At 45.4% G+C, this 137,959-nt stretch overlaps 1 protein-coding gene across 2 annotated transcripts; it reads left to right on the top strand.

Moving 5' to 3' along the window:
• Positions 1-25,180: 25,180 nt before the first annotated feature.
• Positions 25,181-129,135, top strand: PRDM6 (PR/SET domain 6). 2 transcript variants are annotated; one of them, XM_047731732.1, is made up of 8 exons: positions 25,181-25,435; positions 25,922-26,516; positions 35,481-35,788; positions 97,196-97,323; positions 100,873-100,997; positions 112,620-112,962; positions 121,311-121,487; positions 128,176-129,135. In XM_047731732.1, exons 2-8 carry the CDS (start codon positions 25,937-25,939, stop codon positions 128,288-128,290), a joined length of 1,776 nt encoding a protein of 591 aa, XP_047587688.1. In that variant the 5' UTR covers positions 25,181-25,435; positions 25,922-25,936; the 3' UTR covers positions 128,291-129,135. The 2 variants fall into 2 exon arrangements, with proteins under 2 accessions (XP_047587688.1, XP_047587689.1); XM_047731733.1 differs by lacking the exon at positions 25,181-25,435 and having other exon boundaries at positions 25,605-26,516.
• Positions 129,136-137,959: the final 8,824 nt, after the last annotated feature.

The following is a 137,959-nucleotide window of genomic DNA, read 5'->3' as shown; positions in this document are numbered from 1 at the left end:
ATTACACGTTCCTGAGATGTGCTTACATGTGTATGTTGGTGTTAGGGGGTCATCCTTACCTGTGCAACGCATCTGTCATTGTCCACAGGTGGACATAAGCTAAGACTCAAAGGCTGAGATCATTCTTGGACTCATGGTTCTCGTTCCTGGTCCTTTGCCATTCTCCAGGCTGCTGTGCTCAGGAATAGCCCCGAGGAACCAGGGCTGAGTGGTATGCTGGATGGCAGGTGTGGGGACGTGGGCTTCTATTTAACCGGAACCAGAAAGAAGAGATACTCGGTTTGCTGTCTTATGTCAGACGATAATGTGACACCTGTGTTGGAGTGAAAGGTAAGTCTAGGGGTAAGTGACAGCAAGGGTGGCAGTAGAGAGAGAAAGCCAAACACTCTTCTTAGCTGGCTCTAACCGCCTCTTGGGCCAGAGGGTATGACCATGGTCAGACACTTGCCAGGAGTCATGATCATGGTTATGTTGTTTGTATTTTGTGTACCTATTTCCTTTTGTCTGTTGTGGTGCTGAGCGCAGCTTTGTGAACATGCCAGCCTGTCTTAGGTGTCCTGACAGAAGCACAGGCGAAGGTTCTGCACAGATTAGGGCCACTCTTTCGAAGGGGAGGCAGGGTGCTTTCAGAGCCACGCAAGCTGGTGGCTGTGGTGGAAAGAAGAGTGAGAAGTCACCAGCATGAGAGGTGGTGTAGGGAGAGCCAGACTTCAGGCTGATTTCCTCTGGGACCCCTCCCTGACACGGCTCTGTGTATATCCCTCACATGGGTCTATATTCTTTTGCGAATGTGACTGGGTGAGACTTGGAGGTATTAATTTACAGACTTTTTTCATATTCTCTCCTTCACCTCCCTTCTTTTATTTTTTTTTTTAAGATTTTATTTATTTATTTGACAAAGAGAGATCACAAGTACGCAGAGAGGCAGGCAGAGCAAGAGGGAGAAGCAGGCTCCCCGCTGAGCAGGGTGCCCCATTTAGGCTCGATCCCAGGACCCTGAGATCGTGACTTGAGCCAAAGGCAGAGGCTTAATGCACTGAATCACCCAGGTGCCCCCACACCTCCCTTTTAATCAGATGCTTGGCTCATGTTCATCATCTTGGGAAAAGGAGGTAACAGGCCACAGTGCAGAAGCACCCTATAAATGACATTTTTGTGCTCCCAGAGCCCACCTGTTGGTGGGGGGAAGCTTAGAATATTCTGGATATGAACAAAATGTCTGGGTGGGGGTTGGACATGTGTTCCTCTCACCTCTAAACTCGAAATAAAAGATTCTCCTGGGCTGAGTTGGGGAGGACGAGAGCTAAGGTGGGTCCTGGACATGAACAGGGAGAGGGGTGGGGGGTCTCTGAGCTGACGGGGCAGTGCCATGCCTTCTGGGAGAGTCTGGATGGTGGTGAGGCCCCAGGGAGGGAAGAACTCAGCAGGGTGTGCTAGGCTAAATGACGGCCCCTCCTGAAATGTCTCCATGCTAACTCCAGAATCTGTGCACGTATGTTACCTTCCACAGCAGAGGGGACTTCAAGGGTGGGCTTAAGTGCCGGATCCTGAGATGGGGAAAATGAGCCTGGAGGAGCAAGGTGGGTGCAGTGGAACCACCAGAGGTTCGAAAGAGGGAGGCAAGGGAGCTAGATCACTGGCAGTGTGATGATGTCACGCTGCTGGCTTGGAAGCTGGAGGAAAGCGCTGGGGGGTCCAGGCATGTAGCTGACTTCCAGAGGTGGCTGAAGCATGGAAACAGGTTCTCCCATTGTGCTTCTAGAAGGAACCAGCCCTGCTGACACATCCCATTTTACCTCCTCAGACCTAGTTTGTCCTGCAGACGTCCAGAACTGTAAGGTAACCCGTTCGTGGTGTTGGTGATGATTTTGTTACAGCAGCACTTGGAGACTGGGACAGGGGGGTGGATGCAGGGGTGCTCCGCGGCTGGGTCGGGCATCTCCTGCACGCTGGGTGGGGCCCAGCAGCAGCAGGGACCCAGCAGGATGGTTTAAGCCACCCCATGTGGGAGCCAAGAGAAGCCCTGGACCTGACTGCATGGATTGGTGACTGAGGACTCAGTCCCCTAGCAGGCCAGTAGCACCCCACAATTTCCTGTCACAGTCCAAGGGAAGGCTCACTCCCTCCATGCGAGATTAAACGTCTGTCACCCAGCCTAAATGAGAACTGAAAAATGAAATAAAGTAGGTGAGCATTCTCGCACACCCCCGGGAGGGGGTTGCTGAAAGTTGTCCTCTCTACATAACGTTTTCACTTCCAGGGGAGGGGTGTGGTCTACTTACTTGTCACAGCCCAGTGAGGTCAAATTGTCAATTTACTTTGCTCCTGAAAATGTGCCCGAGAGAGGACTTGTGAAATGAGACTCTATGTCATTATTTTAAATAAAACATTAGCGTGAGCTCCCATCTTACCCAAAAATTAAGGTCACCTTGCTCCAAATATCACTGAATATTTTAAGTATCAATACATTCATCACAGATTTCTGTATTATATAAAGCATTCAGAACACCAATCGTCTAATTCCTAAACACAGTGGGTATTTTGTGCTTGATACACAATACTATGCAGTATTACATACTAACAACATTTTTCTTCTACACTGAAAATAAACAGCAGATACATTAAAGATACACGATGACTGCCAGTAATACTAAGGGACTAAGGGCACAGGTCTGAGATGATCATGGTTTTCTCTACAGCGTCCCGGCCAGGGGTAGGCGTGCACTGTCTCTTGGTCTCTGCCACATCTGTGAGAAGTCCTCGAAACCTGAACCATAGAATGCATGACCAAGTTGGGACAGTTGTCGTGAGGGAAAGGGGGTCTGTTGATAATCATATTGGGATAATAGCAAGAACTGGAACTCTTTGGAGCAAAGCAGCATTTGTGGTCATTTGTGGTTTAGAGCAGCTCTGCCCTTTGAAGAATGGCTCTTGCATTTTATGGTAAACATGTGGATGGTGAGAGTTCAGGGTGTTCTTATTCCTCCTTTTCAAGCGAGAGAAAGAAGGACTACAAGTGAGTAGGCACTGGTCCAGGGTCCCACAGGGTAGAAATCCAAACTGTCTGTATGCTTTATGCTGTGGTTTTTGTGAGTGGCTTCAAAGACTTTAAACTTGGACCTCTTTTCTGAGACTCCAAAGAGCTTGTTCCAGCCCCACAAGAGGTGGCTGCTCCTCCTTCCCACCCCTGGCTTACAATCTCCAGGTTTGGTGGGAAGGGGCCAGTCTGAATGGTCCTTCAATTTGAGTGCATGGGTCTATGTCAGGGGCTTCCCTAGAGCAGGGGAGATGGGACACAACCATCTCCCTGATGTACAGCCATTAATCCAGCTATCCATTCTTTCACCTGAAGTGTATTGCCTTTTGCTTCTAAGATTTTATTTATTTATTTGACAGAGATCACAAGTAGGCAGAGAGAGAGAGAGGCAGAAGCAGGTTCCCCGCTGAGCAGAGAGCCCAATGCAGGGCTTGATCCCAGGACCTTGAGATCATGACCTGAGCCGAAGGCAGAGGCTTTAACCCCCTGAGCCACCCAGGTGCCCCTGCCTTTTGCTTCTAACCACGATTCCTTTCATGACCCCTCTGTTGGTTCACTAATGCTGCCATAACCAAGTTGCCCAAGTTGGGTGGCTTCAAAGAAGAGAAACATACTGCCTCACAGCTCTGGGGCTAGAAATCTGAAATCAAGGTGTTGGTAGGCAGGGCCATGCTCCCTTCAAAGGCTCTAGATGGGAAGCCTTCCCTGCCTCTGCCATCTTCTGGTGGTTCCTGGTGTTTGGTGGCTCTTAGCAGCCTGACTCCCTTCTGTGCCTCCGTCATCATATGGCCATCTTCCCTGTGTATCTGTGGCTCCAGTGGCCTTCTTAGGAGGATATCAGCCATTGGAATTAGGACCCACCCTGATCCAATAGGACCTTATCTTAAATATTTCCATCTGCCAAGATCCTGTTTCCGAATGTGATCACATTCTGAGGTTTCCAGTGGGCACTCACTTGGAGACCTGGGGGTCACTTTTCAACCCAGCAACAACCCCTTTTACTTCTCACAAAGTCTCTACCTCTGTGCTCTTGCCAAGGCATGATCGAGTGTTCACCCTCGCTAGAATATCTGTACAGGAAGAGTCTCAGATGCCACAGTGTGGTGGCAAAAGATGGAGTGGGGGCTGGGCTGGGGGACTTGTCTGGAAATTATGTTGGCATGGCCCTTTTTACAAGATTGGGGAAAAATCCATTCCTTTACATGAAAAGGGTTAAGGGGCCAGAGTTTCTGATGGAAATTTGGGGACCTTAAAGCTATCCAGAGCTGAGGCACTTGTCTGGCTCAGTGAGTACAGCGTGCAACTTTTGATCTCATGGTTGTGAGTTCAAGCCCCACATTGGGCTAGAGTGTACTTAATAACACAAAGAAACAAAACACAACTCTTTGAAGCCATGTCTTGCCATCATTGCTATTAGTAGTGTTCTTTAGAAAGAAGAAATTCTTCTCTACCTTACCTTTTTAAAAAAACAGTCTTTAAAAAATTAATTTTTAAAAATGAATCTTTATATATCTTTATACAGAAGGGTTAAGTTGAATCTATCATACTTGAGTGATTTGATTTTTGGACTTAAGGAAGTTGGAAAAAATACTTTCTGCATTTTCCTCTCAACTTCTTGGGGTCAGACCCTCACCTGTGGAATCTCACCTTATACCGTCTCCTACATGTATTTGAAATTTTATGTTTTCTTGCATGTGGTATATTCTGGCCCCCATACGGCTCTCACCGCGTCATGAGCCAAATGCCTTGTATATCACTTAGTTTTCCTGATTTGCTTTGATGACTCTGAAGGAATGTGCCAGACCCCTTGGTGGTGTGTACCCTGGGCTTTGGTAGACTGTGCATATCTCACACACCTGTACTGTCTCTATTCATCTTGGCATCCCCTGTAGCGTACAACATAGCGTGCCTGGCATGGGGATGGGACTCAGCCGCATGCTTGTTGAATGAGGGAATACCCCATGTGAGAAAGAGACAGATTTCACTCCCTCTGCTCATTGGATGAGCTCCTCTCCTTTCCACAGTGTCCCTCCTCTCTCGAGGCTGCCCCTAGCAGCCTCTGCCGGTACCTCTGCTCCTGTGTTATCTGTGTGTTGCATGCCTCTAGCCAACAGCCATTCCTACTCTGTGGACCTTGCAACAAAGAGAGCAGGAGCTGCAAGTTAGTGGTGATTGGAACCTTTGAGATCCTAAGTGAATGTTCAGAGGTAGAGCCCCTCATGAATGTACAGAGGGGATGGCTTGACACAGGGCGGGTGAGATGACTGCTCAGATTCCATGTCTTTTTTTTTTTTAAAGATTTTATTTATTTATTTATTTGACAGAGATCACAAGTAGGCAGAGAGGCTGGCAGAGAGAGAGAGGGGAAAACAGGCTCCCTGCTGAGCAGAGAGCCTGATGCGGGGCTCGATCCCAGGACCCTGAGATCATGACCTGAGCCGAAGGCAGAGGCTTAACCCACTGAGCCACCCAGGCACCCCAGATTCCGTGTCTTTGAAAACTCATGGGTTTTTATAGTTAAGAAAATAGCCAACTGAAGCTCCTGCCTCACAGTGAATACCAAGATGCTCCATGAAGAGAGGTAGTGGGTCATTCATGTCCCAGTTCTAGAACCAAGTATGGACCCTTCAGACCAGTGTGCCTCAATCTAAGCTTTAAATGCTTACCATTTTGGAATCACAAATCTTTGGTCATCCTGATTTTCAGGCAGGCATGCTTCAAGCATTTCAAACTCTAGTTCCTAGGGGGAAGTGTTCACAGCAAAACCCTCTCCTAATCGTGCTAGGTGTCTAGAGAAACACTAAGGATTATTCTCCTGGGGCGCCTGGGTGGCTCAGTGGGTTAAGCCGCTGCCTTCGGCTCAGGTCGTGATCTCGGGGTCCTGGGATCGAGTCCCGCATCGGGCTCTCTGCTCAGCGGGGAGCCTGCTCCCTCCTCTCTCTCCGCCTGCCTCTCTCTCTACTTGTGATCTCTCTCTGTCAAATAAATAAATAAAATCTTAAAAAAAAAAAAAAAGGATTATTCTCCTTTCTCACATCACTGTCATATTACCCAACATTCATTTAGTTTTGAGGGTCGAGGTGTATCCTGAACAGTACATCACATATATCATGGTTCAATCCAGACAAAGAGTTGAAGATAAAGACATGAACCCGTAACTCAAATGAGTTATCCAACTTCCTCCTTTCCTTGTGCTCACAATAAGCTCTCTGGCAACATTCCTGTGGGCGGGGGGGAATGGTGGATCTTTATCTAGATTCCCTCTTTGATCTTATGTAATGACCATGTGAAGAGACTTCACTAGGATTCCAACACCCATGTCATTGCCACCCTTGACCTCTGTGCCACAAGATCCACAGAGGACTGTATGGCTGAGACACAGCTGATCACTTCACCTAAGTGGACAAACTCTCCATTCAGCTTTCATCTCATTTCATTGCTCCAAATGCAGTCACTTGTACTGGGCCACTCACATGGAGGCGCATGGCCGTTCGTACTGGGCAGCCATCGTGGGGTCACTTGGTGGCATGCATCTGTTCCCACCTGGCAGGGGCCACATGGCCCCTGAGTTCAGAGCTGGTCACTGGAAGTGCAGCAGGGCACAATGAGAGATGAGGCTCTAGAATTTCTGCACCTCACCCCCTCACATAGTCATTCAAAATGCAACATGTGCTCATCGAGAGGAGGCACTATTCTAGGCACTGGGAAAGAGCAGGAAACTAAACAGGCCCAGATTCTGGCCCTCCAGGAGCTTACCTTCTCTTTAGGGAGGCAGACATTAAAGAAGGTAAATAACAAAAACATGCACTATATAAAACAATGATACACACTGTGGAGAAAAATAAAGCAATGAAGGTGGATAAGCAAGGGAGTAGAAATCAAGGCAGGCCTCACTAGGAAGGTGACATTTCCATAAAGCCTAAAAGGAAAGAGGGACTGAATCATGAGGATATCAAGGGGGTAAAGCATTCCAACCAGAGGAAAGAGCAAGTACAAAGGTCCTGGGGTGAGAACATGCCTGAGTATCCTGAAGAATAGTGAAGACACCAGTGTGGCTAGAGTAGGGTTGACAAGGAGGAATGTAGAAGGAGATAAAGCTTTTCAAAGACTTCAACAGTAATGGAATTAGCATTACCTAAGGAAAATTTCAATTTTAGCATTAAAAAGAAAGAAGAAGAAGAAATGTAAAGTATTTGGTGGAGAGGAGAATAGATGTAACTGTCTTTGAGGAGATCCAGTTGCCTTTTTGTAGCTCAAGAGTGACAATGGTGGGAGAAGAAGGGGAGGAGGCAAGAGTAGAGGGGAGTAGAGAGAGGAAAGGAAAGAAAAGGATGTTCTCACCCAGCCCAGCCCGGCTTGGTCCAGTCTCCCCACCACGCCCCAGATCTCTGTATCCACCCCCTCTGCCCATAGCGGCAGCACCTGTACAGGACATCCAGAAACCACATGGAACTGATCTGTCCTGGGAGGAGCTCAGCAACACTCTGAGATGTATCTTCTGTCTGCCCTGCCTGAGAACTCACTTTTGACAAGCCACCAGCAAGCTCCTAGTCAGAAGGCAGAAGGGGGTTGTGTTTTCCTGACCCTAATGGAGAGGAAAAGATTGCAGGGGACACCGTTGATTTATCCAGCGTTTGTTCACTAGGCAAATATCTCTTGAAGTCCTACTGTGTGCCAGGCACTGCTACCTGGGATCAGACACTCTTGCTCCTGTGCCCAAGGAACTTACAGACCTGCCACAAGTACAGGACACACTTTGCAGGTGTTGGGGCTGCATTTGTTTTCTCATCTGAATGAAATGAGCACATGAAATGCTTGAACAGCCTCTGTGCACCCCCAAAGACCTATGTGTTGGAACTTCAGACGGAAAAGAAGGAGATTTCCCTCGGGAAGCCTTAAAGACCCAGCCCAACCAAGTCTGCGCTAGCCTTCAAGAAACAACACAGCTTCAGAGGATGGGTCAGTATGTTCCTCAACGGCCGGCATCCTTTTGTTCCTTGCCTTTCTACTCTGCTACTCAGTTTCTTGCCCTCTACCTCCAATGAGCCTGCTCTTTAAAAAAAAAAAAAAAATTATATTTGATTTATTTATTTAATTTAATGTGCGTGCAGGCAGGGGGAGGGTCAGAGGGAGTGAGGGAATCTCAAGCAGACTCCACGCTGAGTGCAGCCCAACATGAGGCTCAGACTGATGACCCTGAGATCATGACCTGAGCTAAAACCAAGAGTCAGGCACTTACCTGACTAAGCCAGCCAGGGCCCCAACGCTCCCCAAGGAACCTGCTCTTAAAGACCCAAAGACTTTGTCCCAAATTCACAATCCGTGAGAGAAGAGATCTCATTGGTCAACCATTCCATCTCCAGCACAGCGTGCCTCTGGGCCAAGATCATGGACAAGGCTACTGAGGCATGGATAGAGAGCTCTGGGGTCAGGCTCTCAATCCTGGCTGGATTAGCTGTGGCCAGGGCACTGATTTCATGCGATACACCTAGATGTTACCTTTATCCATAACGAACCACTCACGTAGGAAGTGGTGGAAATGATGGGCACGATGAGGTTTCCCTATCAAAACTCCAGCGGCTTTTTTTTTTTTTTAAAGATTCCATTCATTTACTTGACAGACAGAGATCACAAGTAGGCAGGGCAGCAGGCAGAGAGAGAGGAGGAAGCAGGCTCCCCGCTGAGCAGAGAGCCCGATATGGGGCTTGATCCCAGGACCCTGAGATCATGACCTGAGCTGAAGGCAGAGGCTTTAACTCACTGAGCTACCCAGGCGCCCCCCCCCCCCCCACCAGCAGCTTTTTTTTTTTTTCTTCCAGAATTTGACAAGCTGATCCTAAAACTCCTGTGAGAATCCAAAGGACTTGGAAAAATAAAGATAAAAAAGGTCTCACAAAAGAAGAGCAAAGTTGGAAGACTTAGACATCCCAGTTTCAACCGTGCTACACATTTGTAGTAATCAAGACAGTGTGATGCTGGCATAGGGATAGATATACACATCAGTGGAATAAAATTGAGAATCCAGAAAGATACCTCACCTTTATGGTCAGCTGACTTTCCACAAGGATGCCCAGACCATTTGATAATTAAATAATAGTCTTTCCAACAGAGTGTGCTCAACTAACTGGCTTTCCACATGCGGAACAATGAGGTTGGACCTCTACCTCACATCATATTAAAAATCTAATTCAAAAGAGATTATAGACTTAAGTGTAAGAATTAAACTACAAAACTCTTAAGAGAAAACAGAAGAGTACATCTTTATGGTTTAGATCATAAAATGACACCAAAAGCCCCATGACAAAAGAAAAAAGAGATAAATTGTACTTCATTAAAATAAAAAATGTTTGTGCTTCAAAGGACACCACCAAGAAAGTGAAAAGAGAGCCCCCAGAATAAGAGAAAAGATTTGCATGTTACAGATCTGAGACATGTATCCAGAATACGTAAAAAAAAAAAAAAAAAAAAAAAAAAAAAAAAACTTTGAAGTCAACAATAAGAATGCAAACAACCTAATGTTAAAACGGGGAAAGGATTTTAAAGATATTTGCTCCAAAGAAAATATACAACTGGTTCATAAGCACATGAAAAGATGCTTCACATCACTAGCATCAAGAGAAAATCTTGATGCATTTAGTTACATAAAAATGGTTTTGAATAATCTGCATTGCACACACCACCATAACAAATTGAAATAGCAACCAGTATTCTGGAGAAAAGATATAAGCAGTTCATATCCCAGAACAAGGGCTAATCTTAACATATTAGGAGCTTTTACAAGTAATCATTATAATAACAAACCCCACACTTTAAAGGGGGAAAACAGCTGAAGGAATGAATAGAAGTTTCTTATAAGAAGAAATTTTGTTTTCTTAAGAGAAAGGGAATATGCCCATGTGGGCAGGGGTGTGGGTTATGGGGAGAGGGGCAGAGGGAGAGGGAGAGAAAGAATCTTAAGTAGCCTCCACCCAGCATGGAGCCCAGCTCAGGGCTCCGTTTCGTGACCCTGAGATCTTGACTGGAGCCCAAATCAAGAAGTCCCAGTGCTTAACCAATGGAGACACCCAGGTGCCCCTTTAGAAAGAAACTGTAAGGGGCGCCTGGGTGGCTCAGCGGGTTAAAGCCTCTGCCTTCGGCTCAGGTCATGATCCCAGGACCCTGGGATGGAGCCCCACATCAGGCTCTCTGCTCAGCAGGGAGCCTGCTTCCCTTCCTCTCTCTGCCTGCCTCTCTCTGCCTGCCTGTGGTCTCTGCCTGTCGAATGAATAAATAAAATCTTTAAAAAAAAAAAAAAAGAAAGAAACTGTGAAAGTACATATAAAAAGATGTTTATTTTCAATAGTAAGTGGGATAAGTATTACAACCTCATTGAGAAACCAATTTCCCTGATCAAATTGGCAAAGATCAATAATTTTCATAACACTGTTAGTGAGAATTCAGGAATAACTTTTATACATTGCTATAAGAAATCCACGAAGGGTAATTTGTCTACATATATCAAGATTACAAGCGCTGCATACCCTTTGAATCAGCAGTTCCACTATTGGAAATGTGTTTAGTAGAAGCTGTACATACTTAACAACCACCTGTCCCCCCAAATAAGGGAATGGGCCTTTTATCTATAGACATTGCCAGTTTTTTTTTTAAGACTTTATTTATTTGATAGACAGTGAGAGAGGAAATATAAGCAGGGGGAGTAGGAGAGAGAGAAGCAGGCTTCCCGCGGAGCAGGGAGCCCGATGTGGGGCTTCATCCCAGGACCCTGAGATCATGACTTGAGCCGGAGGCAAATGCTTAACCGACTGAATCACCCAGGCATCCCAGGGTTACCAGTTTTACTGGTATAAATACTACATGGTTAATTTCAAGCTATTCTAACATCAACCAGTGCTCACAGTTCCTGAAATTTTAACAAATGGCTCTCAAAAGCCCAAGTGAGCCTGCAACACCATACCATTAAATATTCATCAGAATATGCAAAAGAACGTATGCAAAATTGCGCCATTATGTGTAATAACAAAGATTTGAACAAGTCTAAATTGTCATCAGTAGAGAACTGCTTCAATTAATGATTAGATCAAACAGATACTAAAAAAATTTGAGAAACCTCTTTTATTTATAGATCTGGAACAATCCCAAAGCTATATTTCTTAAGTTAAAAAGAAAACCAAGGTACAAAGCAGTGTGTGTCATCTAGCATTTGACACAAAGTGGGCAATACAATCCATAGAATGTTTCAGGAAGGGTATTTAAGAAACTAGATGCACTGATTTCCTTAGGAGAGGGGAAATCGGTGTCTGTCTCTCTCTTTCTCTCTCTCTCTCTCTCTCTCACACACACACACACACACACACATTGGTCGGCACTCTGCCGAACATTCTAGAGGGCTCTCTGCAGATCTCTGGAGATCCTTCTCTATATCTTCTGAGTCCTCTGTTCTGCAGATTCTAGCTGCCTTAGGCTCCCCCCAGATCTTGTCTCTGTCTCCTCAACTCAGCAAGTCAGCTGGTCTCCACCTGATTTCCTCCTATCTCAAGGCAGTAGGCTGCGGCAGGTGGAGAGCTCATCTTCTTCGCTGTCCCTTTCTCAGAGATCACTGTCTTTCTCTGGCTGATGTTCAGTGTTTTGACAACTGTTGTTTTACATATTTTGTTGAGTTTCTTAGTTGTGTTGGATGGAAGGGTAAATTCAGTCCCTGTTATTCCATCTTGGCTGGAAATAGAAGTTCAGTAATGTTTAAAAAATAAATATATAGTAGAATATATTTGTGACTTCAGGATAGGGAAATATTTCTTTAAAAGGAAAGATATTTAGGGGCGCCTGGGTGGCTCAGTGGGTTAAAGCCTCTGCCTTCAGCTCACGTCATGATCTCAGGGTCCCGGGGTCAAGACTTGCATTGGGCTCTCTGTTCAGCAGGGAGCCTGCTTCCCCCTCTCTCTCTGCCTGCCTCTCTGCCTATATGTGATCTCTCTCTCTCTTTCTGTCAAATAAATACATAAAATCTTTTTAAAAAAAGATTTTCATTTATTTGAGAGAGAGAGAGAGAGCATGAGTGGAGAGAGGGAGAAGCACAGTCCCTGCTGAACAGGAACCTGACACAGGGCTCCATCCCAGGACCCTGAGATCATGACCCGAGCCAAAGGCAGATGCTTAACTGGCAGAACTACCCAGGTGCCCCTAGGGAAAGATTTCTTAATGAATCATTAACCGTAGATCATACAAAAATGATTAAAATTTTATATCAAAATTAGAAAGAAAGTGAAAATATAAGTCACAGAAGGGGAGAAGATTGATCTGAAGTGCATACAATAAATGAATGACTCATAAGGGGAAAAAAAGTTGCAAATCAAGATCTTAAAAATCAGACAACCCAAGATAAAATGTTGCAAAAGTCATGAATAGGTGCCACTCAAAAGAGTGATAGCCAGTGATCTTATAAAGTGGTGTTCAACTCATCCATAATCAAGGAAATGCAAGTTAATGTTGAAATGTCAAAATTTGCCAAGATAGACCAAGAAAATGTAAAAACTAACAACTCCAGGGGTTAACAAAGTATGACACAGCAAGAACTCTCGTCCCTTACTTGTGGGAGTACAAACTAATGTAACTGTTTTAGAAAACATTTTGGTACTTTCTAGCAAAGTTTTAGATATACAAACCTCATTGATCCAGCCACTCTACTGATGGGTCTCTACCATTCAGAACCTCATGCATACATATAACAAGATAAAGTTTGGGAATGTTCATAGCAGCATCTTTCGTAATAACCAAATAATGAAAACCATTCAAATGTCCATCAACTTAAAATGGATGAATTATAGTTTGTATTCTTATGATATGTAACCTTAAAAGTCAGTGAGCTAAGTCATATACAACAATGTAAATAGAGCTTAACTTTATAATTTTGTGTAAAAGGAGGCCATATTCCCCCAAAAAAGCATTCAGCATTATTCTATTCATAAAATTCAGAAGCAGGTGAAATGAAAGATATTGTTTAGAGATGTGCTCTTAAGTAGTAAAATTGTAAATATAATAATGTAAATGTTTCCCTTACAAGGTAACTCATATCAAAATGAAAATTCCATGAAATGAGACGTGAAAAGCATTTAACCTATTACTTGGTGTACCATCTGTGCTCAATAAATTTTAGCTAGAAGTGTTTACCTTTGTCCTAAAACCCAGTCCTTTTCCTAGCAAATGGCATGTAGTTGAGCTGGAGGTGAGGAGGTGGTTAAGATAGCCGATTTATTCCAAGAGGAGTGTCCTAATGATCAGGACAGTGACCTACCACTTAGCCTACTTATTATAGACTCTAAAATGGCATGTATTTCTCCTGAGGCATTTCTTTTTGTGTGAAATATACATGTTCTCAATCATAATTATTGATTTCATATCTAGCCTTTTCTTACAGTCAATGAGAAAATATATTCAGCCAAGGCAAGTAAATGTACATTTAAGAGATTGGCCCAAACATTGGAATAAATTTTCTCGAAAGTGACTGGAATCGAGTCAGAAGAGAAAAGATGAGGTCTGTGGTCAAGGGGAACTTGGTGATGACACAGACTGTCTTAACAACACTGTGTATGGATAGGGGTGTGACTCATACACAATTAGAGGTAAAAACATAATCAACCTTGGTTTTCAGCTACAGCTGAATAAGGACATATTGGTGGCATAATTTTGGAAGTGCTCTATGGAGGCAGAAGGGGAAAACAAGAGGGCAAAGGAGCTGGAACAATTAACCACCAATGTCTTCATTCCATGTGCTTGTTGCTGAGCCGTACATGTTGCCTGGAATTATCTAGAATACCAACAACATAGGAGTCATAGAATTTTAAGCACATTTTTATTTTTTTTTATTTTTTTTTTTAAAGATTTTATTTATTTATTTGACAGAGAGATCACAAGTAGGCAGAGAGGCAGGCAGAGAGAGAGGAGGAAGCAGGCTCCCTGCCGAGCAGAGAGCCCGATGCGGGGCTCGATCCCAGGACTCTGAGATCATGACCCGAGCTGAAGGCAGCGGCTTAACCCACTGAGCCACCCAGGTGCCCTTAAGCACATTTTTAAAAGGCAGTATATATATGAAGCGGCGGGGGGTGGGAGGTTGGGGGAACCAGGTGGTGGGTATTAGAGAGGGCACGGATTGCATGGAGCACTGGGTGTTGTGCAAAAACAATGAATACTGTTATGCTGAAAATAAATTTAAAAAAATAGTATAACAAATATATATATATATATATATATATATATATATTTTAAAAAGGCAATATATACACAATAAGCTATAACCTATGGAGAGCGCTTTATGTGCTGTAAATATTTTTCCAGGACTAGCACATTGGATGCTCATGACACTATAAAATTACAGATGAGGGCCTTGAGGCAAAGAAAACTTCGAAGAACTTATCAGAGGTCACACAATTACCAGTTATAGTGTTGGAGCTAGATTTGAATCCAAATGCTCTGACTTAGACTTCTGAGCCACTAACTCTACTGTCCAGCTGTACTGCCTGTGCAGACAGTGGATGTCTTCGTAAAACATGAAACTCATGAGCTCAGTGCCTGGAGAGCAAGAATAATTGATGAAAATCAAGTCACCAGCTATGCCTCATTAATAAAACCCTTCTGTAAACCACATCATGAATTACACAGATGGTTTGGAGGTTTGTGTATTAGTTAAGATTGCATTTGGCCATCATTGGGTCATTTATTTGTCTTGCTTATCAAGAAGGTTAGGGGCAGGGGTGCCTGGGTGACTCAGTGGGTTGAGGCCTCTGCCTTCGGCTTAGGTCATGATCCCAGAGTCCTGGGATTGAGCCCCGCATCGGGCTCTCTGTTCAGCAGGGAGTCTGCCTCCCCCACCCCCTGCCTGCCTCTCTGCCTACTTGTGATCTCTGTCTGTCAAATAAATAAATAAAATCTTTAAAAAAAAAAAAAAAGAAGGTTAGGGAAAGACCATCCGAGGCTAGGATTAGAGCTCAGTGATTCCACACGGACCCGGGCTCCTTCTCCATTCTCGCTCATCCCTGAGTCCCTTGAGGCTTTCTTCCTCAGCAGTGCAAAATGACTTCTATACCTCCACTCGTGATGTGTGTGCTCGAGGATGGAAGAAATGGGGAAGAGCATGAGGCAAAGCCAGAAGTCTAACGGGTATGGCAACTAAAACTTTCTTAAAAGCCTTCTTAGAAGTTGCACCCCTAGGACTGCTGCATACATGCCCTTGGCTGCTTCTGCTTCTCAGTCAGTCTTTGAAAGTGAATAGGGAAACAGGGGATGCAAAAGGGACATGGTTTGGTCAAGGACTGGTGTGGGTCACAGGATGACTTGCTCTCAGAGCCAAACTTGATAGTTATAGCTCTGCTCCTAGGAGACATTTTTTTTTGGTGGTTCTAGGATGGAGAACCAAGTACTTCTGCCTGTTATCCAAGGAATGAATACAGATTTGCTACCACCTGCGTGGGCTTGTCTGTGGCAATGTTCCCTATAAAAAGGGACCTGTAGCTATTAGCAGGCAAAACCGTCGTAGAGAAGGGGCTATAGACTTTTACTTGTTCATCATTCATTCCCAGATCTTCTGGTAATGCACTTGGGTTTTCTTTGGTGTCCCAAATCTCAGTCTCTGGATTTGGTTAGGGCTAATATCCAGCCTTGGCCAGTCAGTATACTCCATTTCCTTTGTTGGAATGATTATTAGTTCAGGGATAGCTGGGTTACTCAAATTAGCTCATTAGGACTCAACAGCAGAACTTTTTAAAAAAATATTTTATTTATTTATTTGAGAGATAGAGAGAGGAAGTGAGAGGGAGAAAGCACAGAGAGGTGGGGGAAGGGCAGAGGGAGAATCAGACTCCCTGCTAATCCTGGGACTCCAGGATCATGACCTCAGCTGAAGGCAGATGCTTAGCCAACTGAACCACCCACGTGTCTCTCAACACAGAACTTTTGTTGAAACAATTGGAATGAATGAAATCTTCCCCTCGGATTGCTATTGAGAAGAATAAAGTGAGCTTGGAGCTGCTGGGAGCAACCACATGGCAGATGCTGCATGAAATTAAAGTCAGAGGGAGGTGTGTGGATGGCTCAGGTCATGATCTCAGGGTCATTGGATGGAGCCCCACGTTGGCCGTGGGCTGAGTGTGGAACCTGCTTAAGATTCTCTCTCTCCCCCTCTCTGCCCCTCCCTGCCTCATGCACATATTTCTCTCTCTCTCTTTCTCAAAATAAAATAGAACAGAGGAAGACAGAACCAAGAGATCAAGAGAAATGCTGAGACTTAATGTTGTTGTTTGAATTCCTGAATCCATCTAACATGAGACCCCATAACCTGGTTTTTCATACGTAAGCCATAAAATCCTTAAAAAAAAATTTAAAAAGCTATTGCTAGTTGAACTTAATTTCTATTATCTGCACTTGAAAGAGCCTGGCCAGATTACCTCATCACTGATTCTTCAAATCCCAGTGGTCCTCTGTCTTCACACACATAATACACAATTACTCGGAGACTCGCATGGGTTTGAGCCTCTCCTTTTTGTCAGAGCGAAGGGAGCAGAGGGACCCATGCCATCTGCTTTCGCAACTCTGTATCTGGAAATGAGAAGACAAATAGTACCAATAATCCTGGCAAGTAAACTGGCATCTCTGCAGATGAAGCATTGTTAAGCATGCATGTATTTCCACTCCTTTTCTACCAAGAAAAAAAAAAAATCATCTTGAAAATGCTTGCACTTGTCTTACAAAGTATTTTGGGGACTGGCCTTGCAAAGCGACCCATGAAAATCTGTGAGAGAGTGTGACCAGTAGAAACTCTCAAAGGTGACCAAATCATCATGATGAACGTCTTGAAGAGATTTACTGAATGCTTGGCCTTCTCTGCTGGCTCCAAGATAAACATTTATATGAGGAAACAATTGTGAGAAATGCTTCTGTTTGAAAAACATTTGCTTATGGAGCAAACATTTGATGTTGAAATCTATACTTAAACTATTAGGTTGCCGCCAAATAAAATACTTGTCCACCCAAACATATGTTTCAATGGAAAAATGCTTGCCAATGTAGACAGACAAGAAGGAAATGCCCGAAACTCGGTCACACTTAACAATATATTCAAAAATCAGGCTGTTAATCACTGAATTTCCAAAATGTTCATTTTCCAATCGATGTCCCAGCATCCCTTTCAATTACTACATTATAAAGACGGACTAAGGATATAAACACGAGGATATAAGGATATAAACACGAGCATGGTTAGCTGTTTTAAAGTTTCATTTAAGAATCTGGCAGTCTTGCCAATGTAAAAAATGATCATTTTTCTTTGAGTGTCAAGAATCTTATCATTGTTCTGTAACTTCTTTTTTTTTCTTTTGAGGTGGGGATTAACAATTACTAGTCTGTAAGGATCCTTGGGAAATCTGTCTGCTAATTCTGAAACATTTTCCTGAATGGGTTGTTCTTTTTTTGTTTTGTTTTTGACAGACAGAGATCACAAGCAGGCAGAGAGGCAGGCAGAGACAGAGAGAGGGGGAAGCAGGCTCCCCGCTGAGCAGAGAGCCCCATGCGGGGCTCGATCCCAGGATTCTGGGATCATGACCTGAGCCGAAGGCAGAGGCCTTAACCCACTGAGCCACCCAGGCGCCCCTCCTGAATGATTTTTACTTCAGAAGGATCTTTGAAACTTTTCTCAGGCCTAATATATGCATATATATATTTAATTTAAAAGTATGTTTATATTAAATTAATAATATATAAAATATAATATGGATAAAATATACTTACATTAAATTATATATAGGGGTACCTGGGTGGCTCAGTCGGTTAAGCATCTGACAATTGGTTTTGGCTCTGGTCATGATCTTGGGGTCATGTGAGGGAGCCTGGCGACGGGCTTCATGCTCAGCAGAGGGTCTGCTTGAGATTCTCTCTCTCTCCCTCTGCCTCTCCCTGCTCATGCTCTCTCTCTTTAAAATAAACCTTTCAAAAAATCTATATATATAACAAATAATAAATCTATACGTTAAACATAGTCCTTTATTGTTTAAAAAAGCAGGTCAGAGAGTTCTAGCTTGTGCCATCCAGAGGCAGGAAACGGCGTTGCTAAGCTTGCCAAATCTAATCCAGTATATTTCTGCTGTGCTGCTGGCTTTATAGTGGAGCTTTCAGACTTAAACTTGAGCATATCAGTTCAGGACATTCTCATAAAACAACTGTTCTGAGTCTATGGAATAGAAGTTCAGGCCCCCGGTGCAGGAGTGGGGAGTGGTACTCGCTCTGCCTTGAGAGAGCACAACCAGCCATCCCGCTGGTATTCCCATGAACGGACTTAGAGAAGTCCCCTGAGCCTCCTGGTTTATCTGTTTTGGGTCTTCTCTCGGATCTCTGCTCAGGCAGTGCCCCCTGTCCCGTAATGCCTTTCCTCGCTTCCTCACCACCTGCCTGAATGTGGGCTATCCTTAGAGCCCATCTCCTTTGTGGAGCTTTGCCTCATCATCTCCTTGCCTACAGTGGCGATGTCTCCTCTCCAGAACTCTTATGTCACTGACTGGCTCCAGATCCTGGGAACTGGGCAGAGAAGGCTGGGAATCCATCAGATTTCCGCAGACCATGGAAGTCGGGGCACTGTGATTTATCTTCTTCTGCTTTTGCCCCCAGTATTCTGCACAGGGTCTTCATTTGGCTCTAAAGTCAAGTTTTCTGGTTCCAAAAAGGAAACTAAGAGTAGGTTCTATTTGTTTGTTTGTTTCTTGGGAGGCTCTTATACAGAGAACAGAGACCCACCAAAAATCATACAATGGGGCGCCTGGGTGGCTCAGTCAGGTAAGACTCTGCTTTCGGTTCAGGTCATGATCCCAGAGTCCTGGGATCAAGCCTCGCTGCCTCAGGCTCCCAGCTCAGCGGGGAGACTGCTTTCCCCTCCCCCTCTGCCCCTGAACTCATGCTCTCCCTCTCTCTCAAATAAATAATTCTTTTAAAAATTAAAAAAAAAAAGAAAAGAAATCAAAGAATAAAAACACGTTTCAGGGTCGTCCTTTGACCCCTGAAGTCAGAGGAGGGTGATAGCCTGACTCCAGCCAACAGAGCATATGGTGATGGGGCAGATAGGTTTCTCAGGGCTCCCACAAGTATGTCGAAGAGCCCCTGTGGGAGTTGGGGGGCCTATTTCCGCCAGCCGCCCTGGGGCGATGCCCTCAGGGCCCCCTTATTCGTGGGGCTCCCTGGAAGCCAGGCCAGCTCTCAGACCATTGCCAGGCACTCAGGGGAACCCACCAGGCAGTAGGAACCACCACCCCTCTGAATGCAAATCAACCGTAGCATATGTTCCTAATTTCAAACAGATACCCTGCACTATGCTTGCCTTATCCTGATCAGAATGTGAGGCCTACAGGCTTCGTCTACTTCAGGCAACACTCTGGTGACCAAAAGCAGACTGTGTTAGAACCAGGTGGCAGTTGCTAGAAGAACGTCAAAGGACATTGTCCCAGAGATGCCCCCACCCCCGTAGTCTCTTGCACACAGTAGATGTCCCTTAGCTGTTAGGTATAGCTGTTAATTTGCCGCTGACTCCTCTTGGTCTCCTCTGTTCTTACAGAATCTGGGGAAAATGGAAGAGTGATTTAGGGGAAATGACGGGGGTGGGGGGAGTAGCTAAGAAAGAGATTGTGAAGGAACTACCTGAGTTTCTGAAGGGACGCGTTTAATTATTTCTCTTTTCTTTGACTTGTCAAAATGAAAAAAGAGCAGCTGGCTTTCGCTCCACGGCTGTTCGTGAAATCTTTACGGGACTGAACTTCCTTGATATGTTTTAAAGTCATGAAGTCTTTCCAAATCATATTAGCTGATTTCCCTGAGCTTCGGAAGGAATATATTTAAAAGCTTTCCTGGGGGGAATGAACCGGCCCCAGGGATGGGTAATGGACTGGAGAGCCTTTCGCCTCGAGGTCAGCAGGTCAAATCCAAATCCAAAGCAGGCCCCAGGTGGTGGAGAGGTATTGTTTGTGTGACAGCTGTTGGGGGACTGCGTGAAAGGTGCTGGTGGGTTCGGCTGCATTTCAAGTGAAGTGAACAGGTGCTGTGTGAGATGATGTTGGCAGAGGATGAAAGAGGGCGGTCAGAAATAGGCCAAGCTTGGGCTCCTGGCCTCAGAGGCCATCTCTGACCTGGCAGAGTGTGGCACTTGCCTTCCCAATCCAGTCGTGACAGGAGGCAGGCAGAGGAGATGCGGGGTCTGAACTGCCAAGGCCTCAGAATGGAGAGCCTCCTGCTGCAGCCTCTGAGGAAAGAGCTTTCCAGCAACTTCCATTCCCCCCACCCCAGCTCTCACTGGTGGCCTTTCTTTCCCACACACTGCTTTTTGTCACTGAGTGAGGACAAGGCGGGGAAGATGCCAAGGGTCAGTGGGAAAATGGCAGTGATTAGCGTAAGTGGTATGGGTTTCCTTGTTTTTGGTTTCTCAGTACATGTTGCACACCACACATCTTAGACTCTCTGAGGTTGGGTATAAAATCGTAGAGATGGAGGTCAGAATTTGGTAGCTCCTTCGTAAAAACCTGAGGATGGAAAGCTGCATTAGTCCCATCCTTCTGCTTGAACGTTGAAGAAACAGAGTAGTTGGGGGTGGGAAGGCTCTAAGTCACCAGCAACAGAGCCGACTTCCGCTGATGTCAACATTGCCTTTGTAAGGACATGGAGGAGCTCACAGCATCTTTCTGGAGCTGGGGGGAACCGGTGGGAGCAGAGGGAGCCCAGTGTCCAGAAGCTGACAAGGCAGACTCCTCCCCAGGGCCTTGGGGCTCCTTGAGAGGAGGCCCTTTTATTAAGGGAGCCCCAGGGCCAGGAGGGTGGCATAGCGAATGCCCCATGCCAGGCACAGGACAGTCCTCCTCTTGCTTTGAGTCTGTATTTCAGTTAGAAGAGGAGCCCTTCCTGACCACTGTATTTCAGTTACTAACACCCGCTGGCCCACGGCATGTTCTTTCCCCCTTGCCCTTCCTCAGTTGCTCCCCAGAGCCACTTAGGAGTATCTGACAGCTCTTTGTTCATTGTTTCTTTTTTTCCTACCGCCCCCCCTCCCTGCCCTGCCCAGGATAGACTTCTTGTGGATCTGGGCTTGGTGGTTTGCTTTGGTTTGCATGCCCCCATAGTGCCTTTCTGAGGGGACGCTGTCCACCAGGATCCCTCTGTGCCCTTTGACATGGGTGCAAGTTGCAAAGCTCCTCCTTTGGGAACTTTGTAGGAGCTGGCGGGGGTGGGGGGTAAGGGGGTAGGATCATCTCTTTCCGGAGATTTTCCCCTTTTGCCTGCATTCCAGAGTCCTCAGGATGCTCTTCCAGATCTTCAAGCTGGAGGAAGGGGGCCTCGTGAATAAGGCAATGTCTACAGAGGCAGGAGGACTGCTGGAGGCCAGAGTCCCTGCGCTGTTTGGATGCCACATTTTCTACCAAGTTTTTGTCAGCAGGCTGGAGGGACCTGTCCACGAATCTGGCTAAATAAAGATTCCTCCTAGCTGGGTCCAGCTCTCCCTTCATTTCCCTTTTTCTCCTTCTCCCTCCTTTCACCTGCAGCCCAACACCCACCTCCTCCATTTCCCAGGAAAATAAATCTCCAGGAGGAGGCGGGAGAGCGGGTCTCAGAGAACCCTTCTGAATAAATGTCTATATTAATGAATTATTAACTCAGCCATCCATGACCTTAAACCTAGAAGCCGGAGCGCCGAGGGCAGACAGGAGAGCTGCTGAATCCTTTATTGGAGTCCTGTCAAAGGCAGTGGACCATTTGTTCCCCTCCTCCATCAGGAAAAAAAATAATATGAAAGGCAAACTTTAAAATTGTATGTCAAACGAAATCAGATAGAGGGTCTCCCTGACCGAATCCTCTTCTTGTTTTCCTGCCCTTTCCTGCCACTCCCGCCTGCTTCCGCCTCCAGCTCCCGTCTTCCCCTCCCAGCTCAGGGTGCAATGGGCTTCCCAAGGATAATTTTCAGGGAAAAAAAAATTGCTCGAGAAAATGATGAATTTGGGTAGTTAATTTATCGATCCCGACTCCTCTTCCCACTTGTTTTATTTTAGAGGTCATTAATCAATGAAGAAAAACACCACCGTGTCCCCCCCGTTTGCATTTAATACACTCACGCTCCTTATTTATTCCTCTGGAACAAATTCCCAGCAAATATTCGTCCATCGATTTGGGAGCGATGGATTTTTATAAAGGTTTGATCGCTTCCTAAGTGGTGCAAGTGATTTGTTTCCGCGGTCGTCTTCTAAATAATGAAGAGGAGGGGAGCAGATTTGAGGGGCGCCTGTCCTTGCAGCCGGTGGGCTCGCTTTCTAACACCCCGGGAGGAGATGTGCCAGGGAGGCGGCGAGCCCGAGGGGCCCGGGCTCAACTGGGTAGGTGGGCGGCGGCCTCCGCGGGCACTGAGCGCCCGGGGACCGCGGGCTGGCCGGCCGACGCAGCTCTGCGCCCGCGGATGGTGGGACCACGCTGACCTCGGCCCCAGCCCAGCCCCTCCGGCCTCATCCGGGTGCCAGCAGCGCCCTGACCCAGAGTCGTGGGCACCCTGGGGAGGCGCTGGGGAAAGCTCGGACTCCGGCAGCCCTCGGCTCCAAACCCGGTCTTACGCCCCTGGACTCCCCGGCCTTCTGAGCTCCCGCTCTAACTTTTAACCGCCTCCTTCACGCATGTTCTCTAAGGCCTTTGCACCCTAGGGCCCCATCGAACCTGATGTATCAGGGACACCACATCCTGGCATAGGGACGGACCGAGGCTCTGGTTGCAGTCTCCGCTTCTCCCCTTGACCCCCCACAAGGCAAGGGGAGCCAAATCTCCCTCGAGATACCAGACACCCCTCTGGCGTCAGTCTGGAAGGTGAGGGGAGAGGTTGGACCAGGGTGGGCAGGAGAGTACACGTGGTGCCTCATTAACCCGGTTTCCAGCACTCAACAATGGTGTGACCTGAGGCAGCCTAGTTTCTGAGCCTCAGTGTCCCCAATCTGTAACATGGGGTTAACAGTAACGCTCTCTCCGCGGGGCTGCTGGGCAGAATAAACATAGTGGAAGCTCCTACCCGCACCTGGCCAATCCGAGGCTCTCGTGGACCGATCCCCTAATCTTCCTAGAAAGGCAAACCCCTTAATTCCCAGGTTATGGGCGCCAGGAGGCCTTGGGAGCAGTTCCTGCAACTGGCGTCTGAAAATCTCGAGAATTTCCAGTGTGTTTGGAGGAGTTCTCGGAGAAGGCCAGTCCCGGGTTACCAAACGCTCGTGCGCAGCCGGCTTGGCTCTAAACAAGAAGGCGGCGGGGCCGCTGCCGGCGGCGTCCGCGCTCCCTTCCCCCGTGCTCCCAGTCTCTCCCAGAGATCCCGCAAGGAACCAGCAGAGTGTGAGAAAGAGAGCGTGCTTTGCCCCTTTTCCCGAGGCCTTACAGCTTCTCTTCGGCAGTTCTTCCAGCAAGTGGATTGAAACGGGCCTGGAACTTCCTACTCTTCTCCCGATGGAGTTGTTCAAAGCCCGCGCAGACTGCTCGGTTAGCCTCGGGGCCCACAGCACGTGGGTTTTCCCTCGTGGTGTTGGCCTTAAACTTGGGTACTATCAATCTATCCAAGAATGACTGATGACCTTGTCACAACGACGCCAGTCAAAACATTGTCGGTCCAACTCTGTTCCAACCAGCGTCGAAGCAATCCTGCGTGAGACCCGGACAAAGTCTAAACAGCGCGGTTCCCAAGCTCAGACGAAATGAGTGGTGGGAAGACAAAAAGAAACAAGCAGAAATCAGGAAAGAGTGGCTATCAATTGTTCCGAGTGGCGGGTGCTAAGTAAGTTGGCTTGTTTGGGGGAAAGACAAATGTCATTTCTTCTCTTTGAGTGTGGACACAACTCCAGCGTGGGGAAAGCTCCTGAACCGGTCAATTTCACAACCCCCACCACCGCCCCCGTCCGTGCCCTACCCCCACGGAGCTCTGCCGGTTCCTGGAGGAGCTGGGGGCCTGTGCCCCATTCGTGGATGTGAGACCGCGCAGGGAAGGGCAACCTCGCGGCCCAAGGCACCCGGAGCGGTCAGGGTGGAGGCGGGGCTGCTCTCCCAGCCTGCACCCCGGATACCAAGTTTGGGGCAAGAACCTCCTACAAGACACACTGCCCCCCACCCCCCGCCGCCGCCGGGGGCAGCCCCTAGCAGTCAAGGGCAAACAAGCTTCGCCGGCGTCCGAGAGCAGTTTAACACCGTGTAAGAGAGCTGGGGATACTTGCCTCCGATGCCCACACGGAGAAGAGTCACCCAGGGAGACAACTGGAAAGTGGGTGGGCTTAGCGCTAAGCCCGGTGAGACTCCGCTGCGGCCGCCTCCCGGGCTACGCGGCCAGACTTGAGTCCCGCCAGCACTAGGCGCCCTTTAGAGACCCTCGGTCTCACGCCTCCCAGCTCACCAAAGCCTGTCTCCTTGTCAGCAGCCTGAGGCTTTCATACCAGCGCGCAACCCGCCCTGCCCCCGCCTCTCCACGCCAGGATTTCTGTGGGAAGTTGGGTGGCAGGCTAGTAGATTCTGGCACCCAACAATACTCCTGCAAACACTGAGCGGGGTAAAAGCGCAAACCCGGTAGTGGGACTTGGTCCCCCCGCGGTTTGGGCGCGCCTGCTCCAATGCGGACACCCGAGTGCGTGCGGAGATGCATTCCGGTTTCCGCGTTTCCACTGCTTGCAAGATCAGGGCCGTGAGTTGGCATCTCGGAAAGACTTATCATGGGCAGAAAGAGACAACAAGCGAGAGCGAGACGTCACGCCAAAAACGGGCGGGGGCCGGGGTGGCTGGGTGGGAGGACCGAGGAGGTAGCTGTGCGGGAGAGGCGCGCCAGCCGCGTGTGGATCCAGCCGTTAGAACTTCCTTCTTACCCTCTCCCCTCCCCTTCGTGATTCTGGCCTGCCTCCCTCCTCCCCCGACTCCCTACCTCTGTCTCTCTCCCTCTTTCTCTCTCTCTTTTTCTCTCTCTCCCGCCCTCCTCTCTCTCTCTCTCTCTCTCTCTCTCTCTCTCTCTCTCTCTCTCACACACACACACACACACACACACACACACACACACATTTGTATTTTGTGCTGTCGTAAAACCCACGTGTCCAGCCGGGAGACTGCCAGAGTGTGGAGCTGAGGGACCGGGACGCGGCGGCGGCCGAGCGCAGCAGCCCACCGGGGCTCGGATCCGCGCCCGGGCCGGCCCGCGCTCCCGCGCGCTTCGCCGGCCTCCGCGCCCGTCCCTAGAGGCCAGGGAGGGTTTGGGGCTGCCGGACCACATCAAGGGCTTTCCTTCGCCGCGCAGGGGCATGTAGCGCAGCCGGGACGCACACTCTCCCGCGCGCTGACGGACACACACGCACGCACGCACCCACGCACCCGCCCGCAGTTCCGAGGTTCCAGGTAAGGCGAGGCTAGTCTAGGGCTGGGGGTCTTGGGCCGCCTGGGTAGGAGGCTGGAGATCCTGGGCTAGGGGCGGGGGGCGAGACTGTCCCGCCTCCTGGCGCCGGAGGCCAACGAGGCTCCGGCGCTGCGCCACTCCGGCTCCGGTCTGCTCCGGGCGCCAGCCGACAGCGGGGGCTACCTCCTGCCGCCGAGTTGTGCGGACGAGCGGACGAGCGCCCTCGCGCCGGGCTTCAACTTGCGGGCCGGGAGCTGGGCTCCCCGGGTTGGAAGCAAGGCGGGGTGCACGGAGCTCCCTTCGAGCGGCGCCGCCGCCGCTTCAGAGTAAACTTTGCGCCCTAGCGGAGTTGGAAAGAGGGAGCCGCGGCGCCGGGCGGCAGCAGGAGGAGCCCGGGGCTCAGCTCTCGCTCCGGGGTCTGGGCGGTCATTCTCCCCAGCCCTGGGGTGCGGCTCACGCGTACCCTCCTCTCTACCCTCTGCCCCCAGCTTGAGAAGTCGGACATGCTGAAGCCGGGAGACCCCGGCGGCTCGGCCTTTCTCAAAGTGGACCCAGCCTATCTGCAGCACTGGCAGCAACTCTTCCCGCACGGCGGCAGCGGCGGCCCGCTCAAGGGCGGCGGCGCCGCGGGTCCCCTGGGCGCGCCGCAGCCTCTCCAGCCGCCGCCGCCTCCGGAGCGCGCAGAGCCTCCGCCGGACAGCTTGCGGCCGCGGCCCGCGTCGCTCTCCTCCGCCTCCTCCACTCCGGCGTCCTCCTCCACCTCGGCCTCCTCTGCCTCCTCTTGCGCCGCCGCCGCCGCCGCGGCCGCCGCGCTGGCGGGTCTCTCGGCTCTGCCCGTGGCGCAGCTGCCGGTGTTCGCGCCTCTGGCCGCCGCCGCCGTCGCCGCGGAGCCGCTACCCCCCAAGGACCTGTGCCTCGGCGCCGCCTCGGGCCCGGGCCCTTCCAAGTGCGCCGGCAGCGGTGGGGACCTGCGGGGCGGCCCGCGCTTCCGCTGCAGCGCAGAGGAGCTGGACTATTACCTGTACGGCCAGCAGCGCATGGAGATCATCCCGCTCAACCAGCACACCAGCGACCCCAACAACCGTACGTAGCTGCAGCCCGCGCGCTCTCCAGGGGCGCGGGGGCCGTCGAGCGCGGGCGCCCAGCGGGGAAGCCGGGCGGATGAGCCGAGCTGGGACTTCGGGGGGTGGGCTGGTCCAGGCCGCGGCTGTGCACCTCTCAGACCATTGTGGCAAAATTTTCCTGTTAGAGAAAGCGAGAGAACGTATGGGAAGCCGGGTGGCACCTTGGGGTTCCCTTTTCCTTTCCCCCTCATTCCCTGCTTCGCAGCCCCGCGTATTTAAACCCGAGCTGATCGAGGACCGGGCACACAGATCTCTGGCCTCCCGTGGGATTGTGCCCCGGGGCCGGGCGGGTACGAGCAGCGCACGCGGGAGCTTAGCTTGGCCTCAGTGGGACACGGGAGGGACGCTCAGTTTTTCTGGGGACCGTGAATTCCAGGGCTTGTGTCTCCTTCTCCATACCTTGCTTCTGGAGTTAACTTCATCTGCTTATTTTCGGGCCGCCGGTTTGTCAGGGGACCCGCTGAAAGCCGCTGGAGTAAGAATTTTGGATGACACTGGGTCAGTTTCTTCTCGCAGGCATGCATTATTATTAGGTCTTCTATTTATTTAGAAAGGAGAAAAAGAAAAATTGTCAGCTGCTTAATGAGAAAACATTTCCGACTGTAGGGTGGGGTCGTTCCCTGCGGATCCCGCGTTCTCCCTGCACCCGCGATCGTTTAAACATTCGGAATCCGTAGGCACGCTTGTTGGTTTACTTGTTTTGTTTTGTTTTAAGGATTGTGACAGTGGTTTAGTATTAGCGGCGTACTCTCCTTGTGGCCCAGTAAAGGGCAAATGCCTAATTCAAAAATTAGGCAAAAGCCTAATTAGAGCTCGAGAGTCTCTTCTAGCTTCGATGCCTATATTCAGAGTTTCAAACGCTGCTCACAAGTACAAGCTCTGTTTTAAGGTCTCGCAACAAAAGGCTAAATGACGGCCAAGAATGTGCATTGGTGCACACCCAGTTCTTTTTGGTAGTTTCAGAAGTTATGATGTGAACACCAAAGGCATTGGTGTAGGTGCTCCACATAGTTCCAGAGATCTCTGGAGAGAATATTAAAGGAGAAGAGAGTCAGGTTGAAAGCAGTAGAGGATTTGCAAGCTCAGCGCTCACTTGGCCCTTTTCATCTCATTCCTTCCTTTAGTTCCAGCAGGAGGAAAGTTGATGATCAACACGTATAATCATTCTATTTTGAGTAAGCCCCTTCCTGCAGAATGTCTACCGCTCCCTGAACTTCTTAATTCCCTGAACTTCTTAATTCGTTGTAAAAGCAAAATAACTACAGGTTTTAGCTAAAGGACTCCCAGAGTCATTACTTTGATGAGGATACACTAGACACGAGCCTAGGGATGGCGGTATTTCAGTCTTTTCATAAGGGATGGGGATCATTTTTCTGATGGAGATAATTATTACTAACAAAAAAGAGCAGTTATATTTACTTTTTCCCTCTCCAGAGCTTGAGGGTAAAGTACTGGTTTAAAATGAGGGTTTCTCCTCGAATTTGCCCTGTGTATTTTATAACTTTAGAAGATTTGATAAAATTATATTGTCCTAATGGATTAAAAAAAACCCACTTATCTTCCTCCTGAATTTCTTGACTATGTTGTTTTCACAAACAGTTCTTTTTTAAAAAATGTGAATTAAAAAGGCAAGAAACGCTTTGGAAAAGACAGTTCTGAAATATAGGCATTGTGGCCTGAGCGTGCCTCATCAAACTTGCAGTTTCTCTGCTGAATTAAATGAGTGTCGGAAAAGATGGCAGCAGCAGCACCCTAAACCTCTGGCTGTGCCCTGGGCTCCTGTATTGTTCACAGTGCAGTCTTAAGGTTCGGTGCATTTTCAGAAGAAAACCTAGATTAATCTGAGAAAGAATTGGGAGAGATTGCTAATTAATGTGGTTATTGAGCCATCGGATCATCCAGGTAACATTTTCCTCTGGACGGAGGAAATGGATTATGATTTATTTAAATTATTCCCATTGTGTTAATCTTCCGGTATCCCCTTTTAAGTCGACTGACTGAACTGCTTCCCTGTGCAAAGTGCGGGGGCGGGGGGACCACAGAAGGCAGAGAAAGGCAGTTTGTCCTATTAGAGGTTACACTTCTCGTTGTTTCCTAATTAAAGGGCCTTTGAGAAAGAAAATGGAAAGCTGAGGTAGCTTTGTGTAATGCTGGCCGAGGGGGCCTGCCATTCTTCCAGAAACTTCTCTGGGCCAGAGTACACACTCATTGGAAACCTTGGGATGTGTTTTCCAAAGATAGAGTGAGAAGTGCTTGAGTTTAATCTGGGGGGGCGGCGGAGAGGGGGTCAAAACAAAATCGAAATGCAAAGGGTGGGAAACTTTAGGTCCCCCACTTCTCGGGGGAAGTTGGTCTGTTACTTGAAAGGTGGTGGAAACCAGAGCTGCTGCTTATTCCCATGTTATATGAGGGTGGGGGGTGACATGGGGTGGGGTGAGGGGCTGCCAAGAAGGGAAGCATCTGTTAATTTTTCTCCCCTGCACACACTTTCCTAGTTTCCTTTTAGGTTCATGCCATCTGCTTGTAGAAGCAATCTGTGAAGTGACCACTCTGCATTGCTTCATTCTATTATTTTGTATTTAAAAGGATGTTGAGTCATTTTCTTTCTCTTACAAGGCTAAAAAAGGGACCCCCTCAATTCTCTTCCCTTTACAAGAGTCCCTCTTTGCCTGGGAGCAACAACCCAGTAACACGTGTGAATCATTAACACTCGCTTCACCTTGAAACTTTACTGGCATCTTTGGCCGAGACCTCAGTTAAGGCATAGCGGAGGGTCCTGTAGTTTGCTTTCACACGAAAGGACTTAAAAACAGCAGACACTGTATATGCTGGCTGGGGTGAACCCTTCCCATATATTTCTCTTATCCCTGTGGGTTTATTCCACCATGGAAGTACACTTTCTCCTGACTCTCTGCATGCCTATTTGCCTCCTTTTTTCACCTCCCGAATCCCGGTGGGCGGTGGCATAACAGAAATGGAAGACGGGGCCTTTCTTCCGTGTCTTGTATTACCATCCGCCCGCATTTGCTGCCTGGTTGCCTAAAGCCGCTGATTAGGTCAGGCTCCTCCGCTGTTTGCCTCTTCTCGGCTTGGGGAGCTGGTGCCTTGCTTGAGACCCCGTCACTCCTCTTGGAAGGTAGGGAAAGGCGGCCACAGGGCGCCCCTGGTGTTTGTACGAATGATACCAGGCAGTGCCTGGGGCCTGGCTGATTGCCTTTGCAGACCTTCCAGGGAAGGTGTTCCTTTTTTCCATCTGGGAGGGAGTTGGCAGCTAAGCCCTCCCCGGGGGGGTCTCTCCGCGTGGGATGGGGATGCTTTGCAACTTCCCCAGCTGGAGGTCTCTGCCTCCTTGCAGGTTGGGGGAGCCTTGCTATGCAGGGAACAGTGGAGGGAACAGCACTGGCAGGTGCTCAGGTGTCAGAGTAGGGCGCGAGGCTTTTATCTTGGTAGCGCCACCCTTTCCAAGGGCTGGGGGAGAGGGGCTTTGTAAGAGAAGGGAATCCGGGGTTTGTCCAGTAGCTGTTAGAGAGAGAGATGGGGAGAGCGCGCTAAAAGGAGGGTACTATCAGACCTGCCCCAGTCTCTTCCCATCCAGCTGGAAAACGCAGGTCCTATTTGGGGGAGCTCCCGAGCCCAGTAACCCCACAGTGGGGTCTTCCTGCCACTAAGGCCCAGGCTCCGCTGCTCCTGCCCCGCGTCCCCCCTGTCAGCCGCCAGCGACTTAGATTTCAGACCTAGTCCCTTGTGGGAGGGAGGCTGGGAGCCAGCGTGTGGGCTTTCGTGTTCTATTTTTCTTTTTCTCTTTTCTCTCTTTTTGTGTGCAGGCCCAGCCCCATCCCGTAACACACATGATTTAGCTATTTTACATCATTCGTTATCTAGCGCCCTGAAACTGAACATAGAGCCATATATTAGATTGAGGTTAGACGAGGTGGCGACTGTTTATTTAAGGTGATAAAATGGTCCATCAGCAGTAATCTCCATCGATATGTGCCACCAGGAGATGAAGGATGAGGGGACAAGCCACAATTAATTGCCCTATGGTTTTGTAGGGGAGAGTGGAGCCAGCCCAGGCCCGCTTCGATCTCCTCTCCCTCCTATTCATCATCTCTGTGTTGTGTATGGCCGCCTCGCAGGGGCAGGGGCCAGCCAGGTTTATCTCGGCGCAATATTCTCCCGCCCGCACACCCCGGCGCTCCCATTTAATTTATTAATACAGTCATCGTAAGACAAGTAAAATCCACATTGCGTCTCCCCCTTTCTGTTCCTCCCCCTTTTGTCTCTCGCTCTGGGCCAAGCCGGCAGCCAGGCGGAGCGGGGGAAGCCCTGTGCCTGTGCGATTTCGCCGGGAGCTTTAAACTCGCCTAGAGAGAGCGCTCCAGAAGGTTCGGCGCGCCCACAGTCGGCTCCCCTCACCGGCGGCCGGGGCTAGCCTGCCTCCCCTTCTGGACGCGCCTCCGGGGCCTCTCCCGGGAGCCCGAAAGGCTCCAGTGGGGTGGAGGCCGAGCAGCCGCGGGGAGGGGGCGGTGTCGCGGCCACTTAGGTCTCGTCGGGGAGCCCCCGGCTGGCAGGGAGGGGCCGAGGCCTTCAAGGTTCGGACTTGGGTGCCGGACCTCCAGCCGGCCTGGGCCTGGCCATCCGCCCCGTCCCGTCTAGCCGCTGGCGCGCGAGGGCTGGCGGCAGAGCGCAGGCTGGAGGCCGGGGTCGTGCACCCCGGTGTGGGAGCCTCCGGCCGCGGCGCCCTGCTTGCCCCCAGTCTCCGGACCCTGGCAACCCCGCGCCCGCGCCCGGAGCGCGCACGCCGCTACCAGCAGGCGGCACTCCCGGGGCGCTTCGCCGGCCGGGATCCCTGGGCGCCCGCCCCGCCGGGCTCGGCCTGTGGGCCTGGGGGCCACGACCTCCCCAGCGGTCGGGGACGATTTATAGCTTGGCTGTTACTGCCGCCCAGGCGGGGAGGCAGGCTTCTCAGCTGCATCTCGGTGTCCTTTCCAGAGGATGAGTGAGGGCAGGCGGAGGCCTAAAGGTGTCGTGGAGCCGAGGCTTGGTCTGGTGGGGGTTTTCCCCGCGGGTCCTGGCTCTGCCGGGGCCCACACGCGTCCGTCAGCCTCCCCAGACAGCAAAGAAGGCCCGAAACGTTTTAAATTTCACCTTTCCTAGAACGCGAAGTGAAACACTGGGAAAGAAAACCATGGCCTGCTTTCCCCCCTCTTTACCTTCAAATAGCTCCGTTTTCAGTTGCAAAAGTTGTGTGTGTAGTGGGAAAAATACTCCAACAGTACACAAGGGTATGAAATGAAGAGTGAAAGTCTGCTTTTCGTTACACTTGGCCTGGCCTTCCCAAGTCAGGGGGTGAATTCAGTCTGTAACCTGGTGCTCCCTCCTCTCATTCAGGGGCGCAGAAACAGGAGCACTGACAGACCTACTAGAGACAGAGGAGGGAGGGACCATGATCTCTCCTATTGCCTAATCCTAGAAATAGCGTTGCACAGTATCTTACTTGGAGATTTCTGATTGTGTTTCTCACAGATATAGAAAACACTTTACAAATAATAATTAGGGACTTATGGAAAATTACCCTTTTATTTTAGGATAACCCAAGAACGTTTATTTGCTTACTCTTTATGAATACAAATAGACTTGTATTATGTATTTCCTGGCGTGGAATGTTGTGTGTAATGTATGTGTGATATACATTTTGGAGGGGTGTAGTTGGGGCATCTAGTCAGCTTGTCCCTCAGACCTCCTCTTATAGGTGTTTATGGCTCTTCTCTAGAAAACACTCTGCTAGAATGTTTGTCTCACTGTGCCACTTTTCTCAACCCCTGAGTAATAACTGAACTTGTCTGAGGCATCTTCACGGTCTTCTGGGACCCTGAGACAAAGAGTAAGAGGCCAGGTGTTTTCAATGGCAGAGGTTTTGTGTATTAAAAAACAACAAGGTATAAGATGTAATTGGATGGCATTGGTCAACTTCTCCAGCAGAATATTTTGATGGAAGCACGAGGTGGTTTATCAGTTAAGACTCACGTAATTAAAGTGAATTGGCCTCCCTTTTGCTGCTGTGGACTTCACGCACCAGTAGTCTTCTACATATTGGGAGAAACTCTGCTTTTTCTAAAGCAAAATGCCACTATTAAGTTTTCAACCCCGCTGGAGACTGTTGAAACTTAGGTAGAAGAGAGTTTCGGAGGACCGCTTGGAGGAAGGGCTAGCCATAGTTTTAGCCTGTGTAACAAATATGGGGAGTGTGTTTGCTGTCTGTGGAGGTGGTGGCCGGAGTTGGTATTTTTCCTCCTTATTTTATTACTGATGTATTTGGTCTGATAGTACAAGTTGTGGAGATGTGGGAAGTTGACAGGATCTCTGGTGTGGACGGGTGGGGAGTGAATACCAAATGCTCTTGCTCCTTACCCTGTGCCTGGTTGAGCCAGCCAGAAAGGGAAAGGGAGTTAAGCAGCTCCCTGGAGTGATTTGATTTTTATTTTTTACAGGGCATGTTGCCTTTGCTTATTGCCGTTTGTTTTAAGCTGTTTTTGCTACGATGCTGAAAGGTCATCTCTGAGGTCAGACACTAAAATTCAGAATCCAGGGTATCATCTGTTCACTTTCCGATACGTTTAACCTCCCCAAACCCAAGTGTGGGAGAGAGATGCAGAAATCTCTGCAATTCGCTGATGCTAGAGCAATTTTTGTGCCCCCCCCCCCAATGCTTTCAGTGAAATACTTCAGTTCTATTGATTATGTGTTTGGGTATAAAACTCTCCCAGCTTTCACTGGTCTCCGTAGATCTTTAGATCTGGAGGCTTTGAAGTCATCCAAACCTGACTGAATCTTTCTACCACTTTCTAGTTTCTGATCCTTGGTCTCGTTAAAATTGCCCATGAAGCCTCAAATTGCCTCATCTGCAAAATGGGGATCATGATACGATATTTGGTTCAAGATAGGTGTCTGGAATGCCATAGGCACTGGGTGACTTTGAATTTTTATCATCTTTCTTTCTTTCCATTCCCCCCTTGTCATGAAGTTGTCGTTTTTCACAGTCAGAAGCTTGAGAGGATGTGTGAAGCGTTTCTGGAAGGGCTGACATATGGTAAGGTTAGGAATACTTTCCACCTAGGCTCTAACGTCCAAAGCAGAGCCTGATGCTCTACTTGGATTAGTTGGTGTTACTGGGAGAGGGGGCCTTTGTGTGATGGACGCCCAGAGGCATGGGCACTTCCCCACCTGTAGAAACAGGTTGCTGCTTTTCACTTGGGGGGACTGGGACCCCTCCAGGAGGGGTCTGACCCCTGCAGTCAGAGAGTCCCTCATTTCCTGGGCTTTCTTGGGAGGAGTGCGGGATAGGGGGCTGAGGAGAAGCATGGCCGACTAGAGCCCTTCTCCACTGAGATGGGATGAAACAAATGGAGAAACCAGGGTTCGCGCCCCGCAGCGGGGTTTACCTTTAGGGGTTCCTTCCTTGAAGATTCCTCAGTGATTCTCTTTGTCAAAGGTTACCTGGGCTTTCCTCTGTCTTAGCACAGATGGGACACACTTAGAGCGATCCTCCAGGCCTGGCAGCGACCAAAGCCAGGTGCAAGAGCTAGGAGGATCCGAATGTGCCCCACTTCCCGCCATCCATCCGTCCGTCCGTCCGTCTGTCCGTCCCTAGCCACAGGGCTCCCTTGCGTAGGGGGTGAGGCACTGCGGCTCCCCAGGGAGGCTGGGTTGGGGAGGCCGGGTCATGCTGGCGGGCGCTGAGGCTGCCTCACTGAGGCAGGTCTGCAGGGCCAGGGCGCAGACACCGCGGCTCCGCCAGGCCCATTAATAACCCGGAGGGCGCTGCGATCCGACAGCGCGGTCGCCGCAGGCCCTGCTTCCCGCGGCCGCCTGGCCTTTTCCCATCCAGTTCGAGTGCAGGAACCCTGGGCATCCACATCCACCCGACCCAGCAGGAGGGCAAGTGTCCCCTTGCGCTGCTGGCTGCTCTGGGGGGCGTCGGAGAGGGAGCCTTGTTCACAACAGTTCTCCTTCGCTTACAAGTCCTGAGAATTGCTTGCGGCCGTGGGGATCAACCCTCTGGGCCCTCGCCGCTGAACCGTTACCCTGATCCTTAAATTTGCAATTTATTCCTTTTTGGCTTCTGGGAACAGCTTGCATTCCAGCATAGGCACTCCAAACCCACCAGAACAGTCCCCCCTTTTCCACCCGTGGCCAGAGCGGGCTCCATCACGGACCCCAGTGCCAGTGCGCCCTCAGTGGCCAGTGTCTGATGTGCTGGAGGCCACCGGCGGGCCACGGTGACTCTGCACTCCGGTGCAGGCACCAGGGGGTGGGTGGGTCCCTACAGAGTAAGCAGGGCGCTCTGTGCTGGGCTGGTAGCCCACCTGCCCCAGTGGTTTTAGAAGGATCTTCTAAAATTGTAGAAAGAAGAAAACCAATTATACTCAGGCGACCAAAGTAGAATCTCTCAGACAGAAGGTTGAGCAAGAGATGGGGGTCTGCTCCTGGCACCGTGAGAAACACACCTGCAAACCCCTGGTCAAGAGAGGACTCCTGGGAGCAGGGGAGAGGAGCAGAGGGAACTAGAGAAAGAAGGGAAGAAGGAGAGAGAGACACACCTCGAGGAGTAGAAAGCAGGCCATGGGGGATCCTCAGCCAGAGCCACACCATCCACACCCAGCTCACCCGCCTTTTGGGACACGGGGGTGGGGTGGGGTGGGTCGGGGGGGTGGGGGGGGCTTGCCCCCTACCGGGCCGATTTGGGTGCGGCAATTTCCCTCTCCCCACCTTCCCTGTGGCCTCGGGGGCCTACAGGGCTCACTCGGCGGTGGCTTCCCCGGGAGGGGATGGGGTGGTCTCGGGCTCTCTCTCCCCGAGGAGGGGCCGCCTGGAGCGGCGGGTTAACCTTCTTCCTTCCCTCCCTCCCGCCCGTCTCCGGCAGGTTGCGACATGTGTGCGGACAACCGCAACGGCGAGTGTCCCATGCACGGGCCGCTGCACTCGCTGCGCCGGCTTGTGGGTACCAGCAGCGCCGCGGCCGCCGCGCCGCCGCCGGAGCTGCCCGAGTGGCTCCGGGACCTGCCGCGGGAGGTGTGCCTGTGCACCAGCACCGTGCCCGGCCTGGCCTATGGCATCTGCGCGGCGCAGAGGATCCAGCAGGGCACCTGGATCGGGCCCTTCCAGGGCGTCCTTCTGCCCCCGGAGAAGGTGCAGGCCGGCGCAGTGAGGAACACACAGCATCTCTGGGAGGTAAGCCCCTCTTGGCCCAGCACTTTGCCAGCCCTTTGGAGCTTTGGCGGGCGAAGAACCTGGCCCTTGGTGGTGGGGGCGGGGAGCAGCTTTGGGGAGAGCCTCCCTTGTTCTCCAGATGGCAGTGGAAGATAGGTTTCTCTGGTCATGCAAATGCCAAGGTGTCCACAGCACCTGCAGAAAGGAGGTGCCTGCTTTGGCCTGGCCCAGCAGGAACCCAGCGGGAAGACGGGGCCTCCAGGTTTCTGTGTGTAACAAACCTCTGTTCCAGCTGGGTTGGATTTGACTGTTGGTCTCCCTGGGTCTTGAGAGAAAGAAAAGCCAGCAGAGGTGACAGAGCAGAGGAAGCTGGGGCATTGGGGTGTATGTAAGCTAGGTGAATTTTGTGTCCCATTCCGAGCTCTTCCAGGATGGCTTTGGGCACTGGGCAAGAAGGAACATAAGCATAAACGGGAGGAAGAGAGTCAGGCTTCTTTTCTCAGATAAAACCATTTTTCTTAATGCTGAAGTGGAGAGCCTGGGGCATGTTTCATAACTTTCAGAGTGTCCCAAGGAAGCAAAATTACCTCATGAGTCAGAAAAATCACAAATTCTGCTTCTTCTCGGACAAAGCACAATCACGCAGCCTTCCACAAGAGAGAGAATCAAAACAGAGGGAAACTCGGAGCACTTTGATATCGCCCAATTAATGATATTATTTCAGTGGCACAATCTTACCTCAGGCTATTATTTAAAAATCAGCAGTGTATTTGAAAAATGTTAATCTGAGATTTCTCCCAGAGCTTTACCATTGATTTCTGAGATCCAGCGCTGAAGAGGCAGATTCTTAGCCATAGGTGGTCCCCCCAACTAGCTTTAGCCACCTCTCATCCATGGAGTGATTTCTGACATACAAGATGGTGGAAGTCTTACCCCTTAGGGCCATATGTAAATGTCACAGAGGCCAGGCAATATAATGGGAGTAGCCAGAAAAGAAAGTCTGTCAAGAGGCCACCTTGGCCAGGACCTTAAGGCTCCGTTAATGGGTCATTTCTGCGTACACTCATTGTGTCATACACTTGGTTGCTGGCCTGTCAGGATGGGCATGCTCCCTGTGAGCTGCCGCCTAGTCACTGACTAAAATCGGGGGACTCAGTAACCCACTCAGATTTTCGCTGAGCCCTCCAGCCAGCACCGTCTTAGGCCCTGGAGACACAGTGTTGTGAAAAACAAATCTGGTCTCCACAAGCATTCCATGAAGGTTGGCATGGGGCACTGGGGCCTGAGCTGGTAAAACCCCCTTTGATGGGGGGGCAGGGAGCTAAGTGGTTAAACTCACAGCCCAGGAGCCCAAGATGGTAACATGGTGGCCATGGGCCACACACCCCACCCTTATCCAGGCTCCCAGCTTCCATTTCGCTCCTAAACTAGAAAAAACAATGACACATTTTTAATCTTTCAGGATGAGATTTCTTGAGCGAGGAAGAAAATGTTGGGCATCTTTATGTCACCAAAGAGTGCCTTTCTTTCTTTCTTTCTTCCTTTCTTTCTCTCTCTCTTTCTTTCTTTCTTTCTTTTTTTTAAACAGATTTTTTTTTAATAGGAAAACGGCAGGAGAAAATGGCTTGGTACGTAGAGCCAGGTTAGAATTTAGAGCTTTTTGGATTGGAAAAACTGACAAGTGGGGAATAATCAAAGCATCTGGTTTTGAAATATTTCCCAGTTGGTTTTTGTTTCTGACTAATTAGTTGTAACCTCCAATGCGGTTTTAAGTTTATAAAACACTTCCAGGCACTTTTCATGTTCCAGTAGTGTTATTAGGAGCTCTAATACCCTACAGTTTAAGGTCTGCCAATACTTTTCCGAGGAGATGGTGAAGCAGTTGTTCAAGGGTACAGATTTGTTCCATCTGCAAATGGTAAAATTGAACACTGTCATATTGCCCTCTGATGCCCCAGGTTTGGAGTTCATCTATTTTTAGAGTGTCAGGGGAGGGAGTCATAAACATGAAAAAAAAAAAACAAACCAACCAACAACCCAATAGTTCAATGTTTCGTTTTGCTTTAAAGGATCTGGATATGAATGGGATGTTGGCTGGAGATCACTACACAAACAGAATATAATGATAGATATTAATACCGAAAAGTATAGAGCCTTCTTTTTGTGCTTTTCCTTGTACTTGATTAAGTTAAAATTCTGTCGAAATAAGGAGAGTGGGAATTGAGCGATGTTGTTGATGCCTCAGTGGAGAGGAAGTGCGTCTTCCCTGTTCTTTAGGTACGGGAGTTGGTTCTGTGTTAGAAAGACGACTTGCCGGGTGTGTGCCTGATTGAATCCTCTCCAGATCCCTCCTTGTAGATTCAGAACATGATCTATTTATTTTTATCATCTGTTAGAACAGTTAGAATAAGCAAACATTGCGGGGATGGAAGGGATATTAAAAGTGATCAAAACTGCAGCTGTGCAAAATGTATCTGTCTCCTGGGAGAACCTATAAAATGTGACAGAGCACGGCCAGGTAACTTAGGGCCAATGTCTATTTGTAAGATAAAACACTTACTCTAATAGGTTTCAGGTTTTTATTCGTATGATTATTTTTATGCCATGAAGTCTGAGTTTATTTTTAATTTTAAGCTTTATGATTTTTTTTTTTTTAACGAAACGTGACACTTTGAATTTAGTCAAATTTACGACGGGAGAGTCTAAGTGTTAGATTGTTCCTGAAATGTTAGTCTTTGCTTTCAAACCTAAATTCTCTTGTGGAAAAAGTCGCCATCATCATCATCATATTCTTCCTATTAAGAAAGATTCCATCATCAGAATACACGGTAGATCTATAGGAAATTTTCGGCACTAATTATTTAATGACTCATGTAATAATTATCCATTAAAAAAAACATTTTTTTTTTTTAAAGATTTTATTTGACAGAGAGAGAGAGAGAGAGAGATCACAAGTAGGCAGAGAGGCAGGCGGGGGTGGGGGAGCAGGCCCCCCGCCAACCAGAGAGCCCGAGGCGGGGCTCGATCCCAGGACCCCGAGATCATGACCCGGGCCGAAGGCAGAGACTCAACCCACTGAGCCACCCAGGCACCCCCAAAAAACACATTATTTTAGACATCTTCCAGATTATCAGGTCGACATAAAGCAGATCTTTAAAAACTTAAAAGCTGTCGAATTGTTACTATTTCATTTTAAAAGTCAATTGGAATCGTCTCTCTTGCTCACATTTTTTTTCAAGTCACTTGCTGATGAAGAAATGTCTTTATATTTAGAGTTCAATACTCGGGGCCTGGCTGGATCTTACCGGGGTTACTTATCTTTATTTCAGTACAATAAATGGATGGCTAATCTTTTCCCCGTCACTGTTTCCAAGTAGATGATGGATCTTTGTTTCAGTTTACAGCCCGTTGTTTTTAGTACGGCTGTACTTTATTATACACATGAAGGCTTATTACAGAAACAATCAGATTCACCTTAGTTACTGCTTTTGTTTAATCATTAAAAGCTCTATTTTCTTTGTAGAAAATGACTTTTTAATATTTAACATACATCAGCCGTGGGGAGCTTATTTGATTGTTCTGTCAGTATGCTGTCATCTTTTAGTTAATATTTGCTTTGTGCTAATCCTGGTTCTTAAAAATATAGCAATTTAAAGGAAGTTCAATATCATTCCATTACTTTCAATATATTTTGGGCTCTTTGGGGGTATCTGAGGGAAATTCTAGGAGTTTTTTTTTTTTTTTTTCTTCTTCTTTCTCTTTTTTTAAAGCCAGGAGCCCAGGTGATTTTTTTTTTCTTTTGTAGTTTAAGGAGATTAACAAACTAAAAGCCAAATTACTAGCCTTTTTTTTTTTTTTTTGGCCAGTTTCATTTAGAATCTGGCTTTTACAGAAAATAATAAAATAATTTTACAAAAAATAATAAATTCACTGAGTTTTACAAAAAATAATAAATTCACTGAGTTTAAAACAAAAACATTACAGGATGGATTAAACAATCACTCGCTTTTGCTTATATACATTTATTCCAGCAAGACTTGGATGCATGGTATATTTCTAGCTCTTTGGCCAAAATGAGAAAAGTCTTTCTGAACATTTTGCAAAGAAAACATAGTCTTTCTCAGCAATTAGGTCTTTTTGATGAGAGTGAGATAATTTTGTTCTAATGTGTTTTCTAATAAAGAAGTGAAAGGCACGTTTGATTTCAACATTTATGAAAACATTATCTCAATTATTAATGTGCCCTTTTTCCCTTGAGATAAATTAATCTAGTTGCACATGGTTTCCCCTTTCTGCTTAACATCAGAATTTAATGTGACTGGACCTGAGGAATGTATGTCGTGCAAACCTAAAATTCTATTGGATATAAAATACGGAAGTTTAAAATAAAGTTACAGTTTAATTAAGATGGGCCAGAATTACCCAGGCCTTTATATCAGAGTCTGATTTGACAGGGAATTTTAGGGACAATGATAAAATTAATCGCACTTGTTTTCACCCTCGAAAAATTACGCTGCTAATTGAAATAATGTAGTGACTTGTTAAGATTACAGTCAAGGTACTAGAGAGGGCTTTAGTTTTATAGAATCTGTCTTTGCCTCAGTAAATTTCAGTGTCTCGTTTTCATTTACACTATGTGAAAACCTTCATTATTTTTCTTCAGGAAAGCAAGGGGGGATAACATAATGTGGGGCATTTTTTTTTGTGTGGTTTGATTTTATGCCATAATATTTTAGATTTAATAAGAGATTTGCTTCTAAGCAAATGGTCAATTTTTCATTATTACCATTTAGCTTAGGTCAAAAGACATTGATGAAACCAATATTAAAAATATATTACACATTGCTAAATGTTTATATTTCAAAACCATCACTGGCAATTGGTGCTTGAAGGAAATGAATTGGCTTCATATTTTAAATGCATTATTTACATTTTTTTTTATCGTCATCCAATTCCACATAGAATACTGTACTCACTTGTATATATATTTAGATGTTGAAAAAACAATTTAAAATTAATCATTTAAAATGAAATTAAAATCACTTAAAAATTTGATTGAAATCATTTTAAAATTGTTCCCGTGATAGTATTATAATTACATAGTCCACAGTTTTGCTTTACAGACTTTGGCTCATTGGGCCCGATTTACCAAAGCACCAAGGGATAGAATTATGTGGCCGTTCCCAGTCATATTGAACTAGAAATTGTGCTTCTTAGTAATTTATCATTTCATATAATGGACTGCTTGTCAGCGTGGTTTTGAATATGTCCATTTCATGAACTCTAAATAATTTCTCCTTAAGAATAAACTGGAGTCCTATTCCTATGATGCCTACAATTTGCAGAGGAACAGCTGGTGTATCTCTTCAGCTTTGCCTCATTTGATTTGAAGATGTCTGTGATAGCAGTGCCCGTTTGATAGAGTGCGAGCATTTTGTAGTTTTACATAAACTGTACAACCATCTGCCGCCTCTTGGAATGGTTTCCAGCATTGTGTTAAAAAATCAAAACTTCGCACTCCAAGTCGGCTTTGCAGGGGCCCTTGAAAGTCCTTCTTTTAAAGGGTTTATGTCTCACCCTGCCCAGTGCCACCCGTGGTTTTCTTTTTTTTTTTTTTTTTAAGATTTATTTATTTATTTGACAGAGATCACAAGTAGGCAGAGAGGCAGGCATAGAGAGAGGGGGAAGCAGGCTCCCTGCTGAGCAGAGAGCCCGATGCGGGGACCCTTCCTGGGTCCCTGGGATCATGACCTGAGCCAAAGGCAGAGGCTTTAACCCACTGAGCCACCCAGGCACCCCACACCCGTGGTTTTCTCCCATCCAAGTACTAACCAGGCCCGACCCTGCTTAGCACACACCCGTGGTTTTCTAAGTCCAAAACTGATACTGTTTAAAAAAAAAAAAAACCCAAAAAACCCAAACAACAACGTCGATAGCAGCCATTTGGAAATTCTCACACGAGTGAGGTTTAATCCAAATATGCATGTGACATGACAGGGCCTCAGTTGCAAATACTTTATGAAGAGTGATGTGTTCTGTATCTCAGGACTCTTTTTCTCATTAGTCAGTTCCTTTTATCTGTTGTTTACAGATCACTCCTCTTATTGATAGCATTTTGTCCATGCAGAGGAAATAACTCATAAGTATGTCTTGTCACAACTGCCTATTTCCTGACCTCCTATGCTTTTTGTCCCCCCTTTTTTCCACACTGACTTTAACCATAGGGTCAAGAAATTAAAGTCAGAAACTCAGCCTTTAACCATAGGGCCAAGAAATTAAAGTCAGAAACTCAGACTGCCCCCACCCCCTATTCCCGCCCCCGGTAGCGGGCGAGCCCGATGAAAATGTGTTTATGGTCATGTTGGGCCCAAAGAACCTGCAGGGGAGCCTCTTTATTTTATTATTTTACTGTGTCGTTTCAAGCACTTTGAATTATCCGAGGAACTGTCTTTTGTTACCCGGAGATCACGTAACGGCGCGCGTATAATATGACGGGTTTTTCCCGATTTGATGGAATACAAGAAAGGGCCTGTTCCTTAATCAGGAGTCAGGTCCACGATCCCACATCCCCTCGTGCTGCTGAGTGGAAGAATGCCGTGCCTAGACCCACTGCGGGACTGCCTCGCTCTCTTCCTCGCTTGCTCTTCCCCCGCAACCCCCACCTCCCGAATCTTCCAGGCTCCAAGCTTTCATGAGTTCAGACATTCCTTGTGTATTTACACAAGAAATACAGGCTCCGGGATAGCTACTTAGCATAAAAGCCAGAGAAGCCGGAGCGGAATATTCTTTCCCTTGTAAGCCTTTGCCACCTTGCTCAGATAAGTTACAGAATTCCATTATCCAAATTGTTACACATGTGTGACAGAGGTTGACCTTTTGTCATGTCAATCCTTTTTGTGTAGGCCCCAGGCTCCAGCCTAATGGCTCAAACCCTGATTTACTCACTGTAATAAGGGCAGGAGGTCAAGCAATTGTCAGGCCGTCCTCTTCTTGGAGCCTGGTTGAAGGCTGTTAACACAAAGCTTTTCAAAGTGAATTTACAACCAGCACCACTGACAGAGGCCAATCAGCGCACCATAAATGTCAGGTTAGTGAGATTGAGCAGTAAGTAAAGTAGTGACAGCACGCTATTGGCTGGAATCAATTGGCCAAGGTTGAACTGAGAAGAGCAGCGTAGGGGTGGCAGGCCCCGGGAGGGCGCTAAGTGTGCAGCCTGGGTTTCCAGGTGGGAGCGTGGAGACGTACCTGTTGGGTGGGGGAGGGTTAGCGGGCACTGGAGGGTCTCTGCATCCTCCCGGCCCCCCTCTGAAGCTTGGTGGCAGAGAAGGGTCCAGCATTAGAAAGGAGAGGGAGCCAAACTGTGAATGGCGTGGGGTTTCCAATACCAAGGGGACGCAGGCAGCGCCTCCCTGTTCAGCCAAAAGGTAATTATTGTTGTTCAAACTCCACAACCCTAATGGGGATGTGCACAGAGGCGCAGACACAAAGGAACATCCCCCCCACCCTCCCCTGCTCTTCTCGGGGCCATAAGCAATGCCAAACTTTCGTGGAAGTCACTAATGAGTGATTATGGGTTGAGGGCCTGAATATCCATGAGGTGGGGTTCCCCTCCACGGAGTGTTTTTATCATTTTGTGCAATGACAGCCTGGACAACAATTCATTTAGCTCTGAAGGCATCAGCATTAAAATGGAGGAATCCATTAAAAGGCCGTATGCAAGGATTTATAAATTAGGCCATTTCCTTGATTATTGCAATCATTTACAAAATTGATTGTTCCAGTGTGGTATAGACAGATTTCAGCAACTCTCATTGACAACAAGCACATTCGCTGGTATCTGTAGCTACTGGTCACTAAACCAGGTCACCGTACCTCCCCGCGCCTCCCCCGTCGTGTTTGGTCTCAAGGTCAGGCAGACTTTCAGAGAACCTTGAAAATTAGGAAGTTTCGGTGGCCTTCGGAGGAGACGGCGGGTTCTTTGAAAGGTTTGCGGCCTTGTTGGCACAGGTTGAGTTCTCGTTGTGGAAGAAGGCGCTGATGATTCTGCTGTGTTTCAGATCAGCACAGATTTTGAAACGATGCCAACTGAAAAGGAGATCATTTTGGCAAATCGCAGCCGTAAATATCTGTTTGATTGAAGATCTGAAAGTCAATAATTTGTTTTACTTGTTGGTCCTTTGAGTTCTAATCGTCCAACAGATATATTGCGGAGTCCCTGGATTCTAGGTCAGTTAATTCTGGAAGGCATAATAAAGACATTGTTACAAGTGTGAGGTGCTCAGAATGCTACAGATTTTCCTGTAGGAGAACACACACCACAAGTCCACTTGGTTCTTAATCACTAACCACAAACCACAGAGTTGCCTTTATTCCTGAAATATCAGAGAGGGGCATGCCAAGTGTGTCTGCAGAGCTCTGTCCCATGAAAGCTGGCCCTGCGGTTTGTGCTTAGTACAAAATAACTGACTTGAGACATTTGTTTTTAATCATCATTTTGTTTTTAATCACAATTTTTCCCTTTTGGAACTCCGAAACAAAATGGGGCTTGTAAAATAATAACACTTGAGAAAATCGGTTAATGCTGCTTGGAAGACAAAGACATTTTTTAGCCTTTCCTCCTTTGAATCCATAAAGATTGGATCTCAGGGTAGCCCTTTGTTTGAAAGGGTAAATGTTGTGTTTTAGGAAGACCTATGGCTTGGAGTTTGGGTCTTGTTGCTTCAGAAGCTAGAAGTGCCTGTTCATTTTTAAGGATTTGCAATCATGGCTTACAGAGTCAGTAGAAGGGCAGTATTTTCATATCGGTGTCTAGATATTGTCTCCTCGTTTTTATTTACACGTTCCTTTCCACAGGTATTTCTGGTTTCTGTTAAGACTTAAAAGCCACAGGACCAGATCTGCCCAGGGTGAACTGTGAAGCAGGCCCTCACTATTACAGATGCTTTCTACCAGGGCCCTTGTACATTTATTTAATAAACTGAAATCTACAGGATGCCACGATGAAATAACGACATGGGGCTAAGCCTATTTTATTAAAATGAAGGGTGTTTTTCACTCTCTGTGATCATTTTAAATTAAAGCTGCCTCAGATAATGAAGTGTCTTCTATAGAAACATTCAGTGTAATCTAATTCAGCAGAAACTTCTTAAGTGCTTTTTAATTGGAATCAAATTAAATGTAATCAAGTCATGTTTTCAGGGTCTTGTAAAGCACCGAGACCTAAGTGTTCTTAGCACGCTTGGGAATATTAATGTTGATCACAAATTTAGTACAATGGTGCTAAATTCTCGGATGTCCATGCAAACTTCAAAATGGTAGATAATGAATGCATAAATAAATTTTTGGTTAGAGGACAGTGCTTTCAGAATCTGTTTCATTTGTCCCCAAACTAATGTTGAGATTCATTTGTGATGTGTGATGTGTGCATGTATGTGTGTGTGTGTGTGTGTGTGTGTAATGTATATATATTCATAGATGTATGTGTATATGAAAAACATGCTATATATGGGGGAGATGTATGTGTATATGAAAAACATGCTATATATGGGGGAGAGAATTCTGACAAATGTTGGACTAGTGAGAAAAGCACTTAATTTCGGTTTGTTGCAATTTAATTGCAACTTACAATTGGACCTGGATAATCTACAACATGGAAAATCTAATAATTAAGCTTTAAATAAGGGAAATGAGATTTTCTATGAAACCTAGTTAATGCTCATCCCAAGAAATCCACAATGTATAGAAGTATACACTAGCAGTAACTGTTGTGGATGGTTTGTTTGTTTGTTTGTTTGTTTTAAAGATTTTATTTTTTTAAAGTGATCTCTACACGCAGCACGGGGCTCAAACCCACGACCCTGAGACCAGAAGTCACACACTCCACCAACTGAGGCATCCAGGCATGAACTCCTGCCTCCGCCTCCCGTTGGTGACTTTTGTGATGGCCTTGTGAGAGTTGACTATGTCCTATACTACATATTTATTTTATTGAAATCACAGTTTTGGTTACATAGACTTGCGCAATGTCTTTTATACTACAAAACAGATTTTGGGAAGGCAGCAAGCAGTGGCACCATTTTCATGAGATTTTCTGCAAATGGTTAAATTTGGCTCAGCCATGAATAGATGTTGATTTGGGGTCTAGTTCCATCCTCCCCCTCTGTATTTCTCCTGGTGGGAAATTTCATTAGCAGTCTGCAGGCCCTGCTGTATTACAGAAACACTTCTGATATTTTTGTATGTTTTTAGTGTGTGTCTTTAATATGACCAGAGGCTTTCTGGGGTCTGTAGGGAGGTTTTAGTGGTCCTCAGAGAGGAAAAAATTTCTCTTTTTCTTTTTATGCATGAAGGTGTTAACAAAAAAGGATCAGATCTGTTTGAAAGGCTTTTCTAAGCAGGAAGACTCATTAATTTACCTACTTTACATGTTAGACTTCAGGAAAACTGCTAAATTTCTTTGTGCCATTATTTCTCCTTGTGTAAAAGAGAGGCCACTGTACTGTTGTGCAAGTTAGACAGTATTTATGACTTTTGTATAACAAGAGAGATTTCCCTTTTTCAACTGGGGTTTTAATAGTAATTTTTAGGTCTCTACGAGTACTCTGAACATAGTTATAAAGAATGTTGTTATTTGTCTGATAAAACAAAAGTCTGTGCAGAGTAGACCATGACACACGGTTTGAATGGATTTGATTACTTACTATAAAAATAGGTTTAAATAATATTTAAATGCAAAGTTATTTAGCGCTGCTTACATGTAAGAAAGGACTATATATTAAAGAGATCCCAGGGACCCCTGGGTGGCTCAGTCAGTTAAGCATCTGCCTTCATTTCAGGTCATGGTCCCAGGGTGCTGGGATCGAGCCCCCCCATCCAGCTCTCTGCTCAGTGGGGAGTCTGCTTCTCCCTCTCCTTCTGTAGCTCCCCCTGCTTGTGCTCTCTCTCTCTCTCTCTGAAAAATAAATAAATAAAAATTTTAAAAAGAAGAGATCCCATATAACATGGGCATAAAATAATCATTGGATGGCTTTAATTTTTTAAGTTTTTTATTATTATTATTATTTTTTAATAATCTCTACACCTAATGTGGGTCTTGAACTCATGGACCCTGTGATCAAGAGTTGCATGCTCTTCCAAGTGAGCCAGCCAGCCTGGGTGGTTTTAATTTTTAAAACTACATTTCTAATGGAGGACAACAAGGATAACTATAACTATTGGACACATAAATAAGAGTTTCTAGGTGTATGATTTTAGTAAGTGAAGTGATGGCTCTTCATCCTCATGACAGAGAACAAACTTGAAATACAAAATGTAAGGGGAATGGCTGAGAAACATCTAGAAAAATCACAAGGAACGCCCAAAACCTGAAGGTCCTTTGACCATGGACCTCAAACCAGGAACCTTTCATTAAGTGTGACACTGGATATTGAATTCTGAATAGAACAGCCTCTCAATGCCTGGTATCTTGTGGCTTGTCCATATATTTTAAATGACAACAAATCAACATTGTGGTGCATTTACCACTGTCCATGGAAACATGTGTGCTGCTCTGTGTGTGCTAGCAGATAATGACATAATGGTACACGTTAGATTTTGAATGTGTCAGTTTCAACCGTATGAAAAGCAACAATTCTAACTAACGTTGGGTTTTATTTTTTTTAATAATTTTTAAAAATATATTTATTTATTTATTTGACAGAGATCACAAGTAGGCAGAGAGGCAGGCAAAGAGAGTGGAGGAAGCAGGCTCCCTGCTGAGTAGAGAGCCCGACTCGGGGCTTGATCCCAGCATCCTGAGATCATGACCTGAGCGGAGGCAGAGGCTTAACCCACTGAGCCACCCAGGTGCCCTTAATAATTTTTAAATGTTTTTTTTTTTTTTAAGATTTCATTTATTTATTTGACAGAGAGAGATCTCAAGTAGGCAGAGAAGCAGGCAGAGAGAGAGGGGGAAGCAGGCTCCCTGCTGAGCAGAGAGCCCGATGTAGGGCTTGATCCCAGGACCCTGAGATCACGACCTGAGCTGAAATCAACAGTTGACACTTCACCAGCTGAGCCACCCAGGCGCCCCCAAAATGGAGAATTCTAAGTGACTGTTGGTAATTAGAACATTTTATTTATTTATTTATTTTTAAAAAGATTTTATCTATTTATTTGACAGACAAAGACCACAAGTAGGCAGAGAGGCAGGCAGAAAGAGGAGGAAGCAGGCTCCTTGCCGAGCAGAGAGCCTGATGCAGGGCTCCATCCCAGGACCCTGGGACCATGACCAGAGCCGAAGGCAGAGGCTTTAACCCACCGAGCCACCCAGGCGCCCCGGTAATTAGAACATTTTGGATGATAAAATCAACATAGAACCGAAACATGTCCTAAAGAACAAAAATATTAGGTTATTATATTATCTTTTAAAGATTTTATTTATTTACAGAGAGAGAGAGAGAGCAGAAGCAGGGGGAGTGACAGAGGGAGAGGGAGAAGCAGGCTCTGCGCTGAGCAGGGAGCCTTATGCGGGGCTCGATCCCAATACTTCGGGATCATGACTTGAGCCAAAGGCAGCCACTTGGCAGATTTAGCCACCCAGGAGCCCCTGATATTAATATTTTAAAAAAGGTTTATTTCATATTAATCATGTCTAACATGGTATTCGGAGTTACTAGTTAGATGGCATTCTAAGCAAGGGTGATACTCGAAATATTTGATAACTGGTTTAGCTCAGACTTTGCCCGGTGAACCAGGATGCCTACCATTGGATCTGTGTCCCATGGGGTTGCTTTTTAGCTCTGAATCTAGGAGAGTTAGTTGAGCATCAGGCTAACAATTCAATAAGCAATCAGGAAGAAAAATAAATCTATAATAGATACAGGGGTTTGGTTTTATAAGGTAAGAAGTTCTGCTGGTTGGTTGCACAACCGCGTGAATATACTTTACATGACTGAACGGTACACTTAAAAATAGTTAAAATGGTAAATTGTGTGTATTTTACCCCAATTTAAAAAATCTACATTTTCACCAACTTTTCTTCTGATTCTCAAACTCTGGCGTGCAGAATTTCCCAGTGCGCGGAGCCAAGCGAAATTCAACCTGGGCTCCTGCCGCTAAAAGATTCTGGTTTGATCATCCAGCACTGGGACGTGCCAGTCTGTTTTCTTAACATGTGTCTCATGTGGTCCTCAAACTGCACTTTGAGAAAATGGAGAATTCTGGGGCGCCTGGGTGGCTCAGTGGATTAAAGCCTCTGCCTTCGGCTCAGGTCATGATCCCACATCCTGGGATGGAGCCCTGCATCGGGCTCTCTGCTCAGCGGGGAGCCCGCTTTCCCCCTCTCTCTCTCTGCCTGCCTCTCTGCCTACTTGTGATCTCTATCAAATAAATAAATAAAATCTTAAAAAAAAAAAAAAGAAAACGGAGAATTCCAGACTCCCTCTGGAGACACCCGGCCTCTCCCCTGCTTTGGTTCTGCCCCTGGTCTAGTCTCTTCCATTCCTGTGTTCATCCTAGCCTTCCTCTCATTCCACACCTTGGCTAATGTTCAGGTATCTCCCATCTCCTCCTTGACCACCCCCTCCAGACAGGGGGGGCAGAGATACACAGACAGACAGGCAGAGATACACAGAAATATTGATAGGGCTAACAGATAGCAGGATACCCTCCCATGACTTTCATCTTTGATATATTTTGGAGGTTTACCTGGCCAGGTGTCAGGAAGCGGCCAGAAAGGCAGAAAGCTTTAGGCTATGTGTAACCTGCAGCATGTCCTCAGCCCCGAGGTAATCAAGGTGTGTTCAGAAGGGGGTGGCCTTTTGGACAACATTTGGTGAAGTTCACAGGGCCTGAGCCTCCAGCTCTGTCTGGGTCTGAGCTATGTGGCTGCCAGCAGACCCCTTAAGTCCTTCATCTCTTACCAAGCACGACTCCCCTCTCCGTGTCACGTCCCAGCCCCTTCTGTGCAGCCTGCGGCGGTAGAGAGAGGCCACAGGAGCCTTGCCTGCCGTTTGCTGTGAGTAGTCGGTAAACTTTCCATATGCCAACTTGATCTGCACATTTGTTGATCTTTTCCGTTCTTTATCCTTGCTTGAGTTCCCAGTTTCTGGCTATTGACGGAGGTAGTCTGCGGGGTTGCAGCCTGGTTCTGGGGCTCCCCTTCTCACACCCAGCTCACCTGTTCTTACTGCTTCAGTTGCTTTCTTGGACGGATGGCTCCCATATTCCAGCATGCACACCGATCTTTCTGAAGTCCTGGATTTTCAGTTGTCTTTGAGTCCTCTCTGTGTGGAGATGTTGCAAAGCAAATTCATTACCTGCCCCTGCCCCACATCCCCCCCTCCCCCCGCATAGGTGGCTCTTTATCCTTAACTTACAGGACTCTCAGAGTCCTTTTTGGCCTGTGAGCCCAGCATTTTAGAGTGACTCTAATGGTTTTTAAAAATATTTGGATTCCTGGAAACTAACAGAGTATCCTAACACACAAAAGGCACTTGCTCAACTTCGTCAACCGATGAAGAAACTTTACAGATGAAGGCAAAAGAAGTTAAATCACTTGCCCGAGCTTGTATGTAGTGAAGGTGGGATTTCCACAGAGTGTGGGCTGTAGAGTCCTTGCTCTAAACCAGTCCGTTGCTGCACTGCTTACCCTTTTCTACTCTCACCCCTGGGGCTTGAGTATCTCCCTCCAAGTTCTCCATATGGCTGGCCCTAACCTCTGGGCCTGAATGTGAGCTTTCCCTCCTTGGTAGGCACTGCTTGGGTATCTCAGGTACAGCCTAACCATAACTTCATAGAGACATGGTACCTTGTCCCTTTACATGACTAGCCCACCTTGTGTTCTAAGACCATGGGTGCCATATTTATCATGCTAGAGAATTCAGACTTGCCAGCATTCAGAAAATCAGAGAAATCCATTTATCAAGAGCCTACATACATGAGGTGTTGTGCAGGTCACAGAGATGGACACGACCAACTCTGCCCTCAAGGATCATAGAATGGTGGCGCCGTGAGTAATTCCACTTGGAACAGGTGCAGAAAGTGCTATTTCAGTGCACAAAGGTGACTTCCTGCTGGGAAGGTCGAGGGAAGTAGGAGGTATTTGACACAGGGACATAAATGATGAATGCTTAGGGAGTTGGGGATTGGGAGGGAGGTGCTCCTGGGGGAGGATCAGCCCCCATCAATGGATCCACAGTCTTTCTAGTCCCACCTCTGTTGCCTCTGTCTGTCCTCTCAGTGAACAACTTGCTGTTCTTTGGTCTATCAAAGTCTTGCTAGTTTCCAACTGTGATGATGCCTGAGCAGCTTTTGTACCCAAATGGTTCACCCTTTTCACTCTGGTCAGGCCACACCTTTGACCGTATTAAGAGCCACAACTTGCAAGAATTCATTTTATTCTCATCTTGGGCCTCCACCACCCTGTCCACGTTCTTTTGTCCTCAGCTATACCCCTGATGCTCGTTGAAGTTGTGCCTTATTCCCTGATGTTACAGGGGTAACCTCCGTTGGTAAGCTCATATTTGGGACATACTTCTACTAAAACATAACTGGTCATTTACCTGTAATTCAACTCTGACTGGTGTTCTGTATTTTTATTTGCTTAATTTGGCAATCCTATTAAGAGGCTAATGGAGAAGGGACCGCACAGAAAAAGGGATGACCCCTGAGACTGTCAGGAAAGCCAGTGTGCTGGAAAACCAAGGGGATTTAGAGAGGCATGGTGGGAGATAACATCAGAGGGGCTCTGGGAAAGACTGTGCATTTTATTGTGGGTGAAGTAGATCCTGAGCCAGAAGTCTCCTGACCCAACTTACATTATAAAAGGGTCTACATGGGTGCTACGTGGAGAAGTCCGTGAAGGGGCAGGGCTGGTTGCTCGTAGCAGGAACTCACAGGACAGGGTAGACTGGGAGTTACAAGAACATACTGTCATTTCAGTCTGAAGGCATCCTTGAGCTCCCCTGGGGTGTGTGGGAAGGTGGCTTTGACTAGAGGAAGGCTACAACGTTCCTGGTTCTGTACACTTCTGTGACTTGGATCTGTTCATCATAGATGACTGACATTGGGACAGGTGTGGGCACAGTCACAGATGTCTCACTTCCTGTCCCTCCTCTGCCAGCAGTGGGACCCATCTTCACCTTTGCCTCTCCGGTTGGCATGGCAATGAGGCCCTAGTACAGCGAGGTCGTAAAGATGGCGCCTCTCCTAAACACAGTGGGTTCTGCCAGCCACGAGGCTGTTCTCTGGTCGAGGTGTAGCCAGGATTCCTCTCCCAGAGAGGATGCCTCCTCTGATTGACCCCAGCCTCCTGCCCAGACTCTCATTTATCTCCTCTGCTCACAGGGAAGCAGCTGTCCCCATGTACAGGTCCACATGGACATATATCCTCAAGCTCACTCTTGCCCTCTTGCACTTTTTTTTTTCTTCCCACAGCGCTTCTTGTGAAGGCTTTATTTGTCTGATTACAGCGGGTAAATGGGTGGGAATCTGGAAAATGCAGAAATGTGTTTTTGAAAATAATAGAAACATGAGCTGTGCCATCACTTTGGTGTCCTTCTTACTGCAGTTAGGGTTTTCTTGTAATATATAGGCTCTTTGCTCTTAGCATAAAATCATGATTGAAAATTCACTGAGTCTCCAGGCAGTGAGTTTTAGGGCCGTCTCCCCTGATGTCGGTCAAATCCAATGGGTGAGCATTTGCTATTGATCCTTCCTCCCTCTCTGCCTCCATCCCTCTTTTCCGTCCTTCCTCCCTCTCTCCTGACTTTGAAGATATTACGAATCATTTGCTCTCCCGACTGCCTCAGATCGAGCTTGCCAAAGTACCTGCAGGAAAACACACACACACACACACACACACACACACAGAAACTATATATAAACCAGAAGAATTCTCAGAACGACAGCAAATACTTCTCCATCACTTTGCTAATTTCAAAGAGATTTCATAATAGGCTTGCTGATTGTCTAGCTTTGGCCTCTGAGCGAGCGCAGGGAGCCCTCTGTCCCTCCTGGTGCTGGTGAGCTGGGGAAGCTCGATCCACGAGGCCAGGCCCGAGCTGGCTCTTCTGACCTGTACGCTCCAGGGGAGGTTTCCATCTGTCCAAATGTTAGGTTGGAACTAAACGCCTCCACACAGTGATGAAATCCCTAACAAATGTAGTGACAACATGGAACATAAGGCCTTAATTTTTTTCAAATTGCTTGCATTTACAGTTAATTCAATTTGAATGATAAGTCACCTCTATGCGAATGACTCACGCACTTATGATTAGGAGCTTTGTTTTTGAGAGTACGGGAGACAGGGAGAAGATGTCTTCGGTTTGCAAACCACGCATGGCTACGGTAATAAATAACCACCGGTTTCCAGCTGGGAGACGTGGTTTTCTATCTTTAGGCATCGTGCATTCTGGGTCCGGAGCCACACAAGAAAGTGGAAATATCTCACTCTCTCTCTCTTTCTTTTTTTTAAAAAGATTTTATTAATTTATTTGGCAGACAGAGATCACAAGTAGGCGGAGAGGTAGGCAGAGAGAGAGGGGAGGAAGCAGGCGCCCCGCTGAGCAGAGAGCCCTATGCGGGGCTCTTGATCCCAGGACCCTGGGATTATGACCTGGACTAAAGGCAGGGTCTTTAACCCTCTGAGCCACCCAGGCGCCCCTTGGAAATCTCTTTTAAAGGCATATTTGAACCTCTGTCCACAGTGGCAGTTGGAGAGGATAAATATGTGAGCCAAACTTCCTTAGGTAGCAAAGTGAAAAACAGTGGGTTTTTTTGGTTTTGTTTTTCTTCTGTTCCAGGGCATTTTGCTTCACATCAGCTGAAACACCTTGCCCAAGTCCAAACCTTTGGGGACCTAGAGGGGGAGATAGACGAGGCCTTGCAGACTGTGACAGAAGGGAGGAAATGATTTCAAAAGCAAATCACTTCCATGCTGTAGAAAAAGACGGGAGAGAAATAGTAAGGAAATGTCCAGAAAACAACCATATAAATAGATGATTGCTGAAATATTTGGATAATTTGGAGAATAAATGCAGGCTAACATTTTTGGACAGTGAAATCAGCTTTTCATAATAGCTCTGTCTCCCAGCCCGTAATTTCCTTGTTCTCCCTAATTTACTTCACTTCTCTGTAGCTGGCAAATTCCTGCGTTCCGTCCCTCAAATAAACGGGCTTTCCAGCTACCAAGTTCTGTTGTGAGACTCTTACCTCCTTGCCCCCTGCTTTGATGCACAAGTTGGAGAGCCCTGGAGGAGCTTTAGGGCTTTCTGATGACTATCTGCCCGCCGGCTCCAACATTTCATTGAATTTTCCACCCAGCTCCAGAATAACTCCCGAATTATGCAACTTAGGGCTCCGGGTGAGGGCCGTGAGGACTGGGAGAGGGCAGTGAATATACCTAGGCAGTTGCTGCTAGGGGCTTATGGCACAGCTGGTCATTGCCCAGGTTGGACGGCCCTGGAAGGCAGTGGGTCATTCAAGGTACCTTTGGGTTTTGGCATTTTGTTTTTTTTCCTGGCCAAGGGAGAGGAGCCGTGGTGACTGACTTCTGCTTCTGAAAACACTGTTCGGTGGCCCGGCATGATGGAAATTTTCATGCTCTTGACTTTGGATTATAGCAAGTTGGTGTCTGGGAAGTTTAAAATGGGCAGTTTAGGGACACATGAGAAAGGACGAGATCACCAGGAGAAGAAGAGGTGGGTTATGCTTTGCCGTCCCATCCCCTTCCTTGTTGGGCCGGAGTCGCTGACGGATTTTTCTGTTGCTGAAAGATGGCTAGTGACGGACGTTCTGTTTTAACTCTTGCTGAAGTTGCTAGAGCCAGGAGAGCGTGTTGCACGGGGTTTAGTGTGAAGCCCAAGTGTTGCTTTGCATTGAGAACTGCACTGGAAATGTGGAGAAGTGTTCTGTTTAACAAGGCCGTCACAATTCCGGAAGGCTAAGGAGAGCCATTCATCGAGTCATGTATTTGGTAAGCTTTCCCTACATGGTAGGCACTGCACAGGGTTGATGGAGGATGGTGTTTGAAAGACGTAATTCATGGGGCGCTTGGGTGGCTCAGTCGGTGGAGTGCCTGACTCTTGGTCTCAGCTCAGGTCTTGAATCTCAGGGTCATGAGTTCAGGCCCCATGTTGGGCTCCCTGCTGGGCCCCGGTTGGAGACTACTTTAAGAAAAGAAGCAAAGACATAGTTTGTGCCTGGAAGGAGCTTACAGCCTATGAGGGAGACATCAAATACCGGAGAAAGGTGCTGAAGTGAAATATACAAGTCAGAGTGAGTGGAAGTGGGCACATGATCGAGTCCATCCGGAGGGAGGACTGAGGGCTCGTTGGAGGGCAGAGGCCTCTGATGTCTCTGCAGGCGCTTTTGCTGGAAGGTTTTTCAGGGATGGGTGTGTGTGGAAGACTAACCAAGAAGAGAGACAAAAGGTAAGATGGGAAGAAGAGCAAGTGCAGAAGCCTAGAGGAGGGGGGAAGAAGCCGTTAAGTGAAATACGTCAAGCAGAGGAAGACGATTATCATACGGTTTCACTCATACGTGGAACATAAGGAATAGCACTGAGGACCACAGGGGAAGGGAGGGAAAACTGATTGGGAAGAAATCTGAGAGGGAGACAAACCACGAGAGACTCTGGGCTCCAGGAAACGAACTGAGGGTTGCAGAAGGGGGATGGGGTGAGTGGGTGATGGCTATTGGGGAGGGCATGTGGGGTGACGAGCACCGGGTGTTACACGCAACTAAGGAATCATTAAATACGACATCAGAAACTAATGATGTACTATATGCTGGCTAAGTGAACAAATAAAAAAATACATAAAAATAAAATTTAAAAAAGCTGTTTTTGTCTCAAAGGCCAACTTGGTCCGTGGGTCTCTCTCTCAGAGGTGGTGAGGTCAGGCTGTGGACGGAGGAAGGCCCATCAGCAGGCTTCCTGAAATCTGGTTAGAGAGTTGAGGTTGGTGGGGAGGGGATTGTGTGGAGGAAACCACGACGCGCTCTCTGGGAGGGGGACTTGAGGCAGGCGGGTGGCAGGTGAACGGAACGTGGGTTTGCCCAGACAGGTCATGTCTCGACGGGCTCAGCCATAGGTGACGGAAATCTCACGGACGTCTGAGATCGCCCCTCCATTCAGACTCAGCAAACCATTACTGACTGCGGTAACGCGAGGGCCACCCCTGGATGGCAGAGGGTTTCCGTGACAGAGACACGGGTGACCTTATACGTGAGCTGCAGGTCATGGCCCGAAGCACCCGCTTACGTTTGGTATGAAACTGCATCTAATGAGATGGACAGAGAGCGCGGGGGGATGGCAGGTGTGAGTAGAGCAGGGCTCGACAGGGCGTCTGGAGCCTCTCCAAGGTGGAGAGCAGTTCTCTAGTCACAAATCACGCACATGGTGATGGGGGTGGAGTCACTCGCAGGTGTCCGATCTTTGTTGAAACAAAGGGGAGCATCTTACGCTTTGTGCCCAGTAAATGCATCTTGTTCGATTCAGGATCTACTTGAATCTACTTGCCCTTCTGTGGTTCTCCAGCGAGTAGCCCGAACCAAGCTGGGCAAATTTAGTGGAAGAAAACAAGCAGAAACCTAGCAAACTCAGCTGCCTCGGAGCACAGGGTAGAAGGATGTGTGTGGGGTCGGGGGGTGGGGGCGCTGTTCACATGACTCGGGCAGGAAATGGATACTGGGCCATGTGACTGAAGTGTAGCGGGTAATGTCCACCATTAGTATTTCCTGCACAGCGAAAATGAAAAAGAAAAACCAGTTCCGTAAACTAAAAGGAACAGGAAGGAATGCACATTTTTGAGTGCATCATGGGAAGACCCACGATGAGATTTAAACAACCAAAGGAACGAGAACAAAATGGGTAATAAAAGTTAGGCGTTGAGAAGGCTAGGACAGGGACAATGATCATCCCCGAGAAGATGGGAAAGGGCTGCGGGGGTGGGGAGGACCCAGTGACCCAGGGAGGGAAGTAGGGTTACAGGTGCCCAGTACTCGTGGGGTCTGCCATCCAGCCACCTTCTGGGCTGTTTCCTCAGCTGCAGCCTCAGCTGCAACCAGGGACCAGAAGCTTCCCTGGGGATGCCTGGCCCTGCCCCCTCCCCTCCCTTGGAATTAGAGGAATGCATCTGTTTTGGGGCTAGAGATTAGAGTTTCTCGGGCTGGGGGTGGTTACAAGGAAAGCTGTCTTTTTGGGTGGCCTCCTAAGACAGGCTTCAGACCCCAAGCCGATACTTCAAAACTTCCTTCTCTGATAATCTATAATATTCTGTTTTTAGAACTACACTGTCAGCGGTGTCAGAGAGACCCTTCTCAGACGATTCATCCATTTAAGACTAGGAGTAATATCTCTTGTTTGGAAATTAAGCAATAGAAAGGAATTCAAGGGGGCAAGCTAAATAAGGACATTTTAAATGAAAATATATCTGTGGTTATACTACCAAGTTAAGTCAGAGTGGTTTTATTCCAGAGTTTATGCAAGGTTAAAAGATTATATTTTAATAGCTGTTTCCATTTCCTCTTTTTAAAATTTGAACAGCTTAAGTTGAGTCAAAAATTATTTTTAAAGGTCCTTCCCTTACCATGTCGATACCCATTCGGTGTCTTGTAAAGAGTTTTTGGTTAGTTTTGAATATCTTCCATTTTTATTAGAGGCCTTTGTTTCTTCTCAATTCACCTTGTTCCAGAACAAGATGGATACGTGTTTCAGATGAAACGGGGAAATTCTTAATAGAAACAAATGTGCATGATTTAAAAATGCTCTAGAAACATTTTGATGCTGGGATGTGTTCTGTGCATACAGTATTGTCTTGGCCTGGTTACTTGATGAAAACCTCTAGGAGTTCTGTTATTGGTTTGTGTGTAGAATGGTTATGTTGTTGCCATGATGTGATGTTTTGCTCCATCATCTGGAGCCCATGTGACAAAGCCATAGAGAGAGATGTGTAGTCTCAGTCTGAGATTTCGTTCTGTGAGCTCTAGCTGACAAGTTGTGCAATGCTGGATTTCTTTCTTCATTTTTTTTTTTTTTTGGTCTTATTTAACAAGTAATTGGTGCTTATTATAAGAAATGGAGAAAATACAGATATTTTAAATTCTCATAATCCACTCCGTAGAGACAAACTAAAATTTTACATGTATTTTTTTCTAGAAAAGTAGATACCCATTCATAGGTGTGTATTCTGCCAAAACCTTTTTTTTAAATTTAAAATTATTAGCTCATCATTCCCTACTATAGTTAATAGTTCCTGTAATCATCCTCTTTGACATATTGTCCATTAAATGAACATTTGCTTAACTGTTTCCTTATCATCAGACACTTAGCGTTTATGTTGCTTACTGTTTTTCACTATTTTAGGAAGCATATTTAGAATTGGTCCTTTATCTGTTGAAGCCATGACTTGGACTTCTGTCTCTTGGGAATTATTTTTCTCTTTTAGGAGTTGTAATAATAATGAATAAGGTAATATATGACAGATTAAATGCTTATCGAATATGGGTCCCATTTTTAACTTAGTAGGGCTGTCTTTAGTATGTGAAACTAATGTATATAAACATTAACTCTGTGATGTTTCGCAAATGGTAATTCCAAAAATGTGAAATTTCTTACATTACGCAAGAGCAGGGTCCTGAAAAATGTTTTTAGGTCCCCTGTTGCAAACTGAATGTCCTTAATCCATGGAGGTGTCACGTCCAGGTCACTGGGCTGCTTTTTTCCCTAAATTTTTATAGAATTTTTAATGTAAGCAGTAGAGAAAATTAAGTACAGAGAAATAGTATACTACTTTTTCTTGTATGCAGGATGCATTTCAAATAATTTTCTTAACATTTTTGTTTCTTCTGTTCTCTCACATTTCTTTGAAAAGAATTTTGTCAATTTTTTTTTGTTGTTGAAGTATTTTAACGTCAATCCCAGATACTATAACGATTAATCATCTATCTCTAAAAGATACGGATTAAAAAAATACCGTATAACCACAATATCATCACACTCAGCAGTGTTAACACATTTGTTAATATCATCTAATTTCCATATTCCATCATTTCCTACCCCCCCACCACATCTGTCTTACAGTTGGTTTGTTTGAATAACAAGCAAAACAAGATCGTCACATTGCATTTTGTTGAAGTATGTCTTAAGTCTCTTTTCATTTCTAACAGTTCAGTAGTTGGGGAGCTTTTTTTTTTTTTTTTTCCCTCCTGAATGAGAATTCTTGAGTCTCACTTCTTAGCTAAGAAATCAGAATCAGCTGTGAAGTGTGTAAACCTGGCGATCCACAGACCTCTACCCCTGGGGCTAATAATACATTATATGTTTATTAAAAATTTAAAAAAATTAATAAAAAAAAGAAATCCGAATTATCAGGAATGTGGTCTGATGGTCTGCATCTTATAAAAGCTCTAGTGATGATTCTGACGGACAAAGAGCTTTGAGAACCTCTGCACAAGGGAACATACTTTAAGACACCTTAGGAATGAATATTTTAGTAGAGAAGTAAACTTTTGAAGAGGTAAGTAATCACCCTCCCTATTTCTTAGTTTATTTATTTTATAAATGAGAACCCTTTCTTTGTTGGATTTCCCCCAAATGGGACTCATCTGTGTAGATGATGGTTGAGATGCCTCGTGGCTTTTTTTTCTGCATTTGCTTCTTTTTCTCCTGGTGATATTCCTTGAAGGGGGTGTTTCCATTGCTTTCTGTGGGGAAGTCCATGATAAATTGCTTAGTCTGTTTGCATCATATCTGTGGTTACCTCTCTTCCCTTGGCTAGAAATCTTAGAACTGAAAATATGTAGGGAAGTAGAAAGAAAGAAAAATTACCTACAGTCTTTTTGCTCTGCTACTATCAGTATTTCCATTGTGTTTCATTCTAATTTTTTCCTATGACAATAAAAAACATGCAGCGCCTGGGTGGCTTAGCCGGTTAAGCATCTCACTCTTGATTTCAACTCAGGTCATGATCTCAGGGTCATGAGATCGAGCCCTGTGTCAGGCTTTGTGCTGGGCATGGAGCCTGCTTGAGATTCTCTCTTTCCTTTTCCCTCTGCCCCTCCCCCTACAAAAAATTTTAAAAATTAAAACATTTTTTAAAAAAAGCCTAAAGTCTTACTTTGAAAATTTTTGTAACTTTCACACATAATACATTGCAAATGTTTTTTCAGTGACTGAATATTCTTTCCTGTATGTTGAATGGCTGCCTAGTATTCCAGCATGTGGGTGTGGTCAAATTTTGGATATTTGTCTTGCTTAAATTTTTTCTCTTGTATGTTTAACACTCTTTTAGAATCCATATGGTGTGGGGGTTTTTGTTTGTTTGTTTGTTTGTTTCTTGTTTTGTTTTCCTTTTGGCACATCTGTGATTGTATTCCTGATTTAAATTTCTATTTTTCTAAGTTAAAATATTGATGCATTTTAACAACTTTTAATTTTGTACAATTTGCCTTCAAACAAGTTCAGTCAGTTTACATTCATCTGAGTGATTGAGGGAGTATTTACTTCCCTGATTTCTTGTCCACACTGTCCCCTTCTCAGTGTGCAATCTTTGTGTGTCCTTCCCGCTTTCATATTAGTGGTTTTTAATATAGGCCTTCAGTGCTGTTTTCTGAGGCACGTCTTTCTGATGATGCATTTTGGGCCCTTTTGACCATTTGAGTGTTAGGAAAACACACTTTGGAGATCTGGTAAACCACCCGTGGTCAGTTCAAACGACCTCAGCTCTCATTACAGAGAATAAAAAGATGATCAGAACCACACCATGCAGCTGGCTAATAAGTTTTTTTTTTTCTCATCAACTTTGAATATTTTAGATACTGCCTTATTGGCAGAGAAAACAAAACGTGCAGGTTCTACAGGTGGCTGCATTTCATGGGTCCAAAATAAACAATTCTGTCCATTACCTTCAGGATCCTTGGGGGCCAGGATTTTAGCTAAAAATATTTTACAATTGGTTGTATTATTTTCATTTTTGCTGCCCTTTGTTGTCTTCCTACAATCACACTGCTGCTGTAGTGAGTTGCTGATCTCTCTCTCCTCCCGTGCAAACTCTGATACCCCTCTGATAAAGTTTGAATCTTTAGCCCCGTTTAATACAGACCCTTAGATGTGCCTCCTGATTTCTTGTCTCATTTTCCTGGCTGCCTCCAGTTCAGTGTCTTGTCCAAGATGGGAGCTCTGTGGGCTCTCATTACAAGGTGACTAAAAAAAAAAAAAAAAAAGAGTAACGTAGAGTAGAAAGGGACAGACAGCCGAAGTTTGGATGGGGAAATTCGAATATTCAAGTATTTTGAAAAATGGAAGAAATCCATGGTTTTGTGTGGACGATAGCCCCTACACAAAGCTCGCCAGAGTGGAAAGGGCAAAGTCAGGGAAGACAGGATGGCTGGCATGTTTCAACCTGGCCCACGGTGAGCCAGCTGTGGAGACTGCCCTGTCTCGCTGGGCAGCTGCTCCTTCTGGGTGGAGGGCAAGTCTAGGGTGTATATCTCTGCTTTGCGCTGCTATCGTCCGAACAGCCACACCAGAATGCTCCACATTTGTGACTGTTTATGCAATACAACAGGAAAAGCCAATCTGGTGGTTTTCTAAATAATTATTTCAGGGTAGATGGCCAGCAGGATAATTCAGACGCCAATGGAAATGATTATTATCTTCAGTGGTCCACTTGAGGCACTCACATTGGTAGAACGAACATTGCCAAGTTGCAGTTTACTTTTGTGCTATTTAGACACACTTCATATGCTGCTTTGTTTAAAAGACCTCAAAGTATTTTTATGGAAGTATTTACAGGAAGTTTGGTTCTCAAGGGCTCAGGCAAAAATATCATTACCTCATTGGTAAATGTATTTATCCACATCTGCTTTTTAAGACAATAGCCCTACTTTGACTTTGGCATTAAGGGGAATGGCTCAGGTCTTTCACAGATACAGTGCCTATTTCAGAAACTTTGCTGTTTTTGGCAATCACACTGCCTTGATTTAGGTGGGACAGGGATCAGGGATTAAAATGGCTCTACCCAGGAGGAAAGGAGACAAGTTTGACAGCAATGAAAGCCAAGACGTTGCTGCATCCAGAAAATTTATGGTTAGGACCAGAGATGTCTGGAAAGTTAGACAACTCTGTCATTTATTAATTTATCGACCTGTGCAACATGTTTTACTTTAGAAGACGATCTATGACCTCTGAAAGGAGATGTCTTCAAGCTCAGGTTTTTTTTTTCTTCTTATCAAATAAGGATATTCTGCATATAGTTTTCTAAAACAGGAAGGTAAAGGAAAAAGAGAGTTGTGCTTTTGCATCCAGATCTGTGGGAAAAAATGTACTTTTCCTCCATATCCACATTTTGTGTACCCCAAAGTTTTGATGACGGAACCCCAACATTACAAATATTTTCCTGCAGACAGAGTGATGGGTGACTTGTAAAACATTTTTTTAAACCTTATGTTTCATTTTCCTGAATACTCTTCCAGTCCCCTGCTCAGTCCATGTAACTACACACACGCACACACATGTGCACCCAGAAACCCTTCATCTCTGGGTGCCTTTTGCGCAGCTCAAGAAGCTGGGGTTGCCGTACATTTTAGATCTGGGTGACTCACGCCCTGTTTGTTTTGATGCCTCATTTACATTGTGGTATCATAAATCACTCCATTTTTTAATCATCTGAGTAGCAAACACCCCAAAGCATTAAAGTTAAACAATGTTAATGGGGATTTACTTTGGATGCCATTGTTTTAATGTGACAAATGGCCGTGCATCACGCCGCGTAGCACGGTTTATTTATGCAGACATAATTAGGTCTTTGAAATGAAATATACAGGGAGCCATTTGCCAGAAAATCAAAGCCTACTTGATGTGGTCCCTCCTGCGATGTTCCTTCTCCCATATGCTTCATGGGTCTCGAGCAAAATGGTAACTAGATGAATACTCTTGGTTGGGAGAAACTGCACTTTGGCTCAGGAGAGAAATCACCTGGTCTTCACACAACGGAAAACTTCTTCCTCCCTATCTTTGGCTTTTTTTGGTTACTTCCAGTGGGAGAGACTCGAAAGTTGGAAAAAAAATCTCTTTGGTGTCAGGTGTCTAGAAAGAGAGGCATTTTCCAAGAATGGTCTCATGGAAGAGAAGGGGAGTGTCGGGCTCTGGAGGACACAGAGCTATACCTCACAGGTTCTGGAAAGACACTGCAGGAGGCACATTCTCAGAGATCTTGAACAGCACGCGTGTGCTCATTTTCAGGTCTCTGTCAAGGTTCTAAGGGGTCCTCTCGGCCGCATGACTGTACCTTTATTCTGCTGTGCTTCTGTGTGGGTGAGGGGGGATAGGAGAAGCAGGAACACATTCAGGGCTGGGTAGCTATTCCTTTATGTTCCTAGTTACTTACACTTTACTAGCCAGCAAATAGGGACAGAGTTGGCCCAGCGGACATGTCCTGGGAGTAGGAAGCCAGCCTGCAGGGTCTTCTCCCCAGCTCATGTCAGCGTCTCCCTCTCGTTCATGGTAACTAGGACTCATCTTCCTCGGTCTGCGAGGAAGAAAGAAGGACCATGATTCCATGTTATATCACATTGGTAGTAATTACCTAATTTCTTGCTTGGCATGGAATGTCAAGGACATGGGGGACGGCTTCAAAGTCTGAAAGCAGAGCGTTGCTGACCTTAATTGATGGTGAATTTTCTGGTGAATGTTCGAATGTACTATCTCTCTAGTAGTGGAGGGGTGAGAACCATCGTTCTTTGGGATAAGCGTTATTTCGAGGTTTAGCTTATTAGTGATGGAAATGGCATCATGTCAGCCTCCAGAATTTAGCAGTGAATTTTACCAAAAAGCTAGACTCCCCAAATGTCAGCCACTGCCAGGGTCCCTGACTCCATTTTAACTAAGTTTTGGCTGCTTGGGCGGGATATATTCCCCAGACGACAGATGATATATGTTCTTCCATGTTGGTAGAATGTAAGAAAGAAGAGTAATGTTAGGAGAATATTCCTTGCCAATAATAAGAATTTCCAGAGGTTTTATACCTGTCCGTACCTTGGGTTCCAAGAAAGAAATTTTCCTGCCACTCCCCTAATTCTAGCTTTCAAAGACTCATCACAATCATAATTGCTAATAAGCCAGTCGTGTTTTATAATGTGGCAGAAAGTGTCATAAGGAAAGTTGATGAATGTTGATCTTTTTTGTTGTTTTGGGACAGATGACTAAGTGGTCACTTTAGGTGAAAAGCCAGACCCCTCAAATTTAGGGAAAGACCTCACCTCACTCTCAATACTTGCTGTCTCTTGCTCCTAGTTACTGAAATCCCGGAGACAATCTGACAGTTGAGGTGGAAGAAAAAAAAAATCAGGAGGTTGGGCAAAGTTCCCATTTCTAAGCCTTGAAACTGCAAATTTGAGGGGAAGCAATCTGTGTCTCTCTCGATCCTCATAAAAAGATAGTGTGTGAGGCCTCACTTAGAGAAGAAAATGGAGAAGTGACTTTTTGGAATTGAACAAACTGAGACGTTGTTAGTTATGAGACTTGACCCTTTTTAAGATGTGTTAACTTCTAAATCTATGCCTGGAAAAAAAAAAGTCTGCGAATGAAAATAAAGGCCAGGATTTTGTTCCTAAAACAGAACTTGTAAAGAAATGATTTTCTAAGGGATTTCTCTGATAATATGTGAGGATGAAGCCATTTAGCATCACGTGGAAGCCAGGACTTGGCGTCTGGATTAGTATTAACAAAACAGTGTCCCAGGATTGAGATTCTAGATGACACCTTGCATTGTAAACAAGTAGGACACCAACTGAGGATGTTAAAAAAAGGCTGTCCTGGGTCATCCATGCATCTGGTTACACAAAGAGTCAGCCTTCCTGTGAGGGGAGCTCCATGGGCTGGTACAATGAACACGGCCTTAGCGGTCATACAGCTTGACGCAAACCCTGACTGTAGGTCGTGTGACTTGAGACAAGTCACTGTTAACTTAGTTTCACTTTTTTCATTTGTAAAATGAGGAAGGGCCAATCTTCTCTCTGATGAGGATTTCATGAAACCGAAGTTGCAGGAATTTCACAGCATGTTGTTTGTTACATAGTAGGTTCTCTGTAAATGTTTCCTTTTCCTTATTGCTTTTAAAAAATCTAGAGTAGGGGCGCCTGGGTGGCTCAGTGGGTTAAGCCTCTGCCTTCGGCTCAGGTCATGATCCAGGGGTCCTGGGATCGAGCCCCGCATCAGGCTCTCAGCTCAGCGGGGAGCCTGCTTCTCCCTCTCTCTCTCTCTGCCTGCCTCTCTGCCTGCTTGTGATCTCTCTCTCTCTCTGTCCAATATATAAATAAAATCTTAAAAAAACAAACAAACAAACAAATCTAGAGTATGAAGTTCTGTTCTGTGTAGGAGCTAAGCCAGAATCAGAAAATCTAGTCTTTCCAACTAAGCAGTTCCTATTTATAAAACAGCACCTGAATATTCCAGCTGCCTGCCTACCTGTGTGTCTTCCTTCCCTCCTTCCTTTTCTCTCCCTTTCTCTCTCCTTCCTTCCTTCCCTCCTTCCTTTCTCCCTCCCTCCTTCCCTCCCTCCTCCTCCTTTCTCTCTTTAGTTGTTTCTCAATACCAGTTAGCCCTGGCATGTGTTTCGAGGTATCAGGAATCCTCAAGCCTGGGGAATAATTTCCTCATACATGGCGTGGGGCTTGTGTGTTTTTGGATCAGAATCAGACCCACAGGATCTCTTTTTGTAATGGCTTTATTTCACTTCTTTCATTTATTTTGGGATATTTTTTAAACAATAAAATCCACGTATTCCACTCATGTGTCTATAGCATTAAGAGATTAAAAATTACACTTGAGGGCGCCTGGGTGGCTCAGTGGGTTGGGCCTCTGCCTTCGTCTCAGGTCATGATCTCAGGGTCCTGGGATCGAGTCCCGCATCGGACTCTCTGCTCAGCGGGGAGCCTGCTTCCTCCTCTCTCTGCCTGCCTCTCTGCCTGCTTGTGATCTCTGTCTGTCAAATAAATAAATAAATGAATAAAAAATAAATAAAAAATAAAAATTACACTTGAGCCAAATGACAATCAATAAGCAGTTATTAATTCTCTCAAGAAATGGTCCGAGAGGTTGATGCAGCTATAGTCCCTCCGTATTTATTCTTGCTAGTATGCAGTATTTCCTGCTACTCTAGTAGTTCGTTATGTTAAAAAATGATCCTTAGCAATGTTAACAACGTTTACCGTGTGCTGGGCATTGTTTTGTGAGCTTTGCACACCTTACCCATCTTAATCCTGGAATCCTGCCTCTGACGGTGGTTTGATTATTCCCATTTTCTACGTCCTACACTGAGTCCTGAAGAGTCTGTACCTGTCAGGACGCCATGATGCATTTTAGTGATAAATTGGAGTATCTGTCTTTCTCAGGAGACCAGAGCCAAGCAACTTGAAGCCATAGGTCAGATCCGACTCAAATGCATATCCTCACGTTGAGATAAATACTTGCTGAATGAACAGTAACGATGACCGTGATTTCCAGACATTGCGTGTTTATTACGTGCCTGGGACAGTGGCTGATGATTTGCATTCAGAATGATGGAGGTTGGGGGCTCAGCTTTGTTCCCTGGTAGGAGTGCGTTCTGGGGTGACTTGCTCAGGCTTCCTGTGTCTCAGGTCCCTCAAAAGCAAAAATGGGCAACCTAATAGTATCTTTCCCATAGGGCAGTGTGGGGATTAGGCGAGGTAACACCTAAAGTACTTCAAACAGGCCCCGGCACGGAGCACTCAGGCTACAGATCCCACTTGTCGTGGTTCTTTCCGTCTTGGGCATGTCTCATTCCAAAGTCTGTGCTCCTTCTAGAAGAACACCTTTCTTTTTAAAAGTGTATGTACTATGCAAGGTGGGCAGCATGGTGATTGGGTTTGCACAGACAGAGTGAAAGGAGGCTGACAGGCCACCCAGCAGCTCACCACCTCATCACACTCAGATGTTGTACCTAGGACAAGCCTGCTCAAAGTGTGGTCTCAGCATGTTTCCACTGTTCAGTACAGTATCTTGAGTATGTATACTCGCCATGCCTGTTCATTCCCTTTCTTGATTTCCTCATTAAAAATGTTGGTACGGGGCGCCTGGGTGGCTCAGTGGGTTAAGCCACTGCCTTCAGCTCAGGTCATGATCCCAGGGTCCTGGGATCGAGCCCCGCATCAGGCTTTCTGCTCAGCAGGGAGACTGCTTCCCCACCCCGTCTCTGCCTGCCTCTCTGCCTACTTGTGATCTCTCTGTCAAATATATAAATAAAATCTTTTAAAAAAATTAAAAATAAAAATGTTGATACAGAGAGATCTCAACTTCCTTTGTCTTATTCTTCAAGCTGAATTCCTACATTGTGCTCTTTTTATCACTAAGAATCCCATCCCTTGACACATGGGGCGCAGAAGTCTGAAGAAACAGCTCAGGACTTTCGAAATTAGAGTTCTTGCTGGCGCGGCCTTTGCCTAAGCAGGATAAACACAGTCCCCTGTCCAAATAACAGCGAGTTGTGTGGCTTTTCTTGTTTGTTTCCCTGTCCTAAATTATCAAAGAGACATTTCCAGATCCTGGATGCTCTCTAAGTACTTTATAATGGGTTTCCTTGTTTAGTTTTGCACAAGAGCAGGTATATCCTGGCCGTATCTTCAGTGGAGCACTCTTAAAGTGTGTTGACATTTAGGAAGCTTTGAATGTTTCTAAATGCATCAGCGTTTGGGGCTGAGAGGTTGGCGTAGACTCCCAGAAATGTGTATGCACGTGATCAGTCCCAAGTTTGGTCTTCAACACAATGCAGTGGTGGGTGTGGGCCCCATGTGTTCACGTACAGGAGGATAGCTCTTACAGAACACCCCTCTCCCGACCCCCGACCACAGTCCTTTTTCTTAACACCATTATTGTAAAAGTATAATTATTAAAAATATTTAAATTAATAACAAAATTTAATAAAAATATTTAATTGTTAAAAATATTCTCTCCCAGATATATTAGCTTTTTGTTAATGCTGTTCTGTGAGTTTTTTTGATGTGAGTTTTATAACTTCATGTTTGTTGAAGTTTGAAGGAGTCTTCTGTGTTGTCTTGAGCCGGTATTACCTAGAAGACCGCTTTCTGGCAAACAGGGCATTTTGTCTTTTCACTTCTCCTAGCCCATGAAGTGTAAAATAGTTCTGTAATTATCTCTCCACTAAGGGGCCTCGTCAGGAGAAGGACACACTGATATCGATAATACAATTTATGTTCTGGGAAGAAGAAAGTCAGTAACATGAGTATGGGAAGGCTGTCAGCATGGAAGTAAAAAGAAAATAGGATATGGTCGCAGAAATCGTGTGAATGGCCTTTGTCATAATCGCTTTATCCTTTTAAGACAAAGGATTCTTATTATCATGGGTTATGTGTTTTTACCAAACTAAAGAGAGAGTAGGAGGAATCTCATCAGTTCTTCCCCTAGAAATGTGTGTTTTGCCTGTAAGTGAGAGAAATAACCTTTATTGCTAGCACTAGTATTATTCTCCTTTTGAAATGGAATCAGACTGAGAATGTCCATCCTAGCAAAGGGGAAAAACATAGTTCCGGGATCTTATTGTGCTTTCTTTGGAGGAAAAAAAAAAAAAAAAAAAAAAGCTAAAAAACCACCCAACTATTCTTTTTCATTAAAAGTCAGGATTAGCATTGCAAATACAATCCAGAACCTCCGAGCTGTCACTTAGGGTGAACCTTTTGATAAATTGTATCTTGATATTTACGGAATCTATTAAAATACAACCAATCGTGTGTTTGTTTATATGTTGACAAGATGATATACACCCAGAAGGTCAAGGGTGGTGTGAACTGTTACGGTGTTCTTGTCAAAGTAGCTAAAAAAGGGGGGGCTGTTTAAAGAGTCTCGATGGAACAGTGGCTTCACCACGAGTGTGACAGCACATGTAAGGATCCTCGTGAAAAAGTTCTACTGACTGGAAACAAAATCTGTGATGTATATCAATCAAAAAAAAAAAAAAGAAAGAAAGTAGGTTTCTCTTCCTTCTGAATCATGTTGAAAAATTGGCAGCTCAAATGGAAAAACAAACAGTAAAATTAAACAGAAAAGCATTGATTTAACTTCTTGGGTGGTTTATCAAAATGCCACAACGAACTTTTCATTCTGTCTTGTCATTTATTAATTACCATCTTTTAATCAAACCAGTGAAGGATCACTTTACACATTTTTGGGCTACTTCTGTATAAATAGTTCCCAGACTGAGAGTCACTTTGTCTTTTTTTTTTTTTTCAACTAAATATAAATATCTTGCTCTAATTGTCAGCCAAGTTGTAGTTCTTTTTCCCTTGTAAAAACTCAAAATGCATCTGAGAAATAAACTCGAGGTTTACATAATATTTTTCCTAGCATGATTTTACCACTGCGTTTGGGTTCCTTGGTTCTCTTTTCCTTAACAGTTGTAACAGCTTGAGTTATTGGAGTGTTCGTTCTAAAATGCCACACTGGAAGGAACGTAGATGCACTCAAAGTCGGTTAAGTTTTTCAGCAGAGATCTTTACTTTAGCACTTCAGACGGTAAGAAATGGAGTAAAAATTGTTCATATTAACTTCAAGGGAGTAGATTAAGCTTATTGAGGCAGGTTAACAGGCTTTTAACAAAATATGAACTGGTAGAAGGAGGTAGATTGAGATGTTAGATCCCGTCCTTTCTATTTAGAAAGCATTTTTAATTTTTATGTATTTTGGGTTATGGTAGCACACACAGAAAGCTATTTAATGGGCACATTTGAATTTGTTTTTTTTTTTTTTAAAGATTTTATTTATTTATTTGACAGAGAGAAATCACAAGTAGGCAGAGAGGCAGGCAGAGAGAGAGGAGGAAGCAGGCTCCCCGCTGAGCAGAAAGCCCGATGCGGGGCTCGAACCCAGGACCTGGGATCATGACCTGAGCCGAAGGCAGTGGCTTAACCCACTGAGCCACCCAGGTGCCCTGAATTTGTTTTTGAAAGGAGCTGAACTTCTCCATGTGTCTGCCATAAAATGGATTAATTCAATGAAATGAAGCCGGAGTAACTGTAAACAGACGTAAAAATTATTAACCTCATATCTCTGCCATTTTCACTATAAGATTTCTGCTAAACAGTATGTGGTTTTGCCCCCAAGAATTAATTCTTTGAGTACTTTTCAATAAGCTGGTTCATCTCGAGTTACGGCTCTCAGCATGCGGAGACGTGTAATAAGATGTTATATAAGGCGTCAGTGTTTTAAGGAGCTAATCGTAGTGCAGTGCTCTGGGCAATAAGGACAGACAGATCTCAGCCAAATAAATGTAAAAAAAAAAAAAAAGAGCAAAAATCGGCTTTAAGAAATACTGATCTGTGTTCTCCTAAAGTTAATTAAAAACTTGTGCCGAAAACAAATCTCTCTGGTTGTCTTGATTTAAAAGAGCACGGTCAACCCAGAATTAGCGATGGTTAGATGGTTTATACAGACACCAAGCCACAGTGAGGTCAATTCTATGCAGTTATTTTCAAAGTCACAAAGTCCTACACCAGTGTTACCATTTGAGCACGAACGAAGCTACCTTTGTGTGCATTCAGAACACGTTACTCATCCTATCAGATGAAGTTTTAGAAATCAGCAACTCAGATGAAAGTGTCAGTGGAAAAATCTTTAAGGCATTGTAGGATTGTGAAAGTCACATGCTGAAAAAGATAAGGTCCTTCCTCAGAAGAAAAACAACACAGAGCAGAAAGACATCCCGGGCGGCAAGAGTGAATGTGGGAGTCCCTTTCCCCCCACTCTGCATTTCCTGGTGGTTCCCGATGGTATTAAAGACCTGTGGATTTAAAAAAACTTTATGCTGCATCCATCAGTGGTTGTTACAGATGGAATGTTGGTGATACGACATTACCCCCAAACTCCCCTCAGTTCCGTAGCCCAGAGCCCCAGGAACTGTATCTAAGCCACTAAACTATTACTAAAGCTGATTAATCACCCCTGACTGCTTCGAAATAAAACAAATGATTTAAGAATTAAAGTTTCTGTATCCCATTATCAAACTCATTAAGTCATCTCAAACTGCTGAATTTTGGATGAATTTCTAAATTCCTGAGAATATATTCATGTGCATTCATCACCCCCTAAACACACACACACACTCTCTCTCTCTCTCCCAGACACACACACACACTCTATCTCTCTTCCAGACACAGACACACGCACACACACACACTCTTCCAGACACACACACACACACGCGTGCGCGCACTCTCTCTCGCTTCCAGACACACTCTCACACACACACACACGCACACTTTGTCTCTTCCAGACACGCACATACACACACACACTCTCTCCCAGAGACACACACACACACTCTCTCTCTCCAAAACACACACACACACACATACACACACACATATCCATGTTCCACAAATACTAAAATAACCAATCCATTTGGACAGCACAGTTCAACAATTATTTTAGAGTTTCATTAGTTTGTTTTGTTAACTGTCCCATTGCTTTGGCATAGTTAAAGAAAAAATGTTTTTAATACATTTTCACTCTAAGTAAAGGAAATTAAAGTATTCAAATTATGTTTGTAGAGTGTCTTAGTTCTGACCCCCCACCCCAAAAAGGGAAAGCTTCTTGTTAGACCAGGCCTCATCGTTGTGCTGGGTGTGCGTGGGTTTTGCCGAGGTCTCTGTGATGCGGAAGCGACCAGGTTTTTTCACGAGTGGGTTTCAAGGGCCACGTAAATGAAAAGACTGTCTTTTTTTTTTTTTTTTTTTTAATTTTGAGGAAGCCCATTTCTGGGTCTGAAGGGTTATCACAACTTACTGTTAATTTTTTTTTTAAGATTTTATTTATTATTTATTTGACAGAGATCACAAGTAGGCAGAGAGGCAGGCAGAGAGAGAGGAAGGGAAGCAGGCTCCCTGCCGAGCAGAGAGCCGGATGCGGGGCTCGATCCCAGGACCCTGAGATCATGACCTGAGCCAAAGGCAGAGGCCTTAACCCTCTGAGCCACCCACGTGCCCCAAAAGACTGTCTTTTTTAAAAGCCCCGTCCCACTCGGAAGTCAGGCCTTTATCTCCTTTTGGAAATCATTCCACTTGTACATTTCAAGACTATGATCCTATGGCTCGGGCTTTGAATGTGTTTCTGGCTTGGCCTGTTGCGTGGTGTAACGTGAACCACACCACTGCTCTTTTATTTCTGCTCTGACCACGTTACTGTGTTGATGGGGCTCATGTTGGCTGAGAACAGCAGTGAGATACTGATGGCGGATCACCCAACACAGTAGACTGTTTTACAAAGCGGATACTCAGGAGGCCCAAGTGTTTCTGATTGTTCTTATGTGCTTTTCTTTCGTAGGAAGAATATAAGTGTGAAAAGAAAAAAATAACCTGATGAGGAACTACTTAAGTGGCCACTACATCTAAAAGATTACAAATAAATTCTGGTAACTTTTCCTCTTATTTGGGAACATTTTGGCCACGGTGTTTTAAAAATGTCATCTTCTTTTTGTGGGGGAAGAGGCTGGGCCTGTAATGTGACCTGGATTGTTTTGGTTTTAGTTTTGATTATTTGTAGTGCTCTCGAAAGGTTGGATAGGGGGATGCCCGGGTGGCTCAGTGGGTTAAGCCACTGCCTTTGGCTCAGGTCGTGATCCCAGGGTCCTGGGATCTAGTCCCGCATGGAGCTCCTTGCTCAGTGGGGAGCCTGATTCTCTCTCTGCCTCTGCCTGCCACTCAGCCTGCTTGTGTGTACTCTCTCTCTCTCTCTCTCTGACAAATAAATAAATAAAATCTTTAAAAATTGAACAAAGAAATGTTGGATAGGGCTGATGTTATGTATGCAGATTTACACAAAGGAAGATACCTTGTGCTGGAGTTTTTCCTTCTAGTTTCCTTCTCATTTTCCAGCTGTGGTTCACCTCCCATATTATTTTTTGGCGTTCTCTCCCTCTGCCTCCCACTGTTCTACTCACATCGTCAGAGTTCTGCCGGCAAAGTGGGCATGAGAACCCCAGCAGCTGAGGGGTGCCTCAAATTCGTACTGTGGGCTAAGGACCAAAGTCCATACGCCACGGCCAGGCCTCCCCAGGGCCCTGATTCCCAGCTGCATTGCTTCCAGACAACCCCCCCATCATCTTGTGCAAGTGGCTTCTCTTCATGCCTCAGTTTCCTATCTGTGCCACAGGTTAAGAGATAGCTGTGAAGATTCAGCGAGCTGATAAATGATTTGTTTTTGCAAACACCCCGGCTCAGGGCACCGGCTAGATACATGTTTGCTGTCTCTCGCCAGTGTGCTCATTTCCGAACTGTTTGCACATTTGTGCACGCAGCAGGATCAGAACAAAAGAGCACTGAATCGGGAGTCCAGAAACCTGAGGGTTGGATCTGGTTCTGCTCTGATTTACTGTGCAAGGTGACTGTCCCTAGATATTCTGGGACCGTGTCACATTTTCAAATTTGGGAAGAGACTTCTCAGGTTACCCTGACATACGACTCACGAATGTGCAGAGCAAGAGATCAGGGGAGCTTGGAATGGCTCACCCTGTGTCACCCACACCTAGAGCAAGGCTGGTGGCAGATGCCGACACGGTATTCTTTTTTTTTTTTTTTAATATTTTATTTATTTATTTGAGAGAGAGACAGTGAAAGAGAGCATGACTGAGAAGAAGGTCAGAGGGAAAAGCAGACTCCCTGTGGAGCTGGGAGCCCGATGCGGGACTCGATCCCGGGACTTCGGGACCATGACCCGAGCCGAAGGCAATCGTCTAACCAACTGACGCACCCAGGTGTCCCGCTGACACGGTATTCTTAGCTCTTAAACCAGCCCTCCCAAAGTGGGGCATGTTGTTGTAGTCAATTATAGGTTGTCTGCAGAAAAGTGGTTTTAATACATCTAGTATCTCAAGCCCATGATTTTATAAATATTCTTGCATTTGAGGATGTCCATGTGAACAGATTGATTTACAGTCATTTAAAGGAGAATATTAAGTATGGAATGGTCCGGGTTCTGCAACGATAAAGCCAAACTCCTTAATGCTGATGCTGAACACGGGGAGAGCTTTCCTGCTCCCGGGGCAGCCCTGTCCCTTTCGCTTACTGATAGAGGCCAGAACTCTGGGACAGAGGATTTTCTGTGATAGAAGACTTTTGTTTTCAGTCATGCTTCTATGTCCAGAGATAAAAACCTTTTAGGCTCTGTGAGGAGTTTTTCCTGTTCTCCTAACTTCTGGTTTTGTTTTGCTTTAAAGAAGAGCCTGGGCTTGGGGAACTATGCGACACATGTTCTGGAATCCTAAGTGCAAAGGGAAGCAGTAGCTTTTGGCAATTGCCTGGAGCTGAGGCAAGTGTGAAACACACTTTAGAAGGAAAAGGCAGATACAAAAACCAAAATGTCAGGCACGGTTCTGATAGTGGGTTATCTTATCACCCGCCTACGAATCTTTACCCATTCACTTTCAGCAAAGCTTGTCCAGCGCCTCTGCGGGCTTGTCGCCTTATCTGTGGACACACACAGGTAGACCCCGTCTCACGCGGTAGCTGTATTTTTTTTTTAAATGTTGTAAGCATGTCGTTGTTTCCACTGAGTCCTCGTTGAGGGCCTTCAGGAGGGTGGATATTCTTAGTGAAGCCTTCTGTCAGGCGGAGTCGCCCCCTTATCTCTAGTACTTGCGGATTTTGATGTAGGCATTTTCTGCAAGCAGAGCAGGCATCATCAGAATGTTCCGAAGTTTGGGGCATGTTAGATAACAAGTGTCTGGTTTTGTTCCAGTTGTTTGTGCTATTTGTTGTTTCTTTTCGGAGGCCTGGAGGGAAGGCTTTGGGAATGTCAGTGGGTCTCCCACACAGGAGAGGCGTGGCTCTTCCAGACTCTTCTGAAGCACTATGCTCCCTCCTGCCCTCACGGCCACCTTCCAAGGGCACTGTTCAAGGTCATTTTTAAAAATGAATGAAACTTCTAATATTAAATTGTAGTTCTTTGACAAATAAAAAGGAGAAGAGGTTTCTTTTTTCTTTTTTAAAAGATTTTATTTATTTGAGAGAGAACAGTCACGAGCAGGGGGAGGGGTAGAAGGAAAAGCAGACGCCCCATGGAGCTAGGAGCCCACTACGGGACTCCATCCCTGGACCCTGGGATGCTGACCTGAGCTGAAGGCAGATACTTAACAGACTGACCCACCCAGGCTCCGAGAGAAGAGCTTTTTATGTCTCAAGCTAGAGATCTAGCCTGGCTGAAATGAGCTTTAAAGGATGCCATATAGTCTCTTGGTGGATGCTGAGCACTGCTCCTCCTGTGGGGTCCGTGTGCTGCTCTCACGTGGACAGTTCAGAAGGAGCAGAGCTCCTCATTACAGTGAAGGTTTGGTCTCCCTATTGTGTTACTAAGTTAGCACCCATTGTGTGTGTGCGGGCTTGGCATGCTGAGCTTGAGAGAGAGGAGGATGTGGATAGTGGGGTCATAGGGTGTAGGAAGGATCCTTTGCTGTCCTTGAAAAATTCTTTGGAGAATGTTTTCCTCCCCGGCATTTGCCGACCCCATCGTTGGCTCAGGCCTCACTCAGTGCAAGACCCTGGGGACTTATCCTGTAGAAATCCACCACATCAGGGTCCCTGGGTGGCTCAGTCAGTTAAGTGTCTACCTTTGGCTCAGGTCATGATCTCAGGGTCCTGGGATCGAGTCCCACTTCAGGCTCCCTGCTCTGCTAAGAGCCTGCTTCTCCCTCTGCCTCCTGCAGTGCTTTCTCTCTCCCTCTTTCTCTCAAATGAATGAATCAGATCTTAGGGGGGAAAAAAAAGAAATCTACCACATCTAGTGTTTTGATTCCATTGACTGGTCCAAGCAGTGCCTAAAAGATGCAGATTTGGACTTAGGGTACAGAGTTGGATTGAAAGAAGGCAGGGATCCTGGAATCCATGTGAGTTGAACTAAATAGAGGCGTTTGCAGGATGGGCTGGGTGACAGAGGAGGGGGGAGGATCGGAGGTCACAAGGACGCGGCAGGAATGGCCTCCATTTGACATCAATGCTTTTATAATTTGTTAGTGAAAAGATGCTGATACACATGGAGCCCTTCTTGCAAACTGAGGTCAGCTGCATTTGCTTTTTTTTTTTTTTTTAAGAAAGGAGCTGTGGCATTGGTCGTCACAGTTTTTCTTAAGCCATTAAAAAATATTCTAAGCACTGTTGCAAGCTTCTAAGACTTTCTGAGTGACATCATATTGTCAGATCATAATTAAATCGTAATTACTGTGATTGATGAAAAAAAAAAGGGGACTGACTCCTAAGATACTGTAATATCTTTAATCTGAAATTATCTGTGCTAGCCAAATTGGCTTGCCTGTATTTTCTTTCCCAAAACATTTGGTCTCAATTGTAGTTTTCTTTCTTTCTTTTTTTTTTTTATTTAAAAAAAGGTCAGAAAAAGTTCAAAATGACATGATGGAATATATATTTGTTTGGAAAAATGATCTGGTTATTACCATGGCAGCTATATTAAATTTTTAGGGTTATGTGATATAGTTTTTATATTAATACCATCTTTGAAATTTATTTACATGATGTCACAGCTCTGATGGTTACATTACATCCTTGAAAGCAAAATGTACAAACTAGCCAAGATTTATGCAGCTTCTTAGTAGGAGACAATTATTCCATTTTAAGGGGGGGAAAATGTATTCGTTGGGTTTTAATTATACCATTTAAAAGATGACATGTATTTAATTTATGGCGAAAGAAATGCAAAGATGGTTTCTAGAAAAAAAATGCTTACGTAACAAAAAAAAAGTCCTAGGAAAGCTCTATAATTTTGCTTTGTAATGAAAGCTGGGGTCTGAGGAAAGGGTTTCATGAATGAGACCATCCTTGTATTCATTCTTTGCTCTCATGAGTGGAATTGTTATACGTGTTTACTCCTGCTGGAACTTTGGTTTGTAGAGAGCTTACTGATCAACAGAGGCTAAATAGTTTATTCTTTTTTTTTTTAAAGATTTTATTTTATTTATTTGATAGACAGAGATCACAAGCAGGCAGAGAGGCCAGCAGAGGGGGGGGGGAAGCAGGCTCCCCGCTGAGCAGAGAGCCAAATGTGGGGCTCCATCCCAGGACCCTGGGATCACGACTTGAGCCGAAGGCAGAGGCTTTAACCCACTGAGCCACCCAGGGGCCCCTAAATAGTTCATTCTTAAATAGATTCTAATTACAAGTATTCTTGTTTCTATAGTTTTTTTTTTTGTGTGGCTCTTTTTCAACAGACAGTTCTCCCCTTTTATACTGAATTTCAGATTCTGAGTTTAAAACACTTTAAAAAAATGAAGTCTTGTAATTTTTAGGGTTAATTCTGATAGTCATTATAAGGGTGATGACAGAAAACTATTACTGAAATAGAGAAAAGTATATTTTTTTGGAGGCTTCTCTTTATTTTAGTTCCTTGGTTTTATAATCCAGTTTTCAGTGATTATACCCCAAGAGCAGAATTTTTCTGTAAAATAAATATATTCAATCCTGATTGTTTTGAGGATATCAAAGCAATGTTATTTTCCCCCTTTAAACTATTATTTTAACTTAAAAGGAAATATGGTATGATCCCCTGAGCTAAAATGAGATGATATGGAAATTCAGGTTCAAGTTGAAATGTGCCTCCGTTAATTTTGTAAACATCGTTGAATGCCTTGACATTTATGTTTTTAATGAATAACTTTTTAAGTTAAACAGTTGTAGAGGTTTTTCAAAATTTGTTGTGATCTGGCACTTTTAATATATAAGGTAATGGAGTCACTGAGCTACAGAGAAAAAAAATCAGCTACAAAGAAAATTACTAAATTACTAGTAATTTTCTTTGTAGCTGATTTTTTTTCTCTGTAGCTCAGTGACTCCATTACCTTAAATATTAAATAAGCACTGTCCTAAGCTCCTTGTCAACTTATTTTTCTTAATTCTCACAGACTCAATGGGGTGGTTAGTCTCTTTTTACACCTGAGAAAACAGAAATTAAATAATGTGTCCAAAGTCACCCAGCTGAGGTTCCTGATGCCTGCTTTGCCCAATTCCATGTAACACACAACACCTGAGGGTTGAAAATTCTGTCCTTTTCTTCTGTACTTAGTTTTTCAGAATTCTTGAAGTGGGTGAACGTTTGTTTTGGAAAGGAAAACCCAAACCCACCAGTCAAAAGCGATGAAAATAGTGTGGTTTATTGAGCACTTACTACATTTCAGACACGTATATGGATTTTCTCATTTCATCCTCATGGAAAGCCTTGGAAGTTGCCCGAACATCTTCCCCATCTCACAGATGACATAAATGTTTTGCTCAGGATGACATAGGTCCTAATTGCTGAATCCAAGATTCATACCCAGACTGGCTGATTCCACTCTTGCCATGTCTCCTTTTCCCTAAAATCTAAGTGTCTCCATTACACGTTTGCATAAATGAATTCACTTTCAATTACTTTGGAACTTAACATAACTTAATAGAACTGTTACAAAGCTTATTCTTAACTAGCTTATGTTTTACCACTTTGGAAAGTATAAATTGTAACTAAATTTGCACAGGTGATAAAAAAGCATGTGACTTATGGTTATGTTATTCTGCCCCCTCCCCGCATTGGGCATCAAAATATTTTTGTGTATGCTTAAAATGGTGGTGGTATGGCTTTTATCCTTCTGGATTCCAGCTGCCAAGTATTTCTATTTAAGACACATTTTTGCATAGTTACCATTTCACAGGATAGTAGAAGTTGGGTGGGAACACCCTGAAGATTATCTAATTTAATGTCCATAGCTCTCACTGGGGAACATGGAGAGAGTCAGCTTACGTGATTTACCTACGTCGTGAAGTTAGTACTTCCCCGGGTTAGAAGTAGAGCCCAGGATTCCTAATCTGTGGGTCATCTACTAATGAATCTACTAGGATATAGAAAGGCATAAGTCAAAGGAAGATCAACAGTGCTTTCATTTGTAAAAATTTTACAGTTTACAAAGGAAGTGGTTCTACTGGGTGGACTGATTCAATGTGAGTATATACTTTCTTCTTAGTAGGAAAAAATGGTGGCATCAAAGGGTTTGATCCAAGTTGGAAGGGAATGCTTTGGAGTATTAATAACCATTAACTCACTAAACCCAGCAACAGGCAGTGCTTAACATTCAGAAGGCTGAAACAGTGAGCTGCCTGATGTCATCTGTCCCTCTCACATGATCTCTACCCTAAAAATATCTGTCTTAGGAACTAAACCAACCTAAGGACTCGATTCCAGTTTACTTTTCTAGTGCTCCTGAAAATGTGGTGCAAGACTTAGGCGAAACCAACCCATACACTGTCTAATATAAAATGAAAGTGCAATAAAAGGAACAAAGGAAGCCCAGAGTCTGTAGATCTGGAAAGAAAGAAATGAGAGTTAGATCTGGTGCTTTGGAGACCAAGAGGTCTGTCAGACTCTGAAGAGAACCTCCTCAAAAGTACATAACACATGCTAAGAATTGTAGCTCATTTACTGGTATTCTCTCTCATTTCTCCATTCAGCGGTTTTGTTGGCATGTAGTTTTGTTGGGGGGGATGGGTATGTGTGTGGTGTGTATAGTGTGTCTATGTTTGGGGTGTGTGTGTTTGTATGGTGTGTGCATGGTGTGTGTGTATGTGTGGTTGTATAGTATGTGGTGTGTGTGGTGTTTGTATAGTTGTGGTGTGCATGTGTGGATGTGTGTTATATGTGTGGTGTGTGATTATATTATGTGTGGGTGTATGTGTGGTGTGTGGTTAGTGTGTGGTATACATGAGTTATGTGTGGTTGTATGTGTGATGGGTGGTTATATAGTATGTGGTGTGTGTGGATGTGTGGTTGTATATGTGGTGTGTGGTGTATGTGTGGTGTGTATATGTGGTATATATGGTGTGGTGTGATGTGCATGTGAGGATGTGTGGTTGTATGTGTGGTGTGTAATTATGTGTGGTTGTGTGTGTGATGGGTGGTTATATAGTGTGTGGTGTGTGTGGATGAGTGGTTGTATATGTGGTGTATGTGTGGTGTATGTATATGTGGTGTGTGTGGTGTGTTGTATGTGTGGTTATACAGTATGTGGTGTGCGTGTGTGGATGTGTGGTTGTATGTGTGGTGTGTGGTTATATAATGTGTGGTTTGTGTGTGGTGTGTGCGGATGTGTGGTTGCATGTGTGGTGTGGTTAGTGTGTGGTGTGTGTAGATGTGTGGTTATACAGTGTGTGGTGTGCATGTGTGGATGTGTGGTTGTATGCGTGGTGTGTGGTTATATAGTGTGTACGTGTGATTGTGTGTGGGGTGTGTGTGTGTGTGTGGGATGTGTGGTTATACGGTATGTGGTGTGTGTGTGTGAATGTGTGGTTGTACGTGTGTGTGGTGTGTGTGTACGTGTGTGTGTGTATATATGGTTGTATGTGTGGTGTGTGTGGATAAGTGGTTATACAGTGTGTGGTGTGCGTGTGTGGATGTGTGGTTGTACATGTGGTGTGTGGTTATACAGCGTGTGGTGTGTGTGGTGCGTGTGTGTGTGTGCTGTAAGCACACCCCTTTGAGAATCCCCTGACAGCTCTGAGCCTTATTCCCAGAGATGGTCCGTATACACATACGCTGTGGTCTTGAGGCTCCGGGCTTTCCCAGCCCCGCTGAAGCGCCTCCACGGATCCCACTGTGAGAGCTCTCCCGGCATTCTTCCCTTTTGGCCTACAGATGCTTCCTGTGAAGAAGGGAATCCTAAGTCTTGTCTAAAAGTGAGGAAGCGTACAGGTCATCACAAGGTGGTAATTAGGTGGTTGCTTTCTTTGGGTGTTGACGTTAGTCATACCTCTGCTCACCAGAGGATTTGCCAACCTTGTGGCCCAGACACTGAGGTTTCCTGGATCTCTGGGTTGGATTTCCGGGGAGCATGCCTTGTGGACTTGACTGCCTATCCAGGAACACAGGGCCATCTGTCTGTGGGAGAAACCTGCATCCCGTCCCCAGCTGCACGCTGGCCAGGCCTCTGGACCGACGGTGTGAAAGGGGCCTTCCTCGCAAGCCCACACTGGGGTTCTGTTGAGGCTGGGCCACTTCCATTTCTGGAGACCCTTGATGTATGGAAAGATGAAAAAAAATGCCAAAACAGGGTTACACAAACTTTACATGTTTCCCTTTAACAGCTTAATGCTTTTAATACCAGAAACATAGAATTACGCTATTCATAGGTTAATTACAGGATTTATAAAAATGTTAATTTAGGGCTGGCTGCAGGCCGTGTGGTCCTGTCAGAGGACCCGGTTGAAACTGTGCAGGGAAGGTCCTCAGTCCGTTGGTGTGTCTCTGCAGTTGTATGCATAACCTCATTTGGAAAGGACTTCAGAGGTCTAAGTGGGAGGCTCCTTAGGAACCTGAGGCCTAATGGCCCTGCCCGGCACCCCCTGGAGAGGATCCCCAGCAGCCTGTTGTGTTGGAGGCGCTGGATGGCCCCTGTCACCAGAGTCCCTTACGTCTGCTCACCTGCACTCCTGTCCTGGAACTGTGGCCGTGCAGTCAGCGGCCTCCCCCTGCATCTCCACGAGGACCTACAACGGACCCCCAGTGCAGTAGGAAGGGTGTAGGGCATGGTCATCTGTCCTCCCCAGGGTGACTTCAGCCCTTGCTCTGATACTTGAAATTCCTTTAACAGGGTGCACCCACTTTCAAGGCTCGCTTGGAGATAGAGCTGATACAGCTGTTCTTCCTGGAATAACACCTTGACCTAGGTTCACAGCCCCCAGGAGCCTGAAGAGGGGAGTGCTGGGCCTGGAAGAGAAGGATGGAAACAGGATTGGGGGAAACAAGAGTTACATGAAGGGAAAACTGGGGAGAGTGACAGCCGCCAGCAGGGGGCAGGTTTCAGGGTTGGCTTGGCCGGAGGAACAAATACTTGCAGAAAGCTGGGTGTTCCAGCCTCTGGCCTTGCCATTGGCTGAAGTCTCTGCAGCTGCCTCCTCTCTGCAGGTATTTTTAAAGGAAAGAGTAACTTTAGCTAGTGAGGCAAAGCACTTTTTCAGGCAACATTGCATCTTTTAAAATACTTAGAGTTGGGTGCAGCACTGCTTTTGCTGGGTGGGTCTTCCCAAAGAACAGACCCAAAGAACGGCTGGACGTGGTGCAGCACTTAATGCTTAGCTACCTAGAAGGTGTTCTGTTGTTTCATCTGTAGCCTTCTGTCTATCCATTCATCTTATCTGCCATCCGCACCTCTGTCTGCACCTCCACCCACATACGCATCCACACCCCTATCCACACCTCCATCCACACCTCCATCCATGCTTCTGTCCACACCTGCATCCACATCTCCATCCACACATGCATCCACGTCTCCACACTTCCATCCACACCTCCATGTATACTTCCATCACACCTGCACCCACCCCCTCATCCACACTTCCATCTACACCTCCATCCACACTTTTGTCCATACTTCATCCACACATGCATCACATTTCCACACATCCATCCACACCTCCATCCACACTTCCATCTACACCTCCATCCACACTTTTGTCCATACTTCATCCACACATGCATCACATTTCCACACATCCATCCACACCTCCATCCACACTTCCATCTATACCTCCATCCACACTTCTGTCCACACTACCATCCACACATGCATTCACAGTACCATCCACACCTCCACCCACACTTCCATCCACACCTCTATCTATACCTCCAACCACATATGCATCCACACCTCCATCCACACATGTATCCACATCTCCATCTACACTTCCATCTATACCTCCATCCACACCTCCGTCCATGCTTCTGTCCACACCTGCATCCACATCTCCATCCACATATGCATCCATGTCTCCAACCACACCTCTATCCACACAGGCATCCACACCTTCAGCCACACTTCCATCTATACCTCCATTACACCTGCACCCACCCCCCCATCCACACTAACATCTACACCTCCGTCCACACTTCTGTCCATATTTCATCCACACATGCATCCACATCTCCACACCTCCATCCACCCATACATACCTCCATCTATCCATACATACATCCACACTTCCATCTGCACCTCCATCCACACATGCATCCACGTCTCCACACCTCCATCCATACCTCTATCCATACCTTCATCTATACCTCCATCCACACCTCCAGCCACATATGCATCCACACATGCATCCACACATGCATCCATATCTCCACACGCCCATCCACACCTCCATCCACACTTCCATCCACACCTCTATCTACACCTCCAACCACATATGCATCCACACCTCCATCCATACCTCCATTTACACTTCCATCTACACCTCCCTCCACACCTCCCTCCATACCTCCATCCACACACGTATCCCTACTTCCATCTATATCTGCATCCATCCAACCAACCAGCTAGCCAGATAACCAACCAATGGGCATGTCTTGAACACCAGGCACTACCATATGCTAAGCTCTGTGTTGACCATTAGGAATAGTACAAATATGACAGACTTTATCTTTGTCTTTCTCAAGGTTGCAGCCTGGCAGATTTTAATCCAATGTTTGTTTGACGCTGCCTTCACTGTCCAGCATTTCTTTAAATAATTTGTTTTAACTCTCTAAGTCCTGTTGTCCTTTTTTGCAAAATAATAATGGATTATCTTTCCTACATCTAGGAACGCCATTATGGACACAAAATGATCCCCACATTGTGTGGGAAAATCCAGATTGTGGTGCCAGAGTAAATGTTTTCTGATTTGCTTCTGTGTGTATGTCCCCTGTTGAACTATAAATATGACCTTTGAGGGTGGGGACTAGGTCTTAAGTTTTTAATGCCCTGCACCATGTACAGCGGCTGGCACATAGCAGCTGCTTACTGAATGTTTCTTGAGGGGCGCCTGGGTGTCTCAGTTGGTTAAACATCTGCCTTCAGCTCAGGTCACGATCCCAGGGTCCTGGGATTTGAGTCCCACATCAGGCTCTCCGCTCAACGGGGAGTCTGCTTCTCCCTCTGCCTCTGCCCCCTCCCTCTTGCTCTCTCTCTTTCAAGTAAATAAATAAAATCTAAAAAAAGAAAAAGAAAAAGAAAAATGTTTCTAAGAGGCCAAAATCCATCCCTTCCCCACGTCTCTTGCTGCAGGACAGATTTGGATTTCATAAGTTTTTTTTTTTTTCCCCTGTGAGTAGTTGTCTTTGGAAGATAGCTGTCTAAGCATCCCAACCATGCTTGGATTAGGCCAGTTGTGGTCTTTCCATCCCACACTTTACACTCTCAAGTGGCCTGAATTGGAGGGTTCATTTTGTCTCTGCCGTGGTCCCGTAATCCAGGGCAAAATGGTACAGATTGAGTGCTTGCTCAGCACTGTCTCGACTTGACGTAAGGAATGTCTCCTAAATTATCTAAGATCTGAAAATATAGTGTGTCCCCCCCCCACCCGGACAGATGGTCATTTTCCCCTTAATAAAGTGTGCCTGACAATCACACTTTATTGGTGTGGTTAGGAAAAGAATGTCGTAGACTTGGGAAAACATAATAATTTAAGGAGTGACACATTTCAGCGAAGAAATAAAGCTGTAGACGGTAGGAAACCCATTACTTCATTGGGACAAATGTTCAGTGTCTTCAGAAAGTTCTTACTAAAAAAAGCAGGTGAGCTCTAGGGCATGGTGTGTGTTTGACTACACATACATGGAAGTAGGCGCTCTATCAGGGACATTGCCTTTACAAACATTCCCTCCTTGGTACCTTGTAAGTATTTAATATGATTGCTAACATCGCTGTTTGCACCTTGGCTTGGGTCCAAGCTGCTTCTTGGAAATCATATTCTTCAGTAGCTATCCTGCTGAGCTGTAAAATTAGTAATCGTTTTCAGCAAGGCCTATGTGGTGTCAGACCCACTAGAATTTATAAACCAGAAATTTCTAGTACAGTAAGGGTTAAGTAGTCCTCTGTAAGATATAGTGCATGAACCATATGGAGAATTCACGTGTATACCACAGTGTAGTAACTTTAATGTGTTATTTTATGGTTCTAAGTGTGGAACTCTTCAGTATACTATTATAAGATTGTGTGCAAGGGCGCCTGGCTGGCTCAGTGGGTTAAAGCCTCTTCCTTTGGCTCAGGTCATGATCCCAGGGTCCTAGGATCGAGCCCTGAGTCGGGCTCTCTGCTCAGCGGGGAGCCTGCTTCCCCCTCTTCCTCTCTGCCTGCTTGTGATCTCTGTCTGTCAAATAAATAAATTAAAATCTTAAAAAAAAAAAAAGATTGTGTGCAGATCCTTCAGTCGACCCTGGTATTATCTCGGGGATTATTTTAACAGTATAACGGTCCTCTTTCCTGTTTGGTGGGAAAACGAAGACTCTGTTTTTCTACGTGGGGGAGCATGTTAATTCATATTTCCCTGTAACTTATTATTATTATTTTTTAAACTGAGACTTTCTTGCATAACACACATGATGGGTGGTGGCTGTTTATAATTTTTTCGAAACCCCCCTTTCCGTGATGTGGGAAAGGATGGTGAGTAGCTGAACCTGTTTGCCAGCCAGGGTCTGAGATCAATCAGTCCCTCGGCGGGATTCTCCGATGCTGTCTCCTTTGCACTTTCCGCCTCTGCAGAAGTGCAAAGGAGACAGAAGGGCAGGAAAAGGGAAGCTGGAAACCGTGGTGTTTTAGTCATTCGTTTCAGTATACGGAGAAAAACGTGGTCGTGATGTGTGTAGCCCTTTGTTTGTAGTACGTACAGTCTGTGGCAGCTGTCTTTGTAACCCCCACTGGCACTTAATAACTCTGAGAAGATACAGGTCTTCTTGATTACTTCCATCTAAATGTTTATTCAAGCTTTCATGGGAGTTTTTCTGCATTTGCACAGAGCCCTCTCCGCTGAACGAATACCCATTTGAAAATGTGGGCTCTGTCCCGATGAAACAGATTTTCACGGAACCCAAAGTCTCTTCATGGGTAGATCTGTTTCGTGGAGGTCAGGACTTCTTGTCGGTGGCCTTGATTCAAACTGGATTTTTTTAAAAAATCGAGCTGAAGCTGTTTTTAAATGGGTAAGTTTACAGTTTATGAAAGACATTCGTGCTGATGCTTTAGAAAAAAAAAAAGAAAAGAAAAGAAAAACGAAGAACAGAAATCGCCGTCTGCAAATATTTCCAGGGCTGTTCTGAGCCCTGGAGGATTAGCAGTGTTTTCCTGTTTCGTGTCTGTGTCGTCCGGGCACTGGAGATGGCTAAGCACCCTGGATATTATTGCTGTGATGGAGGAGAGGGGAAAAGATAGGATTGCAGCGGAGCCCGGGGATGGCACCCGGCCAGTGCCCTGAAAAATGGCAGACATGTCACGGCTAACAGCTGGATGCAGAAATATTTCTCTTTAATTTGGACGGATAAAATTTTTTTCACAGCGGGGCACTCTCAAAAGAGTACAACATCAAAGAGGGCGGGTCTCACCAGTGAGACATCAGCCGGCTCCAGGACGGAGCAAAATGAATGAACTGTCAGGACTTTTCCAGCGTTTCTGCTTCTGCCAAGTGAAAAGTTAAAGGTTCAGTGGCTTGTTCAGATCACAGACAAAGTCCTGATAATGGAAGCCCGATTCCTGCCCCCCCCACCCCTACCCCCACCCCCACCCCGAAGTCTTCCTCTGATCAACAGACAGAGGATGTCTGAAGAAGATTCCAGATTGATGGATGACAGGTTTCCTATCGACGGCCGCCGCCGTCCTCGGAGATAAGTAGGATGCACCAAACGTCCTACTGGCTCCCGGGAGTTCTTGGGGGCTGGGGATTCTGGGCCGGAATCCTCCCAGTCCCCCATTGTCCTCCGCTAGCCTGACACTTAGCAGCAGCTGACCCCTGGTGGGACCAAAATATCCGTTTCTGTTTCTCCACATGGCCGGCACCCTGAGGCAGGCTTCCCAGACCCCACCTCGAGTGTTTTACAGTTTATTGACACTTTTCAACTGTTTTTCTGATTACCATATTTCAGTCTTGACTTATATGTTAGTATTATCTGCAAGCTCAACATAAACCTCTAATGATTTTCTAATATTTCTGGAACTTGATGAATGTGAATTGACAGAGTACAGTATATAGCTTTATATCAGCATTACTGAAAATACAACGATGGACTATATAACCATTACTCATTTATTTTATGGGGCATTTATGGCTTGACCTTTGAAGCCTCATCTTGGAAATCTCGGCATTCCAGGCATTCCAAAATATGCCAACCCAAAGGGAGAGGGAAGAGTTTTCCTGTTAGAAATAACAACAAAGTCAGTTAATTCTGGTGGCGGGAGGAAGGAGAAATTATTGAAATAAGACAGCCTGTGGTTCTCTATCTGAGATAAAAGTTGAAAAACTGAACACAAGTAAATATGGGCACACTCAGCTCGTAGGTGGTTTAATGAAGAAGCTTTCCTTGTAACATATGCTTCTTCCTCCGTAGACTTAATGTCTCCCCAGGTTTTTGACGTTCTGGGTTGTCATTGCCAGGGGAAGCAGAGTGATTTTTCCCCAAGTTGGGGGGTTGTACCTTTCTTCAGCAGCGTGCTTGCTTTGGGTCAATGTTACTAACAGATTAAGTAATTCTCACTCAATGGGCGTGTGCTCTGAAAATAGGAGTTTGTGTCATGCATGACGTTATTAATCATTATGAGCATTTTTATGACTCTCGCTTGGAGAATTTCAGATGCTTTTAAATAAAAAGCTTTACATGTCTCCCTGGTAGGACAAATGGGATACGATGAAAAAAGCAATAACGAGGTGGCCTGTGACGGAGTGGGTGTTGTCCTTGTCAAACTCACATATGACTGCGGGAAAGTCATTTAACCCTTGTTAGCCCAAGGTTTTTATCTGTACAGCAGAGTAGCATTCTAGCCTACCTTACAAGCTCCAATGGGCTTGTGCAGATATGCTATAAACTGTGGCCTCATTTCGCTTGATGTGGAAGTTCACGAGTGAGGACGTTAGGAACCCACCACCATGGTGTGGTTCGTGCGGTCTCCCTCTCTGGACTGGGAAACCAGGTGCTCCCTGACTGATGGTGCTCCCAGGCGATGGGATACTCCAGGCTGCCATGCACAGATGGCCCCTCCTCCCTTGGTCAGTTTGTCTGAGTGCTCCAACAGCTTGCCTACCTTGGACATGTTCAGTGTTCATAGAGGCTCCCTAAGTCAAGCTCTCCTCTGGCCAAATGATGCCACTGACTTCAGAGATCAAGCAGTGCTCTGTGGTAGTGATGTTTGTTGAGGGGCTTTGGGGATCCTGAAGCCACAGTTAATTTAAAACACATGTGATAAATGCCTATTTGTTAAAAGTATGCCCCAGGTATGTTCTTTTTTTTTTTTTTTTTAAGATTTTATTTATTTATTTGACAGAGAGAGATCACAAGTAGGCAGAGAGGCAGGCAGAGAGAGAGGAAGGGAAGCAGGCTCCCTGCTGAGCAGCGAGCCCGATGCGGGACTCGATCCCAGGACCCTGGGATCATAACCTGAGCCAAAGGCAGCGGCTTAACCCACTGAGCCACCCAGGCGCCCCTGCCCCAGCTATGTTCTTAAAGGTACGGTGGGTACCTGTGTCTTTTGGATGACATTTTTAAAAAAGATTTATTATTTTTTGAGAGAGCGAGAGAGAGCCTGCTTGCACAGGAGCAGGGGGGAGTGCCAGTGGGAGAGGGAGAGGGAGAGGCAAAGTCCCTGCTGAGCAGGGAGCCTGATGTGGGGCTCGATCCCAGGACCCTGAGGTCATGATCTGAGCCAAAGACAGATGTTTAACCAGCTGAGCCACCCAGATACCCCTGGGATGACATTCTTATCACACTGCATGAAACTGAAATTTCCAAAGTCAGAAATGTAGGATCGAAGAGGTACTTCCCTGCTGTTTTCTCTACGGTGTTCACATCCATGCAGCATTTAAAAATATTTAGTTTTCTCCTGTAATAGGCTTGTCTGTGAGGATAAAAACACCAACTAGAATGACTGTTTTACTCGTACATCTCACTTGTGTCACTTCAAATCCTTTTCTTCTCTCTCTCTTTCTCTCTTTGAACAGAAGTTGATTTCCTGGTCTGTACAAAGGCCTATGTAGGGTGCCTGTGGGTAAATTTACAAAGTGGTTACAGTGTCATCCTGCTCTCAGTGAGCCTGTGGTCTGGTAACCCTAGCAGTAATGGGTTTGCTCAGAGTACACCTAGAACCTGGTGGTGAGTGTCCCCTAGCAGGTTGGTTGGTTGTGTTTGGGCAGATGTTTCCAATCTAATTATTGTGACCGCCTCAGGGTAACTAAACTTCTTTGGGCTTTTACTGTGTGCCCAGCTCTATTTTCAGAATTTTACATATACCAGCCCATTTGATGTTTCTATTAGCCCTTCGATGTAGGGACTTCCGTTAGCATCCCTTTTTCAAGGAAGATCTCAACTTCTTCCAGAGTTCAGTGACTGTCCAGAGCCTCATGGCCACCGAAGGTGGAACCACACTTTGGAGCTGACACCCACATGCCCTTTTTGGGCACTCCTGACTGGAGGGACTTCTGTGGTGTTGTCTCGCTGATACTGCTTAAGAAAGTTGCCTGAACGGGATACCTGGGTGGCTCAGTTGGTTAAGCGGCTGCCTTCAGCTCAGGTCATGATCCCAGCGTCCTGGGATCGAGTCCCACATCGGGCTCCTTGCTCGGTGGGGAGCCTGCTTCTCCCTCTGCCTCTGCCTGCCACTCTGTCTGCCTGTGCTCACTCTCTGACAAATAAATAAATAAAATCTTTAAAAAAAAAAAAAGTTGCCTGAACAACCATACTGTTAAAAGCAAAAGCTTTTATTTAGCAACAGAGGGTGTTCTGGTTTTTAAGTGTACCCAGTCAAAACACTCAAGAATTAATCTTCTGTGGCAATAGCTGTGTAGCTATTCACGGGCCACAAAATATTTGCACCCTCTCCCTCCTGACCCCGAGGAATCCCACAGTGAAACACGATTCTTTATCCATCTTGGCAAACAGGGTGTTTTTTCAACTGAGGTTCTCAAATTCCTAATACACTTGATTATCAAGACCCTGCTTTTCTGAGTGTTCCAGAAAGATGGGCACCACAGGGGGTGCTGTGGAGAAGAGGTAGAGGACATAGGAGACGCCATCTTGGTATCTGGTGTTCCCTACCTCTTGGCTCCTTGAGCTGCGGCAGAAGGACTTAAAACAGTGCTGGGTTTTCAGGTCTAAACCAGAAAACTCCCAAAGATCATTTCTTGGCCCTTTTATGTGGGAATTGTTTATTACATTTTAATCGTCATGTGACATTCATCTTTGCACTTCATACAATTGAAAGAAGTAAGATTCAAGGAGGAGATCATATTTTCTTTTACAAGCCCAGGTGGAGAGGCGCCTGGGTGGTTCAATAGGCTAAGCGTCTGCTTTTGGCTTAGGTCATGATCTCAGGGTCCTGGGATCAAGCCCTGAGTCAGGCTCACCGCTCAGTGGGGAGTCTGCTTCCCCTCTCCCCTGTTCATGCTCTTTCTCTCTGGAACATATACTCTCTCTTGCTCAAATAAATAGTCTTTAAAAAAAAAAAAACAAACACTTTCGTATTAAAAGCTTGTTAGATAGTGCTTAGAATGGAGTTTTAATTATTGTGAGGATTTATTTCAGTTCACTTCTGTGTGTTTTGGGGTCCTCCTATGTGCCAGGCCCTGTATTAGATGTTGGGGCCTGAACTAGCCTCTCTCACATTAGCCGGCCTCACATTAGGCGGCTGGCAGTTCACCGTTCGACCGAATGCTGGAGTCTGGGGCCCCAGTACAGGGACAGGCCAAGGTGTGGAAATGAAGGAGAGGGGGCCAGCAATGTTTCCCTACTCACTGCAAATCAGTGAATCCTTTTCATATAAAACCGTTGTTTTTTTTTTTTTTTTTCTTTCCATGCCGAAATTTAAGGACCCAGATTGTGGAAGGAAGTGTCCAGGCTCTAAGTCAAGTTCCTTTTGTGTGGAGTCATTGGCTCTCTTCAGGGTCCTGGCAGGAGTAGAGGAGGTGAGGGAGGCCTCAGCACACTCCCAGTGGGAAGGCAGAGGGATGGTGGGTGACGGGGGCCTGGAAATGAGACCTCAGTCTCCCACTGACTTGTAGTCTCGCTTTGTCTAACTCACTGACTTTGGAGCCCTCATTTCCTTGTGGACAAACTGATCCGGTTGGGACAGATGGCCTTTAAGGTTCCTTCTAAATCTGATTTTCCTGGGCTTTGCATGTAGCCAAGGGACCCAGCATTCCAGCAGAAGAATGGGCGACTGAAATCTTCCCAGAGGCCTGTGGTTTTTCAAACAGGGTCCCCCAGTTCGCTGCGGGCCCTTGGTGATATCCCAGCAGCTGCCTCCAAAAGGAAGGGTGAGGTGAGGTGACTGGTAGGTACTTTCTGGGGGATTTTCCTTTTCTCCATTTTTATGTGGAATTTGACAACTTCTTTGCATTAAAGGGGATCCTTTGTTTAAAAAGGTCATGGAAAGCCTCTGCTGATAAAAAAAAAAATGAAAGAAATGAACTCTGCTCTCTGACTCCTTGGAAAACTGCAGCACAGAAAGCCTGGATCTCAACCAGATGGTGGCTTCTGGGCAGCCCAGAAGGAGTGAATGTTTGCAGTTGTTTCCACATTAGCAGTTCAAATGGTTTTCCTTGAAAGGGCCCCCAGCTATCACAGACTGTTTTAGTGGTAGCAATAATTCCTTTATGGCTGGGATTGCAAACTTAAATGCTTAATGAGGATGAGGAAGTAACTAAATTAGGGAAATAGGGAGCCTGGAAGACAATAGAGAGGGGTAGAGACTGTGGAGACCTGGAAAAGCACATGACTGATCTAAAGGGGGTGACCTTCTTTTCTCTGCTCTACTGTATTATTGCCAGAGATTGGGGACTCACCTTTTTTTTTTTTTTTTTTTTTTTTTTTTTTTAGTTCAGCCTGAGAGCCCCCAGTTTGCAGATCTAGCTTCAGAGAAAGAGAGTGCTCAGAGCTGCGAATGTATGCCAGTTACTATCATTCAGAAGATAGTTTTCTTGCTATATGTGGAAATGAGCCCCACTTAGTTGTTGGCTTATATAGTTCCTATGATTATTATCACTAATGTAAGTTGGCAGCGCTTATAAATGACAAAGCCACAGACCAGCCACTCGGGATTAGTGTTTATAACACAAATCGGGTGTATTCTTTACTTCTCCTGTTCTCATTTAAAGTAGATTCATGTTGTAGGAAGGTAAGATCATAGGAGAGAGTGGTGCTCCCTGATATCCAGGATTGTGATAAATGCACAGCTTTCCCATGGTAGTTTTCAGCTAATGCCATGTACGGTTCACAATCGAGAATGTGTGATCATTATTTGAACCACATGTGTGGCGTCCCAGTAGATATTATTGGATTGAAAACTGCAAAAATCCCCTTAAAAAGGTAATAATTAGCTTTCCCCCTTATCTCTCCAGTTCCATTGATAAAAGAGAAAAAGAGAAAGTGCAGACCGAAAACAATGGTTTTTAAAACAGCAACAACATCACCACCAAAGAAATCAGTGCCTGATAATGTAGTGATATGTATTACAAATATTTTCCTAGGAGGATAACTCAGATAGCATTTTTAACCTTGGGTAAGATAGCCTGCTTCTCTCTTTTAACAACACATGCAAAAACCAAACTACAAAGAAATAAATGCCTAGGTTTTCATATATTTTTCTCTTTGATTTTTTTGAAAAATAATCCAAAAAGCACAAAATATAATGTGTAAATGTCAGTATACAGGTCAGCAAAAAAGTGTTAAGATTTTGCCGTATTTGCTTCAGATTTTTTTTTAAAGAAAAATGAAGCTTTTCAGATAAATTCCCTTTATTTTGTTTCCATTCCTTTTTTTCCCAAGGCCAGTGCTCTGATAAAGTTATCAGGAACCTTTCCACTGTCTTTTCAGAATTTTACTGTATATGTAATTATTTACATGTATATTGCAATATGCTAGCATAAAATATGCTATTGTTATTTTTTATATTTTGAAATGTTAACAAATGGTATCATATGTATCAGTCTGCACCCTGTTCTTCTTAATCGGCTGCTCTCTGTTCTTGATGTTTATCCGTATCAACCCGACCTGAATACAAACAGATCTCGTTCATTTTCTTTAAGTGTCTTATACTGTTGTATTGGATAATTAAAGCAAAATTTATTTTTCTTATGATGATGGATAGTTCAGTATTTCTCATTATTTACTATTGCAAACAATGCTACATGAATGCCCTTGGACTTGTCTCCTTGGGCACACATATGGGGGTTTCAGTGGAAAAGTTTCCTAGAAGTGATATTGCTGAGTCCTAGGATTTATGCGTCATCAGCTGTATTTTGATGTTGCCAAAGCGTTTTCCAACAAGACCGTGCTTTCTTACACTCCTTTTCAGCAAAGCTGGAGCTAGCTTGCTTGCTTGCTTTCCTTCTTCCTTTTTCCTTTTTTTTTTTTTTTTGGAGCTACCTTTCTAAAACCAATATGCCAGATATACTTACTATAGTTTTAAGAGTATTTTACTGCACAATTTTACCTTCGTTACATGAATTTCCCACACTTTCACCAGGTCATTTTTTTGGCTGCTTCAGAAAGAATGGAGCAGATACTAAAACTTTGGTTGTTTCATGGTCATTCAGAATAGAGCACAAAGTCTAAAGCAAAACTCTGCTTTATTTGAGTGTTCTTCCAGAATGAATCTTTCTCTTCATATAAATTTCACTCTCTTGCTTTCATTGTCACTGCTTAAATGAATCAAATTTCTATTTTTGTAGATCCTGAGAGGACTGTCTCAGCACTTTGTGCATGGGTTTTGGTATTTTTCTGCTTATTTTAAATCTTTTGGAAGGAAATGAAAGGAAAATGATTGTTGGTGTCAGCATTAATTCATCTCCTTAAATTCCTTCAGTGTTTTAAGACCTACTAGGTATCTAATTTAAAATTTCATTTTAGTGTCACACAGATGTAGATGTTAACACAACCTCCAAAAACACCTTCCTGAACTTGAAATTGTTGCTCTAGCCTGCAACTTGCTGAAGCATGTCTTCACTTGAAGTTCCTTCCGTCTTGGAGGAAGAAAGTCAGCCCACGTCCGGTAGAATAGATGGATAGAGGTACCGTGTCCTTGTATGGTTCAGTTACTTGAGGAATTTCATGGTGGGGAGGAGTTGAGGGAGAGGAAGAGAGAGACTCCTAAGCAGGCTCTATGGTCAGCACGGAGCCTCATGTAACACTCGCTCTCACAACCCTGAGACCATGACCTGAGCTGAAATCAAGAGTCGGACACCTAACTGACTGAGCCACCCAGGTACCCCCACATACCCCCTTTTTAAACACAGTGAACTCATAAATGGAAACAAAGTTGAACTGATGATGGAGAGTAATGATCAGGCCCATATGAGTCCCTAGAGCTTTTATGAGGAGATCATCCTTAGTTCCTGTTTAGGCTTACATTTCGGTATCCTGGTTTTCCCACTTTAATTCTTCTTCTACTGGAGAAATAAACAAGAAGTATCACCAGTACCTTCTGGCCCATTGTTTCTCCCCCAAAAAACACTGAGTTTAAATGTTAACTCTTAACAGCTCGGACCAGAAAGGGTCCTGGATTGTCCTGAGTCAGTCAAGTAGGCAGACATACATTTTTGGTCTCTCTAAATAACGTTGATAGGAGGTGCTGGTCTTGTTAGCACGATGAGCCCTGTTGAGGAAATGCCACACGCTAGGAATATACGTTGTTGGGACTTGATATTTTATGACGTTTATGAAGCTTTTATTTTGGCAGGGGAGCTTAGGTGAGATGGATGTGATCAGATTTGTGTTTTGAAAGATCTGTCTGGCTGCGGTGTAGAGACTTGGAGGGTGCAAGAGGGATACACTCGGAAAACATTTAGGAGGCAGATTCACCTGGATTTGGTGATGGCCAGGTGCTGGGGGCCAGGGGAAAAAACCACATCGAGGTCGAATGAGTTGCCTCAACTCCGATTGGGTACACAGCTATGGGATCTAACGGAGCACCTGAGATTTCTGTCCCTGTTCTGTGTGAAATGGTGTAAAGTCAGTGAAGCCTCATGCCCTGTGCTGTGCTGTGTGATGCTTGGAAAACCCTGACAAATAGCCATCTACTTTCCCTCCGGCAGGTAGGAGGCAGGCAAAAATGGTTGGATTCCTGTAGTTACATAGTTGGGGGAGTGTAGGAAGAAACCCCTTTATATTCATTTTTTATTCATTCAGGCCAACTGGCTAGTGTCATTTGTTCAGACGAGCCATCATTCATGGTAGCAGCCATTATAGGTAAAGGTTAGGGATGTTGTTGGTTTTTTAAAAATATTTATTTATTTGAGAGGGAGGGAAAGAGAGCAAGAGAGAATGAGCACCCACATAAGAACAGGGAGAGGGGGAAGCAGGCTTCCCGCTGAGCAGGGAGCCCAAAGATGGGATCATGACCTGAGCCATAGGCAGATGCTTAACTGACTGAGGCACCCAGGCACCCCAAATGTTAGAGTTTTACATGCTGTTGATGACATTAGCTGGAAGCACAAAGGAGAATTATACTTCTCAGAATGCTTTTTAATTATTTTCACCAGCAGCTCTCAAGGAAAGTTTGTTCATCAGGGAAGGATAGGGCAGAGGGCTGGGCCATCAACATTTTTGGCTCCATTTTAGATAAACATTGGTGTCTGAGGAACTGATGGCTTTTGTTCAATGTCGCATGGGCTGTCAACAGCAAACTCGGGGTTGAGGCTTTGAATCTTTTAGCTTCCTAAAAAGGACACAACAACAGTAAGCACAACAGAATAACTACCATGGGATTGAACCGAAATGCAAAGCCCGTCGTTCGTTTCCTCAGGGAGCAGATGTATCCACCGTGTGAAATGATTCTGTTCTCTGCCATGATCCTCAGACCAGGAATTTAAAGAGGTCATTAATCTTAAATATAATATAATCTAGGAATCTCTTTATTTGTCCTAGGCGACCTTAATTATCAGCTATGATCACGCTCACACACTACCCAGTTAAAGTTTCTCCAACAATTGCCTTCATTAGATTGATGTCTTTTATTTGGGGGAAGGGGGTTAGTGGAAAGGTTGGGAGTGGAGACAAATGAGTTGAAGAAAAGCAAAAAGAAAAAAAAAAAGTCAGCTGTTTAAAATGACTGGAGATAATAAAGGAAACTGTCATCACTAAGCCCTCTGGCCCCCAGAACAGAAATACTGAGCTAAATTAATATGAATGACAATAATAATTTTAGGGTCTACTGTAACCTGTAACAAGTCTGTCTGTAAGACGTATTCTCCTTATCTGTTTGGAAGAGACCGGAAAGACTGATGAGAGGGTAAGAGACATGATTTGTCAGGATGCTTTGGGGAATACCCCAGCAGTTACCAGGATCCCCTCGCTGATTTTACTTGAAAAGGACCAGCCAAACTGTGGTCCTTCAGAGAACTGTATCCCTTCCTTCCTGGATGCCCCTAGGACTGGGAGTCCCTTCTGGAGTTGCTGTATTTATGGAAACCCCTCATTTCCCACTCATCGAGACCATATCTGCCAAGGTGCCCAGGGCTGACCTGGTTTCCAGAGGCGGAAGCCAGTTACCTTGGTGGTCAGTGCTGACTCTGGGGGCATGGGACTGATGTTATGCATGAGACTTTTTGTCCCATGCTCTTTGCCTGCTTTGAAGCAGATTTGATTTCCTTGAAAATGATCTTAAAAGCAAATTCACATAAGGTGCCTTAAAGCAACCTCAGTGAAGACATTGAAACCCATACAGAGCAGTTAAATTTTTTTTTCTTGCTCTTTTTGAGGGTCTCTCTCTCTCTTTTTTTGACAGTCCTCCTTATAGTTTCAGAACCTGATACCTGAAGTCCCACATCCTCTGAGATGTGATAGTCCATTTATTTCATCAGAATCGGGGTGGGAGGAGTTGTTTTATTTTTGTTTTTTGGTTTTGTGGGGGGTTTTTTTTTGTTGTTTTTGTTTTGTTTTTACCAGTTCTGTGTATTTCCATAATGCTCCACCTGCTTTCTGCTGGGTGTCACCGAGCCTGTCCAACCGACGGTCACTGCCTCCCGAAGACCGTCAAACAATTCCGTGTTTGAGCCTGGGGGCCTCCCATGTGGATGTTCCAGCCATGTCCGTGTGGCCTCTCCCTTCAGCTTGCTTTGTTTATCCAGCAGCTCATTACTTAAGAGTAGCCTGTCAAAATAGGTTTAAATATCCTTTGGGAAACATGGTCCCTCATATCCTTGAGATACCAGAAATATGTTGAATACAGGGAAGATGGGCTTGATAAGAAAAACATGGTCGACTTGCATCACCCAAGAATATTTTCTCCGTTATTCCGGTTGAGTTTCCACAGGCTCTGATGAGTGCCCCCACAAACCTACAGGCCCTCTGTTTCTGCGGCAGACACCTAAAGACACCGAGGGAAGCAGGGAAAATGATTGCTGATGATCCGTTCTAACTACTTGACCTTCTGACCTCTTCTCTAGATATATGACCAAGATGGGACACTACAGCACTTTATTGATGGTGGGGAGCCTAGTAAGTCGAGCTGGATGAGGTATATCCGATGTGCAAGGCACTGCGGAGAGCAGAATCTAACAGTAGTTCAGTACAGGTAAAGTATATCTTGATTTACCCCTTAATGGAGCTGCGGCCCTTCGGCTTGCATTGACAAATTCAGGCTTGCTGCTGGTTGTGAAGAACCCCACAGAACCCTGCGGGGACGGGCAGGGATTTCTTTCCCCAGGTTTCTGAAGGCTTCCTAAGTTCTTGCAACAGTCATGTCATGAAAATTCAGGAATAAAGGTGTTTGTGGAAGGCCTCTTTCCCCTGGGTGCACGTGGTCAGGCTCCTTCCGTATCACCAACCCAGACATCCACCAGTGCCTCAGTGAGCCTGGAAACCACCCCCCGCCCCGGTGTGGGGAGATCGCCCTTCCCCCATCCCCTAAGCAGACATAGGCTTGCACAGAAATTGAGCCCCAGACCCCTTGCAGCCGGTGCTCTGCAGGCTTGCTGCCTCCTGAAACTCTCCTTCGCACAGAGGCGTGGGAAACCTAGCACGAGCTCCCACCCCGCCGGAGGGTTCCAGCGAGCCTGCTCTTCTCAAACTCTGGGGCTCCGCGGCAGGGGCTGAGCCGCCATCCCCTCTCCTGCTCCCTCGGAGGGTGCCAGAGCATTTGGCTTTGGCCCTTCGACTGGTCAGACTATGTTGCAGGGGATGAGGCAGTTGCAGAGTCTAGAGAAGCCCGGGTTACCCCAAAGCCGGGCGAGCGGAGGCGGGGCCCGCCTCCCTCGTTTCCCAGAATCCCGTGGGCGGGGGAGGAGCCAGGTGGATTCCCGCCTCCCCTCGGTGCACCTGTCGGTCTGGCATCCCCACTTGGTGCTGGAGTCCAGACGGGAACCCAAAAACAGATCACAGAGGGGGCAACAAAGCCCTTTCCTCAAAATCCCTTGAAAACATGTGCCGGATAAATATATGACCTCAGTTATAAACAGCCGTGTTCCCTTTAGAATCAGAAGCAACCATTTAGCTTTATTAGGCACCACAGACACATCAAAGCAGAAGGCCCTGTACTCGGCAACTTGGAGTCCTGCCTCTGGCTATTTATTTCCTTCCTTACTTTTTTCTTTTTTAGTTTTTAAACATGAAGCCCTGATAAAGGAAAAGGGGAAAAAAAAAAAAAAAGAGGGAAGGGGGGGTGCTTTTTCCCCCTTATAGGTTAAAGGCTGCACGGATCTGGCCGCCTCTCCGAAGGTCTCCAGTTCAAAAGGAACCCATTTGGGCAGCGTGCGACTCACTGCCTTGGTTTCTCGTGCAGTTAAAGTTCATTAAATAATGGTTTTGGTGCGAGAGTGCATGACGGTGTTCGGTTACATGGCCGTGTGCAGGCTCTAGAGCAGCCCCGTTTCTGTCATGAAGCTTTGATGAAACTCGGAGCTAGAAAATGAGCAAACGCTGTGCTTGTACTCATTTGGGGAGGGATCATGGGCTGGCTCTGTCATGAGCACCCGGGGAGCCCTTGAGGCAAACACTGAATGGGGGGAAGCAAGAAACCCCCAAGAGGAAGGTGGGCAAGTCAGTAAGTCAGTCAGTCACCTATCTGTCAGTCTTGAGTGGATTTTACAGCTCCCCCTCCCAGGACGGCGCTTAAACGTCTAGATCTCTCTGCTGATCTGTTTTCGATTACTTCGGATCGTTCTAAAACGAACTACAAAAACACAATTAAAAAAAAACAACAAAAAACCTGGCATCCATCACCAGTGACCACGTCCAAGAGTAAGAAAATAGAAAAGTTGGACCCTGAAGAGCCAGCTTCATTTTTATTGTACATGAATGTCCTCTTCACGAAGAGTCAGCTGGTTTAGATTCATTCTGTTATGATTTGTAATATCTAAATGGAATTTTCTTCAAAGCGCCCTTGATTGATTGACCCTTCGCTGAACGTTTTGTTTTTATTTTGAGGCTGACAATAATGTTTGTTGGCATGTGTTCTGCTTCGACTGCGTTGGGACGCCACGGAGCTATCTTTATGAGTCATCCAACCACAATACTAAATACATGTCAGCAAAGGAAATATTATCTGAAAAGGGAAAAATCCCTTTGAAGTGCTTCAACATGCAGAGATTTCTGCGAGCTTTGGAAGCTCTGCCCGCTTGTAAGGAGCGGTGTACGCTTACACTTTTTTTTTTTTCTTCTCCTTCTTTTTTTCCCCCCTCTCGGCCTACTCAGTGCCTCAGAAGACCACCCATCGCTCGAAAACAGTTCTGCTCTTTCAGCGGCAAAGTGTGTCATTTGGTTTTAGCACATTCATTTGCCGGGCGCTGTGTTTATATTAAGGGAAGCCAAACCGAGAGATGAAATGTTACAAGGGTGAAGTACAAAGTCGACTCAATTTTTCTCAGGTTAGGAGATGCCAGTGATTTATAGCTCGGCTCCAATTTTGATTTTTTTTATGTAGCAGTGGAAAGAATTAATAAAATGCACAGCTCTCGGAGTTGCGGGAGGGAGGAAGGGCGTAGTGAGGTCCGGACGACTGGCTGGAGTTTTTGTCAGATATTCATAGAATGTTGGGAAAAACATTCTGCTTAGCTAGCAGTGCCCTCGTGAGACAGAATGGCAGCAAGGAAGGAAAATAACAAGATAAATGAAATTTTTGCAGCTGCGAGTAAAATATTGAGAATCTGCACTTTTTTATTGATCTTTATGATTCTATTGCCAAGAGCCACTTTGCGGTGACGAAATATGTTGACAAGTGCATATCTCACTGCCGTGAAAAATGTGGTGAAGGATTCGCCTGATGTCTGCAGTGTTATACAAGGAACAAATTGCCGTGCTACAGCCAATTCCTTCCAGATAGGCTAAATTTAAGGCCCACCAACCCTAAACACTTTTATCTTGAACTTGAGGCTCGTATGTGTAGCCATTCTTCATGGAGGAAACTGGTCACGGTCTCCTCATTTTTTCTTTCTTTTTTTTTTTTAATCTGTGAGTTTTTCTTTACCGAAGCCGTTATGAAAAATGTTTATTTCTAGGTGCATTCACTCTATCATTTTGGAAGGTAATCTTTCAGCCAGAGTCAAGTGCTCCCCTTGTATTTATTGAATTTCCATTCATTCCCCGTAAGAGGGGTTCTCTTTTCTCTTGTATCAAACTTTAGGAGACAGGCAACGGGGAAGATTTTTTTTTTTAACCTCCCTCAGTCTTTTCGATCCCAAAGCTGCTTCATTTTACCGCAAATTTGGGGACTCCCAATGCCGAGTGGCGGGAACATGTGTCATGCTTTTCCTTCAAATCAGAAATCAGTAGTATTAATTTATATAAGAGGGTGAGGCACCAGTGTCTGTGATTTGCCAAGAAACGGAATTTTCTCATTAGTGTGAGTTGGGATTTATTATTATTATTATTTTTAATGAACCCTAGCTTTCTGTTATCTCTGTATCTGTCTCTTCAGCCCCAGTGTTCTGTGGAGGGACATTGTGGAAATAAATTGTAAGGTGTTTATTGTTTTGGGGTGCAGGCTCTGCTTGGTTGCTGGGAATGATAAGGTGGGGTGTGCAGATTTTATTACAAACAAACTGTTTAGATGGAGCTGGGCAGAACTTTTTCGGGGCCGATAACAATGTACCTCTGACTAAGCTGGGTTTTCTTTTGTTTTGAATAGGTCGAATATATTCTACCGAGCCTGTATAGATATCCCCAGGGGCACCGAGCTTCTGGTGTGGTACAATGACAGCTATACGTCTTTCTTTGGGATCCCCTTACAATGCATTGCGCAGGATGAAAACTGTAAGAATTTATTTTAGCTCTGAATTCATCTCTCACAATACCTCTTTTTGAAAGTAATGTCTTAAGAGCGTTGAGACTCCTGTCATATGGTTCGCTTTGATGCATGTTGCAAATGTGCACGAGTCTGTTTCCTCGATTTCTCTTTCCCTCTGTTGTCCTCTGCTTTCTCACAGGGCGTCTTGACTTCCCACAGGCCCGTCCTTGCTTCACCTGTTGACGATTCCACAACCGTTGTCAGAGTTTTAAATGATCTCTGGCAGCAAGGTGAAGGCCACTGGTGTTTTTTGAGTACCTACTATGTGTCTGGTTCCCTGCTTGCCTCCTAGTGGGGTGACCAGAGCAGCACAAGGTACATCTCCTGCTCTCAAGCAATGCACCGTCCAGCCAGAAGCACGCTATAGGCAAAAATGAAATAATGAGAAAACAGTGCTCTGTAATGAGGAGAAAAAGCCCTCTGGTTAATGGGGCGTGCCTCCTCCTAAGTAGTCCTTGTAGTGAGAAACGGTAGCAAAAATTCCTATCTCTGAGGAATTTGTCTCCCTAAATGCCTTAGTCTAAAACAAACCACATAACGTTCTTCTATCTTTATGACCGTGGCCATCGTTATCTCTAAAAAATAATAATAATTTCTACCATCCAGGCAAATTCAAAACTTGAAGCCATTTCTACTCAAATTTGTATTTATGTTTTATCAATTTCGGGGAAAATATTTGAAGGTGATTTCCAGGATTTGGAAGAGAATGAGGTCATTCTGAGGGGTTTCCAGTGAGAAACTCTGGTTTCGGTGATATCATTTTTCCCCCTTGGCCCCAAACTGCCAAGGGATAATTGTGATAAGCTAATGATTTGGGATTATGTAACAGAAAAAGATGGAGAGAGAACAGCTCTCTTGAACAAACCTCATTTTGAAAAAGAAGTGTTATTTTTCCTTTTCCACTAACTTTCTCCCTCTCACACACACACACGCGCACACGCAATCTAAAAACTAAAAAAGTGTTCATGTTATTCCTGAGGAAAATGCGACAATTAGAGACATTTCTTTCCCACATTGTCCTTATGTTCTTTGTGAAAAAATAGAACCCTCAAAAAGCGTGTTCCTGTCAGCCTTCCCTTTCTCCTTTACCCTAACTCCAAACCAATCTCAGATCAAAGAAAGGAATCTTTGGACATTCAGTACCTTCCTCTTGCTTCTCAAGTTTCTACCAGAAAGCTCTTTTCTGCAGTCATGCTCTGAGGGAGTGTCTGAGGGAGTGCCTGTTTCCATGGAGGCAGATCTCAGTGTTGGACATGCGTGTGTGGTGGGTGTTAAATGCAGCTATGCACACGTGCCCAGTACATGCCATCTCCCCACGTCTCCAGGCCCTTGCTCTCCTCACACTAGACCACAGTCCTTGTATGGAAAGACCCCAGTATCTGGCCCCCTGACCTGTTGACATGGGCCTATCTCCTGAACCTTGATGTACCCCCACCTTCTGGAGTATGGAATTGATCTGTAGGCATGTCCAAAATCCTGTAAGGTCTTCTGTTTCCTCTAACAAAACTCACTACATATCTGAAGACTGTATTATTATAGTCTTATGAGTTGTATAATAAGTCTTACTTATTGTGGTGTGCATGTCCAGAAGTGTCTGAGATTAAGCCTGTCAAAGCCTCGAGCTCAGATGGACATTGCTCGGAGCCCAAGGATGTGTTCGTTCAGTGCTCAGGTGTTTATCGGACACCTGCAGTGGGCCTGTGTGTCTTTATAGATCCTACAGATACAGCAGCCAAGAATTCCTGCCCTCATGCAGCTTACATTCTAGTGGAGGGAGACAGATTAATACATGACTAAAGAAGTGGGTACATACATTGTTTGTTGGGTGGTAACGCTTTGTAGACAGATGAAAGCAGAGAAGGGAGGAGGATGCCAGGAGTAGGGAGTTGTGGATTTCAGAGTGATCAGGGTAGGCCCCACTGGGAATGTGGTCTTGGGGTTGAGATCTGAGGAGGGGAAGGGTCAGCCACATGTTGTTTGGAAGACGTGTGTTCCCGGTGGTGAGGTGAAAAGGGTAGAGGCCCCACGATAGGGATGTCCCCGGCCTGTTGGAACAGTGTTCCCAGGATCAGCAAGGGTGTTTTGGAGCAAATGAGGTGAGAAGGTCACTTAGTTATCAGGTGGGGTATGAACAAGGACCCTCTGGCAGAAGCCTGGGTTTTCTTCAGTATGGGCCATGCGAAGGGCGCTTACAGCAGAGTTTAAGTTTTGAGCAGAAGAGTGCTGTGTTCCGGCTGCCATTGTTAAGAGGATGACTCTGGCCACTGATTGGAGACCAGACAGCAAGGCTTCATGGTGGAGCAAGGAATCCAGTTCCAGGCTCTTGCAGGAATCCAGGGGGAGAGATGATGGTGGTGGTTTGGGCCAGTGTAGACATGGTGGAGGTGGTAAGAAGTGGTTGGATTCTGGATGCATTTTGAAAGTAAAGCCAACAGCGTTTGCTGACACCTTAGGTGCTGAATGAGAGAGAAAGGAGTCAAGGATCACTCTAGGGCTTTGGTCTGAGGAACCGGAAGGATGGAATGGCCACTTACTGAGTTATGAGGGAGAAATGGAACCACCATGGAAATGACTTCTTGGGGAATGCATTTCTTACCCTTGATGTGATCTCTGAGGTGGAAGTCATACATTTGCAACCTTGCTTCCACCTCATGATGCTGTTACATAGGATCGGGCTGGAGGAATTGGGGGGTCTTATGTGCCATTCACAGCCACCTGACAGTAGGTATTCAAGAGCGTACCATCTGGTCCTTGGATTCAGTGCCGAAGTGCCAACAAAAGGGTATTTTCTGGAAACACCAGAAATCCTTTTAATCCTTCTCTCTCCTAGTCTCCGATTGCTTAAAGCACTCTTGAGGTTGCTGATTATTGAATTCCATTAACTCTCCCAGGGTTTCTGTTGTATCATTTAGCACCTGAAATCCTTGGAAGAAAAACTGAAAAACCGCAGCGGCTCAAAGTACTGTGGATTCAGGAGGCAGACCAAGCGGCTCTTTTGCATGGAGTTCTGAGCTCAAAGTGAGGGTGGAGGGAAGTTTAAAGAAAATGAAGTCATTGATGAAAATGCTCCACGGTGACAATCCCCCCTTCCCCCTGAGGGTATTACAGGAATTTTATTTCAGTTCCTGTCTCCAAGTCATATATCTGTCATGTGATTGGCCACCCAAGAAACCGGCAGAAAGCTTCATCAGATAGCGCAGGGGAGATATATGACTTGAACTCTAAGGTGGATTCTCATTCCACAGGATTCACAGAGAGAGCCGGGAATGCTTTATAATGTGGGTTCCTCCTTCTGCACACAGAAAATACTTGGTGTGATTTAAAAGCACAAATGTGTGAAAGGGCATGGACAGATACTTTAACAGATAGCCTTCCACAGCCCTGAGTAATTTAAATCATCTCAACTGGATTAGCAATTCTAAGACAATTTTTATCCCACTGAGCTAGCCACAAAATAAATCAGGTATCTTAAAAAAAGAGGCTTCTGCATACCAGAGACTTAGGTGACAAAATGCCTTAGCAGAGCCTCCTTGTTGGGCCACGGACTCGCACCAATTAATAAGCGCCTCCTGGAACAGTCTGGAGACTTTTGTCGTCATTATTTGAAGGGATGAAACATCTCCGCCCCGTAGTTTCCTTTGTTAACAAAATGGTTACGTGGCCCAAGACACTCAAGGGAAACGTGATTTTACTTAGCGAATAATACTTCCTGAGTGTTTTCACATCTTAAAAGATCATTTTCCTCCCGTGGTCCTTTCAATGACGCAAGTACACGTTTCCTCCTGAGCGGGTGCGGTGGGCTGAGGCTTGAGAGACCGTCCCCTCTGGGGGCGCCGGTGAAACGGTGGGCGCCCTCGAGGGCCCAGACAAGCCCCTGAAAGCCGCAGGGCCTCAAAGAGAAGGCAGCGTTTCACACAGACCTTGGGGCTCTGGAAGCAATTCCTCTGTTATTTTCTTTTTTAAAAAACCGGGGTTGTAAATGTAATAGAGCTCCAAGGAGAGAGCCGCTCCATCCACCGTGGGCCTTTCAGAAGAGCCCGAAGGAAAGCCTGTGTCGACAGATTGCCTCCGTGAGGAGGAACGAGGCTCCCCAGAGCTTCCGGTGGAGGATTAGCTCCCACCGAGTGTAACGACCATAGTGTGTTCATATTCATTTCAGAGGAAATTAAAAACAAAACAAAACAAAACAAAAAACCAAAAAAACGGAATAAATGTTCGACAAGTCTCCCTGCTGCTCTTTCTGCCTTGGCCTGTGACACCAAGGTAGCGGAATGTGGACCTCTTCGTCCCTGCGGCGGTTCCCACGCTGACATCAGCTCTGCCTCTTTCTCTCGATTGTGCAGAGTAGGAAACAAAAAGGGGTTCCTCTGCATAGGGCCCCTTACCCCTGCTGTCCGGCCGACAGGGAGGAGCTAGGCCCAGGCTCAGGTCTTACGTCTGGGAAGTTGGAGAAGCTTGCAGTATTGTTGGGTCGAATCCTGGGATGAGGAGCACTGGGATGACAGGCTCAGGCCCTGCCCTCAAGTCTAGAAGAAGGCACATGAGCACACAGCAACACAGCAGACACAGTGCAGGAACCTGGTGACGCGGCCGTGGGCATGAGGCTGAGCTGAGGGGGATTGAGCCGGCGCTAGTATAGTTGGGAGGAGTCCAGGTTCTAGGCCCCTTGTGTACCGTGCGAAGTTGGGATTGCCCTCCTTCACTAAGTCCAAGGACTGGAAGTTACTGTTCCATCCCTGACTGAGGACCCGAAAAAGACTCCCCACCATCCAGGAAGCCAAGGAGCTGTCATCTCAGGCCGCTGGTGAGAACAGAGTGCTGCTCTCTGAAAACCAGCCCCGGCCCTTGCGGTGTTATGTGGCTGGATTTTGTACTACCTGCCGGCTATAGAAACCTTGGGCCAATAAACAAACAAAGATCGGTCCAGAGCTGCAGAAACCTGTAGGGTGCTAGAAGAGGCGGAGAGAAGACACCCCATAGGGATGCCTCTGTATCTGCAGGGACTCCCAGCAGAAGACGGCACCCCTGGAAAAAGCACCCACAGCAAGAAATGACCAAAAAACGCAAGCAAATCCACTGTCCTGAAGGATTTGATCTCTCTGGGTGTTTGGGAATGCTGAGGTGTGCTACATAGATTGCAACCTTGTTATTAGTTCAAGGTACTCATTCCTCCAGTTTGTGGGAGAATAAGGGGCTGTCAGCTTGCAGATGAGTTTGTCTCCAGGAATAACCTTCTGCCTAAGAGAGCATCTTTGCCCTCAGCTGTGCTCCCCTTCCATGTGGCCCATGTCCAGTGGCCGGTCGATGTTGGGGCTACTAAGGACTGCTCCACCAGTCCCAGAGCAGGAGAACTGGGAAGTACCTCCCTAGCTCCGGAGCTGAACATCTCCTCCATGGACATGGTCCTCCTGCCCTCAGAACTGCAAATCTCCATTTCAGAGTCTTTTCCCCGGGGAACCAATTTAGGTATTCCCAGATTTGCATTTCAATCCAGATCTCTCTACTGAGCCCCATAAACTTGTCTACTTATCTGTTCCACCTCTGCCTTTGGTGTCTCGCCAGAGTGTCCAGCTCACCATGTACAACTGAAACCATTCTGCTTCTTCCCCAGTTCAGTAGCTCACCCCCATTCATCCAGTTCTTTCTAGAAACCCCAATACCTCACTCTCACTCACCCTTCTCTCCAGTCAGTTACAAAGCCCTGTTGATTGGATATTCTTAAGTGCACTTCTTTTCACCTCTTCTACCCCTCGGTCAACGTATCAGCTTTGGCACGGACCAGTGCAGTAGTCTCCAGCACGTCACATTTTCCTCAACGGCATCACAATGGCCCAAGTGAAGTCTCACTGATTTGCTTATTTTATTGTTTCAGCTCATTCATATGCTTTGTTGCTAGGGAATTTGGTTCCATAGATCAAAATCCAGAAAGTACTATGGACATATAAATCCCCTTAGAAGTCAGTTGATAGATAACCAGATCTTCTTCCAGACATTTGTGTGTGTGTGTGTGTGTGTGTGTGTGTCTGTGTGTCTACTGTATTAGATCATATTCTCCCTCACTTTCTCTGGCTCTCACTCTTCATCTTGCCCTTTTCTGCAGATAGTAACATACTATATGCATTGTTCTGTACCTCACTTTTTCATGTAACAGTGTAGAGTGGTGATGCATTTAGAGCATAAATCTCATCACCTCATACCCTAATTTAAAACCCTTTCTTACATGGGGGGTTGAGGGGGTAGGAGAAGAGTAAATGAAACAAGATGGGATTGGGAGGGAGACAAACCATAAGTGACTCTTAATCTCACAAAACAAACTGAGGGTTGATGGGGGGAGGGGGTTGGGAGAGGGGGGTGGGGTTATGGATATTGGGGAGGGTATGTGCTATGGTGAGTGCTGTGAAGTGTGTAAACCTGGCGATTCGCAGACCTGTACCCCTGGGGATAAAAATATATGTTTATAAAGCTGTAAAAAAAAAAAAAGAAAAAGAAAAAATAAAACCCTTTCTTGGCTTGCCATTACTCTTATAATGAATCCACAGTTCTTCAGTACGGTAGCCCATGGGCCATATAGAGTCTCCAGAAAGTATTTTGTGTGGCTCCCATCATGCTTGGCAGAATGAGAATTTGAGTGTTGTTGGACTGGCCATGCCCCATTCAGTTTGTTACAGACCCTACATCCTCTCTTGAGCTCCTTCCCCGCTCAGCATCCACACAGACACTATGGCCAAGCTGCCCACATTTCATCTCCTTGCATTGTCTTTTTTTCTCCTTCCCACCTGATACCTGCCCGCACTATAGGACTCACATTCAAGGTCACTGCCTTAGGGAAGCTGCCCCTCACACTGCAGTTGTAGCCACAGAAGTGATACGCTTTCTAGGTACCTCTTTGTATCTCTCATAACATGTATCATGCTTGTGGCAACACATATACGTTGTTCACATTTTGTTCTTTCTGAACCTGGGAGATGCCTTGCAATGAATGGTGATAGTTCACAGAGCAACCTGCAATTAATGGCATTTTAGATTTGATGAAACAGAGTAAGTACTTGTTTGTAAAGACTTGTTTGATATCTGTCTCTCTCACTGGAGTGTAAGTGGCCTGAGGCCAGGGGCTGGGGCTTCCTTATCGCTGGAACCCCGCAGCACCAGGGGTGTTAGGCACCAAGCAGACGCTCACTAGGTATTTGTGGGCTGAATGAATGGACGAAGGTTTGTTTTAGGGATTCTGCATTTGCCGTTCCCAGTCTTTTCATTTGCCTGGGTTGGAGGAGTTCATGTTGTTCCTTGACACTAGATCCTTTAGGACTTTGAGAGTTTGCTCTCTACTTTCTCATCTTTGGTAGGCGGAAGAGACTGTACTAGCCGGGTGTGTCTTTGTGTAGAAAGCACTTCATTGTCAGGTCACTTTGGTTAGTCATCTCTGGGCGTCTTGCATTTGTCTGAATAGTCTGTCCCCTCTCTGATAAGGTCCTGTGTCTTGTTAATACTTTGAATTGTTGTAGGCAGCAGCGAGGCTGCCTTTCAGGAAGAACAGCTTTCAGTGTCCTTTAAGTCCTGCTTTAAAAAGCTATGCTTCGGTGCACCTGGGGCTCCTGGATGGATCAATCAGTTAAGAATCTGCCCTCAGCTCAGGTCATGATGCCAGGGTCCTGGGATCCAGTCCTGAATTGGGCTCACTGCTCAGTGGGGAGCCTGCTTCTCCCTCTCTGCCTGCTGCTTCCCCTGCTTGTGTTCTCTCTCTTTCTCTGTCAAATAAATAAATAAAATCTTTTTAAAAATAAATAAAAATTGAAAAGCTATCCTCCCTCGATTTCTAGGGTCCTATGGAAATGTGTGGAGGCTCTGCAGGACAGTTTAGAGCTCGGATTCATTGCTATTGTTCCCGTCCTTACTTTTTCTTCTCTCTGCATTACATGCTCATTTCATTCAGCAGGATTTAATTGAGTCATACTTAGAGTAGAGGAGTGTATACCAAAAGGGGAGTAGTGTCTCATTGTTGCTACTTACAGTTTAAAAGCGTATTACCTCTGCTCTCAGGCATCACAGAGAAGGCAATAACGAGACAGGGCATAATTTAATTCCAGCCATCTGCACCGTTATTGCCTGATACTATTACTACCTCGGATCCCATATATCCCAGATTATTATACAAACTGGTGTAAATTCTTCTTTATTACCATGTTGACATTGATCATTAAAGTTAAATTCATTTGCCCACCAATTCTCATGCTTCGTATAAAGGGGATGTGACCTTAACCATTTTTGAAAATTAATTTATTAGGTTATTTTTCAGGAGAGGTGAGAAGTCAAAATTTACAATCTGTACGTAAAGTCGCCTTTGCTTTAATTTCCCCCAAAGGCATTATATTCCTCTTCCCACGGCGAAGCTTCTGGCTGGTGACCCTGCTCTCATGCGTGCTGGTGGTATCCTCATTTGACGATCTTTCCACCATGCCTTCCTGTTGGTCTGGCGCTTACCACCCTGCAAGAGCTTCGAGTTGCCTGAAAATGTGTGGGTTCCCCTGTAATTTGTCGCTTCTGGCTTAGTTATAAACAGGCGACACAAAATGGGTTCTGCCCTGATCTCTGACGATGCTGCTGTTACTTTTTGCTAGAAAAGGACTAAGCCCCTGTGTCAAATATCCCTCCTTACCTTTCAGTGCCGATTTCGAGAGTAGTAGTCTGTGTGCAATGTTTTTTTATTTTTGGAAGCCTAAAATGTGTGGACAGATTTCATATTGATTATACACTTTTGCCTCAGAGGTCAAAATTACACGTAAATATTTACCTATAAGATATAGACACACATGAACGTGTACATGGGTGTGTAAAGGTGTATATATAGCATGTATGTGTATATGACATACATGTTTATAGGATATAGTTACACACACACACACACACAGAAAACCCTGTACTAGCCATAAAACGTTCCTTTTATTTTTGAAAAACAGCTGGTGAGCAGTGACAAGATTCAAGTGTGGCAAGAAAAAAAAATGCCTTGTAAGTTAGAAGGCTAAAGCTTCCAGCTCAGCTGTCTTTAACTGCCTGTGTGACCCTGGGCAGGTGCCAATATTGGACCTTCTGGGGCTTCAGCTCTTTTGATTCATAAGAAGAGAGGGTTGGTTTAGATCTGTGATTCTCAAACCTGATGGTCCATGAGAAGCACTTGGGGGAGTTTCTAAAAGTTCAGATGTCCATGTCCTATCAATAGAGTCCAATTGATTGATTGGTTGATTGATTTTTGACAGAGGGAGAGAGATAGAGAGGGAATACAAGAAGGGGGAGTGGGAGAGGGAGAAGCAGACTCCTTGCTGAGCAGGGAGCCTGATGCAGGGCTCCATCCCAGCACTCTGGGATCATGACCTGAGCCAAAGGCACACATCTAACCACTGAGCCACCCAGGCAGCCCTGATTTAATTTTTTTAAGAGCCTCTCCTGTGAGTATAAATGTGCATTCCGCTGCACAGACCCTAGGGTCTCCCCAGGTCTGCCAGTCTCTTGCTTTCTTTTCCCTTCCCAAGACAGGATGGGCCATGCTGCCAGAGCCGCATAAACAGAGCTGTTCCTTTTGGTGGATTTGTATCATAGCTGTATCATTGTATCATTGTATCATAGCTGATACAGCTGCATAGCTGTATCAAAATTCTACAGAACATTCTCTGGGTTGGAGAGTCCTTAATGGCAACACAGTATCCACTTGCTCTCCACTGAGAATGGCACCTCCCTGTCCACCCAAACACAGAGCCTCCTGGTGGTCACTGTCCACCACCATTCGCTCTTTGCTGTTGAACTCGCTTGAGTTTTCGTGCTATATAGGCATCTCTGTGATGGTCTGTGGCAGGGAAGGACAGAAGCCCCCAGGTCATCTGTGTTCTTCCATGTGACCTTGAACCAGTGGTCCAGAGCCATGGTTTCCTTCCCACCCCCTGTCTTTTTGCCCTTTAACCTCTTCCAATTTTTTGGTCTCTGATTTTCTTCTCTTGCCTACCCTGTAACCTTTCATCTCTTTGACCCCTGAAATAACCAATAAATGCATGTTATCTATGCAGTAGTTACTTAAAACAAGAACGGTAGTTTCGAAGTGTGTTAGGTTCTGATCCCTTCTGCCCATGTGAGTTGACCAGCAAGTGCATGAGACAGATGATTAGTATCATAACAAGTTAAAGAAACCGATTTCACCTCTCTTAGTCTCCCTTCCTCAGAAGTGTTTCTTACTTCTAGTTCTTTCCCCACCATTGCAGTCCACATCCATCTTCCCTCCTTCCAGTCTCTTCTCCACATTGGTGGGAATGGTGGCTACCATTGATGGTAGGCCTTATGAGGGATGCTTTCATTGTCTCATTTACATGTCCTAACAGGAGGTTTCAGGATGAACCCTGCACTCCTAGGGTGCCACATCTGTGGCGTGGCATGGCATTTTCTAAATACTGTCTATGCATTGACTTAATCCTCAGGGTGACCCATTTTACGTTTCACCAAGGACAAAATTGGGGATTTCGACTTTCAGACTTGCCAGCCGTCCCAAGGCTGATATAGGTAGTGGAGTTAAGATAGGGGACATCTCAACCACTTCGCCATGCTTCTGTTACTTCTAGGATTCTTACTCCCACTGGCCTCCTTTTACAGATGGGGAAACTGAGGCATGGGGAGTTTTGTGGTTTTTTTTTTTAATAACTTACCTAAGATCACCACGCTAACAGAAGGCAGAGTCGAGAGTTGAACCCTGGTCTTTCTGATTTCAAAACCCGAGTTGCCGGCACCCTACTCTGTTGCCCCATCCCCACTCTTACCTTAGTTGCTGCACCCTGTCTGTAGATCACACCTGACTCAAACCCACCCTGAACACTTTCCTTGCTTTTTTTTTTTTCCTTGCACTTTCTGTACAGAAACACTGTGCGTGTCTGTTTCCTAGGTCTGACGTCTTTTATTTATTTGGACTTTAAGGAGCCTCTGAGATCTACCCCCTCTTATACCCCTTATTCCCACGGTGTTGAGAACCCATTCCTGCTTGGTCAGCCCGTCTCCATCACCGTCCCACCAAGGTGCCAGACTTCTGTCTCCAGGTGTCTTTCACATTGCTGCCTTCATCTTTCAGCCTGTGCTTCCGGAATGTTCTGTGCTGGCAAGGTCCAGTGGAAGGCCTGAAATCCCGAGAGCCTGGATCTCTACCTTCTCAGCATTGCTCACGTTTACCCTCTATGGGCAGCCACCCTTTCTCTCCCCCCCTCCTTTGCTGTTTTTTCCTTCTGAACGCCCTCTAAACCCAGAGGCAGTGTGGAGTCTCATCCTGTAGTCTTTATGCCTCAACCCGTAAGTGAACTCTGTGAGGCAAAGACAGCGTGCCAACAATCCTGAATGTATTGTATTTGCTAAATAAGTAGGCATTGAGGGAGCTAGGAATTTGCAGCAAGCCTGCTTCCCCCACCCCCCTGAGGCAAAGAGTCTGTTCCTGTGTTACTTTGGAGTCCAGAAAAAATTTTAAAATCTTGATCTGTAGGAATGTTTTTTTTTTTTAAGTGTGTGTTATTGTGTTTATTTTCAAGGCCAGCAAAACTGATCTTGTCACCCTCTTGCTGTTCTCCCAGTAAACGTGCCCTCGACGGTCATGGAGGCCATGTGCAGACAGGACGTCCTGCAGCCATTCAGCAAGAGCGGCAAGCTGCCCCCTGCCACCCAGCAGCGCTCCGTGGTCTTCCCACAGACTCCCTGCACCAGGAACTTCTCTCTCCTGGACAAGTCCGGGCCCATGGAATCAGGATTTAACCAGATCAATGTGAAAAACCAGCGAGTGCTCGCGAGCCCGACTTCCACCAGCCAGCTCCACTCAGAGTTCAGCGACTGGCATCTCTGGAAATGCGGGCAGTGCTTTAAGACTTTCACGCAGCGGATCCTCCTACAGATGCACGTGTGCACGCAGAACCCCGACAGGTAACCCCAACTCTCGCTGCTCCCCACGCAGGGCGACCCCATGGTTTGTCTTCTGCCTGCCGGGCTCCGGGTGCCTCCTCTGGCCGCACTGTGCCTGCATGGGGCTATGGAGGGGCGGGGTAGGTGAGAACCCTGTGATGGGAGGTGTGCGCATTCTGGAAGGGCACAGATGAATGGTGGGGCCCCTGCTGGACTTTATTGTCGAGACGGGCTGTGGGTTATGGGGAGGACTCTGCTCTTGGTGTCCACACTGTTCTGCCCACGTCCAACGGGGAGCAAAGTAGATGGCGCACACCTGAATATCATAGCTGGAAAAATGAGGTCAAGCTCATCAGAATCCTCTCTGTCTTCCTAAGATAATATAGCTGGCTGCTCTGCTTGCTGTCACGGGCATTTCAGGGTTCACCTCCAGTGTGCCGTGGGTATGAACTTAATTAAGTACTAAGAGGTAATGAATTGGAATTTTTTGCTTAGTACTATTTTTCTTCAGAGCATGCAAAGCCATAAATCCTGCAAAGCTGTCAAAAGGAAATACCTACTCGGCCAGTGATGTGGAGGAAAACAGATGCCACTTATTCAATAAACTAATATCCACACAGAAGAAAAATGTTGACTAGATACCTCAGAGTCAAAGTTGGTTTGAAAGTTTGTCAATAAAGAATTTTATGGCCATGAACTGAGGATGAAATTTAGCTGAACAAGTGAATTAAAATTTCAGGTGCTCTGACGAGTGGCACAGTAGATATAATGGAACTATTATTTATGAATCAGAACTGGTTTATTCGACAGTCTGGATAGCTGGGAGCACAAAAGACAAAAATCAAAATAATTCAATAAGGAAGGAGTGTATTTTCTCTCTCTCTCCTTCATGTCCTGTGAAAAATTTGATTAAACCCCAAATATCCAAGAATAGCCTTGAAAACGCACTTCGAATAGAAACGCTGGAAAGGATTTTTTGGAAGGAGGATGGGAGACTCGGAGGCAGGTCTTCTGAATTATTTTCTTAATTTGGCCACTGATTCATTTAAGTCACTTATACTCTCTGCCTTATTTTCTACGCCGGGCTGTCCCCTCCCAGCCATGCAGAGTATAGCAGCATCATAGAAAACTCAGCAGGGACACAGAGAGTGGAGGGGTTGCAGAGAGGGGATGGAGCTCTTCTAAAATAATAAAAAGAATCCCTTTTAGTGTACATAAGCATATGCATTTATATGTGTGTATGTTTTAATTTGTGCCATTCTAGAAACCACTTGCTTAAGCATCAGAGCATTGTTGTAATTAATGTTGAAATGGTTGCATGATGGGTGTTTAAGGCAGCTGGTTTTTTTTTTTGTTTTGTTTTGTTTTTTTTAGGATTTTTATTTATTTGACTGAGAGAGAATTCACAAGCAGGGGGAGCAGCAGGCAGAGGGAGAGGGAGAAGCAGGCTCCCCAGCTCCCCACTGAGCGGAGAGCCAGATCTGGGACTCAAGTCCCTGGACCCTGAGATTGTGACCTGAGCTGAGGGTAGATGCTTAATCGACTGAGCCATCCAGGTGCCCCAAGCAGCTGGGTCTTTATAATCTTCTACTTCTGACAGGAGAGGCTCTAGTAAAAATATCACCAGATCCAAACATCTTAGTACTTTTTGGCTTTACAGGAGTTAGGAAAGTTTTGAAAATGTTTTCCTCACTCAGAAAGCGTTTTCTTTGAAAGTTCCTCTCTCCTGCAGGTGTACATAGAGCTTTAAGATCTATCTATCTAAAGTTTGCCATGCATTTTCATAGTTTTTTAAATATTAAAAGATGCATTAATTTGTGTGATCGTCAACATTTTAATCGAGTGCATTCAGATGTGTTTGGATCTGTTGTTTGCACAGGTGCATTGTTGTCATAAAAACTGAACATGCAAAGTGAAATGAAATGATGGTTGGAAGTTTCTGGATACTGGAATCCAAAGCTTAGCTTTGAGTATGATACGATTTCATGCTGAATATCACATAAAACAATGAGAATAGGTTGCAGTAAATAGATACTGAAACAGACTATTTTATCTAACCCCAATTACACTTAGAAAACTGTATGTGTATTATGGTTCAAGTCCCTAGGAAGTCTGTCCCATCAAATAATAGTATCATCATTTGCAAAGCATCTGTATAAACTGCCAGAAAAAATACCTGACAGATGGAGAAAACTTACCTATACAAAATGCATTTTGTATCTCGATACACTGGTCAGTGCAGATTCTAAGCTAATTTAGAATTATTGGCAAAAGTCTGAACAGCATGAGATTTCCATCCTGTGTGAGATCCTCATGGGCTTATTTGACTCAGATCCCCAAGTGTGGTGTGGCCAGCCTTCCCAGATAAGGTACAGTGGTGGGCACTTGGTGCCCAGGTAGAAGGGCAGAGTGGGATCTAATTACTCAAGAGGTGGGTTCGTACTTCTCCCTTCCCTGAGCTTTGTTGCTCAACACTTGAAAAGTGGTCACTGTCATTCATGGATCAGTTGAATTCAAGATTTATGACTTCAAGAAATTAGGCCCTTTATAGGCAAAGTAATAAGGTACATTGCTTCTTAGTCGTGTTGGGGAGACGCTTGAATTACTCCCATCATATTCAAATTGATTATTGGAGGTAAGAGGCAAAGTCTGGGAGATACCCACTCCCCATGCACTTGTTTCTCTCTAGGTATCCAATTTGCTTTTAGTGTGTAGGACTGGAAGAGCTCTTTTCTGTTCTAGACCCTAGAATGCTATCTCGGAACTACCAAGTCTGGAAGCAAAAGACATTCTCCATAATACTTAACCACATGAGTGAATTGCTAAATAGGAGAAATATCCAGAACTAAATTGAGGCATCAGATTTCTATATGATGGTCCTGAAATTTGGAGCCTTTTCTCTTATTATATGTGGGGAGAATTACAACTGCTGAATGTACCTATTTTCTTTAGGTATTGACTTCCTAAACGAGCTGGCATTTCATCTTTAGCAGTTTGTGTCCATTCAGCAGTGACAAAGCTTAGGACGTGCCAGTCAGAGACTGTTTCCCCTCTGTTTGAAAAACTCAAACACTTTTGATAAGAATATCTTGCTAGCACCAGAGGCGAAAAAGAGAGACATTGAAGACAAAGTCAGAGGGTAAACAGGTTAGAGTTTCAAACAGGTCCAAATTTGAAACAGGCCCCTGAATCTGAGGTCCAAAAGATTTTTCACTCAACAGACGGAATATTTGGCCACGAAATCCAAGACATTTGAACCTTCATCAAAGAGACTGTATTTGTGAGTTTTTCCATGTGAGAGACCATCAAAAAGTCTCTGCCTTGATATAAAAGAAAAAGATCTGGGGACACCTAGGGTTGCCAGCATTACCATTTTTCATTACTACATTATTTACTCTAAATGCAGAAAGAAATTTCAGTTGACCTGGCCAGGTAGGAATTAGCACTAAAGACAAAAACATGTCCAGGAGGGTCCGGGAACCACAGAGATGTTATTTCTTGCTTTTTTTTCCTGTTAGTATTAAACAGACCCCCAATTTTCTTCTTCCTTTTTCCCAAGTTTTGTCTTTTCCTGAGTGAATTCAAAGGGAAGAAGCTGTTAGGTTGTAGATCCACCAAAAGTTTACTTAGGGACTTCATAAACACTTGGGGTTTTTGCATTAGCTTATGACCTAACCTAGGATGGCTTAAATCCCTTTTGCTTGAACCAGGAGGTTAGAAATCCCTTTTCTCTTCTGTTTTTCTGCTGCAGAAACTTGCAACAGTCCCACTGGGGGGGCTCCAGAAAGGGGTAAGCAACGCCTTCAATCTCGGTGGATTATTTTCGGATGATCATGTCTTCTTTTTATTTTCGGCAGAAAGTGTCTTTATAATGCTTATCTTTATGTTGCGTCCTTTTCTTGTCTCCTTTTTGATTTTTGTGTGGCCGCTGTTTGCCTTTTAGCCTCCTGGGTGCCCCATCAGCTCCTCACATTTGTGCTGTGTTCAGTATCATCATCTGTGATTGGTTTGGTGGTACCAGAGGACAAGACGACCCTCAAAGGTGCTGTTGGTAGGAGGAGCCTGGAGATAATCCATCACCATCCCCACAATCGTTTCTTAGCAATGTGTCCGTGTTCCTGTGTTCCACTGTCCTCCCCCAACCTTCCACATCCCTCCCCACCAATCCCAAGTGGGAAGCTTCTCTTCTTTCTAGGGTTCCATGTTCTCCAGGTCCTTTGGCTCTGTACTCTTGTTGCTTCCCTAAAATCTTTCCTCCTTCCATAGACCTGCATTCTTTTCTCCCTCCTCACAGCCAGCAGTGACCTAAGAAGTGCTCCCTTTGAAGTCCTGTGAGATTTGCATGAGGGCGGACTTGACTTGGGGCAGAGGCAGAATGTGGGCCCAGCTGAACAACTTTTGTCCTGGAGGCTTCTGTTGCCATAAACGAAAAATCAAAAGATTAATATTTTAAACCAAACACACTTAATTTTGTTAAATGTTTCATCCTTTCTGCTCTGTGTACACCAAACCAATTACAGACTCAAAGCAAATGAATTGCACATTGTCCTAGAGGGGAATCTTGGGGAGGGTTAGTGCCAGTCACAGAGAGCGCCAGGGGATGTACAAAATTGTCTCGCCACTTTCTGTCTGCTTAAAAATGAACCCACAGTGATAAATGTTCACTAGGTCAACCCAGGCTTTGTCGGTTTTGTAGTTTTTTTTTTGTTTTTTTTTTTTTATTGAGTATGGGACACCTTCTCGTTTTCCATGAAGCCTTGATATTTCTGTGTTGACACTAGTCACACACAAAGCTAGGTAAATTGAAAATCATCAAAATTAAGTAATTAATTTCTCATGCCATGAACTGTGGCCATGAACCATGGAGCTCTTGGCTTCCATATTGGATAGCGTAGACACAGAACATTTCCAGCATCGGACAACAGTGCTAGATGTCTCAAGTAATAAAAAAGCCATGAGCTTCTTCTGATTTTGAGATGTCATCCCTGTGTGAGGAATGCTGGTTGCATTTCTTTTGAGAATAATGAAATGTCTGTGGAGGAAGACTTGGGGAGAATCAGAGTGCTTAAGGAAGGAGAATCCCATTGAGCTGTGAACCTGGAAGGAGAAGAGCCAAACACAGCCCTCCATGATGTCAGTCGTCCTGAGCTCCTGATGGCAGGGAGGAAGAACTCTGGAGTTGAAATGGATTGTATCTACTGTTTAGTAACGATTGCTGGATTGCTGTTTGGCCAGACCTTGACAAGTTAACGAGAGTGTTAGTCATCAGAATAAAAAGCTGAGTAATGGCAAGGAATTCCATGCCCTTCAGGTGTACATTGTGAGTCTTAACCCCTGTGGCCATTTTTTCCAAAGAAGATTCCATAGTGATGATAGTTTTTTCCGAGCCCTGCCCTCAGTCTTGGGAGAATTCATTTTGTCTTGAATGTAGGCCTTTGTCTTTACATGAAGCCCAACAATGCAGTCCGTGTCAAAATTACTTTTGGATTATTTCCTTTTATTCATTTTTTAGGAAATAGTAAAAATCCAGGGAAAGAAGGAATCTTGTCTACTTGCTGGATGGCTTCTGTAGTTTCTGAAGGCCGACTTTCTGTAGATTTCTAGGCTGAGAGAGAGACAAGCTGTTATTACAGTGCCAGCTAGAGTATACGTTTTAGTTCTGAATTGTACCTAAAGTCAGCTTCTGCTAAGGCGAATGTAACCATTTGGTATAAAATCTTTTCTTCAAGTTGCCCAAGGATGAAAGTATATCACTTTGTTTCTTGAGATCAGTTAAAGTAAGGCTTAGTTCTACATTTTGGTACTAGATTTTCTTGTTGCCTTGAATTCTCAGATGTTTACTAAGTACGTTTAAATGGTTTGTATTCTAATGAGCATGAACACACACACACACACACACACACACAACCTTAGAAGGCTCCATGTCCTGGGAGCTGCCTTGTAGACTCAATAGAAGATGGAGGTCATATTGTTGGTGCTACGTCTCATGGGGCCATGTCTTGGACAGATCCCCAGGCAGCACGTGGTTGATGATGATCTGGAAGGAGGAACGGAACACGATGAGATGCAGGAGAACAGCTAGCTCAGCGTATCGCTCTTAGCAGAGAGATGAGACAGTCATCCGGAAGTGGAGTTGACTCGTCCAAGTCCCACAGCTGCCTGATGCTAGCGGCTGAAGCAGGACTCCACTCTGCTGTCTCCCCTTTTCTCTAGACCTTTCCATTCAGTCCAGCTTAATTCTACAAGGTTTTTATAAAGCCGTGCCTTAGGTCACTGGATACCTAGCAAGTGCCTCTTGGGCCAGGAGTGGCCAAGAGGGATGTGTTAGAGTCCTCTGTGCTTTCCCTTGGGATTCCCTTGGGATTGACTTCTGACTATAGGAAATAAATCTCCCCAACTTTTGACAGCGGACTTAGAAAAAAAGAAAAGATTAATTGGTTTTATTTAGTGGCTTATTGTTTATTGTGATAGCTATTAAAAATAGGTAACCAGAGGCTAATCACTGTTAATGGTCCCTTCACTATTAGAAAAATCAATTGTCAGGGGATATAGCATATATTAATAAATTATTTTGTTTATAATCTTCCATAACATTTAAAAAAGTGGACTCCTGAGAGAATTCTTTTCTTGAGGCACACTCTAAGGTCAGTGGTTACTACAAAGGCCAGATCTGGCAGGGGGACCTTTCCGTGTATATGAAATTTTAATGGCGTTCACAGCATTATTTAATAACACACACGTGCAATTATCAAGATTGATAAACTCCTTACCAAAGATGCTTCTATGTATTTTTTGAAACTTGTTTGAGAGCAGTTAAATAGATTTCTAAATGTAAGTAATTAAAATTGTATAGTATTGAGTTATTGACCAATCCTGGACTATTAATCAAGCTAAAAAATTCTACAATCAGTGCTCAGTGCGCTGAAGCCTGGTAAAATAATAGTGTTGGTGTTCAGTGAGGCAAGTAGCCACAATTAAGCACTTCACTTGACAAATGAGCGGGTCCACTTTATTTTGCACTTAATTGAATCGTTGTCCGGGCTCGCTCACCATTGTCTCCTGGCACTTCGTTTTGGTTCCTGGTCTTTGGGGCTTACGCATTTGCGGAAGGTAGAGCAATTAAGTCAGCATCTGCCACTGGCTTTTTCAAACTCAGCCAGGAAATATCTGGGCCACCAACCAGGGCTTCGCCAGTGCCTTTCACATCCCTCGTGACCGATTCTTAATTTTCTTCACCAGAATTTTAATAAACAAATGAGAGCACTATCCAAGAATGATGTGAGGTAGCTTCTAAAGGGGCAAACTCTCCCAGGTTTTCCCATCCCTCCCCAGATTCTGCTTCAGTCAGCAGCAGAACTTACGCAGAGAAGACAGACTTTTAATCTATTTTATGAAAACCCCAAATTGATGTGCTTCTCCTGAGCTGGAAAGAATGCTCTCTGATAATCTTGCTAATTATCAGGTACTTGTCACCACTTCCTTCTACTTCCCTCACATCACCGTCCTCCCTCCTGCAAACACAGCGACACCCCATCATTTCTGTGCCGCTCTACGTCATTGCTTGCCACCGAATTAAACTGGGAAGTTGAAGTTTAAAGAGAAGACCCAGTGGATAAATATTAGTGTGTGCGCATTTGTGTGAAGATTAGGCACAAGTCAGGATTGCTTTTATAAAGAGACAGATCTGGTTACGCACCTGGGTTCATCCGTGAACTCTCCAATGACCCCGAGTTGAGGTTGTATTTGCAGACCCCAAGGCAGTTGTGTATTTATTAAAACACGCAGGCAGCTTGCTGCTTTCTCTGCATGTTTACGCCAGGATCAAGTCCCCACACCCTACAGTAACCTTGGCCTCAAGAACTTAATTCCTGAGAGGACAGTGTATCCTGCGTTTTCTGAACTGACAGAGATAGTAACAGAGGCTCTCCCTGCCACAGAGGATTAGTGTGAAGATGAAAGTAGGTAATTGATGTAGCACTTTGAAGAGTTTCAAGTGCCACAGAATTAGGAGCAACAATTACATATCTTCTCTTCTAATGTTCTGCTTAATCGAGCCCCAGTGCTCCCAAAAGTGCCCTAATACTTGCCTCGGGTGGGGATAAAAACAAGAAAGTACAGGTTCTTGAAATGATACGGTTAATCCCGGAAAGGAATACTTGTTTGGGAATTAAAGTGCTTCAGAAGCTCTGTGAATTTTGTTCCCGTGGCCCCATGTGCGGGTCTCAGGGGACCCTGCAGCCAGAGCCCAAGGGTGCTGTTTGGAAAACTGAGAAAATGTCACCAGAAAGCTCTGGCCCTTGACTCATGATGCTGATTTGCCCTGAATGACACAGACGGTAATGACCAGACAGTCTCTTTATTTATTTCAGACCTTATCAGTGCGGTCACTGCTCCCAGTCCTTTTCACAACCGTCCGAGCTGAGGAACCACGTGGTCACCCACTCCAGTGACCGGCCTTTCAAGTGTGGCTACTGTGGTCGTGCCTTCGCCGGGGCAACCACCCTCAACAACCACATCCGAACTCACACTGGAGAAAAGCCCTTCAAGTAAGTAGAGCCTACCCGCAGAACCTCCTTTCCTCTCAAGCTGTGCGACCATGGACACAAGACGATCTTTCTGGGTCTGTTTTCTCCTCAGAAAAATAAGAAAGTAGGAATAAGTCATTTTAAGATTCTTTCTAGTTCCCAAGGGTCTATGTTTCTAGAATTTAAGCTAGGAGCCCCCACAAGGGGCCACCTTTGGGCCACCAGCAAGCCCATGACCATCAAGTGAGGTGATCCCGGTTTAGGACATCTAAAGAGTCATCCCTTGGGAAACTTGAATGTTTCAGGATTCTGGTGGATTTTGTCCTCCTCTTTCCTATCTGTTCAAGTGGTTTAAATCTGTGATAGCAGCCAACTTGTAGCTTTCCGAGTGTGCTCTTCAGATCTCAGAATTACTGTGTTGGTGACACAAAACAGAATGAAACACAACCACACACGGGGCACATCCAAATTCTTGAGGATTCAGAGAATGTGGAAAAAGGTAGGACTAAACTCCAAGGACTTTGCAAGGTAAGAGCTCCCCGGAGAGAGATTGTTCTAGATACAGTTCAATCATAAAAACAGCAGACGTCTGAATCATGCAAGATGGCCTGTTCTTTCACTCATTCATCTGTTTTTGTATGTGCTGTTCATTCAGCAAATATTTATTGAGCGTCTACTTTTGTGCTGGGTACCCAGCTAGGTGTAAAAGACATAAAGGTGAATGAGATTCACTCCCCCAGTCTTTGAAAACCACATCGTTTATGGGGAAGCCCAATTAATAAGCAAGTATTACAACATAGGATGAAAAGTATGAAAGTGAAGAACAGGAAGCTATATTCATACAGTGCTGCTGGGTAGCCCAGAAATAAAGTTCTCAGTGCTGTCTGGTGGACATGATGTTTAAGATGGGTTTTGAAGGATGAGTAGGAGTTTTCCAGGCATACAAAGGAGAGAGGCATTTCTGGCAGTCCACACAACATGTGGAAAGGCTTGGGAGTGAGAACCAATACATTTGACTTGGTCGGTTGTGTCAAAGCATCTTCTGGTGTCTGTGTGATCAACTCTTTTCTCTTCACCCCTCCACATATCTCTTTACTCATTTGCCATCTTGGTTTTCCCTGGCTGGGCAGGAAAATTTGAAGGACAGAGATGTAGACTATTTACTTTCTGTAAGACAAGATCAAGCAAGAAGAGAAATAATTCAGGCAGTGGGAGACAAATCCACTTGCTCCGTCTCAGCCAACGAGTCTTTGTAGAGTCTGATAGCCCATGATCTCCCTTTTGGATTTGTTGGCATGGTCTGTTGTTGTCCTGGTGTTTGGCCTGAGGCTCAGCTTGTCTCAGGGTAGCAGAGTCTGCTGGCTTGGGTCTTGCCTGCCTCGGTATCTGCCACCAGAGGGAGGAACTCATAAAAGTTGTCATCTTCACTTACCTCCCCACAATTTAGTTACCTTTATTCATTATCCTTAACTAGTTTCATCATGGTTTAATTTATGATATTGATAATCAAATGAGTTTTAATTTTTATCTGTGTACATGGGTGCAGGTTGTGTACTGCACAAAAGCCTTTGACTAAGGGGACAGGAAGAAGTCTAAAATCAAACCTGCACTGTACCAGTCAGGTTGGACCTTCTGGGGGCTCTGAGAGCCCAAAGGGACTGGTTTTTTGCAGTCTACCCTAGGGGCCAGTGGTTAGCGCAGGTGCTAGAGTTCCTGTCACAGGTGTTTTCATCCCTCACAGTGGACTTTGTCATCGCCCTCAGGCCTGACCCTCAGGGGCTCCACAGATTCTGGCTTCGTGACTGCTCTGGATGGGGAAAAGGGCAGTCACCCAAGTGCCAGGCCTTGGAGCAGGAAAGCTTCTCAAAAGCAAAGGTGATGGAGGATTGACGATCCTTCTGGCCCCTTACATTAGAGAGGGCAACCCGACGGAGAGAGTGCCAGGAATCAGATTGATTTTTATCTTGTTGCTCTGTAAATAGATTTTAGTAATTAATTGAAGAGGTTTCAGGGTCAAAATGGGAAATAGATTTCTATTAATGTTAAGGTGTTACTTATGTGTAACCTTGTTGACTCCACTCAATTTTTTTCCTCTAACATCCTGTTTTTGTCATGTTTCCAATAGAGTTGCCATTTTAACTTTAATTCATCAGATTAATATTTGAGGGGCTTTAATAATTGCATCTTTTTCCTTTCTTAAAGTATGTTTTTTGTGACCATCACCTAATTTCACCGGGAGAACAAATTAAGAATACCATATGGTTTGGTTGAATTAGATTCTAGGTACACGCTCTAGTTACTTCTGCTTCTACTCATATTCAGGTGGCTACATGCTGTATGTAGGGTGGGGTGGGTTTTATTTCTTTTGGTTCATCAAATATATATTCCCAGGGGAGACCCAAGTGTATGGTCATGTAAATAGTGCAAGTTTTAAACATCTTCTAGGAAATGGAAAGCTCAGTCCTTCAGTATATACAATCAGACCATCCAGGATTGAACTATCCCAAGTGAGTTTTGGGAAGCTTCTCACCATAGCTCATGGATATCCATCCCATGGACATTTGTAAATATTATGAATATTCCCTTTTACAAGCTCATGAAAGAAACATTCAAAAAAACTTTTGTTGCCGATTAGTCAATAAAATGGATTTTGCCACAACAGTTAATTTTACTATTTCAACTAATGGGTATTGGCTTAAACAATGTTACAAAGGAGGGGAAGGACCTCATAAAGATGTAGACCCCTAAAGTGTATGCCTCAGGCAGCTTCCACGGAGATGCCCCAAATGGCTCAGCCCCCAGATTGTCCCACCCACCAGGGCCCCAGAGGCTTTCACAGAATTCGCAGGAGCCTGCCACGACAAGGGAGGGTCTTTTCCAACATCTGAAATCTTCTGCTGGGATGTGGGTGTCAGCAGATCAAGATTATTGCAATCTAAAGAAGGCTGGAGAAGATCTGGCATTAAGAGATCAGAGTCTCGGTCCAGGCTTTGCCTCATGATCTGATTGGCTGAGATCCCACCGGAATCCACTCCACCCCCAAAGCAGCAGGTTGGTCACGGGCCTGTTGGCAGGCGACTTGACTGTCTGGGTGGGACTGGAAGTCATCGACAGCAAAGGAACAAAAGGAGACATCATTTCATTTAACAGTAATTCCTAGCTCTTTACTGAAACAAGGAAAGAAGGAAGGATATTAATTGGCATCTCCAACTTACTCTTTCTTGTGAGGACTCCTTTCTCCTTCCCTGTTCCTAAATATAACCTCTGAAGATTTCAGACAGGGGCTGCTCTCTGCTCTGCTCTGTCTGGATCCTCGTAAATTCCTTGGTGCTCAGCTTTGGAGCATGGGAAGACCAGGACTTCCCATATGAAAGGCTCTTCTCTGCATGTTTGTAAAAAGCAGGGGAAAATACTCATCAGTACATCTTTGCCTAAAGTAAAGAGTGGCTCATTATAAAATTAAAAAAAAAATCCAAGGATATTCCAAAGAGCATCTGATATTTTAACAAGACTTAGGCAACAGAGCGAATGAAAAGAGCATATCAGTAAATCGGCATTGAGCACTTTGTATGCCCAAGCCCTGCGCAGGCTGGTTCAGTCCAAGAAATATTTGGTGACAGGCCGCAGAAGCACAAAGGAAAGCTTCTTGAAGGTTTTCTTTGTAATGGAACTTGATGTCATTTTGGCATCTGTCAATTTCCGCTGGTAATTGTTAGGCTCCCGGTACCAATAATCCAGCCAACCATCACATAAAGCAAAGAATGACTTCAAATCTAAAAGGAAACCAAATCTAACTAAGATACCCAAACTTGTAGAAAGTTGGGGGCTTTCTTTGTCCCAAAGTATTCAGATCCCTTTCCACTTCAGGGTCCCTGTGATAGCCCCTTTAAGGGGGCTATCAGTACAGAGAGGAAGACCCGAGCGCAGGAGCCTTCCTGTGCTCCCAGTTCATTACTCCCATCTCTCCTTCCTTCTTATTCTGCTATGCCACATGAAGTTCAGGATCAGAGGCACCCAGGCCCCCGTCTGGGTTGGACCTCAGGGTTCATTAGATGCCAACTCAGACAAAGTCTAGCTCTGACTTGCCGGCCCCAGGCTTTTGCATGAAGTATGTCTTTTTGAGGAGTTTTATTCAGCTATTAAAAAGACCTCAGGAAAAGAACTTTTCTAAAATAAAAGGTAATGAATGTAAAATGGAGGCTCTTCCTTTATTTTAAAATAATATTTTTTTCAGGGCGCCTGGGTGGCTCAGTGAGTTAAGCCTCTGCCTTAGGCTCAGGTCATGATCTCAGGGTGCTGGGATCAAGCCCCGCATCGGGCTCTCTGCTCAGTGGGGAGCCTGCTTCCCCCTCTCTCTCTCTGCCTGCCTCTCTGCCTGGTTGTGGTTTCTCTCTGTCAAATGAATAAATAAAATCTTAAAAAAAAAAAAAGAATATTTTTTTCTATCTATTTCTCTTCACTTCCATAGCGGGTTGGTAAGAAACCAGCCCACACAGGTACACACATCTGCATGTTTTCATTCGCACTTGGAGGAGGTAACCCTGGAGGTGATTTTTCAGTGAGCATCTCGGGAACCCGACAGCGTGGACTTTGTAGATTTCCGATTCCGGGGGTGTAACTATCTGTGTGGCCACTTAGGCAAACTGCTAGAGAAAAGCCTAACTCACCTCAGAAAGTCTCTGTCTAATCTGGGTATTTAATTATCACATAGAGACGTACACTTGGCCTTATATGAAGCACGGAACTTCCTATGTCCGATTCTTTTTTTCAAATACCCAGGATGAGAAGTGCAGAAACACAACCCCAGGTCAATGGTCTTTCCTTGTAAGTGCTCCAGCAATTCTCTTTGAAGTGGATTCTAAAGCTTCAGAATTTTTTTTTTTTTTACAAAGTAATATAATAATTTGAAAGTTTGTCAGCAGTGAAAGGTAGTATATTTGGACACACTGATCCAGTAACTAATCAGTTTTCTAATAAACAATCAGCAATTCGCTAACATGTCATCAGCACCTCGGGAGGCTCTGGAGAGAGGATGAGCTGCCCGTGGACGTTAATGAATACACCAAAAATCATTAGCTGATCAATACTTCTGAGTTATTTTCATTGAGCTGATAGGTCTGATACATTAAAGCTGACATTATACATTTGTCAAGATCACAGTGCAGTTTTTAACAGTGGAACAGGCTGCTAAAAATATTCCCGGGAAGACAATCAAAAGAAACACAACTCCTTCACCCTGACACATGCAGCTAGCACAGGAGCCCTGGAAAATCCCAGTGTGATGGTCAAGCCCCCAGCTTCCCAACATTAAAAAATAGACAAGAACACCCCAAAGTGGATGGACATGTTCTTTTTTTTTTGTCCTTTTAGGTAAAGGCACTTTGTAGGGTGGACTAAAAAAGTCGGGGAGGGAAGAGAGGACTATTCCCCAGATAACAGGGCACGTGGCACATGATGGAGCAGTGGAGGCTTTAGAGGTCTAGAGAGCACTGCCCCAACCCCGTAGTGCAGGGACCTGAGACCGAAGGTTGTGTTATTTTCAAGAGGGACAAGTATCTGCAGGGACAAGTATCTCCTGAATATCCTTTTCTTCAAAGGATTGAGGAGAAGACATTAAGGGATGGTGTAGTGGCCACTGAACCCTCCCCCCCACCCCGCCATGGGTCTCGGCCATGCTCCAGGCAGCCCAGATGTGCAGGGCGGTGACAGGAAGGCACAGTTTGTGCCAGCTTGCTGCACTAGTTTGCATGTGTGCATAACCAGAGACAACCAGCCAGGAGTCATAGCCACCACGGGAAAGCTGGAAGCCACCATTGGACGTGTGCGCACATGCACATGCGTTAGTTTCTTTGTGGCTTGAGTAGCCATCAAGCTAGTGAGTGTGTTGCATGGGAGATGGGTCGAGCTCAGCGTCTCTAGGTTACAATTTTTTTTTGTTGTTTAAGTTGAAGACAGGAGCTTTTCCAGAAGCAGGGTGCCAGTTTTCTCCTCATCAGACACACTGACCCCTAATTATGGCTTCCAGGGTCATTCTTGTCTGTACCTTCTCGGGAGGTGGATTTCTTGAGCCAAGTGAGCACCGGCTGATGGTGAATTCATCTGTCTCCCACCCCACACTGCAGACAACTCTTTTAGCCACCACCCCCCACCCCCAGTTGTGGCTTCTTGGTGATACTTGTGCACCAAATCAGCCACCCACCCCCACTGCCCATAGTCACGCAGACCGACGTCGCGCTCCCTCCGCCGTCCACATTCGGAGGGGATGGCCCTAGGGCCGCCGTGCCCGAGCAGAGGACAATTCCCCGATTTTAAATTAGCAGCAGGTGAAATTCTGTTTGTCGTCAATTTCTCTTTGGGGTTACAGAGCAGAAAACTGCAGACAAGCTGCGGCTTTGATGGCTCACTCCTAAAAATCTCTTTTTGTTCTTTATCTATTTGAACTGACAGTGATCAGAGCTGCAGCAGGACAGGCCTCTCTGGAGAAATCACCTTCCCCCTGCCTATTGACAGATCCCTCTGTTCCGCACCAGACGGGCTTTGTCCTGTCCCGGCCCTCCAGGCCTGGGAAGGAGCCACCAATTAAACCTCTCGAGCTGGTAAAATCGGAAGCCACTTTGGAGTGTCGGTTCTCATTAGGCAGGATGAGAGGAAGCCCATCACCCTGCAGGCCCCGCTCCCCGGTCTCAATTTTCTCTCTTGCCTCCACTAGGTGCGAGAGGTGTGAAAGGAGCTTCACGCAGGCCACGCAGCTGAGCCGGCACCAGCGGATGCCCAATGAGTGCAAGCCAATAACCGAGAGCCCAGAATCAATTGAAGTGGATTAACTGATTGACTGGTTGGAATTAAACTGCAAGGGAAGTCATGATTAAATGTCATGGACACTTAAGCAAAACCAAAGATTTCCTCTGAGCAACTTTCAATCAGTCCCAGAAAACCAAAAGCAGTAATAAAATAAGTAAGATGTTAAGAGATATTGATCCTGGCGTGGAAGTCCGACCAGGACAGAGATTATTTATTTATGATTAGGAATGAGACTCGTTTCGGTGGACAACTGACCTGGGACGACTCCCGTGTCCGGTCCCACCGTGTATTTGCTTTGTTTCTAAAAAGCTTTTTTAAACTGTTATTTAATACCAAAGGGAGGAATCCTGTGGGTTCTTCTGCCCACACTTGTGACTGAGAACGCACAGGGACTTCTTTCTCATTGCACCTTTTTTTAGTAGCATGATTCAAGGGGACCCATTGTACGGCAGCCCCCCCAACCCCCCCTTCCTGCCGCTTGGGTTCAAGGTGGGGAGGGGGCCGATGCGGCTGCCCCGCCGGGACCGTGGAACCAGACGCCAGAGCCTCCACTAGGTCAATGCCACCGTGGGCCCCGAGGCTGGCGCGTTTCTGTGTTTTCCTACGCACTTTTTACACCACTCCTTCCCTCCGCCAGCCTGGCCTTGATGCAGATGAGCCTGGAAGAGGCAGAAGATGGTTCGGTTTCAGAATTCAAGGAGAAGTGGGGACCTGCCTTTGGCCGGTCAGGATCTCAAAAACATTGAAAATGTACAGAGCTTCATAATACAGTATATTGTTCCGAAGCAGCTAGTTGAGAAGAGTTTGTTTTCAGTACCGTTTTAGCTTAAAAAAACAAAACACAAAAAATAAAGTTCTTCGGTCTGAAGCTGAAATAGAAGGTATGAGGCTTCAAGGAATTTTTTCGTTGTGTCTGTGAAGGTGTTGAATATGTGAGCAGGACTGGTGCCCAGCCCCATTGCCAGTGCCCTGTGGAGGCCCTTTTCTCTTCCTTCCTCCCGTAGGTGAAGCCTGGGAGACCCCTTTCCTCCCTCTGCAGTGTCAGGGGAATGTTCCTGCAAAAATAAGGGACAGGAGCCCAGTCCAGGAAACAGTGAGAGGAGCCATCCCGGAGAGGGTTGTGATGAGAACAGACCGCGTGGGAACCGCTCATTTTATCCATTGGAATTACCTTGTCCTCTCCTCTGGCCCTTGACAAGGCTCTTCCTTCATCATTAATTTGTTGAAAGAGAAGGAATGGTGTCCATAATTTCACTATTTGGTTGAGTGCAAGGAAAGCTAGTGAACTTCAGCTGGTCTTTGGGCAGCCTGACGGCCATGCCCAGTCCCTCCAGGGCACATCCTACAGAATGATCTGTTACCCAGGAAGAACCGGCCGCTCCTGCCAGCATCATGGCAGGGACTGCATGCACCTTGTAGATGCCCTGATCTCCCAACAGCGGGACACAGTCTTTTAAGAAACTCCCTTAACTTTTAGACCTCCCAGGGTCTTCCCGTAACAAATATATAAGACCCAGAACTCGCTTCTGGAAGGCAAGGGTACTTCTTGGTTCACTCTACTTGGTCTTCATGGATTTGGCTCTCAGAACATCTTCCTTCCCTTCTAAGTTTGCTTCCCCATCCCTTAGCACCCAACTGTCCCATTGAAAGTGGAGGAGCACGGGGCCTCGTTAATTACATTTGTAATTTATTTATATATATGTTGTCAAAAAACAAAACCGAATTGAGGCAATTTGAAGATCAGATTGGCTTTATTAAAGGATTCCTGAATTGGGCCATGTCCTAGCTTGCCAGTTCCCAGGAGTTGGGAGTAACTGAGTAGGAGGTTTTTGTAGGAAGGAGGGTAAGGCAAGGAAGGTACCAGCAAAAGAAAAGGAAGGATTCTTTCAGGCCAGGACATCATCTTTTGGGGGAGAAAGGGACCTGCAGGATTTTTCTCGTGCAGGTTACCTCACTAGTGCAAGTCAGACATTCCAGATTGACTCTTAAAGGGTCATGTTTGTGGGACAGGTTGAAACTGTAATTAAGTCTTGGTGGGCTCTTGTAGGGGCCAGATGGCTCCATTTGGGGCTTGTTATTTCTCTTTTTCACAATATATTTATATCTCCAAATAATCTCTAATGTTGTGGGCTCCAAAGAGGGATTGGAACAATCCTGACCCCCATTGTCCAAGATGACCTAGAACATTCCCTCCCTGCATTCTTTTTGGCTCTTTGTCATGGAACTCCTAGCATTCTGTGCTCCTATGTAACCGAGGCTGATAGAAAGTGTTCCGTCTGGTAGATCAGGATGTCTTCTGTTTTATAGCTCCTTGTCTGAAATGATGGAGACATTTGCCGAAAATGTGTGCCATTGGGAAGGGTGGAAAAAACATGGAGCCATACGAATCCAAAACCTGTAAGAAAGTGTCAGATTGGCTGTATAGACGAGTAAGCTATTCTGTTGATTAAGGCAGAAGCATTTGGTTGTACATTTTGAACGTGACAATGAGGGACTCACCTGTACGTCCCTAACAGTTTCTTCCAGTGAGAAAAATCAGTTCCGCCATTTGCCATATTTCACTCTTTGAGACAAATGCACTCTTCTCCTTTCCCGTGACCTCCATGTACAGAAATTAGAAGATTTCACTCCTCCCTTGGTGTCTGCCATGGGAACTTTCCGTAACAGTGGTCTCTGTCACTCTTCATGGTCTTGCCAGCTGATCCCAAGGTCCCACTTAGTTTGGCGGTAGCCTTTTTAAACCAGAAGGTTCTTCTAGCTTTCTCCCTCCATTTAAGCTTATTGCCCGCCCACCTTTCTTAGTAAGGCAGACTTTTGGCCTGTATTTCCCACCGAACTTGGCCAGAAATATTTTCTCTTTAACAAATAGAAAATCGGGGACACTCCTAATGGTCACGTTGCTGAATCATTGCCAGTTTCTAGCAGACTAGCTTCGGCTGTTTGTCCGTAAGACAGGTCTCCACTTGTAAATTGACTTATAGAGTCCTGAGGTAGGTCCTGACGTCACTTGGGTCCCAGAGGCTTTTAAGTGAAGTATGTACTGAATAGGGGTTTCTCCTTAAAATCTCCCAACTGTTGCTTTAGTGTTTTTATTTAAAAATTGGCAGATACTCACACGGGACCTGCAAATGGGTGGCAGAAACTGCAGTCATAAAGATTTGCCAGTTTCCCTTATTAGCAACTTCCTAATTCATTACAGCCTAAAGAGAATAAAGGCTCTGAATTACTGAGATGGGGGGAGGCTATCTGCTGAATCGGTATTTGACTCCTGGAGGATTCCCTGTTTGCTCTCTTCTCTCCAGGGTGAATATTTTTCCCCCCAGAATAAGATGTACCATCCTTACACATGCTCATTTGTCTAGCTAAGAGTCTGAGCCAAAGGGTAATGCCAGGTAGGGCTGCAAACATCACATTTCTAGAAAAGTCTCGGTAACCTCAAGTAAGGCCAAATGTTTTCCCCAGGAAATGTGCATGATTTTTTTTTTTTTAAAGATAAGCTCTTTGTTTTGATTGTCTTTATCTTTAAAAGTGACTTTTTTAAAGGGGGGATGTACTTTTACATAGTTATTGTGTGGATAATTCAAGTTGTAAACCTAAATCTTGCAGAATTTGTATAATTTGATTCAGTTAAATATTTATTGAACATCCATTCAAGTGCGGCCTTTTGGTGCGGGGGAAGAAAGATTTCCGGTGTAACATAACAGAAAAAGATTGTGTTACCACTTCTCTCCTCCAAGGGCTTTATAGTTTATTGTGTTGTATCTTGGGAAAGCTTGATTCGAGTCCAGATATACGAAGATTTACTAACAGTTGCCAGCTCATGAATTCTTTGCATCAGTTGCCTCATTCCTCGTTTCATTCCTTTCCTCAACACATATTTAGTGAACTCTTCTTTGAGATAAAGATCCCATTTTTGGTGTTCGCTTTCAGTGGCATCGTGTAAGTGACTGTTGGCGGGAAAATGCAATTCTCCTTGTAAGTGGCTGGCTCGTGGCAAGGGGATTGTAGTTTTCTACACTGTTATTTTAGTGAAGTCCCAGAGATCGCTGCATCCGAGAATCAGAGAGCTGTAAACACAGCTAGAGACCAGAAGGTAGCGTATTTCAAGACAAATGAAGATATGCCACTACCTTGTCTTTGGTTGGCCCACTGGACCAGTGGTTCTTAGCATCCATGTCAAGATACCAAGACTAGAGTCAGAGTGTTAGGGATTTGATGACCCTTTTCCACAGTAATAAAGGCTGTGGACAAATAGGGACGGGGTGGAGTTGCTCAGGGAAAGAACCATGCAGACCTGGTGTGGGTCCAGAGGCCTCATGGGTGACAAGACTTGACCATGCAGCCCCTGTCCCCAGGGTGTGGCTATGGGACTCTCAGAGGTGGGGGCCCCTCTTGTTGTACTCAGGCATTTCGGAGAGCAAGTCAGCCTGGATATTCACCTCTGGTTTATGGAGAGCAGTTGTTTGGTTAAGTTTGTTCTTGAACCTCACCGTCTAGCTCTCAACGCAGCTTCCTCTTCAATGGCATCATGTTTCAGGGCTCCAGGTCTCTGGTGCATCAATTGCAAAACAAATTGGTAGCTATTGGTTTTAAGAGCTGTACATGAAATAAGCTACTATTTCATTGGTTTTCATGGTAGAAGTAGCATCATTACTGTATTTGCACTGTTTTAAAAACCCAAACCCAAGTGTCTTCTGAGGTGTTGGAAAAGGGAAACCTGGCGCATCTCACAAAAGCAGGGCCTTTCTGGAACAGCTCGGGGTCTGTGGGTCACTCTGGGTAGGCCCAGCAGCCTCGGGTCTCAGAGCGAGTCTGTCATTCTCTTACGAAGGCCACTTGCACAGAAGTCAGTCACGTTTTCAGAAATGTTCCTCCTTTCCTTCCTGGATGTGAATTTAATTTTATTTCCCATAACATTTACTGATTCCTAACATCAAATCTGGAAAGATCCTAGGAGATAAACTTCTTTAAGTGAGAAACGGCACATTCCAGAAATGTCATTCATTTGTCAGGAGCCTTTCAAGGCAAAGAGGTTTGGAGACATTTTACGAAGTGATATGACGTTTGCGTACTTACCCACCCGAGAGTCTGAGGTTTCCCCATCACTAATACTTACCTGAACTACCACAGAATAACAACATGGAGTCCCGGGAAGATCCACATTTCAGGCCTTCTCAAGATTAAATTCTACAAGCCCAACGATCAGCTGTCAGGGACAACTGGCCGGGGATAGCCAGACTGAGAAGGATATTGCTTTACCTGCGGAAGCCTTGCCACAGGTGGTTAGCCTGTAATTTGTGGTTGTGTTTAATGTCGAAAATATTTATTTAGTTTCTCCTTTTAACTAATGGATGTCAGCTGTTTCATCAGATCAATATAAAAAACAAGAAACAAAAATATGTCAGAAAACAGGGCAAAGGCGTAAAACTATTGAACTATTTTCCCTTTGTATCGAGATGCTACCGTTGTGCTTAAAAGAACTCTGTTGAGGGGCACCTGGATGGGTGACTCTGTTGAGGGGCGGCTGGGTGGATGGCTCTGTTGGGTTAAGCACCCGACTCTTGATTTTGGCTCAGGTCATGATTTCAGGGTCGTGAGATCCAGCCCCGCATCGGGGTCTGCACACGGCGTGGAGTCTACTTGGGATTTTCTCTATCCCTCCCCATCGGCCCTTCCCCCACCTTAAAAAAAAAAAGAATCTTAAGCAAATTGTAATAGAAAAATGAAGTGAGCTTATTCTCCAGTTGTTGACAGGGATAATGAGAGCAATGTATACCGTGCCGTCACTGTCAGGCACTGTTAGCTGCTTGACATGGATTATCTGATTTAATCCTCAGTATCTCTACAACCAAGATACTATCATTATCCCATTCTCATATGTACTTCATCTTCGTAGCTTCTTTACCCTGCCACCTGCCCCCCTTCCCTCCTGCTCTAAAACCACACACCAATAATTTTTTTTTTTACAAGGAAAACTTTCTTTATTCAAAGTTTCTTTTTGTGAACAAGAGCTTTGTCAAAGGAAAAGACACAACCATCCTGTGTTTCTAAAATGCGTTTCTGAAAGCAATGCTGAGATACTCTTAAAATACATACATGGTAGTTGCTGATTTTGTAATCACCAAAGCCCTGCTGTCGGATGGCAGAATTTCAAATATCCCAATGCTGGCCGCCATTGTTTTTGTTTGTTTCTAAACATGCAACTATAATTCTGTGTTAAAAGAAAAAAAAAAATCCTCTCAAGCATGCGATGCACATGGGAGACAAATGGCCACTGGCAGGAAGGCAGATTATGTTGGGCACTGGCCAAAAGAGAACTAGGCTAGAGCACTATTGACAGGCGAAAACACATCCTGAGCAGGGCTAAGTGAAATCTAGTTTTCTTTTGTTCTGAGGAAATGCTAAGTGAGTTACTTTTCAGGCATCAGTGGAGTAATTATGTAGTCGTGTCCATTAAGAATATGAGCTTATGTGGTTAGCCTGTTGGTTTAGAGCAGTGAGGTAGAGAGATTGGAGTCCTTATGGCTTTGGTCTGTCAAAGGCACAAACAATGGAGTAGAGGTACTCAGGAGCCAGGTCACGTTCTTAGGCCCAATCTAGAGACTATTCGTGAGGCGTGTTCAGAAAGTTGACACAATTTCTTCACGAACTGCCTTTCTGACAGGCAGTTCTTGACCATGCCATTGAAACCACAACGCATGCTACTTTTTTTGTAAATTCAGATTCTAACAGGCTTATTTGTTTGTCAAAAGGATGTACACGTTTTCCCCATCAGTCAGACATGGTGGGTTCCAGCTGTTATCTCCTTTCTTTTGAAACATCTCTGTTGGTGCCTTTCTACCTCAAAGCTTGGCATTTCACTCCTGACTGAAAACAATCCTGATAGAAACTTCAGCCAACTGAAGGGGTGGTCTCTAGAGCAGAACTCTTTTCATCTGTTTTGGTTTTTTGTTTTGTTTTTTGTTTTGTTTTTAAATCATGTCACGGCAAGTGATCACCACATGTGAGGGAGAGCAGCCATTTAGAATGAATGTCTGCCTCCTAACACTGTTGACCCCCCAGTCAAGCCTTGTCTAAAAAACCAACTCTCGTAGACTCCCTTTCTCTGAATGATCCAGTACACTTACTCGAGTTTTTCCCAACTAGGAGAGAATGCAGTAGCAAAACCAGAGGCAAAATTCTTCTCCTGGGAAATTCTAAGTACTCTGTGAAAGACGCTGCCTCTGGTATAATCATGAAGGCCCAGGTGGTGACTCCGACATTAAGAATTTTGGCTCACATCAACAGACTTATTTTGGAAACCTGATGTCCCCAAGTTAATTTATTTTGTTCTCTTCAGGGAAGGCATCCAGCTTTGTAGCAAGCTAACAGAAGTATTAGATATTTAAGTGTTATGAGGGCACTGTGTCAACTTCCTCAATATGCTAATTTTAAATTTCTTGTGGAAAAATATGTTTATTGTGAATGCTCCCTCTTGGAATAGAAATATGACTCTCTAACTTCCCACCAAATAAAATGTTAGGGGTAATGCTTCTTTTGGGTTCTTCTTTTTGAGTTTGGAAAGTTTAAACAAGTCAGTCGAGAGAATGAGGAGAAGCTCGCTGTGGTGTTGAAAGTTTGTTGTAAGAGCCCCTGATATGACAGCTTGCCCTTAGAATGGTCAACAATTTGTTTATGTATTTAAATCTTATTAAATTCACATCTAAAAAAAACCAAAACACTACAGGGCGCCTGGGTGGCTCAGTTGGTTAAGTGACAGCCTTCCGCTTGGGTCATGATCCTAGAGTCCCAGGATCAAGTCCTGCATCAGGTTCCCAGCTCCACGGGGAGTCTGCTTCTCCCTCTGATCTTCTCCCCTCTCATCCTCTCTCTCATGGTCTCTCTCTGAAATAAATAAATAAAAAATCTTAAAAAAAAAAAAACAAACACTACAAAGGACCAATGAGATCATCCCTGCAGCTGTATTCTTATGATTGAATCTACTGGGGTTACATTATGTTTAAATGAAAAGCAGGAACACACTTAGAGATAATTGGCCAAGGAATGTAAATATATTTGATGCATAAAACACTCCTGCACTGACTTGATCTGCCTATGGGTTTTGCCCTCCCAGTCCCACATTGGTCATTTTCCCAAGGGCAAGCTCTTCGATTCCAGAATCAGTCAACAAACTGATTTGGTAGTAGATATCAACAGATTCTTCTTGGGAAAGCGTTAGCTAGACATTGGAATGAGGTAGTTTGTGGAAGTCGCTAGCAGAAAGACTGTCATAATTCAGCCCTTTGCTTTAATTTGAGTATTTCTGAGATTGTTCTTTTCCTCACTCCTGTACTTATGTGCTCATTTGCCCAAGCAAGTTGGGTCTAGCAGCAAGGAAATTTCTGTGTAGAGACCCAGACACAGCTGTGTGGCAGGGTGGACTTGACTTTTTAATATCTGGCCTCCTTACCCTTAGAGAAGAACAGAGAGCTCTTATTCTGGGAGTGGCCCTGGGTCTGTGATCCTTCTCAGTGTCTGGGGCCATGGAGCTGTCAGAGGGCCGCAGTCCACTGTTTGATTTACCTCTTGTTCTCTTAGGAAATGAAGTTCCACTTAACTTGGAAAAAGTATGTGAGCTTCGAGGAACATCAAGGAAAATACCGAGGCTGGAGTGGAATGAGAGCGAGGGGGAGATGGTAGGGGTTAAGGCCAGCGAGGCAAAGTGAGGTGGACCACGAGAACCTTGAAGGCCAGTTGGGAGAATGTGAAGGCTCTTTCCTCAGAGTGAGGTGGGGAAGCTGGCTTTGAGCAGAGATTAGGCAAGGTCCGCTTTGGAAAGGGTCATTCCAGCTGTCCTGTGGACAACAGATTGTAAGGGAACATGGGTTGAAGATGGGAGTTGGCGAGAAGGGTGTCTCACTACGGGTGAGAGACAGTGGTATCTGCCCAGAAGGGGAGCTGTGGTAAAGGCGGCAGGAAGTATGAGAATTCCGGGCACACTCTGACGATTGATGGGATTTGTGGATAGATTAGATGTGGGATATTAGGTCTCAAGGACGACTTCAAGGTGTCTGAGCCCGAGCAACGGGAAGATGGTGTTTTTCGGTTCGGAGGCTCACATGTCACTTTGAGATCACACATCCTTTCCACAAGCATCAGGAGCGGTCCTATAGAATAAACGTGGAGATGTTCATGCATGACAGGGAGGATGCTGAGTGTCTGTGCATGGCAAGGCTTGGCACCAGCCCCAACCTGGAAACAAGGGGGTTGAATAATATCCCAGGGCTTCTGTCACACCCTGTGGATATTCCATGGCTCAGGAATGACATGCAGATGTTTCTGGAGAAAAAGATGACATCAGAGGGAAGGGTTTGCTTTCAAAATAGTAGTACCCTGCAGCCAGAGGACTTTGGAGTCTCCTTCTAGAGATTCTTTAGGGCAGGTGTTATTATTATATTAATATATTATTATTACTACTAATATATATTAAGTATATATATATATATATATATATATATATATATATTTAAATAACTGCCCTCAGAACTGTTGATGTGGGCTCGTGTGGAAGATCTGTCACTGATATCGATGGCTGTGCAGTATGCCCTTCGCTGGGACATTTGTGTCATATTTGAATCAAAGTCTTTTTCTTGTATTTAATTTTTACCATTGTTGCCATCCCCTGTGGACCTAGAAACTAGAGAGCTCATCGT

The sequence above is a fragment of the Lutra lutra genome, chromosome 5, assembly GCF_902655055.1.
Source record: "Lutra lutra chromosome 5, mLutLut1.2, whole genome shotgun sequence".
NCBI lineage: Eukaryota > Metazoa > Chordata > Mammalia > Carnivora > Mustelidae > Lutra > Lutra lutra.
Note: the sequence above shows the minus strand (reverse complement) of the source record. Positions and strands in the feature narration are given on the sequence as shown.

What these genes read in the sequence shown, in the direction of transcription:
- PRDM6 (XM_047731732.1), top strand. Translation starts at nt 25,937, where the DNA reads ATGCTGAAGCCGGGAGACCCCGGCGGCTCGGCCTTTCTCAAAGTGGAC. An exon ending in TGCACGCAGAACCCCGACAG is followed by an intron (nt 112,963 to 121,310) that starts GTAACCCCAACT and finishes TATTTATTTCAG; the next exon opens with ACCTTATCAGTGCGGTCACT. An exon ending in ACTGGAGAAAAGCCCTTCAA is followed by an intron (nt 121,488 to 128,175) that starts GTAAGTAGAGCC and finishes TGCCTCCACTAG; the next exon opens with GTGCGAGAGGTGTGAAAGGA.